At 40.4% G+C, this 144,179-nt stretch overlaps 1 protein-coding gene and 1 long non-coding RNA gene across 2 annotated transcripts; both read left to right on the top strand.

Annotated features, from left to right (window-relative positions):
• The first annotated feature begins 28,731 nt into the window (after positions 1-28,731).
• SLC7A11 (solute carrier family 7 member 11) lies at positions 28,732-102,981 on the top strand. Its single transcript, XM_073341133.2, has 12 exons — positions 28,732-29,331; positions 32,322-32,448; positions 37,101-37,216; positions 46,319-46,444; positions 54,324-54,423; positions 59,776-59,820; positions 90,354-90,477; positions 91,717-91,820; positions 92,568-92,664; positions 95,717-95,866; positions 97,683-97,860; positions 102,501-102,981. The coding sequence occupies exons 1-12, from the start codon at positions 29,055-29,057 to the stop codon at positions 102,566-102,568; spliced, it is 1,512 nt and encodes a 503-aa protein (XP_073197234.1). The 5' UTR covers positions 28,732-29,054; the 3' UTR covers positions 102,569-102,981.
• A 20,782-nt stretch (positions 102,982-123,763) lies between these two features.
• Positions 123,764-125,432, top strand: LOC140909962 (uncharacterized). Its single transcript, XR_012158391.2, has 3 exons — positions 123,764-123,991; positions 124,716-124,820; positions 124,969-125,432. It is a non-coding gene; the product is annotated as an uncharacterized LOC140909962 (long non-coding RNA).
• The last annotated feature ends 18,747 nt before the right edge of the window (positions 125,433-144,179 follow it).

The raw sequence follows: 144,179 nt of genomic DNA, 5'->3' as shown, positions 1-144,179 counted from the left end.
GGCTTTTATTTGAGATGACGGGAAATGAACAAACAAGAAAGAGTCAAAATAAGATGCAATAGTTTTTGCCTTTTTTGTAACATGCTACATCTAATTTGCCTTACAAAATGGTGGCTGCCACAGCTGATAAAAAATTAAGGTTACAATACAGAAAAAGTCATAGCAGCTACATAGGTACGTATAGTGCAATTAGACTGTGAATGACTATCATCTGTAGAACTATAATACTTTATATATAATATGTATAGCAAAATAATTTTACTATTATGTTTATTCAATAAGCAGGTGTCAAATATTCAAATTGATTTCTAATGGGGACAGTTAGAGAAAAAATTATTTGTAAAATTACATCTATTTTCAAATTGATTAATATTTATGCCAAAGTAAAAATGTTCTCTCCTCCTCCTAGATACAAAATCGTTCTTTCCCTATGCAGGACATATGGGTGGGCGGTGGGAACTGTGTGTTACTAAATGTGGCAGTGTATTAAACTTTCAGGGCTCCATTCCACAAGGTTCTAAGTGAAGCTGGGCAATCATTTTCAGTGAAAAAATGGGAAAAATAATAATGAAACATTTGCAAAACATGCTTCTATTTTTTGACCAGCTCTGGCTCTGAGCACTCCTGTGAGGCTTTGAGTAACCTCAACTCCCACTGGCTCCTTAACACCAAATGGGAGTTGAGGGCACTAAGTTCTAAGGTTAATTAATAATATTACTTCAAACATTATTAGTGTCTTCCATCTGAGAATCTCAAACTCCTTGACTAATGTTAATTTATTAAGCTTCAGAGCATTGTATCAAGTAGGGATTTAGAAAGGTAATTTTATCCTCCTCTGAAATGCAACAGTCTCTGCAATGGAGTGCAGTAGTTGTTTAAGATTGCACAGCAACACTGGACAGCAGTTTCAGACAGAAAGTGAAAAAGAATATTATATCCACTGCAAACTAGAGGGAGGGAGGGATTGCAATTACCTGAGTAGGATTTTAGCCAGGACACTGGTTTAACATTGCTTCTGTAACAAAATGCCACTGGATCTTTAAGACTATAGTTGGTCAGGACTTTGATTTATGGCACCTTTTAAAGATAAGCTACTGTACGTAATGCTTGTGGTGTGCTTTTCTGAATTATAGATGGTGGCATTTTCGGAGTTTCTAAGGAATCTGATGAGCTTGGATACTTTGTGTGGCACAGACCTTATCACCAGCCGGCCAGTTTCAGTTTTCTGTTTTAATGTGTCACGCTTTCTTCTCTCCGTTTTACGTGGGGACTGCCACTGAGGTAATGAGCTAGTGCCATTGCTAACACCACACAAGTGAGTGGGAATTCAGTAAGATTTTCTTATGACTCTCCACATTCTTCAGGTAAGCAGGCACTGTTTCTTCCTAAATTGCTCCTGTGCAGTAATCAGCATATCCGTGACCTTGCAAAATGAATGAAAGCATACATACCCATTCATCTTCAACAGGCTTCCATTTTCCCACTAAGAACAGAAGCCTTGCTGGGCCCAGATTATAGTGACCAGGTACCATGATAACTCTGGGTTCAATCATTTAATGAGCTGTTCAAGGAGCAAACATGAAGGTTACTTTTTTCTGGACGTGTCAAACTGCCACATTAATTTAGAGTAAGATAGCAGGAATTTGCATTTTGTTGTAGATACACTGTTTCTTTCATCCTCCACTGGGATTTTGCTATCCTTAGATAATAATTTTATTCCCTTATTTATTTTCATGGGGAGGTTCTTTGCATCTTCCATGATACTCATATAAATAAAGTTACACATGTATGTCCAGCTAGGAATTTTTGGAATCTTGTTTTTTTTCTTTTTCTCAGTTAAATCCCTAAAGAGGCAATACCTTTCCCTTGTATCCATGTTGGAAAAACTTGTTAGAATGGAATTACAACTGCAAATCTGAAAAATTACTTTTTACATTGTTACCAGATGAATATTAGAATTAAACTCTTAAAGCTTAGCTTTGGACTTAAAAGGAAACTATGCGTTTTGTTCAGTGCTGATTTTTGAAAATACACAGCAGGAAGAACTTCATGAGTTGTATAGACCACGAAACAAATTTAAAAAGAAAGTCTACTGTATAATTGTTTTGCCTCGGTGAGACTGCTGCTGCCATCGACTGTCTAACAATACACCCAAGTCCTATATCAAAGCAGGATGGAAGCTGGTTGACAGACTCCCAGTAACCTAGGGCTACCAGTATTAGTGGCAGCATTATATGATGTCATTATCTAGCAAGAAAACCATTTCCTAAAAATTACCAAATGTACTAAACACTTTGTAATTAAAAGCTACCCATAATATATAGGGTAAGAAGTGCTTCTGGCACAGTAGTACAAATTGTTGTGCTTCAATAGCTTTCTGAAAGGAAACTTCTGCTTCCATGGAATTCAACTGAGTCTGATTGCCTGGTCTATCACTCATTGTATGCTCCAATTTGCCTTTGTCCTTTACATACTGGATATTTCTTTATTATTACTGTAGACCTAGCACTGGCCACTGTCGGAAGACAGGATACTGGGCTAGATAGACGTTTGGTCTGACCATTCTTATGTTCTTATTAGAATTGCTGAACTTTGAAACTCAAATTGCAATATAGTGACTGAAATTAATCCATCATCTTTTGTGGCTTCCTCTTCTGTGTTTTTGTTTGCCATTCATTCTGAGACTTTCTCACACATTTCAAGGTCAGGGTCACACCCTTGGGTCCTGGCAGCTCAAGAACTATGTGTATGTCCCTGTCAAATGTATTAAAAATGACCAGCTGCTATGCTGCAAAACTGTGAATGGGGGATGCTATGAAAAAGAAAGAGAAGCAGTTGGTAATTAATTATCCCTTGATTGGTAAATAGAAGAGCCACGATACAGATAAAGTGGAGAAAGCCTAGAAAATCAGACTGAAAAGAGATCAATATTGTTTAAATTAATACAGTTCATGATCATTATCAATAATTCAGTAAAATTTTGCTATTGGTTTTAAATATGATTGAATATATGACAAACAGGGAGCTGGTAACTGTAATCTATAAAGCAGTTATAAATAGCTTACCATGTTAATCTTGGCTCTCAGATCTGTGTGGGTATGACTGCACAAAGGAGTGTATAATGCCATCATATGCAGTTTCCAACCAAAAGAACAAGATACAAGATAAATGATGACAGAGAATGTAGTATACAGTTGTGTATCATGTTATGCACTGATCTTGTACCGATTTCCTTCCCACACATCCATTAGAGATTGAGAGAGTTTCCAGCAGAGAAGCAGCATAGAAGTGTGTCATTGCACAGTAGACCTAAAGTGGTGACCACTCTAACTGATCTACACTATGCTGTATTGTCAGTGTAGGGTATCAAAACAGTTAGACATCAACACAGAAGGAACCAAGGTTTAAAGTGAGGATCTACTTTGAAAAGCAACTAGGTAAAAGTGGCATTTTATTACTCAGAACACCAGTTTTATGGGTGTATTCAAAGTCATATGTGCTATCTTTACTGACAAAAAATAAAATAAGATTTTTTTTTTTTTTTACTCCTGCCAGCCTTGCAGAAGCGATACATCTCTGGCAAAGTGAGCTTTTTTGTCACTCATGATCAACCTAACTAAAAAAAGGTTCAGCTTGCCATCTGTACAACCCCATTGTCTCAAATTCTGTGTATACTTGGGTAACTCTACTGAAGGAGATGAGTATAATTGATGGCACAATTTGAGGACAATGAGGTTGCACAAGAATAACTGTTGGAAGAACACTGCTTGATTTTCAGATCCAAGAACTGTTTGCAAGGATGGTAATTAGGAAATAAATATGTATTTTTTGTGTGTAAACTTTGATTTGGAAATTACTGAGAAACAATAAAATTGGAGCTCAATGATGCAATTTTTGTAGAGTTACTTTTCAGAGCAGAGCCACAGTTTAGTTAAGGGACACAGACACAGCCAAAAAAAAAAAAAAGTTACAGTTCTGAGAAGGGTCTGAGGTGGATTGGTCACTTGCAAATAAAGCAGGGTCTATACAAATGCCGGTTGCTTGACACAGATGGAGTGTTGTATCAATTTTTCCCATTCCCAAAGTGTTTTCCTGAATTTTCCTGCAGGTTTTATGACACCATGCTATTAGGAATGGTGCTATAAGGCATCTGAATGGGAGGGGCCCAGAATCAGTAGTAGCAGCTTCTGTATGCATTTTAGGTTGGCCTGTGTCATGAAATAAAAATTCTTCCCTGAACCCTCAAAGGAACCAATATAATATTTTATATACATCTAATCTGCCACTATAGTAATTTCCATATTATTCTCCTAATACTGTACCCCTGCTCTCAACATAAAGGAGCAGTTTGCTCCCAGGATAAATAAATCACATTACTGAGTAGATGATTTAGTCACTTAGCTTCTTGTAGGAGTTGCAGAAGTGGGATTCAGGAGGAATTTGAAAAAGGAGAGGAGAGGATGGTGGGTTTTTTTTGGAGCTGCTCAGGAAGGATGTTCTTTGCATAGGCTTACTCTTGAACTTCCTATTTGCCCTGGCAACTTTTACATGTTGAGCAGAAGTTCTCATTGGTAATGCTGAGCTCGTTTACACTGAGATATCGCAGCTACAGTAGCTTAGAATTTGTCTGTGTTGGTTATAGCTGGCCTTTGCTTACATGGAATTTCATCTAGCATTATGTTACCCCATTTCCTAGTAGTGTTAGGTCCTTGGGAATTTCCCCATACCCCTCACTTGTCATCAACAAATTTTGCCAGTTCAATGTTTGCCCCTTCTCCCCGTTCGTTAGCACACATGGTGAACAACAACAGGCCTATTACAACTCCATGGGCCACTGCACTACTTATAATTTTCCATGCTGAAAAGTGCTCTCTTCATCAGTTTTTAATTCATGATAGGACTTTATGACTCACTTCTTGGTTATTAAGGCTCCTTAATTGCCTCAAATGAGTGGCTTCATAAAAATTCTTTTGTAAATCTAAATCTTTTCTATCTGCCACCTCTCTCTTCTCTTTAGAACCAAATAATTGTAGTCTGGATGATGAAAGAGAACTGCAGCAAGATCTTTCTTATACACTCTCTAATAATTTTCTAGTACCTGCAGCTTTATATATACAATGGCTGTTTTTACTACCACTGTACAGTAGACTCACACTGTATATATACAGTATATGTATATACAGCACTATAAGTTAAATATTTAAAAGGAGTATACTTTTGTTTACTCATTATAACCACGTTCCTTCTTTAAAAACAAAATCTTTGCTGCCATAGGGGACTGACAGTGATGAATTTATTTTCATTATCTCATCATACGTCTTGCCTCTCACTACCTCCTCTTGTTTTTACAAATCACGATACTCGCTTGTGCTAAAACAACTGTGATAGGATTTTCTAATGGACCTAACTCATTAACAAGCTGGTGCAGGAGGGGCAGCTTTTTGTAACTCGGTTGGCTGGTAGGGAGAGGGGAGTTAGAACAATGACTTTGTCTACACTTGGAGCTAAGGGTTGTGATTCCCAGCTCAAGTGGGTATGCTTGTATTAGGTCTCACTGAGCTAGAGTACTAAAAATAGTAGTGTAGACATGTGCTAGCTGCCCCAAGTAAACCCCTCCCCCCAAGGTACCATGGGTATGTACTTGGAGTGGCCAGCTTGTGCTGCCATTCACGAATGCCCATGCCGCTATTTTTAGTAAGCTGGCTCAATGAATGCGAGTGTGAGTATGGTGTCTCCAGCTGGGAATCACACCCCAGCTCCCAGTGTGGATGTAGCCAATGACTTCCCTCCATTGCAACCACTTTTGGGTGGCTTGTGCCCTAAGGTTGGCTAGTTCTGATTACAGGGATAGCAATTGTGCCTGGCCATTATGCAGCAAGGGGGGATGAGAGATAATGTCTTGCACCCTTCTACCTTCTGCTACAATCTGGCCCTTGGTATTAGACAGTGGTGCCATTCTATTGCACAGCGGTACATTTGTGTATTATGAGAGTCTTGCCACAGGTCAGGTTTTTACATCAATAGCATGCTAAAGCCTTGACACACACCAAAGTACACACAATTACTTGCAGTGATATTTAACATCCATGGGAAAAGCTCCTGTTAGAAAGATGGAGCTTAAAAATGACCAGTGACCGCCAATGTCCTTTGACTCTCCATCTGGCTGCACTGAGTTTGAAGCTGGGATGCTTGATTCTTGATAAGAAAGGGGTCTACACAACCTTTTGTCGTGAGCACCCTTTATGGCCCAGAAGGAATTTGTGGATGTGTCTGAAAGGCGCAGGAATGCAGGGGTGGATCAGAAGGACAAAGAGAGGAGGGAGGAAAATGCTGTGGCTTTTAATGGTTTCCTACTTTTTCCTGTGGCAGAAGGGCTATCAAAGCACTTTTCTTCCACCACCAGCAACAGCAGTCAACCTGTTTCATCATTTGTTTCACATCAAAATGATCACTGGGATATTATTTGACAGACTAAACCATTTGGTTTTTTTTTTTTAAAGTACAGTGCATTATTTGAATTGGTGGGCCTGATTCTCATTTACACTACCGCCTCTTTACACCATTTGGGCAATGTAAAGGTGCTTTGGAGTGGGTGTAAATGTGATTCGTTCTCACTTGCCCAAGCAGTGTGAAGGGGTCTTAGTGAGATAAAATCCGATATTTTTTTATTCTGAATGAATATGTCTTATTATGCTCTTGTTTGCGGGTGCGCACGCAAGCACACACACTATATAAAATGTACACTAAATAGGGCTGCTAGGGTAATCATCTTAAATGACAGGGGATAACTGCTGTATTAAATTCCACATAGCTTATCTGCCATGCAAAACTACAGTGCATTACATGTAACTTGTCAGCATGTAAATTACAGCTGCCTCAGGCATCATCTTTTCCAATTTTTAAAAAAATTACTCATGCATAGTTGTATTAATTTCGAAAAGGGCTAGTGGTGAAAATGAGCCAGTTCTTGCTGGACAGCCACTCTGCATGCTCTGGTATCTGTCCACAAAGTTGATCTATCCTCTGGTCATCTCTGATGACATAGATTCATAGATATTAAGATCAGAAGGGACCATTATGATCATCTAGTCTGAGCTTCTGCACAATGCGGGCCACAGAATCTCACCCACCCACTCCTGCGATAAACCTCTCACCTATGTCTGAGCTATTGAAGTCCTCAAATCATGGTTTAAAGACATGTATCTGAAAGAAGAAATACTTTAGTGAATTCTCCTTCTTCAGTCTTGATGCCTGTTCCTGATGGGAAAGAGTGAAATGAAGGGATTGGAGATAATTACTAGGGTCTTGTGCTGGCTGACTATTCACTTTGTTCCATACATTTCGTATCATGACAGACAAAAGTGTGAGTAGCATGGATCTAGCTACAGTTGAGTGCAGTGGGAGGAGAGTAGGAAGTGCTTCAAATAATATGTCACTCTCTGCTAAATAACTGCAGTAGTTTTACTGGGATTGGGATGGTTCATCCTGCAAGCCTCCTCTGACAGGAGGAGATTCTTTATTCTGAATAGTATTTGAAGCTGGACAAAGCAGCTTCGTGCACCATGGGGACTTTTCATCTCCCCACAACTGGATCTCTATAATTTGATCTATGAAGAAGGGCTTTGGGATGGCCAGGAATCAGGCGGCTGGGTGAACAGGGTGACTGTTCTGAAGCTTTGTCCTTGCATTAGTCTATATAATTCATGTTCTTGGGAAATGAACCCTTGCCTAAGAGAGTGGTACACCAGCACTTCAACAGGAGCACCTTTATTCCTCCTGGCATCAAAGGTGCACTAGGGAGAAGAATCATTCCCCTTTTCACTCCAGGCTGCAGGAACAGTGGAATTTACATACTAGACTCAGTCCTTTCTGGGTTCAAACTCCTGACACTGACTTCAGCTAGAGCAAGATGGGATCCTGTGAGCCAGTTATTAATCATGAGACTTAGATATTTAAATGTGTCCAGGACACAGTTAAGGACACACAGCAATATAAAAAACTGCTCCATCAGTGGGTAAAAGTGCATAAATTAGTTTGGATTAACCTTTGCATTCACAAGTATATTAAGGGATTACATTGTTTTCATTCATTCTTGACTAACCTTAGGCAAGCAGCCTGAGTTTCAGGCCTTTGGTGGAGTTCTCAGGTCATCAAGACATTCTGGGAGCTACAGATAGTGAAGCACACACCTAACATTAAGCATGTGATAGTCTTTATTGTTGTTTTTATTATTTATACTTTACTAGTGCCTAGAGACTCAGTGATAGATCAGGGTTCCATTGTACTAGGCAACGTACATATGTATAACTAAAGTCAGTCCCTGATCCAAAGAGCTTACAGTCTAAGTCCCACTAAAATCAAGGGGGCTACTCATGTGCTTAAAGTTAAACATGAGCTCAAGTGCTTTGCTGGATTGGTAAACGGCTGCAGCAATGGCGTCCTTGACAGTGGCTTTAATGAGAATAGAGGGGAATTGAGAGTCACGCAGGCAGTGCTGGGGACTGTTCTGCAGCCCCACCGGTTCCGGATTCACCTGAAGTATGGTATATATTATTTCCTCATTTAAAAATAAAAAGGAAAAGACATTCTTATTTGTTATTCATTGACTTAAAATATAATGTAGTCATAGCCGTGGCGGTGCCAGGATGTTAAAGAGACAAGATGGGTGACCTCTGTGACCTGAAGAAGAGCTCTGTGTGCTCGAAAGCTTTCTCTCTCACCAACAGAAGTTGGTCCAATAAAAGACATAACTTCACCCACCTGATTACTCTTAAAAATGTAATGCAGTTTTAAAATTTCTCTATAGAAAAATGACCTATACTCTAAATAGGTAAAAGTTCATTTTAAATGAATGTTTTGTAACCATTTCCACTGCAAACAATTATGCCATAACCATAGGATTGTTTAAGGACATGGACCAAGCAATAAGAGCAATTTATATATAAATAAGTATATTGATCCTAACAGCCAATATGAGATGGACTGCTATCTATGTACGGCACAGCTAATTGCTTGATATCCATGTGTAAATATAATGGCTCGTACTGTACTTAACTCCACAGCTAGACACTAAGATTAACCAATGATTATCTGCATGGACATGATCCTAGAATTCACGTAGTTGAGTGTACTGAATTTATCATGCATTTATTTATACATGCCCAGGGACTCTGGTCTGCAGATGAGCACAACTATGCTTCCCTCTTCCATTCATGCAGCCTGATTTTAGGGGTATGAGTGTAACATGCTGGCTAAATGTGGGGTACCTCTTCCAATGGCTCATCCACATACAGAATAAGAGCCTGTTACTGCTACAGTTCAGGTGGTCAGTGCTGTGGTCTGTGCTATCGATGCTGAAGGTCACAGGTTCATGCCTGCTGATGACCTATGGTTGAGGTTGTTCCACATCCTTTTGAACATCTGACTGTAACTAGCCACGCTATAAATCTCTCTTTGTAGCCTTTAGCAAAAATGAAGCTTAGTTTTATAGTTCCTAATTAGATTTCTCTGTTCCTGTACGAAGTTCCTTGTCTGGAATACTGTGACCAACAATAGAGCATGTAGTTTTCAATTTACAAAGTACCTGGTTCCAGAATGTGAACCTGTCACATATACAGCCTTAAATGCTTCTGACATATGACACATATCTGGGTGTGATTTTACTATTTTCTCAGTGAACAGGTTGGAAAGGTTCTGGGCTGGTAATCTGGTGAAGTGGTTTCTGTGTCTACAAACTGCTGTCTTTCCACATGCAGATTTAGGATTTCTGTGAGAATTGGAATTGCATTTGAATAGTTAATTAATGCCTTAAGCACAGTAAATCAACTGTCCATTGGAGAACCTTATATCCCACAGCTAAATTCTGAACCCATGGGAATAGCCAGACTACACTCCACGATATGACAAATGACGAAAAGAGAATTAATACATGATTAGAGCTAAAAACAATTTATCAGAAATGCCCCCCCCCACCTCAATAAATACCCAAATAAACCAATCCCTGGTATTCTGCCTTTACACTCATACTACCACAGCAGTGGGGTCAATATGAATGTGAGGGCAGAATTTCACCTACTAAATGTGCTGGTGAAACAGTTGTATTAATGTATGCTGTTATCTGCTGTGTCAATCTCCAGACCTCTAGTCCTTTGGCTTATTATTAGTATGGTACTTTTACATTCCAGCTTTTTTTAATGTTTGTTTTTGTTTCTAGGGCACAATCGCTCTATTGAATGGGTGCTTCCTGAAGCTTTTACTAAGAAGGTAAATAGAAACTTGTTTGAAGTTGTATGGGGGAAGTAGTTTAGAATGTGTAAGCTTTACCAAGGCTTCTTTCTTCAATGAACAACATAGCAGACCCATGGGTCTCATTTACCTTTGACTCTATCTCCATCTGGAGAAACTATTATGTAATGATGATAATGGGGCATACAATCCTCTTCTCACAGGCCCCATTCAGAAATTAATTCCCCCCATGCTCAGCAATTAAATCTGAGCACTACTTAACCGAAGAAATTAAAAGGTAAATGCTGAGATGTTTAAACAGATGCAGGTGTTAAAATACTTTTGTGAAAATATATTATGGTGGGGTTTTGTTTAAAATCAAAAATAAATAAAACTCTTGGTCTTTAAATTTTTCTACCATATCCCAAAACTTTTCAGACGCCCCAGAGCTTTGGGGATTTTTGGAGGCCCTGGGGATTTTTGGAGTTTCATATGCCCTGGAGCTTTATAGATTTTGCAGATTTTCAGAGGCCCCGCAGTTTGGGGATTTTGAGTATACCCGTAGAACCTGCCATAGAATTACATTTGTTCTCTTAAAGTAGTTACAATAATAACATATTTTTTAAATAACTGACTAGAAGCAGAAAAGATGGAGTAAGAATGCTAAAAGAAACTTCTCTTCCTGTATGTGCCAAAGTAAAAGAGTATTACCTTCTGTGCCACATACAAGGCACACTTCTTCAACCTTGTCTTCTCTAAAATAAACAGCTAGCAACATGTACACTATCCCCCCTCCCCCATGCTCCTCTGCACCCAAAACAAAACTCTACACACACAATTCTCCCCCTGGAGAGGGGATGAGAGAAAGAAGGAACCACACATGACAGCTTGTTGGTCATATTGCTTAATGCACTTCTGGAAGCTGAGGGCAGTAAGAGAGTATGTAGAATAGAATAGGACTGACTCTTCTAAAAGTCCTGGTTAAAAAAGGCTATGCTCTTTGTTTGCTATGTCAGTTTCTTCCCTCTATATTAGTCAAAAGATTGGGGGTGAAATCCTGGATGTATTGAAACCAGTGGCAAAACCCTCATTGATTTCAGGAGAGGCAGAATTTCAACCGTGGACTCTACATGAGTAAAGCATGTTGGGAAGTTATTTGTTTAGGATATGTAATTCAGCCTTATGGACCCTTTCCTAGCAATACCACTGAACAAAAAGATTCTTTCTTTTGGAAAAGTATCAGTGACTCTGGATTAGGATATCATGTATCCAGGGCAGTGTTCTCAAACCAGAGTCCACCGATTATTAATGAAATCAGGACTGGGTCCTCTACCATATTCTTATGGACAGAACATTTCTGATCAAAGAAAGTTAAGGGAAATCATTTGAATGGTTACTAATCCCCCTTAGTCACTCATTTCCCCCTTTCAGTGATTTTAAAAAGTTTATACCTCTTTAATTTTTATTTTAGCATCTTTCAAAGGATTTAGACTGCATTGGACAGAAACTTTTGGATGAAAGGTGTGTATATTATGAAGTGCAAACCTAATTAATGAAACTATTCAATCCTGAAAAAATGGTTAGTGCTACTAGTGACAATAGTTATTTCTCCTATTTTGTTGCTATTCTATACAAAAGTGAAATGATATAGCTGATCGGAATGATATTTACAGAAACTTGGCCAAATTCTGCTGATATTAAAGTAGCGTAATTGTAAATTAAGGCAAAAATTGGTCCATTGACTGCACTGGGTAGGTGATTTTGTATATTAGAAATCTTAGAAAGTTATGTTTTCCTGTTCTGGTTCTGTAGAGATAAGATTCTGAAGTTTAGTTTGATTGCCCTGAGACACTTCGGGTTTATTTCTGTTTGAAATGGTCTTGGATGTTAACCTGAATTTGTTCCTTTGACTGAATAGTTTTGTTGACATATTGGGGTCAGCAGAATGTGCAGATAAGCACACAGCAACTGAATGGGGTAAATGAACAGCTGTGACTTAAGATGTTGCAATAGCTCTTTAATTTAATACTATCTTTACTACACGGTACATACTTGTAGTGCACAGTTACATTGTGCTAACAGCATCTATTAAAAACATCATTTCCTTTATGCATTGCTCCCAAAAGGGAAAATGCCTATAGCGGGATGCAAATGAGACTTTATTCCAGAACAAGGAGGGAGAGGGGGAGCGGAGGAGAAAAAAAGAAATTGGAGTTAGCTCATAGACTGTTCATGTTAATCCTCTTTCTAATCACACATGACTTCAGCTGAAAAACCTCTCACATTTTTCAATCTGTTGCAGCAAAACAAGCTTAGTGACAAATCACTGGAACCTCTTAAGAACTTTTAAAGCATTTTCTGACACCCCTCTGTTTCATCTTCTGAATAAGCTGTCTGCCTCTGCTCAGAAGACCTAAGAGTAAATGATAAATGCTAACCCTGCTATTGTATCTTTCAAATAGTCTATTATACCATGACTAACACTTCAAAATTACATGCCAGAAATTGAACATAATTATTTTTTATGTAATTTGCAAAGAGAAAACTACACTGAGTTTTGCATTTTAAGGGCATATTTATAAATTTATGAAGTATATTCTAACGCACCACTAGAATCCTCTGATTCTGATTGCAGTGTTATTACAGAGGAAACCACTGCAGGTTCTTAAAAGAATAAAGTAGGACACAATCTTAAAGACCTTCTCTGTTGTAGCCGTAGAAGTAAGAAATAGAAAAGAACTATTACAGTAGTTTATTTAGTCTATCCCTTTGCCTTGCCCCAGACATTATCTTTTCTAGTGGTTATCCAGTCTAATTTTAAAGGTCTCAAGGAATGGTGTTTCCAATCGGATGTTCAAGGATTGAGACGGAGGGTTACTTCTGTGGCTATCTTTTGTGGGGATGCAGGTTTTTCTTTCATGACAGTTCTCTTAAACAGATCATGGAGGAAATACTGGCTCTATGAACACAGTTTTATAAAACAATTATGATGTATGGCCTGACAGTAAGCAGAAGCTGTGTCACAGTGATATTGCATCTTAAAAAGGAGCTTGTATCTTAGACAATTCATAAGAAAGATCTAATAGCTAGCCTGGAAAGTCAATGTTCAGGTGACTTTTTTCTGTAGTGAATTTCTCTGTCATATTTAAACACCCCAACTGACGAGGAAAAATAGATGGCAACTTTTTGTATGAAATGTTACTAAGAATAAACCTGCACTGTTTCATCATACGAGATTTACTATTTTTTCTTTGAGAGTATTTTGCCACCTGTTTGTGCCTATATTTATAATGCATTGGCATCGATTAACTTAATTGATGATTCATTTCCTGTGTTTGGAATACATAAAAAGTCTGGAAATGCCTAGAAAACCATTCAGCTCTATGTGGTACTCATCAGTTATTAGAACTTGGGTTTTGTTTCATTTGCATATTAGAGTTTGGGATTTGTTGCATATCTACATGGGAATGATGGTGAAACTCTCCAACAAGTGAAACAAGAAAAGTTAATCAGAATGGGTCTTTCCTACATAATTATTTGGGGTGATGTAATGCAGGATCATAGATGGAGTATTATTTCCTTAACATACTATCCTTGAATCTAATTTTGAGTAATGATTCTTATATTCCTTGATTCATCCATACCTGATCCCCGCACCATTGCCAGGATGGGGAGTATAACAGTATTTTAAACACTGCATTTTATAAATATAAATCTGGCTGCTTTTGATGGTTGCACAACTGATCCCTTGTGAACTCAAAGGATAGCATTTACTCATAAAATCCCTTTGTGTTGGAAATGAAGCAGAATTTGATTTTCCACTTTTAAATCTGTGTGTACAAATGACAGTGATCAAAAACATATGCAGAAAGGTGAACATGCATCAACAGAGCTGGCCCTGAAAAGAGGAAAGCCAACAAATGTTCATAATACTTGAACATTTACATGGTATGAAACACTTCTTGTCAAAAACTCTTAGCTGTATTTGAAATGGGCATTTTTTATTCCAGTGATAGATGTCTACAAATAGGTGTATAATTACACTTACATACACCTTCAGATTCCAACAGGTGGAACTTGAATAACAAATGCTATTGTACATATAAGGGGGACAATGATAGTAGAAACACTTAGGCAGGCTGGGTGTGGTCATCTACTTACAAACACAACTGTATTTTCACCATAATTAGTGGTCTAATTGAGCATCCAAATTTAGCTGATGCATTTGAACATGTAATTTATTCAAATGTACACTTGTTTGTAATCTGTTCCTGATGTTACGTTCTTAATTACTGAGTGAGAGGCTTGAATATGAATTCATTTAGAAAGTGTTCTTACGATAAATAGAAAGAGAAGAGAAACGATGTATTTAGCAACCCTGATAATATGGAAACAATTTAAATTTCTTCAGCAAATTAAGTGATTAAAAACCCTGCAGCACTGAGTCTCAGACCCTGGTTCAGCTGACTCAGGCTTATGTGTCTCAGACTGTGCAGGGCTATAAAATTGCAGTGTAGACATTCAGGGTTGGGCTGGAGCGCAGGCTCTGAGACACTCCTCACTTGAGACCCCTGCAGTGAATATCTGCACTGCAATGTTATAACCCTGTGGCTGGAGCCCAGGCTCTGAGAACCATCCCCACTCTACCGTGGGTCTCTGGGCCCTGGGCTCCAGCCTGAGCTCAAATGATTACACTGCAATTTTAGAGCCCTGCAGTCTGATACCACAAGTCCGAGTCAGCTGACCTGGGCCAGCTGTGACCATGCCTTGGGTCTTATTGCAATGTAGATGTATGCTCAGTGGTCACTGTGTGAAAGAAGAGTGCATCCTCACCAATTTAGTCTCCTATACACAGGGTTTGGGATAATGGACAAAGCTGAATGAAAATTTTCAGACAAACCGTTTATTCTCTGAATGCAGTTATGGTTGACCCCAAACTATTCCTGAATTTGACACAAATTTACTGGAGGCCTGTCTTCTAAACTTTATCCTGGTGGTTAGAGCACTCACCCAGAGTGTGGGAGACCTGGGTTCAATTCCGCCTGCCTCATCTGGAGAAGGGATTTGAACTTGAGGCTCTCACATTGCAGGCCCGTGTTATAGCCTCAGGGCTAGTCTGATGTAGGACTGGCTCAATCTTTCCAGTTGAAGCTGTTCCACTTTGAATAAATAGTCACTGCAGTAGGAACTTGAACTTGGTGCCCTAACCATCAGCCTACAAAGTCTTTCTCGGTCCCTTTGCCTGGCCCCACGACTATTCATCGTCATTCATAACATTTCAGTCAATCAGACATGGATTTTTTTCAATGTGCCAAATTGTTTTGTAATGTTTGGATTCAGTTCGACCCAAACCGATTTTTGTTTAAAATTATTGATTTTCTGAGCTGCCAACAAATCGAAAAATAAATTATTTCTCCAGCTCTAATAAATGATCTGGTTCTGCACAGAGCCTCTCTTCACAATTCTGCGACTCCCTCAGCATCGGAGGGATGCAGAGTTTTCTTGTGTGGACTCCCTGCTCTGTAGCACTCTCCCCAGCAGAAACATATAACAGCGACTGTATTTTGGGTGTTGTGTGCTCACAAAGGGGGCTTTAGGAGTCGTTTGCAATGGGTATCCTATTTATTTGTCAGTGAACGTATTCCAAATCTTCTTTTAGTGCTTTACAAAATCGAATTTAATTTTATTGAGCTAATCAACTCTAAACTAATCATACGCCCATGTGTTTGCAAAGCATTTTTATTATCTATATGTGTATACCTCAAGGATTTCCTAATTAGTTACTTGATCTTTTTCAAACTGAAAATAAATTTAAAAATCCCCAGACAATCCAATGCATCATCTGGTCAGCCAGTCCACTTTGTGTTGGACTTGTACTGCTGGTTTTAATCTATTTAAAATTTCTTGGGCTAGAGACCAGGTGTGAAATCCTGGCCCCATAGAAGTCAGTGGCAAAACTCTCATGTCTTCCTTTATGTTCCATACAGTGCTGAGCACAGTGATGACACCAAATAATAATACTAATAACCAAAGAAGCTCCATCAGCAGCCCTGGCTCTTGGCTTTGAAGGCAAAATTCAAGTCTATTTTGTTTCAACAAGCTCCTGCATCTCCATATTTAGATCTTTTCCTCTGTTCTGTTGTTTTTGTATTTAAAATCCACTCCACATCCTAATTTGTATTAATTGGTAATTGATCTTATGTTAGTAGACTGGCTGGAAGTAATCAGGTTTTCCTTTGTGCCAATCAACATGGCAACATATTTGAGCTGGTTGGATCTCTATTTTGATGAGGATGTTTTGTATTACTTTCATTGCAGTGAGCCAGTGCAGCTATCATTTACACAGTTTATTAGAGGAGACTGTCAAAGTGTGCAAAAGCAATTCCATAGCTGAAAATCATGAGTATCTCTACTTTTGCATTCTGTTTCTTCATATTACAGTTGACTCTCTAATTGATGCAGCAAATTCAAAAGATAGTATCACATAAATATGATCAGGTGTAACATTACATAGGTTTACTAGGTTAAAAGGAAACCTGCAATTATTTAGTTCAGTCTGGCAAATAATTCTTGACATTTAAGAAGCACTTTTCAGCAAGAATACACAGTGAAGCATTTTTTCAAAATAAAGGTCCAAATCCTTGGCTACAGCTGAGGCATGCACAAGACAACTCAAAGGGGAAGGTGGAGAGGTGACTTTAGGCCACCTTTTGCTCCCCAGTCCAAGACTGGCTGTGGGCTGGGCCTGTTCCCCAGTGTAATTTAAAGCAGCCTAAGGGTTGCACCAATTTGTACCTGTTCCGATACCACAGAGGTGTTCAGATACCATGGTGACGGGGTGTGGTCTGAGAACCTAAAAAGAAAGATAGCTGCCAACAGCATTAAGTAGCCAATAGGGCAGCCAGGGATTGCTTGACCCTGTAGATCACCAACATGGAATGGGACAGGCCCACGAGCCACTATGCCAGCTCTTCACCTATCAGAGGGTGGCCCATTCTACCAGCTCTAGGTCCAGTATCTGCCAGTGATTCAATAAAAAATAGCCATGCCCCAGGGCAGTATCTGGGTCAACGTTTTTAATGATATATTTTGCTTTTCAGTGCCATTGGGTGGTGGTGTCTGTCATGCTGAAAAGGGCTATTTCTCACCTCCATACTAGAAGTCTGAAATGCACTTGGCTTTTTACCTTTTTATTAATACCCTGAGTCACGCAGTCTCATCACTGCACACCCAGCCAGACACAATGGTCAGCCTGGGTGTTCTAACACTCTCTGTTACTTAAAGTTAAGCTACTGTATATAACTATGCTAACTGCACAATCAGATTTTTACTTAGGTTATTCCAATTTGCATTTCTGCTTCCAGCACAGCATCGTTTCTCACTTCTTAGTTCTTAACAGAGTCATTGTCAGGAGGTCATATTGTGCCCTGCATTGTGTTCAGTAAAGCCTTTATCATGAGAATAGGTATTAGAATGTTAATGCAAATGCATCCTGTTAAATAGAATAAAGCTCTCTACTACTTTGACCTTTCAATATTTTGCATTTTGTTTCATGTTGTTCATTCTACATAAATTAGCAAAGGAAGAGGACAGCTTATCAAAAACTCTCTCTCTTACCTGGCTGCAGTATCTATTGGGCATGCTTTAAATATTTTGACTGTGAAATCACTACAGTGCTTACTTATTCATAGGGGAAGAAAGAGATCTTTCCATTTAAAACAAAACAACCCACTGTTTCCTGTTGATCCTATGAAGTGATGAGCAGCCTCAACACCACTCTGTCTGCTCTTCTAAATAGGAGTCCAGGCTACTCGGAATCACCTGAGAAGTGCTCAGTACCTTGCAGGATAACTCCTATGTTACTTAATTTTTCAACAGATTTGAATAAAGTCAATAGCCCAGTTCTTCACTCAATCACACTAAGGGAAATCAGAAAATCAATGGAGTTATGCCAACCTGACTTAAAGCAAGATCGGTTTCAGTTGGATTTGTCTAGCTAAACTCCCAGACAATGCTTGAAAAATATGTGGGTAGAGAAGCATTCACTGCTTTAAATAATCTGTAAATAATTCTTTTGCTAAGAAAAAGAGTTAATATTTCACTTTCTCTCAACTGACTGTTTTAGTGATTTACCCAATTACTTAAAGGCGTAATGTTGGACATTTCAAGTGAATACAGAATGAAGAGATCATAATTAGCTGGTCAGAATTTTCACACTGACATGTTTTTTCAACAGAACCCTGCTTTTTGACAAAATGAACTTTTTTGTGAAAAATTGTTTGTTTCCATCTAGAATTTTTGAGGTTTAATATTTTTTATGTTTATGAAAATCCAAAACATTTTGAGGAAAATTTGTTTGGTTGAAATAAATGGATTTGAATTACGATTAAAAATACCCTCAACAACTAATATGATATCTCATCTGAGCCTATATACTGCTGTTCACATGAATGTTTATACCAATTTCTTGTATTTAAAATAAATAAGAGCCCACAACTGCATCACCTGACTGGCAAACTGAGAGAATACTAGATCAGGTTTAATTCTTATTCAGTTTTATTTAAAACTCTGAAGAACAGGTTTTTTAAATAAATTGACCCGTCTTGCTCTAGGATATTTAATATTTGGATGCACCTGCTTAAGGCTGAGAAATCAAAGCTATTGGACTAGATTTATCCCCACTGATACAGGGGCATACTAGAGAGCAGCCAACCTCATACTAGAAGGTCTTTCAAAGAAGATCAGTGAGCAGTACATTGACTGCAGAATGAATTTATTGTGCATGCGTCTTGCATGATGCCATACTCGCATGGTCTTCAGACAGGAGCTATGTCAAATGCACCAAAAAAGAACTGAGTGTTGAGAAGCCCCACTTGGACAATAAGAGAAGTGTGAGAAGAAAGCATTAAGGAAGACTCCCCGCTCTCCTGCTGGTATTAGCTCATCTTAAGTGATCACTCTCCTTACAGTGTGTATGGTAACACCCCGGTTTCATTTTTTCTGTGTATATAAATCTCCCCACTGTATTTTCCACTGAATGCATCCGAAGAGGTGAGCTATAGCTCACGAAAGCTTAGGCTCAAATAAATTGGTTAGTCTCTAAGGTGCCACAAGTCCTCCTTTTCTTTTTGTCAATATAGACTAACACGGCTGCTACTCTGAAACCTGAGATGTCAGTGTGGTTTTCTGCTTTTTAAGAATGTAACCCAGCCAGAGGGGTGATGTAGAAAGGGAAAACAAGCCTCTTTTATAACATGTTATATTTGTCCTAACTTATGTATAGTAGGTGGTGGATAGATTTTATGGGAAATAATGGCATCCTTTTCTTAACAGTTATAATGAGGAATGGGAAGAAAGAAAATGGACATCTTTCGATCCAGAGCAATTATCTGTATAGCTGCCTTTCATAGAGACTCAGTTAATTCAGGATTTGCTTAACTGCTGACAATTCCCCTTTTCACAGGCACCAGATTTTTAACAGATTATTTTAATAACAGAAGTAAGTGAACTGAGAAAGTGAATGAATTAAACCTCCCAGCATGTCTATGAGGTGGATAAGTATTATTAACTGTTCTCCAGTTACTTCAGTTGGATTACATCAGGGATGAATTTGAGCCATAATATATTTTACATGGATCCTATGTTTTTACAGGACAAGTCAAATAGAGGGTAAAGTAGGTATGTCCCATGGTTATATCTGATTGTGTAAATTGGCCTGTGATTCTTTACTGGAAGAACAATAAACGCAAACAGAAAAGTTATTAAACAACCAAGCCTACTGAACTAGAAATCAGGAACTTCTGAGTACTAATCCTGGCTCTGCCAATGTCTTTCTCTGGAACCTTTGAAATGTCACATGAAGCCATATTTTCAGAAGTGTTGACTAATTTTGTGTGGCCCAGCTTGGAGGTCTAGGCTCCTTTGAGTTAGATTTCTATCTGCTGGTTGGATATGCATTTTTTTGAAGCATTAAGTTACTTAGATTGAATATTTAAAATATATGCAATAATATTTGAATTGTCTCTGTCTTTAATTTCTCTGAATCGTAAGGGTGTGTCATTTGTTCTCTTGATTATTTTGCTGTCTTGTTAGTATCAAAAACTAGATATAATTGTCTTTTAAAATTTTTTGCAAAAGTTTAATCCGGAGACGTTGTACTTAAATAGGAACTTATTTAGTCACTTGTTTGGATGCTCCCTCCTCGCAGGGTGTTAGAGTCTCGGCTCTATGTGTACACTGCAATTACACAGCCCCTTAGCCTGAGACCTGCAAATCTGAGTCAGCTGGCACTGGGCAGCCACAGCTTTTTAACTGAAGTGTTGATATACCTGTAGTGTTTTGGACACAGAACAGATTCTCTTGTGCTAGAGTCTGCCCACAACTCTAAGAGTTTGTGGATGAATTTTAAGCTTTCATTTAAAAAGAAAAAATGAAGGGTCTGATCTTTTGAGGGGCTGTGCACCTCCTGAGAGGTGCCATTCACACTCAACTCCCGTTGAAGACTCAGATTTTTCAGAGGGTTTTTTTGGAAGTTAAAAACTTGTTCCAGTCCGACAGACAAAAGCAACAGCAAATTTGTCTGCCCACATTTGCCTAGTCTGACTATTTCAATGCCAAGGTTGTCAAGTGTGACAAAGTGACAAAGTGTGACAAATATGAAACAAATATTAAAATAATTTTTTTAGCCATTGGGCCCTGCCTACTCTGATTTTTTTAAATCAAGTGAGCATGTCCCCTGAGAACTATATCTAAACCTGCAACATCTCTAAATTATACAGGAAAATCTTTTATTAAACAAAATTTCCTTAGTTATCCCCACACCGCCAATATTGAAGAGACTGGGGATTTCCTTGCCTTTTCAAATGTGCTCAGCTTCCCTTTTATGTCTGAATTACACCAGTAACAATTGCAGTGTTGAGCCTAAAAGGCTGGGCTAGTGACTCTTTTGTTTACTTGATGCAATAAAATGTTACACAAATCACCTAGTAGGAGGAACAAGGTGTGCCTACTACACCTAGGAATTAGGCAGATTTCCTGCCTTTCATAGGCATGCAGAGGGGAAAACACAAGTCCAGACTTGAATTTTAGGTCATTTATTTTGTGATATGTGGCTTGTCTCATTCATGTAAATGTTTCTTAAGTGTAGTTATTAGTGTGCCATTATTTGTGAACCCTGTGACTCAGATAGCCTCATTTGCACGTACATCTGCAAAACAGGTTTAAACAGACTATCCTCTAAAGTTTGAATTGACAATGCACCGTACAAATCATGCAATCTTTCTGTTCATGAAGGCCTGTTGAAGTCAATAGGAGCTCAGTGCAGGACTAACCACATTGGACTCTAATTTAGTCATCTTCAAAAATCAAGATTTTAGGCAAAAGTGCGTATAGGATTTGCCAGGCCTGTTGATTAAGAACTCATTGAAAAAGAATGAAAATAGATATATTTATAAATATTTCAATGTTCGTGGTAAGGTTCAGAAGGAAACTACTTTATGTTGTTGGTCTAGTTTATATATTAAAACTTTTGGATGTGAAATTAATATGCCATTCGGAATAAACCGATGGAAAACATGAAAATGCTGGTGCATCTTTCCCATTGCCACTTGGGGTGAACTCTTATTTTCAGAATGTCTCTTTTGGAAGAATGTTTCATTGGTGTAAAAAAATTTCAGCAACTTGATGAAGATCCTGCCTTAAAAAAACAAAACTAAAACCCAAATAAATAAACAAAAAAATCCCTGTATGAATTAAGGGGCTGTGTGAATGTTTTGAGTGATAAGCAATGTAAACCATATGTAGTCCAAAGAGATGAGCTCCCTGGAAAATGTGGCTGCATATAGTGTTGTGTTTGTGCAGTGATGCCATAATCCTTGGTTCACTTAGAACAGTTCAAATGAAAACTGTCAGCAGAAGATGCTCCAGGTGGCCACATCTGAATCAGGATAGCTCTGGCGAACAATGTGAGCTAACAGGCAGTAGTAATGTGTTTGTCACTGTTTCCTGCTATCATAAGAACATAAGAATAACCATACTGAGTCAGACCAAAGGTCCATCTAGCCCAGTATCCTGCTTTCCGACAGTGGTCAATGCCAGGTGCCCCAGGGGGAATGAACAGAACAGGAAATCATAAAGTGATCCATCCCCTGTCGCCCATTCCCAAACAGAGGCTAGGGACACCATCCTTGAAAATAGGCTCAGGGGGCAGAAAATTTGCAAAAAAGGACTAACAAATGTTTGCCAAAGTGGATGAAGGTAATAGCTTCAAGTACTCAGAGTGTGAATTGTGAAGAAGAAGTGTTCCTACATTTTGCTGACTTTCTTTCCTTTTTATAACGGACAGCAGTGAGAAGTGGGGCATGTAATAGCTCCCAATGTGAGTATTGTAAATGGCACAGACATTTAGAAAAGGATAGGAATACTTGTGGCACCTTAGAGACTAACCAATTTATTTGAGCATAAGCTTTCGTGAGCTACAGCTTACTTCATTGGATGCATACTGTGGAAAGTGTAGAAGATCTTTTATACACACAAAACATGAAAAAATACCTCCCCCCCACCCCGCTATCCTGCTGGCAATAGCTTATCTAAAGTGATCACTCTCCGTAGAGTGATAGTGGGGTGGGGGGGGTCCTGCTGGCAATAGCTTATCTAAAGTGATCACTCTCCGTAGAGTGATCACTTTAGATAAGCTATTGCCAGCAGGATAGCGGGGTGGGGGAGGTATTTTTTCATGCTTTGTGCGTATAAAAGATCTTCTACACTTTCCACAGTATGCATCCGATGAAGTGAGCTGTAGCTCACGAAAGCTTATGCTCAAATAAATTGGTTAGTCTCTAAGGTGCCACAAGTATTCCTATCCTTTTTGCGAATACAGACTAACACAGCTGTTACTCTGAAACCTGTCATTAGAAAAGGATGTTTGCTGCATCCAAACTTCCAGAAAAATTGGTGTCCAACAGTAATCCTTTATTCCCATTTCAGGATTTTCAGATATTCTTGAAGAAGTGTGACATGTACTAGATGAAACACTTACAAGCTTCAATAGTTGGCTTGTCAGAGGACTTAAGCATTAAAAAGGGCCCCTGTGATATTTACTCTTACCTGTGTGTAGGAGAATTTTTATTATCTGACTATGCTATCTAACAATGCAACTGAAGATTAGTCAAAGGACTAGATTGTGTCCCAAACTCACAGACTATAGCCTATGATGAGGGATGGCACATTGCTGTATTACCCCTGGAGCATCTCAGGAGGGAATAATTCTCAGCCTATGGAGGGTTTAAGGAGGATTCTAAATCTCACTTCTTTGCATGTGCACAAGTCACAATCTTGGCTGAAGCAAATGCAAGATAAGCAAGACAAATACGTGGAAAAATGTGAAGCCAAGAGCGTAATAATTGATTGTGTATTCTCTCCTAAACAGTAAATGTTAATCAGAGATTCCAGGGAAGGAGACAGAGAAATATAGGGCTGGAGTGGACCTCCTGTGGCAGGACTAAATACACCTAGACCATTCCTGACAGGTGTTTGTCTAACCTATTCTTAAAAATCTCCAATGACAGGGATTCCACAACCTCCCTTAGAAGCCTATTCCAGAGTTTAACTATTCTTATAGTTAGAAAATCTTTACTAATATCTAACCTAAATCTCACTGCAGATTAAGATGATTACTGCTTGTCCTACCTTCAGTGGACATAGAGAACAATTGATCACCAGCCTCTTTATAACAATCCTTAACATATTTGATGACTGTTATCAGGTCCCCCCATGGTCTTCTTTTCTCAAGACTGAACATGTCTAGTTTTTTAATCATTCCTCATAGGTCAGGTTTTCTTAACCTTTTATAATTTTGACTCTCCCCAATTTGTCCTTATCTTTCTTATAGTGCTGTGCCCAGAACTGAGCATAATACTCCCTCTGAGCACTCCCTCTGAGCAGATCAGGACAATTACCCTCCTTGTCTTACTTACAACACTCCTGTTAATACACCCCAGAATAATATTAGCCTTTTTTGCAACTGCATCACATTGTTGATTCATATTCATGTTGTGATCCACTATAACCCCAGATCCTTTTCTTCAGTATTACCATCTAGCCAGTTATTCCACATTTTGCAATTGTGCATTTGATTTTTCTTTCCTACTTGAAGTATTTTGCACTTATTTTTATTGAACTTCATTTTGATCTCAGACCAATTCTCTAATTTGTCAAGGTCCTTTTGAATTCTAATCCTGTCCTACAAAGTGCTTGAAACCCCTTCCAGCTTGGTGTCATCTGCACATTTTATAAGCATACTCTCCACTCCATTATCCAAGTAATTAATGATAATATTGAACAGTACCAGACCCAGGACTCCACTAGATACGTCCTCCCAGTATGAGAGGGAACCATACTCTTTGGGTCTGACCTTTCAACTAATTTTGCACCAACCTTATATTAATTTAATCTAGATCATATTTCTTTAGTTTGCTTATGTGACTATCATGTGGGACTCAGTCAAAAGCCTAATTAAAATCAAGACATATCACACTGACAGCTTTTTCCCCACCCACTAGGCCAGTACAAAAGATGAAATACAATATAAAAGGTATTTCCTTCAATCATGTATCATGTAATTGAAAAGAGTAAGGGCAGTAAGAGACATGTATATTTTGTTATTGGCTGCAAAAATATAAAATGAAATTTGGACTTCAAAATTTGGGAAGCACAGTATGTGAATGAAATAGGCATAGGAATAGTTCGCCTATTCCTGATTCCCCAGGTTTGTTTGCTGCCTGGGCCAATTTAGAGGCTCGAAATCAAACTTCGCCTTGTGTGTCCTCATTAAGGTGCTGTTGTTGTTAGTTAATGTTTATATAACAGGAGCCTTCAAAATGTGGTAGGTGTGGTATGGACATATAAGAATATAGAGTGTTGCAGCTAAGGACTGCACTATACTGCTCTGGAGAGCATGCAAACATGACTTTAAGACATCTTGAAATACTCCTCTACTCTGGGGCTGACTGTGCACCAGACTGGTCCACTGGCATTCAGTTAGATCATCCCATAGGCTACTCTAAATTACTCTGGCTCTAATAACTCCCCAAATGCTGATACAGTATTTGGGGAACCACAATCTCAACACAGGTTATAAATGCTGTTACTGGAAAATCTTCAAAAGTGAAGGCTTTGGTAAAGAAAAATAGAAAATCACCTGAAAGCTTAATTAAAAATAAACCCAAACCAATCAGTATCTATATATTTTTGGTGAAAACTGAAGATGTGGCCACTTTGTGCTGTAATTATGTATAGTATTGCCCTAACTCAGTGGTTGTCAACCTGTAGTCCGTGGAACCCTGGGGCGGGAGGGGGGGCGGGGGTTCACAGACTTTGCCTAAGGGGTCTGCAAAAGGTGACTATGATGATAAAGTTTCAGATCCCAGAAAAGGCATTCTGTTTTTCTGATCAATCAAAAATATGTGAATACCCCCCTACAGGTCAATACCTGGAAGTATTGTCATTACCATAGAAGCCCACAATTTAGTGCCCTTTCTCACGCTGCATCAAATTCCATGGTGAGCACGTGCAACATTTATAGTTGAATTCTGTTCAGTCAGTTTTCAGTCTAACTCTTCCATGGTAGGGGTCTACGGATCACAGGTTGAATTTCCGAAGGGTTCTGCACCTCTGTTAGGAATTGTTTAGGGGTCCACAAATGAAAAAGGTTGAAAACCACTGCCCTAACTCACACATGTCAGCCACAGGATGATCACTCCTGTGAATGGTGAACCTTCATTGATGTACAGTCAGAGATGGGAGCATGGCCAGAATGCTTCTATGACCATTGAATCCTGGCAGTTATATTGCTCTTTTGGGGCTACTGACAACCCATAGAATTTAAATCAGCCTTCAACATGGGCTCTGTATCAGGGTAGTGCAAAGACCACCCTTGCCGACCCCTCTTGAGCTAAGCAGGAGTCTATGAACTGCTGGAGTCAATGTTAGTAGCTAGGTTCCTACTGGCTAGAAGAGCCAGGATCAAATAAATATTGCCCTTTGTTTGACTCTGGCAGAGCAAGGACTTGAGCCTCAGTCTTCCACATCTTAGGTGACTGCCTTAATCATCAGGCTATTAGCTATTCCAGAGTGCTCTTTCTCTCTCTCTTGTTTTGATCAGAAATTCCTTCCTGGACTTAAGAAACCAATTCTTGACAAAAGTTTTGTTGAAATTGGCGCATTCCCTAGAAAAGTTTTAGATTTGGCACGTTGACATGTTCTGACTGAAAACCATTTCGTAAAAAAATTCCTGACTAGCTCTGCTGGTGATTGTTCAATACACAGCCTTTTAAAATTCATTTTAAGTTCATCAGACCAGCACAGATTTGTGGCTAATGCTTTGACCTGGCTTGGTTTGTGGATCAGGTCACTCACTTCAGGTGCTGGGAGAACTGCAGGTACGGCAAGAAGAGGGAACACCTTGAATTATTCTGTAGCAATTCCTCTAGCTCATATGTGAGTGGCATGCAATACTCTTTGGACAAAGAAACATTATGCTGTCTTATGGGGCCTGATCCAATTGACAAATATACATACATATCTTATTTGCATACTAACGTTTACCAATCTCCTAGCTCAGTAGGAGCTCTAAGTTAATTAGTTTGAGGACCCATTGTCTCACACTCCTTAATGTTTCTCTTCCTGACAACTATATTTCAAGAAACCCTTCAAGTAGCATTTCTTTAATGAATTATAATTTCAATATAATTCATTCTACTTTCACACAATGGTGCGCTGAAGAGAAGCATAAACCAGAGGAGAAATCAAATGAGCTGCTGTTGAACACAGGGAAGGGTATGGAGGAAGAAATAAGCCCTTTAAAAATATTATAGCCGTACAAATATATATCCAAATGCTAAAAACTATTTGTGTTTGTTCCTCTGTAGATTAAAAGCAGTCAGGCCTTTTATGCCTAGTTTTATCACAGTGCAAATTATTATAGACAAGTTATAACCCCTGAAAATATGGGGTTTTAAAAGCATTGACTCGGCTTTTACTACTGCAATATAAACAGCACTGTTATGATTAAGCGCTGTTATGATACTCTAATATTTACTGTTTCCAAAATACACTTAAAAGCACAGAAGTTGTGCTTAGAGCTCAGTGCCGCCTTCTGAAATGACAAAACGTTTAGCTAATATCTTTCCCTCCTATTCGGAGCTAATTAAGCAATAACAGTAAAGGGAGCATGCAAGGCAATAACTACTGCTCATTATGCTGATTGACCCCAAAGCCATGAGCAGCTGCAGTAGTTATGCTACACAGGATTTTTTTCCTTTGGCATATACTGTACGGGCTGTCCCGTGATGAGGTTGTAAGTGCTCAAGGACTATTGATTTTTTTTATGAAAGCGTCTTTTTTCTTTTACTTTTATTTTACTTTACTGTTTTGGTTTGAAATCAAGTAACTAGGCTGAGTTAGCAAGAAATCTAAGTACAGATTAGTTCATCCACTCAGGAAGGCACAATTGCAGGAGTGGCCAAACTTACTGACCCTCCAAGCTGCATATAATAGTCTTCAGAAGTTTGACAGCCACAATCCTCCCTGGAGGGCTAGACTCCCCTTTCTGCAGTATGGAAGTCCCTAGTCCCACCACCCCGCCGCAGGACAAAAGCCCCGAGCTCCCCTCGCTGAGTCTGTTAGGTGGAGAATAGAGGGATTGTAGGGGAGAGGGGCTCTGTGAGCCACACTTTAACTGTAAAAGAGACAAATGCAGCTCATGAGCCACAGTTTGGCCATGCCTACATTATTGTGACATGCAAATCAGATGGTGTCTCTGGTTTCTGAGACATTGTGATGTGACGATTTAGTGCTCTGAAATGTTGATATCATTCTATCATATCTTAAAAGAATTTGCTGTAAATATGAGCAAGAGTGCTTACCTGACTTGAAGGGGTATTTTCATTTGTGTGTTATTTACAAATATCCCAGAAACTCTGTACATGTGATAATTACTGTACTGTGGAAATAACCTAGATTTTTCACTAGTCTGATTTGGTTGTTGGTAGGCAACACAAGGTACCAAAAGCTTTATATGTAGTCTTTATGTAAAGGTATGTAGTCTTTGTGTACATTTCCAGGTAAGGGATAGATTTGGGAGAAACCAACCAACTAAAAAAGAAATGTTTAAACCCACAAAACCTGTATTAGTTTAAAAGTCTTTTGAGGAAAAAATTGGAATAGAACCAAAGGTGACACATCCTATTTGATTTTTTTTTCTTTCTGGCTAAAGAACTTTGTGTTTTAAATCAGGCTTGTGCATCCCTCACTACGAGTTCCTTTAAATATATGGGAGTGTGTTGACAGTAATATACTACCTTCTGATTGGTTAAACTTTCTTTCAAGTGAGAGCTTTGTTCTTCCTAAGAAGCTCAAATCAGTTGTGCAACATGCTGTTACTATTTGAAAATGCTGAGTAATGCCAGAGCCTTTTCTTATGGCTGATGCAAACCTGGAGAATTTGCATCATCATTCAGCAGACTAATTTGGTATGACAGGAGCTTAAATACAAGTCCATGAGGAAGCTGAGCTGGTTTCCAATGAGAGGGCAGCACCGGCTAACAACATAAAAGGACAGGTGTTACTAAGTAGTATTTATACAGCAGTGAATATTAAAATACACTTCAGAGTGTTATACCTGTGTGCAGGAGCAGCTTGAAAGGTAACAAAAGGCAGAGAAAGAGAGTGAGAACAGTTAGAAAGAGAGCACAAAGATTGAGGGGAAGAAACTTTGAGTGCTTGCCAGAAAGTTTTTTATTTTGTTTGTCTTGAGTGTGTGGTGGCACAGTAGCATGTTTAGGAAACCTGGTCTCTCCACAATCCCTAATGGAAGTTCTTTGCAGGAGCAATCTATTGGCAGGTTGCCCTCTCTGGACAGTAAAGAGCCAGCTCAAGAAGAAAAAGTGGTGCTGAAGAAGAAAGTAACTTTTCTGAGAGGGGTATCCATTATAATTGGCACTATCATTGGAGCAGGAATCTTCATCTCTCCCAAAGGGATCCTAAAGAACACAGGCAGTGTGGGAATGTCCTTGATTCTCTGGATGGTGTGTGGTATCCTCTCACTGTTTGGTAAGTTGATGAAAGTAAGTAAGAAAGTAAGTTTATAATTGATCCTTGGGGGCAGCTGGTGGATTTTTTCCCCCCTGCTATTGGATATCAAAGACCAATCTGATATGTGAGGACCAATAAGGCTACCAATATTTTTTGTTATTTGATAATGTCTGTAAATGGTACAGTACTATGCATTTGGCATTATCTCTTTCACAAGCATTGTGACACAAAACTGTACCTTTTAAAAAATATTATAAGACCAAATAATGTTTCTTATGAGTCCCTAAAGTAATAGGAGAGGAAGTATCCTTTGTTTCATTTGTGACTTTTTGTTCTAGCTGTAATGGTTCATTTACAGCACGCTTGCAAGGTGCTGGCTCTTGGGGATATGGGCCAATCAGTCTGAACACCTGTGAAATGTACAGACAGCTTGATCCAGTTCCCCACTGACTAGATTAAGCTCTGAATTGAATAGCTTCTGCTGGACAAAATATTTATTGGCAAGAGTGAGTGAGAGAAAACTTTGTTAGTTTTTTTCACTTTATTCACCAATTCACAATATCACTATGAAAGACCATGTCGCAAAAAGTTATGAAACTTAGTAGCTAACACTTACTAAGAGTGTTAGTTTTGACTGAGAGTTTTGACTGCTGCCGTAGATTTTCTGGCAGTCTACTTGTTTTCTGGCAGGTGATCTTGAGAGCAAGCACTGAGTAACACACATCTGCTTAAGACCATGTAAATGTCACCCTGTGTAAACTGGTTGTGGACTTAAAAGAGGCATCATCTCTTAAGAAGGACCATAAGACCCTAGCTAAATGTACAGTTGAAGAAAGTTAGGATCAATTTTGATTAGAAGCTAAACTTCTTATTTTGATGCCAAAGTCCCATGCACAACAAAAATCTACTGTGGAACTTTGGAGGTTCTGCCTTGACCGAAATCCTCCTCTACAAGTGAAGTGAGAGCTGACACATATCTTGGAACCTAGTTATGGGCTTCAGATTAAACTAGAGATAGAACTTGCCTCAACAAAGCACTGTACATTTTAATTTAGGTGAGTGTTATATGAGCAAGTGATTAAAGTGTAGTAAATTATGGAGATTTCCCCTACACTACATACTGTGATAAAATCTTATACAAAGTTCACCTATTTGATCAGTGAGGGTCTCTGTGAAACATGTATTACAACATTACAGTAGTTACCTCAGACTGATTCTATATTGTATCTCTCCAGATGCACTTGGCAAGAGAAAATCTGCCAATGGGTTCATTAAATGTGACTCTAAGTAGATTATCAGGTACCCTGAATAATCTTAAATAAAATTTACCCAACTTTATTTACCAAAGAAATGAGATATGCCTGATATTCTTCATTAAAACGTATGATTTAATGGGCTGCTGTCAGAATAAGAACAGAATGGAAGCCCTTTGAATTACAAATCCATCTCTAAATGATGTATTATTTGGTGGTTTTTGTATTGCAATAGCTATAGCAGATGTATGCATGTCTCTGCATAACCCTGGACATTTAAGGTGCTGTATGTTGTAAATGTGCTTTATATCTTATAATTACAATGGCATAAATTAATTAGGGAACACATAATTGATAACTGCATATATTTTATTGATCATAACACTAGACACCATATCACTTTATCATTGATTCCCAAAGGTTGCTCAAACACTGTGCACACACTAATGAATGGGTTGACTGAATTTGTTAGTGCTGGTAAATCTCTCCTTGACTGATGCTGTCCATATATGGAGGTGAGAATCTATTGGCTTTGTAATTGTGTGATGGCCTATTAAACACCCCAGCAGACACAAAGACTGGAGGGATGGTACATGGCTAAGAATATTTAATACAGGTCCATTGTTTTTCTAGCATGCTGCTCCATAAGGCTGAGGATGCATATTGTGTATGTGGCTACCTCAGGGAGCTTTCTGAGGGTCATCATTGTGCTGTGCAGTCCCTCCACAGTGGACCAAATGACTTTTGCATGACCAGACCTCCTAAAGTAATAACACAACACTGGTTTTCTTTTTATTTGATCCAGTGTAAACATATTGAAGAATGAAAGATTCCTCTTACTAGGGAAATGTGAAGTCATCTGGCAATACAGAAACCCATGAAGCTTCCCAGAGCTAGGAACAAATGCAGTAATGTGCGAGCACTGAACAACTTAATTTGAGGAGTGGGGGTGACACTAGTATGCAACACATCAATAGTCCTGGAGAGTGAAGTCTTGAATCAACAGTGCACACTTCCTGACATTGCTCCATCAATGTGCCTCAGAACTAGCAGTGAATGTGTAGTACAGTTTCCAGGCCCTTGTAATCTCAGCAGAGACTAAACCGATGATATTTCCTAGTGACAGGGCTTTGAGTATGTCTACTTTTGAAGCTGTGGGGGGATTCCCAAGAGATGTACTAGCTAGAATGCTAACAACCAAATGTAGCCACAGCAGAATGAACGTTGGGAGGGGCTCATTGTCAAAGATCCCGTTCCCTCCCATTGCTTGTTCTGCCATGGCTATACTCTGTTTTTAGTGTGCTAGCTCGATGAGACCTAGTATGAGTATGTGTCCTTGAGCTGGGAATCACCCACCCCTCTCCAAGTGTAGACACACCTTTTGTCATTGTTTGGTGGGTAGCCGGACAAGCTAGCATGACAAAGGACTTTCATCTGTCTGTTTGCTAGAGCTGGTTGAGTAATGAGAAACTGTATTAGCAAATTACCTATTCAGTGGGTTACAGAAAAATGTAATTGAATAAATTACACACAAATATTTGGCCACTTACAGGGCTAACTGAACTAATGCAAAACGTATTTACAAATAACGTATTTGAAGAAATATGTCCAAACTTGTCAGAAATAATTACTCAGTAAATAACTTGCTCTATTGTTTAGTCTGTTCCTAATGCTCATGTATCACAAAAGTTTTGAATAAACATTATTGGTTATGTCTTATGATACAACATTTCAATTTTAAATACATTTCCATAGGTGCACTGTGCTATGCTGAATTGGGAACATGTATCAAGAAATCCGGTGGACACTACACTTATATCCTGGAGGCGTTTGGCCCGTTACCGGCTTTTGTTAGAGTCTGGGTGGAACTGCTTATAATACGGTAAGTGTGCTGAGGGTTCTATTTACCTTCTCTGTCCACTGTCAATGCAGTTTCAAATACAAAGAGAAACCTCAGATCTGAGGGGGACAGAAATGTGTGTGGTGTGGTTTTTTTGGTTATTTTTTTTAAAATATTTCTGCTGCAGGATACTTACTGGTTCTATTTTGTTTGTCAGCACTGATTATTTGGTTTCAAGATATTTTTAAGAAAAATGATTTAAAATGGACTGGTTTTCATAAAAATTCAGCAACTTGATTTCAATTCTTCTGCAAAGCCTGCCAGGCTCACTGATGTCACTAATAGTGCTGATACCCACACACCATATTTAAAAATACTCTAAAGGACCTACCTTTTGAACTTGCAGTGTGTCATGTGTTGGCTGCCTACTTAGATTTGTGGAAGTGAACTCTGTCTTGGAATAATTGAGGAGGGATGCAAAGGTAGTTCTAAACTATCTTTCTACCTCCCTGAGAAGAGACAGGAATAGTCTCCTCGGGTATGTCTACACTACAGTGTAATCCAGGGTTATTGGAATTTGAGGTAGCAGACCCTGGTTTTGATAACCTAGGGGCTGAGCATCTACACTCATTTGTAACCCCAGGTTAGGAATTATTGAACCCTGGCTCTCAAAATGAGGCTTCAGCGCCTACCCAGCATTTTGAAAACCCGAATCTAATTACCATCCCAAAATGTGTCCACTCTAGCCCTTTGTTCATGGTGCAGTTTGGGAAAACTTGACTCTTCACCAAACTTGACTGTTCAGAGGACAAAGGCAGTCAGCACGTGGAATTGTGAGATATTTTTGATGGACTCCTAGAACATGAGTCCAGTGGGGCTACATCTGCAATGCAAAGCAATAGGGCTAAATGCTGGGTCCCAGCTTGACTCAGGCTGGGATGTTCCACCCCTGTGGGATCGTGGGATCCTGAGACCCTGGGTCCAAGCCCTGGGTCAGCATGATTTGTGTGTGGAAGGAAGGGGGATTAGACTTGAGCCTGAGTTTGACCCCTGGGCTTACCCTGTGATGTAAACATATCACTAGAGTACTGTTCAGCTGGCCGTGGCTCACCAGAGAACCATGTGCTCTGCTCATGCCCCTACATTTTCCCCCCTGTGAAGGTGTGGGAAATTTAGAGCTGGCTATGGCAGCTTTATACCACTTGGATATTACTCTAAAACAGGAGATTCCCCAGCTGCCCATGTAAAGCAGCTTTAAGGCTGTAAATACTTAACTTGGGCCAAGAATCTGCCTTATTGTGTTGTTTTGTGACTTTTGCTACAGGTGTATATGCTGTTGGAGCCTTAAAGTATAATATATATATATGTGTCTTTATGTCAAACCAAACCCACAATTTTAATCAGTTAAATCAGTTATCATATTCAAATTGATTATAGAAAGTTAGTCCCTTGAAATCTATTTGAACTATTTCTGTGAGTAGCTCAATCTATCTATATAGTTATGACAATTCACCTACATAAAATAAATGTAGGTCATTTGAAATCTGCCTGGCCTTAATAAGACTCACTTCCTCTCATACAGCAAGCTAATCACAGTGCACATGCTTTATTTGATCTCACTTCCATACTTCCATAAAAATGGGCAAGGATCCAAATTCTAGTACAGACTGAGTTGGCTAAAAGCAATAATAATGCTAAGTCACTCTGAACCCAAAGTTTGTTTAAAATGTGTCAACATCCTGGTGATGTTACGAGAACTTTCATTATCGTCATAGCCTGTCCCACACCCAAATAAATATAAACTGTGCATGAGAATAAAGTCAAACCATCCTTGAATCGGGAATTCTCAGAAATAACTATGGGGGCGTACTTGTTATAACTTGTAGTTATCAGAACTACATTGCTGAAATTCTGTGTAGAGTTTTATTTCTGACTCCTATGGCTGTGAACGAATTGTTTGTTATTGTAGAAAGAACTAGTCCCCCAATATGTATTTATGTTCTAAGGAGTGACTTCTAAGGAGTCAGAAAAGTTACACACACATTCCTCAGCTGTGCCCTTTTTCCTCTGAAAGTCTGCAGGGTTGTGAAAACCACAGACTAGTGGAGCAGCCACAATAAAGAATAAACATTTCCTGCTCCCATATATCATTTCAGCCACAGTATTACAAATCCAAGCGACATTTCAATTCTGTGTGATAGGGATTAAACTGTGCTAGCAACGGTTAAGTGCATGACTTTCACATGCACTTTCTCTAACCAGTGCATTCAGGGATATTTTCCCCTCCTCCCCCCCACCCCGAGAACCATGTTAGACCTGTGTTATAAAGCCATGTCAGGAAAAAATACTACTTTCTACACAGGTCAGGGAAATCATGCTAGTAACACCCACAATGTTTAAACATGGTTGCTAACAGGGCTTAAACCATAGGTTGGACAATGGCATACTGCAACCTATTTAGAGCTACGGGATGCGCTAGTGGTAATTTTCCTACTTCTATCCGCACATAGTCAGCTACTATCCCTTGTTTGCAAGGGATACATTCTCTTTCTACCTATTACTGAAAGCAAGAGAAGTGCACAAGGTGTATGTACTTTGCCAACTTTTCTTCACATTTGCAATACAATGCAAAGTGTATTCTTACTTTGATCCTCTGCTCTCTTATTTGTGGCCTGCAGCTGTTAGCACAATCCACAGAAAAATGAGAGCATATAAATGTTCATTAAGCCACGGTATTTATTGCAGGCACAATTTAGGAAAACCAGGGATGTAAAAATTATAGTGGTGCAGCTAACATTCACTCTGTCTTTAAGAGAATTAAAAAGAGGTCTGTGTGAAAAAGATTAGGTAAGGCTCTGGAAGAGAGCACTGGAATTGAAGAAGGAAGTTGTGTGTGGATACTCAAAAGATCTGGTCTGATGGTTGATCTATAGCTGTACAAACAACCTGATGCAAACTTACTCCTGTGTAAATTAGAAGTAACTCAGTTGAAGTTAATAGAGTGACATGTAAATGAGAAGAGAATCAGGCCCTGAGTGTCTGCTAAGCCATTAAACCCACATGTATGAGGGTGGGTGCTGGAGCAGTAAATGTGTACAAGAAGCAACCCTCCCTTAACCAGCACAGAACCTTTGTTAACAAGATAGTTTTGGCATTTGCTTGCTGGCAGTTTGATCCAACACAATCTATGATATTGTGTCTGAGTCACAACACTGAGAAAATATTTTTCTTTTCAGAGATGCAGCTCCCTTGTGGAATTTAACAGACAATAATAACCTCTCAATAGAATTTTTAAATTGTCTCATAAAATTTTATGGCAGGGATAATAGCTATTACATTCTAAAGGATGGTTTAAATCCCATAGACAGACTATTATTCTCTGTTTAAATTCTAGAGATTTTTACAGCAATTTCAATACAGTCTTGTTTAATTTCTGTTGGTTTCACCATTGTTATATTCTATAAGATCTCTCTGTAAAGATACTCTGGTAAGGATTGTTGAACAAGTTTAAATACAGAATTACCTAAACTTTCATCTATCCCCTGGACTGAACCAGACATTTACTGAACTTTGAATAAAAAGTATACTTAACTTTTTGTTTTGTTTGAATTTGCAAGCACTTTTGCACTTCCTGGTTTTGACCACAAGAGGAAATAAAAATATTAATCTGTATGGGCTGGGCCTTACTCCAGGGGAATCAGATCAAAGGTATCCCTGGCCCTTAGCTCCTTATTGTTTGTAACTAGGTGATGGAAGCACAAATAGCTGTCTGAGCAGGTAGAAATGATATTTCCGGAAACAGAATTCCTGGAACTCCACTATGTAGGCAACATGACTACATCTAACCTAGAGTAACAGGGCAAACTGGTGTCAAAACCTGGGTTAATGCTAAGACCTCTGGTTAACTTTCTCCCTTGTCTTAAAAAGAAGAGGAGGCACATCCCTTATTAAGCTGGTCTTGCATATATTGATGTGAGCTATCTCCTGCTCTTGAAATCACCTCACCCATCTCTGTAATATGTACTTTCTTTCTGCACATTTCATTGTGCAATAAGTGCTCTCTCACTTTCTTTGGGGAATATTCCCCAGTGTTGAAAAGGACCTGAAGCTTTTGACCAGGACAGGAAGCAGAAATCATTTACAGAAGCCTATTTACAATTACAATTTAGCGACACAGCTTCATCCCGATTAAATACGCTAGGACTTTGATATAAGTGTTGGATATTTTTAGGATGCTTATCTGAATAAAGCAGAATCTCTGAACTTTGAAATTCTCTTGTGAAGAATGAGATGCATGCAAACGTTAAAATTCTATCCACATGAACGTCTATAAAGTTGGATTTAAATACCAGTTATCTGGTACCTGATCCAATTTGATTTAAAGAGAATGAATAAAGGACTGTGTCCATAAATCTCCAGTGCATGTCATTTCTGACTGTGCTACAACAGGTAAGTCAGCCCATGCTGATAAAAGTCATGATGATAGTTTAGTAGCACCTGAGCAAAGCATAAATGATTATATACCCCTGAGAACCTCCACTATATTCAGACACTATGATTTTACACAGCTATGAAGGACACACCACAGTTAAATTTATCTCAGTTTTGTGATAATGGAGATGATCCTGTGTGAACATTGTTTATCCACTGGTGTAGATTAACCATCATTTCTTGATTCTTTCTGTTTACCTTAGCCCTGCTGCCACAGCAGTGATATCCTTGGCATTTGGACGCTATATTTTGGAACCATTTTTTATCCAATGTGAAATTCCAGACCTAGCAATTAAGCTTATTACAGCTGTTGGCATCAGTAAGTATCAAATTTAAGTTTTGGAGAAAGGTGAAGGTGATGTTAAAGTAGAAAATAATTAAAATAAGTCAGACATTGAATAGGTAGTGCCTTGATGTGAACCATTACAGAATTACTGTGCATTCTGGGGGTGGGTCTCTCAGTCGCTCCTCTTGGAACTGTTTCATGTTGTATAAATAATTAAATATTAATTGTATGCAGTGGTGTTGTAGCCATGTTGGTCCCAGGATATTGGAGAGACAAGGTGGAAGAGGTAATATCTTTTATTGGACCAACTTCTGTTGGTGAGTGAAACAAGCTTTCGAGCTCACACAGAGCTGTACTTCAGGTCTATTTATTAGCATATGGGAGATGCAGGTTCAAGTCTTGGGTAAGTGCCCTAACCATCAGGCTATAGCAGTGGTGGGCAAACTACGGCCCACGGGCCACATCTGCCCCACCAGCCGTTTTAATCCGCCCTTCAAGCTCCTGCTGGCGAGGAAAGTCTGGGGCTTGCCCTGCTCTGGCGCTCCAGCCTGGGTGCAATGTCAGTGGCTGCGCGGCTTTTGGAGGCAGCGGCATATCCCCCTCCAGCTTCTATGCAGAGGGTAGCGTGAGGGCTCCACTCTGCATGGTGCCCCCGCCCCAAGCGCCACCCCAGCAGCTCCCATTGGCCAGGAACCATGGCCAATGGGAGCTTCAGGGACAGCAGCTGTGGATGGTGCAGTGTGTAGCAGAGCTCCCTGGCCATGTCTCTGCGTAGGAGCCAGAGCGGGGACATGCTGCTGCTGCTTCCGGGAGCTACTTGAGGTAAGCACCGCCCCGAGCCCGCAGCCCTGAGCCACACCCCTGCATGCCCCAACCCCCTGTCACAGACCTGATCCCGCTCCTGCCCTCTCTCTGTCCACTGAATATTTAATTAATTACACAAACTGGAACAGCTGCAAGAGGAGAGATTGAGAGAGACTCACCCCAGAATACCCAGTAGCCTGGCAGTCAGGACACAGCAGGGACTTGAAGCCTCATCAGAGGTGAGTGCCGTAACCAACCGGCTCTTCTGGGGAGGATCTCTCAAGCTCATTTTTCCTGGTGAAAAACTTTGGGACAAAACTGTAGCCTTTCAATATGGAACAGGACATTTTTTGAAATCTCAAAGTTTTTTGGGACAGGAAAAGCATTTCCTGCCCAGGTCTAGCCGGTATTTCAGTAAGCTATGAACCCAACCATCTCTTATCACAGTGGGTGCAGAGCAGTGTAGGTATTAATGCATAGCACTGACACAAATACAATAGGAACAGCCCCTCTTAGTCTTTTTTCCTATTATTCAGCTAGCACATAGGTAGCCCCTACATTACAGTGTTCTGTTTACTTCTGGTGGAATGAGGTTGGCAGTTCCTTAGGAACAGTGCTCTTTTTAATTTGGGCAGCACATATATTTCAAACAATATAAAAGGAATGAAAAAGGAGTTCAGACAAAACAGTGTAAAAAGTCACACAGGAAGATACTTTTGTTTTGCACAGGTAATTGAATCCGATGACTTTTTATTTATATAGGGAGATAGATTGAACTTCCAGTCTCCAGTATAAAGAAACAAGTTATTTGTAGAAGTGTTTGTCCACCAGTATTAAAAAAAATCAGTATCTGACCACATTTACTTCTATTTTAATTATGCAGAAACCATATGAGTAATTAAATTAAGGTCTTGAGGTTTTTGAGGTTAATGACTTCTTTTATAATTACATCTGCCTAAAATATTTCAGGAAAAGATAAGGGTAAGACAGATGTTCAAGAACTTCAAGGTCACTGAGACAGAAGGAACATTATGGGGTGACTCCATTAAAGTGTTTTGTTAAGTGCCTGTAATTCTAGCACCAAGAATGAACAATTTAAAATCGTATTTTTATTACTTTTAATTTAATTGAAAATCTGTCTGATAAGCCGGGATTTCACAAAATAATTAAGCAAAGAAGCAGCGTGGCAGGAGGGTGGAGTTATCCTGAAATAATGACCCCCTGAGGGGAGTTTGGAGTCAACAGCAAATTGTTGCTATGGTGACCAAAAGAGAGTTTGTGCAGAGCAGGTAGGATGAGTTACTGCCTCATTGAAACTAGAGATTCCTGGAGAAAGTCTTGTAAATATGACCAACAAAGATGTCAAGGGAAACACTGATGGATGGCGTTTAGTGTTTACTTTTCTGTAATGATGTAGCATTTTGTGTATTGTATCAGATAGTGCACATATATCCAGGGATCTGAAAGTCTGACTGTGACTCTTATATGAGCAGAATTATCTAGTGTATTTATTATTAGTAGTCGTAGTAGTATGGTTGTATACAAAGTTCCCTATCCAGACTGGAGTCTTTGTTTCCTTTCGAGGGTTTGATATAGCCAAAGTCAAACTGCAAGTCAGCTACCTTATCTCTTGCCTTCTCACCCACTTCTGTGTCTCTTCTTTCTGTCTGCCGCCATGGCTGATTATGCAGAATGATAAGACTGCTCTTTGCAGCTCTCTGGCTCACCCAAGTTATCTTTATTATCTCAGATGGGAATAAAATAATTGGAAGCATCATGGAACTATGTGTTAGTAATACGAGAGATTTTGTTCTGTAGTTTTACCATCTTGCTCTATGATCTTCTCAGCAAGCAAGATTTACAAGATGATAAGGGTTGGGCTGGATTAGTATTTGGATGGGAACATTCCCCGAAAAGTCCACAATTATGTTAATGGTTCAGAAAGTGAGGTAGTTCCCTTTAGAGCAGTACTAAAACTGTGTTCCTATATTGTGTTGGGGGCACCGTGCTGCTGCAGTTCTCATATTTCAGATGAGAGCTAAAGCTGAGCTCCTGGACAACGTATCAATTTTAAAATTCCATTATTTATTTATGTATTTATTTATTTTATAGCTCCAAAGAGCATGCTAGACACAAAATACCCCCTGTAGTCATACCAAACCTTAGCAATTTTGGGCATATTTTGGAAGCAAATTACTTGTATCTACCAACATAATCAATTACTGCCCACCATTATCAGGCCTCTATGTGCAGGGCCAGCCTAAGGATTTTAGTGATGTTAGTGAAACAATTCTTTGGGAGAACACCGCAAATGTAACCAATTCATTATACATAAAAAGTGAACGTATGGGGGATAATCTTTAGATTCTTCTCTGGCTCTACCCCAGTCGTCTGCTACAGAAATGGAATCCAGCTGTCTCTTCCTTTCAAACTTAGCAATAATTTTATGTCAATTTGTGTTTTTCATGTTGACCTTTGCAAGGAGGAGGGCTAGAAACACACTTTTTCTTGTTAAATGAAAGCTGAGAGTCTCCTTCATGTTTGTATTTCCCCCAAATCACAGGTCCCTTGACTGCAGACTTTGCAGGGCCAAAAGGCCTACATTACATGCAGTTTCAATTCTAGCACAATCAGAGAGCGAAAAAATGCTATATACACACAGTGTGTAGTGGTCTGTGTGTGTGTGTGTGTATGTATATATATAATGCATTCTTTGGGATAAATTACACTACATAAGTGTATTGAACTGTATTATTACTATGTAACCTGAGTAGAAATGGCACAGTTTACACTGTATATGCAATCACTTCACTTCGTCTCCATATCAGATGAGCAGTTAAAGAGGCTTCAGATATATAAAGCTATGAGTCTGAGAACAGATCAATTGCTCATGTATGATTTAAGTGTTTTTAATTTGCTTATGTGTATTTTGGGGCTACTCCCAGTATTTGACACCCTAGAGAGGACTCAAATTTCCCTTGTCTTTGAGTTCTGCCCCATCATCAAATACCCCAGATATAGACCCCTTCCTAAACACTAGTAATATTGTTCTGGGAATGGCAGCCAATGGGAGCTGGGAGCTGCAGGGCTGGTGCCTCAAGGCAGGGACAGCACGCAGAGCCCCTGGCACCTCCGCCTAGGAGTTAGAGGGACATGCCAGCTGCTTTTGGGGAGCTCCCCCCACCTCAGGTAAGCACTGCTCTGCACCCCAACCCCCAGCCCTGAGCCCCCATCCACATCCAAACTGCCCCATCAGTGGCCGGTGTGACTGGCCCAGGGGTTGCCTGATCTACTTGGGCAGCCCTGGAGCCAGCTGGACTGGCCACTGCAGAGGTCACGGAAAGACATAGAATCTGTGACTTCCGAGATCTCTGTGACAGACACGCAGCCTTGGTTATGACTAAATCAGTTCCTTTGGCAGATAAGCAGCTTAAATAAAGACTTTTCTTGGCTGGGCTGCTTTTGTATTCCAGATCAAGATTTAGGCCTTCTGTGCCTCCTTTTCAATTGGTGCACACAGATGTGCAAATAGCAACGTATTTAGGCTAATGTGGGCTGTTTCCTCTCACAAGCACTTAGGCCATAAAAGCCTGACAAGCTGGTGTAGCTGGCTCCCTTTTGTTCCCTACTCTCTGTGGAAAATAGACCAGGATCTAACTCTACTGCTGCTCTCCTGTTGGCTTTTATTATTTTATTGTACTTTTTATAGCGATGACAGTGTGAAGGATCAGATTGAGGCAAGCGATAGCTGACAAATGTCACCATCACATTTGATTGTATATTCATGCCATTTTTTTTCACCCTCCATGGTCACCTACTGTGCCACAGGTGCCTGCTATACCCGGGCTGGCACTGCCTGCTTCTGCCATTCACTAGCATTACCTCGGTCCCGTAGCATAGCCTCTGCAAACAGTTTATGGTGGTGTTTCTCAAGGTGTCTATGCCCTATGAACCCCCAGGCCGCAATTCATTGTCATGGTGGCAAAGGACAGCAGGCTCAATGCATGGAAGCAAACCACTCTGATGCTGCATAATCACCCTTGTTACAGCTTCTATCTTGATAATTGGCACAGTTGTTATATCCTCTTCCACATCCTGCTCAGGTATTCCTTCATGGCTTCTATTCTCCACTATCTTCTCCCTTCTCTCCTCTAAAATAACACTGCTGTTATAAAACAAGGTACAAAAACCACAGGTAGACAGACTTGTGCTAGCTTTGCTAAACCTAGTATGCTAAAAATAGCAGTGTGGACATTGTGCCATGGGCAGCGGCTTGGACTGGTCACCTGAGCTCAGACCCAGGGGTCAGGTGGACTTGGGTGGCTAGCGCGAGCCAGTGCCTCAATGTCCGCACTGCTACTTTTAGTGTACTAGCTCAAGCAACGCTAGTGTGAGTCTGTCTGTCCATGCTGAGAATCGCACCTCCTCACCGCAGTATAGATGTACTGTTAGGCTCGTGCAGATTGCCACTGACTTCACTCAGGCTCTGCAGTAGCATAAGTATCTTCTGTGCCTGAACAGATCTGCTTGCAACACTGGAATCATGCATGTTCAGTCTTTAATTGCATTTTTCTCTCTCTCTCTTCCTGTTCAACTGCAAACCCACAACTAAGCAGCCACAAAGTAGCTAACTACCCCATTTCTGGTTTTGCCTTGGCTGAGATCACAAGAAAGATCTGTGAGTTTCAAATGTGGCCACAAACAGAGGAGATTGTGTTCAAGAAAACACGACCCACCTACGAATTTATGGCTTGTGCATGAGCTAAACCAGGAGGTACATCTACACTGCAATAAAAAATCTGCAGTATTGAGCCTCAGACCCTGTGTCAGCTGACTTGAGCTCATGGGGCTGGTGTCACAGGGCTATAACGTTGCAATGTAGATTTTCAGCCTTTAGCTGGAACCCAGGCTTGGAACCCCTCCTTGCTTGAGACCCCCGCCAGTGAATGTCTGCACTGCAACTTTGTATCCCTGTGGCCCGAGCCCTGCAAGCCCAAGTCAGCTGACCTGGGCCAGCCACAGCCATACCACGGGTCTTTTATTGCAGTGTAGACATAACATGTGTGAATTGAAATTATCATTCTCTCAGCTCTAGTACTTACTAGCTGTTTGCTATCTGATAAAAATGTTACTTACTCTGTGCTGAGTTGTGTAACTGAATGTTCCTGGCATGGAACTTGAACTCTACATGAGCTGAATGTAAGGTTTACAATACTGAGCTGAACATTTCATCTTATATTTGTATTGTGCCCCCTGCCTGTGCTTTGTCTTGTGCAAGAGCCACAATACAAATATAAGCTGAAATTTCTAGAAAATATGAAATAAACCACTGAATAGCTCCTGGCATTGGATTTCTTAGTGACTTACACAGTGCAGGTATATTAGCTGTTTAAAATGTATTTTGGTGAATTTTCAATTAAATGCTTAAGGGTAGCTGCGAAAATTTACAATATAAAAGAGTATTTGATCAACAAACAAGTCAATCCAACATATGTAAGGATTTACGGCCTGATTCAGAACTCTGTTACTCCACTTTAGAACTGGAAGAACTTTTAACACTTAAATCAACTGAGTTATATCAGGTTTCAGAGTAGCAGCCGTGTTAGTCTGTATCCGCAAAAAAGAAAAGGAGTACTTGCGGATTTGTTAGTCTCTAAGGTGCCACAAGTACTCCTTTTCTTTTTGAGTTATATCAGTGACAAGTGTCACCGAGGTGAATCAGTCTCCCAGCACGTTATATGTGTTGCCAGGTCAATGTATGCACACAAGAATTATAAAGCAAAACACAAAATATTCTGACTACAAGGAGATTTTGCAGAAGTCAGACACTTTTGTTTTTGTGGTAACCCAGAAGAGACTATCTCAGTTCTGAAGTACAGTAAAACCCTGCTCCGTTTTGCTGGTTAAGCATCACCTGAAGCCCTAGAGCTGACTTGTAAAGACACATGATGAAACAGCAGTTCTAGCATCTGGAGAGTCTGTACAGGGCCAGACCTGCAGCACCTGCATTCATATTTGCTAAGCTCCAAGTTTCAGGCTCTGGATGGCCACTCCTGAGTTGTGATTTTATAAATCTAGCGGTGTGTGAGATATTTGGTAATCCAGATAAACCAGGGCTCCTAAGAAGGCTTTGAAGTAAGGAAGCATTCTGATGTAAAGCTGATTCATTAGGCCCTCTAAATGGAAACAGAGAGAGGATCAATTGATAGGCTTGCACTGTCTCATTAACCCCTTTCTCCAGCAAGGGATTAAAAACTGAATTCTTCTTTTGGCTAGCAATAGGTATTTGTGCTCTATAATTATTCATTTACTAATAGTGCTTTATCTCCTCTCTTCCTACCGGCATATCATTACATAAGCTAGAATAACTGGGATAGAATTAGATGCTTCATTGTTCATCTTCTGCGTCAGTCATTAAGAACCAGAATGTACTTGCCATGACGTGTTGTTCCTTGATTTTAGCAAAGCTTTTGACACGGTCTCCCACAGTATTCTTGACAGAAAGTTAAAGTATGGGCTGGATGAATGGACTATAAGGTGGATAGAAAGTTGGCTAGATTGTCGGGCTCAACGGGTAGTGATCGATGGCTCCATGTTTATTTGGCAGCCAATATCAAGTGGAGTGCCCCAAGGGTCAGTCCTTGGGCCGGTTTTGTTCAATATCTTCATAAATGATCTGGAGGATGGTGTGGATATCACCCTCAGCAAGTCTGCAGATGACACTAAACTGGGAGGAGAGGTAGATACACTGGAGGGTAGGGATAGGATACAGAGGGCCCTAGACAAATTAGAGGATTGGGCCAAAAGAAATCTGATGAGGTTCAACAAGGACAAGTGCAGAGTCCTGCACTTAGGACGGAAGAATCCCATGCACTGCTACAGACTAGGGACCGAATGGCTTGGCAGCAGTTCTGCAGAAAAGGACCTAGGGGTTACAGTGGACGAGAAGCTGGATATGAGTCAACAGTGTGCCCTTGTTGCCAAGAAGGCCAATGGCATTTTGGGATGTATATGTAGGGGCATTGCCAGCAGATTGAGGGACGTGATCGTTCCCATCTATTCGACATTGGTGAAGCCTCATCTGGAGTACTGTGTCCAGTTTTGGGCCCCACACCACAAGAAGGATGTGGAATAATTGGAAAGAGTCCAGCGAAGGGCAACAAAAATGATTAGGGGACTGGAACACATGACTTATGAGGAGAGGCTGAGGGAACTGGGATTGTTTAGTCTGCGGAAGAGAAGATTGAGGGGGGATTTGATACTGCTTTCAACTACCTGAAAGGGGGTTCCAAAGAGGATGGATCTAGACTGTTCTCAGTGGTAGCTGATGACAGAACAAGGGATAATGGTCTCAAGTTGCAGTGGGGGAGGTTTAGATTGGATATTAGGAAAAACTTTTTCACTAGGAGGGTGGTGAAACACTGGAATGCATTACCTAGGGAGGTGGTGGAATCTCCTTCCTTAGAAGTTTTTAAGGTCAGGCTTGACAAAGCCCTGGCTGGGATGATTTAGTTGGGGATTGGTCCTGCTTTGAGCAGGGGGTTGGACTAGATGACCTCCTGAGGTCCCTTCCAACCCTGATATTCTATGGTGGGTAGGGCACACAATTGGGGGTGAGGATGAAAGGATCCTTCCTTCCCCTTCTTCTGTCTTTGCATATGAGCTGGACACAGGCCCAAACTTGGCACTGCAAGGCCTCTGTGCGCCTAGCACCACCAACAGTGCTAGAATTCCCAAAGATGGCTGGGAAGTTCTTTGCATCCTAATCCCCTTGTGTCTGTTGTAATATGGTCCTAAAAGAGGATAAATAGTGAGAAGAAGAGTAAGTGGAAATAAAGGCAGAGATGAAGCAAGGGGCAAATTTATGCAGGGCCTAAGTGAGAGTGAGAAGCCTTCATTTTATTATTAATTAATGTTTTAAAAATGCAAATCTACAATCAAGCCAACATTAACACTGAGGCCCAGAGCGATGGGATGTGCAATTAATTTTTTAATAAAAAGCAGTGTTATATCAGCCCATCCATTACCAACAGTTAACAATTCTGACACTGAGTAAGTGATGAGCTATAATTTGAGGTGGAAAGAGCTAGGCAGATAGTGAAGAGATTGATGGTTGGAGCAGTGGGACAGAAAGATGGGTTCAGCAGAGGCATTTAGCGTAGGATGGGGAGGGGAAAGGTGAGGCGGTAACAGAGGGAAAAAGTTATTAGGATGTTTGTGTTTTCTTTCATGTGTAAGAACCCATTGTTCAGCGTTGTTCAGTTTCTTGTTTACGATGCCTTCAGTGAGATAAGCACTTCTGTTTAACTCTCCCCTCTTCTTCTCTTGCAGCAGTGATAATGGTCCTGAATAGCATGAGTGTCAGTTGGAGTGCTCGCATCCAGATTTTCCTTACCTTTTGCAAGCTCATAGCAATTTTGATAATTATAGTCCCTGGAGTTATGCAGCTAATTAAAGGTATGAACTGAAAAGTAAATGCTTTTTAAATTATTTTTCTCTTCCTTCCCCCACCCTCACTGCCACCAAATAGTGCCTATACCAGCAAAATCTCTTAATTAGTCTCTGCTTGTTTAACTTGAGCTCTGTACTGTCATGCAATTGATTGGAAGTGGAACTACACTGGGATGAACTGGTATTTACAGCAGCATGCCAATGAGAGTATTGAGTCGAGATCCAGCATGTTAAATTAAGAAGCACAGAATTGCTCCTTTCAGTATCCAAACTTCTATTTGAAATGAAAACTCTCTGTAGAAAGGACAGAATCAGTTTTAATGGCAGATGGGCATGTCTTGTTCCTCTAAATGTTTTAATAAATTGGACATTAAGAATCGTCTGGCCTAGATAATTTGTTTTTAACTGCATTAACGCTTAGCCCTGTTCACTACTATATTATGAATTAGCAACAGGAATGTTCAGGGTTCATAATTTTCACAACGTTATGAGCATATCAAAATGTGCACTGTAGCTCCCAAATGTTAAAATACTTGTTTAAAATATTGTGGTGATTATTCATTGAATCTGCATGGGAGAAAGATGTTGTTCCTGATGTTGGCCTTTGCAGATATTTAAACTAGCAGACTTGCCCATATGTGATTGTATTTGATGCTCATCTACATGCACGTTACTGATACCAAGTGAAAGAATAAATATAAAACCAAGACAGCAGGGCTAATACAAACCCAGTGAAGGAAATCTGAAGAGTTCACAAGCCTCTCCATATTGTCATTGTTTACATGTTACAGTAACAAAGCTCATAAAAGTCATTCAGAGTAGGGGAGACAGAAGAGCTGTTGATTTTAATAAGCTCATTGGTAGATCCTATCTGGCAAGAATTTCATATGCTATCAGTTCAGGAGGATACTTTTACAATATTCTGCATAGCCTCAAACCTGAGTCAAAACCACAGTATGTCTGTCCATCATATCTGTCATGGCATCTCATGTATTCTCTTGTGGCTGTATAGTCTAATTTGTGAGGAGCAAGGTATTGAGCAGATCTAGGAATACTGCTGAAAAACTTGGCATGATGCTTGGCCCTTTTTTCAATCTGCTTTTCACATCTGTCTTTCTCAGAATGTTTACAATATTTTTTGATAGTTACTCTCCATTCAGGTGTGTCGTTGGCTGTGTCTTCGAAGTCATCCATATTTACCTACCTATGAGTTCATATTCTGCTTAAGGTCATCTTTGAAGCATTTATGTTGACTGCCTTTCCTATACTTTCCTAGTTCCAGCTCACCATAAAGAACTCTTTTGGGGGAATCTGTTACCACCCATTCTGATAATGTGACCCGCCCATCCTAGCTGAGCTTTCATAATCATTACTTTGATGCTATTTGTTTCGTCTCTCTCAAGGATGTTGATATTTGACACTTTGTCTTGCCAGCAGAACTACAGAATAGAACAAAGACAATGCATGTAAAAGCTTCCAAGTTGCTTGATGTGTCTGTAGTAAACTGTCCATGTTTCACATCCATATAAAAGGGTGCTATCACTGCAGAATTGTATATCAGTTCTGGCAACAGTTTGAAGGTAGGCTGGTTGAGTACACTATGGGAAAGTCTTCCAAAAGACTGGCTTGCCTTTGTATTCTGTTTGATATTTCTTGACCCAGGGAATGATCGTCTGAGATACTACTGCCAAGATATGTAAAGTTACTGCCATTCTTTAGTTTTGTACCAGTGATGCTGATGTTTGGCTTAGTGGTTGATGGGGCTGTTTGGAAGAGGACTTCATTTTTTTCCAGGCTGATGATGTGTCCAAACTGTTTAGTTGCTTCTGAGAACCTCTCAAGGATGAGCTGGAGGTCACTTTCACTGTGACTAAGTAGAGCACAAACATCTGCAAAAGAGAGCTTCACAAATGAGTTCCTCAAGGGCTTTTGTCTTTGCAGCAAGTTTTCAGAGATTGAAGAGTTCTCCATCAGTTATGTACCTTATGTATATGCCTTTTTGACAGCTATCATTTGCATAATTCAGAATGGCTACAAAGAAGAGACCACAGAGTACTGGTGCCAGTATGCAGCTGTGTTTCACCCTGTTAGATATGGGGAATGATTTAGAGAGGTCACCATCTGAGAGTTCTTGATCAGACATGTCTTCATGGAATTGACATATGGTGTTAATGAATTGGGCAGCCAAACTTTTCTAGAACTTTCCAGAGGCCATTTCTGTTCACACTGTCAAGCACTATTTTTAGATCTATGAAGACAACATACAGTTCCATGTTTTGTTGAATGCATTTTTCCTGAATCTATCTCACAACAAAAATCATGTCTATGGTGCACTGACCCAACCTAAATCCTCATTTGGTCTCTGATGGAAGCTTCTCTGACACTATTTCGACAAGCTGATGGAGCAAAATGAGAGCTGATGATATAATGCTATCAATTTTTTCCTTTGAGTTTTCCCTTAGTTTTTCTTGATGAAATGGATGTCTCAACTTTGCTATATTCAGTTGTGGTTTGATCTATTCCGTATTGTTTCAATGAGGGGCAATAATGTGTAAATTGAAAATGGTTCTGATCATACTGTGGTCAGTCCAACAGTTTGCTCCTCACATTGCTGTGGTGATCTTGATATCCCTGATGACTCTGCCATGTAATGACATAGTCAGTCAGGTGCTTGGATCTTGGATGCATCAACAAAGTTTCATATTTGTCAGCTTGCCTGAAGATTGTGTCCATAATAACAAACTCATGTTCAGTACACTTGCTGAGGAGACCACACTTGTTAATTTTTCTCTTTTCCAACTCTGGCATTAAGGTCTACCAGATGTATGAGTTTGTCTTCACTGGATATAAATTTGGTTATGTCATCCAAATCAGAATAGAACTGTTCTTTTAATTATTCATGGCTGGAGCACAAGCACTGATAAGAGTCACAATATCATGAATTTCCAACAGAAAATTGTAGAGTAATTAGGTGGGTTTTTTTGCCCACAGGTAAGTATCTCAGTGATTTCAGGAGGCTATATTTAATGGCAAAACCAGCACCATCAATTGTCATCTTCTGCTGGTTTCCCTTTTCAAAAAAAGCTGTAGCCACCTTCTAGTTCATTATGGAGCCTTCATCTTCAGGTTTGGTTTTGCTGAGGGCAGCTATGTTGTTGCTATTTCTAGCAGGTTTTCTTGCAAGTAATGCTGTACGTCTTTCAAATCTTGATGGGCTATCTTTGTCCATTAGGGTCTGTATGTTCCATGTGACCACAGAGAGAGCTCTTGTTTTGTAGGAAAAACAAGAGAGATGTTACTGAACATCCTTGCTCCCCAGGATTCAAGGCTGAGCAACCAAAGTCCCAGGTCACCTGTGTAAAAGTTTGTGATTGTGACTCCAAGTGTTCAGCTACACCTGACACTTCACCACTCACCCATCGTTGGAGACTTTTTTTCTTAATGATTTGTGAGGTTTTTTAGGTGAGAAGTCTGTTGCATATGGGCAATCACACTCTTTGGGCTGCTGAAGTTGGAGAACAGTGACACAAAAGGTCACGATGACTGGGAACTACATAAGATGCAGGGGATAGTCATTGACCTCTTTTGTGCTTTATCAGGACTTATGTATTTCACAATACAATGATGCAGTGCCTTTTTAGAGGTTGGACCTAGAGGTTTCCTCCACTTGGTGCACCAAAGCAGATTTAACATGTTGAGGGTCATCAACACAGTAGTCATTCTATAAAGAACTTGATCCTGAATCCTGGGCAGCAAAAATGTTCAGCAATGCCCCAGGTCAATGAGAAGCTCTTTTACAGGACAGCAGTGCTCACCCGAGCAAGTGAAAGGGCTAGGAAAGGTGCTCTAATCATTGCCTGCCCAAATGTAATCTGAACAATTCATCACAACTGGTGGATCATTCGTAAAACAGTCATTCTATAAGAGCTCAACAACACTGTTCCCCCCCACCACAAACACACACGCTCACAGAGCAGTGGATTCAGATTTTCTCAGGGCCATAGATGGCTCACTTTTTTAAAATTCTCTTTAGCCAGTGACTGTCTCTTAAACAAAAGTTTCCCACTCTAGGTCTCTGTCTAATCACTAGACAGATTCCTGATCTCATGTGTTTTGTTTTCTCCTTCACAGCTGCTCCTCCTCCTTCCTCTCACTTTCACATTAAAAAATACTCATCTCTTAATATCCTTGTAGCGGACCAAATCCTGAGCTCCTCGCTCAGGGCTAGATCCAATTACCCTTACTTATGTTGAGTAGAACCATTGATTTCCCCATGTGACCCACCCCCATCATTGGCTTCCCATGGTGCTTTTGTCTTGTGTATCAAACCAGCTATGCTAAACTGTGTCCCCCTGAATCACTCCTGTCCACGCTATCCTCTCACAGCCCCACGACCTTCTCCCTCCCTATGCTGTTAGTTAGGCTATCCACAGAATAAGGTACTTCTCATTGTGAGTGAGGCTGGCAGAATCTTGCTGTCAATTTTTTTCAGTCATTACTCAGGCAAAACTCACATCAGCTTCAGTGATGTAATGGAATGCTAATTATTAAATTATTATACCATGTACTGTATTATACCATTCAGCCACTAGGTGGCGCTGTGTGAGAAAATACGTTATTTAAAGCTATCCTCAGCCATACCTGACAGAGTATTAAAGTATAAACACATCTAGTGTGTATAAGCAAGTGCTGTAGCCAGTCCATATCTGCGACAGGAACATGACAAGTGAGGAGTTTGAAATGAATAAAGACAGAGTGAAAACTGAGTAAGGAGTTCAGGATTTGTCCCTTTGATAATTAGGAAACTGAACAGAATACTGCGTAGGCTTACAACTTCCTAGAAAATGTAGCACATAACAATGGGCTAGAGCTACACTGAACCTGGTAACATTATAGCAGAGAATGAGAGTGAATGAAGAAGAATGAATTCTCCTTGAGGGGAATTGCACAGATACACACATAAAGCTTGCTATTAGTTACAGCACACATTTGCAGTGCCAGTCTCCCCCAGCAGATTCGGTTACAATATTCCTGTCCCGATAGAATCGATTGATCTATAAGCAAACCTTTCTTTCTGTGTGCAAACTCTTCACCGCATCTACCAAATGTGAATGTTTGTGAAGTGGGGAGTAGCAAAACCCTGCATTCCTGAGATATGAATGTACATGTGCCTACAGGGAAGAACTTGTTTTGTCAATTTCTCCCCTTCCCTATTATCTTTTTAAAATGAGCAGAAGTACATTCAAAACAATCTGTACAGGAAATTGAGTAGGGAAAATCTTTAGAACAATCTGTGGAAAAATATGAGCACACAGCCTATTACGATATGTCTGTAGTCACCTCCTGGGTACTATTTTCAATATGTTTACCCGCAAGTGTTTGGATAGATAGCTGTATAATTCTTGCTTAGTATAATGTGACTCATGGTTATGAATATTATGTGGTAGAAATCTACTGGATGCTAATAGCTTAAATGCTGGACAGATTTTAGCTATCAATTCAGTTTTCCAAAAAATGCTGTTTATAAGTGAAATGCTGGCAGTGTTCTTTGTGATTTAAATTTTAACATATAATTACAGAGAATAATTAGGAAAAATTAAGAGCCTAATTCTGTTCTCATTTGTGTTAGTGTAAATCAGGAATAGCTCCACTGAAGTGAGTGCAGTTAAGGCACTGTGAGTGCACTCAGAATCAAGCCCAAGAAAGAAAATAGAATAAACACAGAAGATCAAATTCTGATGTTACATGACTGTGTGGACCTCCCATTGAAGCCTCTGAAAGCCTCCTGCAGCCAGTGGCAGAATTTGGCCTGAGCCAGACATTTCAAATCCAGAATTTGAACCTTCTCTTTCCCGCAAGTGTCAGCTCGGGGGAGGAGGGAGGGGGGGAACTGCAACCAGATAGCAATTTATGCTGACTCCTGTGTACTTATCAACCCCAAATTACCCACATTCAAAATCTAATTGGCTACAGAAAATAAATAGGCCTAAATTATACAAATAACTAACAATTGGACATAAAAATTAATTACACATCAACTATACAACTAGGGCAACCACATAAACAATGTGGCCCACCCTAATTGGTTGGTCTGTTCTAAAACACGGCCGTTAGACCAGATAAAAAGGATGAAGGCACGGGACTGTGTGTGTATGTGTATTTTCGGTCATAAGGAAAACCTGACCCACACCCCCTGAACCGAAGGGACGTGCACTTCTCAACTGTCTGTACCCGGCCAGTGCAGAAAACGGCCGACTGAAGGGTAACATATTTTTGGACGAATGCAGGGTAAGTCTACGGAGTAATAGAAGTCTGGTCTCTCAAGCCAAATTGATCACAGTCGTATCAATACTGTAGTATAAAATCAATAGTAGGTGGCTAATGCATAATAGCTTTGGATGCATTTGTGCTTGTCTTTTAAGTAACCCAAGCAGATGCTGTAGTGCTGTCGTTCATTAGCTCCTTATACGTATAGTTCTGTTGCCTTTAAAATATTTTGTCACCAGGAATATAAAACTGGTGTGTCATAAATATAAAGGGAAGGGTAAACACCTTTAAAATCCCTCCTGGCCAGAGGAAAAACCCTTTCACCTGTAAAGGGTTAAGAAGCTAGGACAACCTCACTGGCACCTGACCAAAATGACCAATGAGGAGACAAGATGCTTTCAAAAGCTGGGGGGAGGGAAAAACAAAGCCTCTCTCTCTGTCTGTGTGATGCTTTTGCCGGGGACAGAACAGGAATGGAGTCTTAGATTAGTAAGTAATCTAGCTAGATATGCGTTAGATTCTGATTACTTTAAATGGCTGAGAAAAGAAGCTGTGCTGAATGGAATGTAGATTCCTGTTTTTGTGTCTTTTTGTAACTTAAGGTTTTGCCTAGAGGGATTCTCTGTTTTGAATCTGATTACCCTGTAAGGTATTTACCATCCTGATTTTACAGAGGTGATTCTTTTTACTTTTTCTTCTATTAAAATTCTTCTTTTAAGAATCTGAATGCTTTTTCATAGTTCTTAAGATCCAAGGGTTTGGGTCTGTGTTCACCTATGCAAATTGGTGAGGATTTTTATCAAACCTTCCCCAGGAAGGGGGGTATAAGATTTGGGAGGATTTTGGGGGGAAAGACATTTCCAAACAGGCTCTTTCCCAATTATATCCCTTAGATGCTGGGTGGTGGCAGCAATAAGTCCAAGGGCAAAAGGTAAAATAGTTTGTACCTTAGGGAAGTTTTAACCTAAGCTGGTAAAAGTAAGCTTAGGAGGTTTTCATGCAGGTCCCCATATCTGTACCCCAGCGTTCAGAGTGGGGAAGGAACCCTGACATGGTGAATAAGAGCTTTACTTATGCTTCTCTTCAGGGCTTTTATTATAACCTGCCAGGACCAGCATATGGAAAGTTACTGTTCAGGAACTCGCAAATTGTCCACAATATTACATGTACTTGCGCTTGTCTTCAATATAATCTGCCTTTTGTATTAATCCTTATTCAGTGCTGGTCTTTGGTTTTCCTTTTCTTGTTTTGCTTATGCTGTTGTTATAGTCAAAAATCATTCAAAGCCTTTCTTAAAGAATAATTAGTAGTTCTTACTTATTTTATACGGACACCACTTAACCTCATTACATCTGTGTTGGGTGGTGGGAAGTAGCAGACACCCCGGGGTAAAATAGGGCCCCAAGGCGTGCCTCCTTCCAGATAGTCCCATTGATGTCAACAGCAGAATCTGAAGTCAGTTGAACTATCTGGGTGAGTAACTTCTCCATGATGTGATTTTTTTTTTTTGAAGAGGGAAAGGGAGAGTAGATGGTCACAATGCAGTAGTCATGGGTAATTTTTTTTATTGTCTAGTGAATATTTCAGAGGTTATATTTAAGTATCATTTCTATTGCAGGAGAAACACAGCACTTTAAAGATGCATTTGCAGGGAATGATGCCAGTGTTATGGGATTACCTCTTGCTTTTTATTCAGGAATGTATGCCTATTCAGGCTGGTAAGTAGTCCAAAGATGTCCACTTGTATTCTAGATTGTATGCTGTAACAAAGCCATGTATCTAAGTGTAAAAAATGACTGACATGTCCTGTATCATGGAATCATAGAAGATTAGGGTTGGAAGAGACCTCAGGAGGTCATCTAGTCCAACCCCCTGCTCAAAGCAAGACCAACCCCAATTAAAACATCTCAGCCAGGGCTTTGTCAAGCAAGGCCTTAAAAATCTCTAAATATGGAGATACCACCACCTCCCTAGGTAACCCATTCCAGTGCTTCACCACCCTTCTGGTGAAATAGTTTTCCCTAATATCCAACCTAGACCTCCCCCATGGCAACTTGAAACCTTTGCTTCTTGTTCTGTCATCAGCCAACACTGAGAACAGCCTAGCTCCATCCTCTTTGGAACCCCCCTTCAGGTAGTTGAAGGCTGCTATCAAATCCCCATCGCTCTTCTCTTCTGCAGACTAAATTAGCCCAGTTCCCTCAGCCATTCTTCATAAGTAACGTGCCCCTGCCCCTAATAATTTTCATAGTCCTCTGCTGGACTCTCTCCAATTTGTTCACAACCTTTCTGAAATGGGGGGCCCAATACTGGACGCGATACTCTAGATGTGGCCTCACCAGTGCCGAATAGAGGGGAATAATCACTTCCCTTGGTCTGCTGGCAATACTCCTACGAATGCAGCCCAATATGCCATTAGCCTTCTTGGCAACAAGGGCACACTGTCCACTCATCCAACTTCTCATCCACTGTAATCCCCAGGCCCTTTTCTGCAGAACTGCCGCTTACCCAGTCAGTCCCCAGCTTGTAGCAGTGCATGGGATTCTTCCATGCTAAGTGCAGGACTCTGCACTTGTCCTTGTTGAACCTCATCAGATTATTTTTGGCCCAATCCTTCAATTTGTCTAGGTCACTCTGGACCCTATTCCTACCCTCCAGTGTATCTACCTCTTCCCTCCAGCTTAGTGTCATCCGCAAACTTGCTGAGCGTGCAATCCATCCCAACATCCAGATCATTAATGAAGATGTTGAACAAAACCGGTCCCAGGACCGACTCCTGGGGCACTCCACTGGATACTGGCTGCGAACTAGACCTGGAGCCATTGATCACTACCTGTTGACCCCGACAATCTAGCCAGCTTTCTATCCACCTTATAATCCATTCATCCAATCCATACATCTTTATCTTGCTGGCAAGAATACTGTGGGAGACCGTATCAAAAGCTTTACTAAAGTCACATCCACCACTTTCCCCATCCCACAGAGCTAGTTAACTCATCATAGAAGGCAGTCAGGTTGGTCAGGCATGACTTGTCCTTGGTGAATCCATGTTGACTGTTCCTGATCACCTTCCTCTCCTCCAAGTGCTTCAAAATGGATTCCTTGAGGACCTGCTCCATGATTTTTCCGGGGACTGAGGTGAGGCTTAACAGTTTGTAGTTCCCTGGATTCTCCTTCTTCCCTTTTTTAAAGATGGCCACTATATTTGCCTTTTTACAATTGTCTGGGACCTCCCTTGATCGCCATTTCAAAGATAAAGGCCAATGGCTCTGCAATCACATCAGTCAACTCCCTCAGCACTCTAGGATGCATTGCATCTGGTCCCATGGACTTGTGCATGTCCAGCTTTTCTAAATAGTCCTTAACCTGTTCTTTCACCACTGAGGCTGCTCAGCTCCTCCCCACACTGTGCTGCCCAGTGCAGCAATCTGGGAGCTGACCTTGTCTGTGAAGACTGAGGCAAATAAAAGCATTGAGTACTTCAGCTTTTTCTGCATCATCTTTCAGTAGGTTGCCTCCCCCATTTAGTAAGGGTCCCACACTTTCCTTGATTTTCTTCTTGTTGGTAACATACCCGTGGAAACCTTTCTTGTTACCCTTCACATCCCTTGCTAGCTGCAACTCCAATTGTGCTTTGTCCTTCCTGATTACACCCCTGCATGCTTGAGCAACATTTTTATACTCCTCCCTAGTCATCTGTCCAAGTTTCCACTTCTCGTAAGTTTCCTTTTTGTGTTTAAGCTCACTGAAGATTCCTCTGTTAAGCCAAATTGGTCGCCTGCCATATTAGCTATTCTTTCTGCACATTAGGATGGTTTGTACCTGTGCTCTCAATAAGGCTTCTTTAAAATACAGCCAGCTCTCCTGGACTCCTTTCCTCCTCACATTAGCCTCTCAGGGGATCATGCCCATCAGTTCCCTGACGGAGTCAAAGTCTGCTTTTCTGAAGTCCAGGGTCCTGGACTCTCTGCTGCTCTCCTTTCTTCCTTTTGTTGGGATCCTGAATTCAACCACCTCATGTATATCTTAGTTTGAATTACGTGATGTATTAAGAGACAGATTCTGTTGGTTTTACTTATGTTCAGTAGTTACTCTGTGGGTAGCCCCATCAAGGAAAGAGAGTATTTTTGCAGAGTAAGGTGAGTAAGCATGGACGAATCTGGCTCAAAATAATTATTGATTTACATTTTTGGCCTCAGGATGGAGCTGAAGTGAACAAGGAGGACTATACTTTAATTCTCATAATCCATTTTAATTAAAAGCAAAGCAGGAAAAAACATTCCCTTTGTTAAATATATGGGTAATTGCATGCACAAATACTGTTTTATATGGGCAGTTAAACAATTTGCAAGAGGAATTGTGTTTCCTCTGGACCTCGGTCTCTAATTTTAAGAAAATGTAGCCCAAAAGACAAGTAAAAACTGAGTGCTTAGAAGGGTATATTAATAACTTTAGCTAGGTCACAAAGTAGTGATATAAGACCATTTTGCACTTGTGGACTAGCACCTTACGTCATTTTAGTGGGAGTAAAGTACTAGTCGGTGTGAACTATGGTATCAGAATCTGGCTCAAAGTATCTTACTCAGAACTTTCCTCCAAGTTCTCTCTCTCTCCGTGTCACTAATGACACTATTGTAGGCTGGAAACAGGTTGGTGTTTTTAGCTTCTTCCTTATAATTTATTTATGCTCTATAGGTGTTCCACAGTGTGCAATATCTATATACTGTGCAGCTGGAGTTTAAAAAGTACTGCGATGCACAGACAGGGTTTATTTTGAGAACTGTTTGGAAGCCTTTTTTCCCCATTTACACACTGCTCACAGGCACCAAAACACTTTGCCTTATACAGAGGATGAGGCTTGAATGAGAAGGGTTTGGTTTTTTTTGGAGGTGGGAGGGGTGGCAATGGGTAGAGTCAGATATTTGAATTCTCTGCCAGCCTGTAACTCCCCTTTTGTAGAAGGGCATTACAAACATGCCCAGTGAATTACTGAACAAAACACATTCAATTGTGTGGGGGGCACCCTAGAGAATCAAGAGGTTCAGAAAATAGAGCTGGCATTTTGAAAGCTGAAAGAAATCTTCCTGATTATATGAAATCTCTCTTCCCTTCCCCCCCCTTTATTTCTTTCTCTCATTTACCTGTGAAATGGACTCTGGCTTAAAATACTCCCCTTAATGATAATTTTTGTTTTATTGCTACTTTTGAAAACCCCTTGTTTGGACATTACTCACCCTTGAGGCTGTAAAATAGGTTTTAAAAATATTATCTTTATACCTCTTAGACCTAGGTACCTCCCTTTCCCAACCAAAACACTGAGCTCCTCAAAACGTACATTTAAAATAAAAGTAATCACTTTTTGCCTTGCCTTTCCCAGCTACCGACTTTTAATCCTAGGTCCTTATTTGCCCTTTACAAAATTAGTAAACAGAATCAGATCTAACTTTTGCCAGTGCTTCTTCCAAGCTACCTCTCTCTCTTTGTCACTAGCTCAAACTGATAGCTTTAGAGCAGAACAGACCAGAGCACTAAGAGGTATGTCACACACTAGCCTTGCTGGGTTAGTCACATGTGGCTAATTTAATCCAATAAAATAACTGTGAAGAAGCAGGGCAAAATTTGGTGTTGTGACCATAGGTGCTGACTCCGTAGGTGCTCCATGGCTGGAGCACCATGGGGAAAAATTGGTGTGTGCTCTGCACCCACCAGCAGCTCCCTGCCCCACCCAAGCTCACCTCCACCTCCCCCCATGAGCACGACTTCCCCGCTTCTCCTCCCAGTGCTTGCAGCTGTTTCAGGATGTAACAAGCTGTGGGAGGGAGGGGAGGAGGAGCGGGGAGAAGGTGGGGGAGAGGCAGGGGCAGGACGGGGATTTGGGGAAGGAGTCCAATGGGGCAGGGAGGGGTGAAGTTGGGGCGGGGACTCTGGGGAAGGGGTTGGAATGGGGGTGGGGCAGGAGTGGAGTTGGGGCTGGGGGCGGGAAGGCACGAGTACCCACCGGCACCAGGAAAAGTTGGCGCCTATGGTTGTGACCCAGGTTACTGGCTGAATTTAATATGCGCCCTAAGAGGCAGTAGTAAAATGAAGAGCAGGGATGTTTTATTGGCTATGTCTGGAATTTTATCCTGCATAGTGCAGGAGCAGAGTATTGTGTATATCAGTGGTGGGTGAGAAGCAGAACAAAGAATGTAGGGAAACACGATCTTGCATTACTGAGAGAGCTGCTGCATGGCCACCAAATTATTTTTGTCTAGCAGCTGGAATGAGAGTTAAGAGATGATCACGTAGCTAACTGCTTTACTAGGTATAAACCAACATCCTTACGTTACTCCCCCCTCCCTTTTTTTACTCTGTGCATTTGCAAGTTAGGGAACAATTACTCAAGAAGTTTGAGACTTACTAGTGCTCAGTGTGTAGGACTATGGCCTCTGCATAGCCTTATGTATGCAGATACACAGCTTTGTCTAGCTCTTACACTGGAGTGCAAAGGCCTCATTGATCATGCAGTGGTCAGTGTCATAGCTCGCAGGATTAATGACCTTGGTTACTGGCTATATACATGACATTAGCCAATACTGGAAAGTTGTAGTTAAAGTCTGAGATGGATTCTTTTGAAATTGCTTCTATTCTGGTTGCTCCAAAGGCCTGGTCAAGGTCACTGATATAACATTTATAAGACATTCTCTCAAATGCAAGCTTAAGGCTAGGGCCTAAGACTGAGATTTATGTGGCTTAAGGGGGATTTTTGGCCACACTTTTTTCAGTATGTGAGCTTGGGAAAAAACCCTAAGTGCAATGTCAGTCCACATTGGCATTGTGTAGGATTTTGTCTGGTGTCGTATTCTCCTTGATAACTAGCAAGCCAACTTTTCCTCCAAAATGGAAGGAAGGCAGAAGGATAAATAGGTGTGATTTACTTCCTCGGTATAATTGCAAAGGTAGGTCTCTAAAGAAAATGTGATAATGGGCAGGTCTGTTTAATGAATTAAGAACATCTACATGACTGTTGGAAAATTAATCTAGGATGAAAATGCACTAAAGTTTTGTAAAATTTTTCTCTCATTTTCTAGGTTTTACCTCAATTTTGTTACTGAAGAAGTGGAAAATCCTGAGAAGTAGGTACCTTATTTCCCCCCCTTTCCTTTTAAAAATGATCATAACGTTAAAATGCTGTAGAAAAAGCAATGATCCCTGGAAACTGCATGCTGGTCAAGTTGTTTTTTCCAGCGGATCTGGTATCTATTTGAATTGCTGTTGCTTGAAGATTTGCTCTTTCTGGCCCTTGGTGACCTCAATGTGCATTCTGCTTTCATATGCAGAGAAAGCAGAAGAGTAAGTAGATCTCCAGAGTTCTGAATCTCACCTTCAGGATACGAATAACTACCAATGGTTTCATTCAGTGGAAGTTATTTGTGTCCTCCTAGGGAGAATCAGGCCCAAGAATGTTTCTGAATGTTATATTATGTGACAATTTTTCTGTTGTTTAAATAGTGATCTAAACAGCTAATTCTACAGTTCAGCAAAAGAATAACTTGATTTAGTCACACAGGGTATATCTACAGAGCAAGTAGCAACCCACTGCCGTGAGTCTCAAAGCTCATGTCTACAGATTTGGACTTGTGGGACTCATGTTATGACGCTACAAATAGCTGTGTAGACATTTGGGCTTGGGTTGAAGCTCGGGCTCTGAAGACTAGGGAGGGAGGTGGACTTCAGTCTCCAGCTTGAACTGCAATTTCTACACAGCTGTTTTTAGCACTGTAGTCTGAGCCCCACAAGCCTGAGTTTGTAGACCCAGGATCTGACACTCATAGGGTTATCTCTGTAAATGTTATCCACGGAGTAACACAACAAGCAACGTGAGCGTGTGTCAGTCTTTCACAACCAATATGAGCTTGTCGCTCTGGTCACCTGTAAAAAAACTGTATGGATTTCCTTTTGACTCTTATTGGTTGTCTGCCCCTAATAATTACAAATGAATATGCTCCTTAAAGAAAAAATGGCTAGATTCTGAAAATAAGTCATTTGGCTTCTGAGCTGTGAAAACCTGGGAAAAGCTATGTAAAGATGGTAAAATGGACACTTGTGGGCTGTATGCTGTCATAAATATAAAGGGAAGGGTAAGCACCTTTCAGTATACAGTGCTATAAAATCCCTCCTGGTCAGAGGCAAAACCCTTTCACCTGTAAAGGGTTAAGAAGCTAAGGTAACCTCACTGGCACCTGACCCAAAATAACCAATGAGAGGACAAGATGCTTTCAAATCTGGAGCGGGGGGCAAAGGGTTTTGTCTGTCTGTGTGATGCTTTTGCCAGGAACAGATCAGGAATGCAAGCCTTACAACTCCTGGAAACTTAGTAAGTAATCTAGCTAGAAAATGCATTAGATTTTCTTTTGTTTAATGACTTGTAAAATAAGCTGTGCTGGAGGGAATGTATATTCCTGTTTTTGTGTCTTTTTGTAACTTACGGTTTTGCCTAGAGGGATTCTCTGTGTTTTGAATCTGATTACTCTGTAAAGTATTTATCATCTTGATTTTACAGAGGCGATTCTTTTACCTTTTCTTTCATTAAAATTCATCTTTTAAGAACCTGATTGATTTTTCATTGTTCTTAAGCTCCAAGGGTTTGGGTCTGTGTTCACCTGTACCAATTGGTGAGGATTATTATCAAGTCTTCCCCAGGAAAGGGGATGTACGGCTTGGGGGGGGGGGATATTTTGGGGGAAGATGTCTCCAAATGGTTTCTTTCCCTGTTCTTTGTTTAAAAACGCTTGGTGGTGGCAGCATACTGTTCAAGGCCAAGGCAAAGTTTGTACCTTGGGGAAGTTTTTAACCTAAGCTGGTAAGAATAAGATTAGGGGGTCTTTCATGCAGGTCCCCACATCTGTACCTTAGAGTTCAGCGTGGGGAAAGAACCTTGACATATGTGCATGTGTGTGTATGTGTGTATACACATACAACACACACACATATTCATCAGAACAGTATAATCTTGTGAGAAAGAATGAGAGAAGTCTACATTTCGTTTGGTGGGGGAAAAGAACCTTTTTCTAGCAGTTTTTTTTATTAGTCTTATTGCTTATGTTCAAGTGTCTGGAATGCTACTGTAAGTCCTGGGGAGATGCATTAGTGGGCAGAGTGCAGGTGAGGTGGTCAAGGGTTTGTATTCGACACTATTCCTCTCCTGGCTCTGTAAGTTATATGGCTATTATCAATATAGATGAGGTGTTCTTTTAAAAATGCACATGTGCACGCACACAAAATCCCCACCAGACTTTCCACACAGTTAAATCTCTTTGAATCATAGAATCATAGAATATCAGGGTTGGAAGGGACCCCTGAAGGTCATCTAGTCCAACCCCCTGCTCAAAGCAGGACCAATTCCCAGTTAAATCATCCCAGCCAGGGCTTTGTCAAGCCTGACCTTAAAAACCTCTAAGGAAGGAGATTCTACCACCTCCCTAGGTAACGCATTCCAGTGTTTCACCACCCTCTTAGTGAAAAAGTTTTTCCTAATATCCAATCTAAACCTTCCCCACTGCAACTTGAGACCATTACTCCTCGTTCTGTCATCTGCTACCATTGAGAACAGTCTAGAGCCATCCTCTTTGGAACCCCCTTTCAGGTAGTTGAAAGCAGCTATCAAACCCCCCCTCATTCTTCTCTTCTGCAGGCTAAACAATCCCAGCTCCCTCAGCCTCTCCTCATAACTCATGTGTTCCAGTCCCCTAATCATTTTTGTTGCCCTTCGCTGGACTCTCTCCAATTTATCCACATCCTTCTTGAAGTGTGGGGCCCGAAACTGGACACAGTACTCCAGATGAGGCCTCACCAATGTCGAATAGAGGGGAACGATCACATCCCTTGATCTGCTCGCTATGCCCCTACTTATACATCCCAAAATGCCATTGGCCTTCTTGGCAACAAGGGCACACTGCTGACTCATATCCAGCTTCTCGTCCACTGTCACCCCTAGGTCCTTTTTCCGCAGAACTGCTGCCTAGCCATTCGGTCCCTAGTCTGTAGCTGTGCATTGGGTTCTTCCGTCCTAAGTGCAGGACCCTGCACTTATCCTTATTGAACCTCATCAGATTTCTTTTGGCCCAATCCTCCAATTTGTCTAGGTCTTTCTGTATCCTATCCCTCCCCTCCAGCGTATCTACCACTCCTCCCAGTTTAGTATCATCCGCAAATTTGCTGAGAGTGCAATCCACACCATCCTCCAGATCATTTATGAAGATATTGAACAAAACCTGCCCCAGGACCGACCCTTGGGGTACTCCACTTGATACCGGCTGCCAACTAGATATGGAGCCATTGATCACTACCCGTTGAGCCCGACAATCTAGCCAGCTTTCTACCCACCTTGTAGTGCATTCATCCAGCCCATACTTCCTTAACTTGCTGACAAGAATACTGTGGGAGACCGTGTCAAAAGCTTTGCTAAAGTCAAGAAACAATACATCCACTGCTTTCCCTTCATCCACAGAACCAGTAATCTCATCATAAAAGGCAATTAGATTAGTCAGGCATGACCTTCCCTTGGTGAATCCATGCTGGCTGTTCCTGATCACTTTCCTCTCATGCAAGTGCTTCAGGATTGATTCTCTGAGGACCTGCTCCATGATTTTTCCAGGGACTGAAGTGAGGCTGACTGGCCTGTAGTTCCCAGGATCCTCCTTCTTCCCTTTTTTAAAGATTGGCACTACATTAGCCTTTTTCCAGTCATCCGGGACTTCCCCGGTTCGCCACGAGTTTTCAAAGATAATGGCCAATGGCTCTGCAATCACAGCCGCCAATTCCTTCAGCACTCTCGGATGCAACTCGTCCGGCCCCATGGACTTGTGCACATCCAGCTTTTCTAAATAGTCCCTAACCACCTCTATCTCCACAGAGGGCTGGCCATCTCTTCCCCATTTTGTGATGCCCAGCGCAGCAGTCTGGGAGCTGACCTTGTTAGTGAAAACAGAGGCAAAAAAAGCATTGAGTACATTAGCTTTTTCCACATCCTCTGTCACTAGGTTGCCTCCCTCATTCAGTAAGGGGCCCACACTTTCCTTGGCTTTCTTCTTGTTGCCAACATACCTGAAGAAACCCTTCTTGTTACTCTTGACATCTCTGGCTAGCTGCAGCTCCAGGTGCGATTTGGCCCTCCTGATAACATTCCTACATGCCCGAGCAATATTTTTACTCTCTTCCCTGGTCATATGTCCAACCTTCCACTTCTTGTAAGCTTCTTTTTTATGCTTAAGATCCGCTAGGATTTCACCATTAAGCCAAGCTGGTCGCCTGCCATATTTACTATTCTTTCGACTCATCGGGATGGTTTGTCCCTGTAACCTCAACAGGGATTCCTTGAAATACAGCCAGCTCTCCTGGACTCCTTTCCCCTTCAAGTTAGTCCCCCAGGGGATCCTGGCCATCTGTTCCCTGAGGGAATCGAAGTCTGCTTTCCTGAAGTCCAGGGTCCGTATCCTGCTGCTTACCTTTCTTCCCTGCGTCAGGATCCTGAACTCAACCAACTCATGGTCACTGCCTCCCAGATTCCCATCCACTTTTGCTTCCCCCACTAATTCTACCCGGTTTGTGAGCAGCAGGTCAAGAAAAGCGCCCCCCCTAGTTGGCTCCTCTAGCACTTGCGCCAGGAAATTGTCCCCTACGCTTTCCAAAAACTTCCTGGATTGTCTATGCGCTGCTGTATTGCTCTCCCAGCAGATATCAGGAAAATTAAAGTCACCCATGAGAATCAGGGCATGCGATCCAGTAGCTTCCGTGAGCTGCCGGAAGAAAGCCTCATCTACCTCATCCCCCTGGTCCGGTGGTCTATAGCAGACTCCCACCACTACATCACTCTTGTTGCACACACTTCTAAACTTAATCCAGAGACACTCAGGTTTTTCTGCAGTTTCGTACCGGAGCTCTGAGCAGTCATACTGCTCCCTTACATACAGGGCTACTCCCCCACCTTTTCTGCCCTGCCTGTCCTTCCTGAACAGTTTATAACCATCCATGACAGTACTCCAGTCATGTGAGTTATCCCACCAAGTCTCTGTTATTCCGATCACGTCATAGTTCCTTGACATCACCAGGACCTCCAGTTCTCCCTGCTTGTTTCCAAGGCTTTGTGCATTTTTATATAAGCACTTGAGATAACCTGTTGATCGCCCCTCACTCCCAGTATGAGGCAGGAGCCCTCCCCTCACAGACATTTCTGCCTGTGCTTCCTCCCGGTATCCCGCTTTCCCACTTACCTCAGGGCTTTGGTCTCCTTTTGAGAACTTGCACACTGAAGAATATATTGTAATTAAGCAATATTACTACTTGCACACTGAAGAATATATTATAATTAAGCAATATTACTAATTATTTTTGTTATGGATAATTTTGGAACTGTCCTGCTTCTGTTTAGGTCAGCACAAGTTTTTTGCGATTGGGTTAAATGAGTGTGAGATCAGGTATTATGTATTTCTGAGCATATTGCTGCTCTGCTGGTTAGAACATAAGGGACACTATTCTTTCTTTAAAAGTACAAATAAAAATAATATTACCTCCAACAGAGTATACATATAGTGGGCTAGATCCTTATCTGCAGCTGAGGTGTACGCAGTACAACTTGGGAAGAGGGGAGCATGAAGGTGGCTTTAAGGCTGCCCCAGGTATACCCCCTTTCTCATGGGAACATCCATTGCGGGATTCCCCTTAGTTATGGAGAATCTTTAGAGAGCTGGTTAAGGTGGTATTGTGGCTGCTTTGCACAGCTGGAGCAGACCAAAGAATTGTCTGTATTGTTTCAGAACTCTGATAGTCCAGCTGATTTGATGTGTTCCATTAAAAGATAGTTTCAGAAAAAGGGGCTCAGCTTTACATGTGTAGGGTTGCTTCCTCCATGCTACAAAGCTGCTGAAGCATCAGTTTATCACTCTTCCTAGTCAGGGTGCTTTTTGCATGGGAGATAAAGGAAGGTTTACTATGTTTACTGTGCATCTGATGGCACATTCTCCACATGAATGTAGAAGTACATAAGAAAAAGACAAGGGTTTCCAATGCATTATTTAATAACTATCAAAACACAATTGGACTAAACAAATTATTACGTGCTATGCTGAATGCGGCTTTTTAGACTCCATTAAACAGTCCTGAAACAGAAGTAATTAAACAATGGATGTTTTTTTAAAATTCGCTTGCTGCATGAAGGCTGAATTGTAAAGATGCTGCTTGCTGTTAAGCATACTGAGAGGAATTCTACATCTGAAATTTCTCCAGAGATAGAGTAGAAAGATACCATTGCCTAGCTATTGTGGCAAAAAAAAAGCGGGGGGCTTTTGAAGATAGCTTTGACTAATATTAATAGGGGCTGACTCAACAGCCCCTGAAATAACGGGAGTGTTTCCATTGACTTCAATGAGCATTGAGTCTCAGGCCCCTAAACAGCAGCTGGTGATGGGTATTTGTCAGGCCATGCTGTTATTTATAAAGTCTTCGAGCTGTGATGCTGACATTGCTTAGAATCCTTTCCATCAGTGTTATGTTAAAGATCACACATAGTATGTCAGTGTTGGAGTGGTATTACATGATGGGATTTAAACAAAAACTAAGGGTGGTGCCTTGAGCTAGTTAACATTTGTGACTCCTCCAGGTGTGTAATTTGTAATATATTTGTAAATGGCTGTAGATGTAAATTACTTCAGGAGCAAGGAAGTTTGCGGTGATTCCTTCTGTGTTGTGATGTGCCAAGGTAAATGTTTGCTTCAGAATCAGTCACAGTTGTGCATTTCTAGGTGTGGCAGAGCATGTAAAATAACTGGCAGCTGGTACTTGGGTGAATGATCAGCTGATTCTCAAACAGTGTCAACCAGCTTTCTGCCAGCCTGCAACAAAATGTGCCTAAAGAGTTTTGTGGAGAATTTAACTAATTACATCACTAGGAATAGGGAGATGTTAGGGCACCTACCGTCCTTATAACAAAGCTGTCAAATGCCCATATTTGGTGCATAGTCCCCTTTTCAATGGCTCATCCTATGAATCCCTCTCCATATCTGCATTATGAAGTGAGTGGAACGGACCAATACTTTAGAGTCCATGCTAAAGAGCACAGGGAGATGCAGACAGCTGCTTGATTGTCTTCTAGATTATAAACTCTTCAGGTCATAGATTGTCTTCTCTTCTGTGTCATGTACAGGACCAGGAACATTATTGGGGTGTATCAAATATATTAGAAAATTCTATGTAATAATTAACAAATAACTCCAAAACGTGCCACCCCACAGCTCCTCCAGCTGGGAACTGTGTGTGTACGAGACAGTCTGCAATTGGTTGTGCACGGTTAGGCCCGCTGCACCCACACAAACCCCCTTAAAGTCAGCAGGAATTTGTGCAGGGGGCAGCTGTCTGCACTTGGGCAACAAATTGCAGGATCAGGGCCTTAAATAGGTTAAATCCTCTGAGCCTGAGGCACTCGGATACCAAGTTGATGTAAAAACCCAGATAGACAGAAGTGATAGAGAATACACAGGTGCTGAATAGGAGGGGGGAAAGATACTTGAAGCTACAGAAGACACAGTGGAAGAGAAAATAAACCAAAAGAAAATGCGTGATAATCCTTTTTTTTACTTTTTAAAACTGAAAATACTATTGGCCTTGGGATGGAGGAGCATTGAGTCCCACTTCAGACACGGTATATACCCCTTATTTACTTTGAAAAGTGCATTTAAAGATTTAAGGGCAGGTGTGTTTTTTATTTCCTAGTGAAACTCTGTTAATTACCTTATTCTCAAGCCTGGAGTTTCATTCTTTATTTGTTGTAAGCACAAGTGTAAAGAGCAAAGCCCCTAGTGTACTAATGGGACCTGAAGTAACATGGAGGTTAATGATCGCTTCATGCAGACTTTGAGGTCACAGTGTTCAGCTGCTCAACTATGCATTTTTTAATAACTTGAAATAATTTTGTTAACCAAGAATATTTGGAATTGCAGTGAAATCTTTTCTTTTTCTGCAGTGTAAAATTAACTTCTACATATATGTACTGGGTCAATAAGGATTCTTATTCAAGATAAAAATATTTGAATAACCCTAAAAGTAAAACTTCATTAAAAATTACATCATGCAACCATGCCATCTGCAGCTGTGTTCTCTTCATTTTTTCATACATGATAAGGATCAGGCCTTGTCAGGACTGAAAAACCGGTTAATGAGCTAACAACCGGTACTCTGAAAGCAAGCAAGCTTGTTACTTTAAAAATGACAGAGGAAGCAGTATCAGAAAGTAAAATGTAGAGGACTGGAAATTGGGCACATTGAACCTTCAGATTAATCTCATATATGGTCTTTAGGTTTATTTTGTGCTTTGCGCTAACTTATACTGCCTCATAGTCTTTGGCCAAGACCTTAACTACAGATATCCATCCCTTCATTGTCGCCCTTCAGCAAGGATTGGATTTCAGGATCAGAACCCTAGTTTGTAAAGAACGTTTACGAGCCCTTGGGATGAAAAATGCTATAGAAATTATCAGTCTGTATTTGCATTAGAGTTGTGCCTTGAGGGCCCAATCAAGATCAGATCCCCACTCAGTCAGGTACTGCACAAACAGATAGTAGGTTGGGAGATGGTCCCTGTTCAGAATTGTTGATAGTTTAAAACCCCAATCCTGCATTACGTATGTATGTAAGTGGACTGCCGAGCCTGCACGAGTCACAGTGCAAGATTAGAGTATGAATAGTAAAGACAGAAGAAAGTATTATTCCCATTTTACAGATGGGAATCTGACTCAGTCATTAACTACTTGCTCAAGGTCAAATAGGAAGACAGTGGTGTAGCTGAAAATTAAATCCAGATCTCCTGAGTCACAATCTAGTTTTAACCACAAAACCATCCTTTCTCTTTGGAAATATACGTGGTTGTTTGTTACTATTGTTATATTTTAAAAAACAAATCTACTGCAATGCTATCCAATATTAGCAGCATCAAATGATGAAGAAAAGAAGACATTTGTTTAGTGTCCTGATGTGTAACAATATGTGAAGTTGGTAAAATCCCTGGAGGCATATATATTAGGAAACTTCTATGCTCTAAAATGGCACAATTAGCCATTGTGATTAACTATATTTGGCATACTTCTTTTTTTAAGGGTCATTTTGTTGCAAATATTTTGTTTCTGTTTGTAATATAACTTTGGTTCAACACAGGCAATCTATCATTGTTTAAAAAGTTACACAGTGCAAAGGATGTATTATTGAGATGTATAGTGTTTGTAAGCCTGCTCTCAGATTGATAAATCATGTCTTGTGCTGTGGAAAAGCCAAGAAATGAATTGCTTTGCTATGACCTTGGGGTCTGAGATTAGTCAGTTTGTCTATTAGACTTTTCCAGTGTTCTTTTCACTTCATTTATTCCTTCTTTTCTAAGGAGCCAAGAAGCAGTAGACTTATAGCAAGTTACCAAGGCTTGATATTATCAGTCATTTTGGAAAAGCAGGGTACCAAAATGCTTTGTATAATCTTGATTTTTGTATTGGGTTTAAATAATTTGAGTGTCATGTTTAATTAATATATGGTCTGCATCCAATTTGTATTAATTAACACTTGAATGTCACACCTAGCATCAATGAAAACTGAAAGGGGAAAAACTGTCCTGGAAATTTTTCAAAAATGTCTGAGTATGATATGGTCACAGATGAATGAAACGAGAGAGGTCTCAAAAATGTGTGTGTGAAATTACAACACATGTGTGGTTTGTGGCCTTTTAATATTTGACATGGCACAGTGTGATGCTCCAAAATGTCAATGTAAGTCAATAACTTGAATCACGCTGTCACCAACAAGTCAATACCCTTGATGGCTTGTGGGCAGCAGGGTTCAAACCCAGAAGTTCTGAATCTAAAAGTATGAGTCTCTACTACTTGAGCTAGAAAATGCAGCTGTTACTGCAAAGCTGTTGCAGGTCCATTAACCTCTCTCTGTGGCATAACCACAAGAGAGAAAGAGAGATAAAAACACTGTGTAAGTCTGGGTTACATGGAGCACCCACAATTCCAATTGACTTCAATGTGAGTTGTTCATGCGCAGCATCTATGAAAATGAGGTACCTAAAATGGAGTTTTTCAATTTAAAAATGTTGGCTTTAAGCTCTTTGTTTCTCAGTTTACAGAGCTGTGAAATGGGGATAATATCTTACTTCATGTAGGTTTTAAAAGGTTTAGAGCCTGATTTGAAGCCCATCGAATCAATCTCTTAATGCATTAATGTTTGTAAAGTGCTTTGAGATCTTCAGATGAAAAATGAATAGTAGTACAAAGCATTATATTTATAAACTAGCTGCTACTTCTAGGTTTGAAAAGTCTGGATTTTGAAAAGCTGTGTTCAAATAATTTATACAGTTTATTCACAAGGAGATGGCTCCTCCTTTATGCACTTTAAGACCCTGATCCTAGACTTGTGTTCAGTGATGTAAGTTGGGTGACTCATAGTCTATGTAGCCACATGTGTGAATCTTTGCAGGATCAGGTCGTAGGGCTGTGGATGCAATGGATGCAATTTTCTTTTCTAGTAAAATACAGCAGAGCTATTCTCAAACTGCAGTTAGGCAGCTCTATTTTTTTCCCTCTCTTTGGAAGTTTGTACCCAGATTAATATATCTTGCACGGAGGAACACAGTTACTGTTCCTTGGGATCAAAATCCTTCTTGCATTAGTCTGCTTCAGATAAGCATAACAGATACATTTGGCTCCAAGTCACTTTGTTCATGTACTGCCAAAGTGCCAAATAAGTGGTACAGAAATTATAGGATTATATTGTAATATTTTATCATGAGGTAATCAAAGGTGACCTGTATTAATCTTTCAAATGCTTTACAAAGCCCAGTGGATGGTGTGAATTTATAAGGTGTCCAGCTACCCTCAAGTAAAAATTGAAGGGCAATTTTATATTTTCCTTCATTTTTCCTCAGTATACTTTTTTGTGTCTTGTGATATTTTGTTTTGGAATCTTTAGTCTTTATCTCAGAATCATTGAGAAAAAAACAAATATTTCTACATCATGTTTTTCTCGAAATTATATTTCTAAAATTTCACGTAGAGCCCTAGAATAAATAATGCAAGGTGATCAGGACCTTAAACTCCCATCAACTTCTGCAGAACTTTGAGATGCTGCTCCTGATTCGATGCCCATTGAAATACCTGGATTCCTGGAAAGTCTCCAATTTACTTCAGTGAGCTTTGGATCAGATCCATAGTCTGCAGCATAACTCACTTCCTATAGCTTCATTAAAGGGGCACTTCTGTGCAAAAATGATACATAATAATCATATACTGAGCTAAGCTGTACCAAGAGCTCTGAACGGAGAGAGATACTAAATTGTGGTTCAGATACTTCCTGCCTTTCTGACTCCAGATGATATCCAGAGGTAGGACCTCTACCTCATTTGCTGCTAACAGAGATAGAAGCTGAAGGGGTGGTCTGCTGTTGTCTTTAAGATTACAATGCTATTTTATCCATGAAGAGTCTGGAAAATTGAAGTAATGGTTTCACAATCAAATCTTCATGTACCTGTAACTCGTTAACTAGTAAGAGAATCTGCTGATCATGGCAAACAAAGCAGATGAATTTAACTGGTGGAATTTCCTGCCTAGAAAGTAAACATTGGTTTTGCTCCTGATGAAGCCTCTGAAAATGCATACAACGAAATGACACATGCATGTAATTCAGTCATGGACTAGGTATTTATCATGATTGCTTGAGGTGGGAGAGTTGGTTTGCCAGTCTGAGAATCTGTCTTGCTAAAGTGAACTTTCCTGTACCTTTGCACATTTGCTGAGAGTGTTGGCTGGCCCCATACAGCTAAAATTATGTTTGCATTTGCATTATATCGACCAATTTTTAGGTCTTCCTAAATTACCTATAAATTCCTTTCTGAGACTTGGCCTTTCATTCCTAGATTGGGGGGGAAATCTGTTCAGCTCTTTGAAAATTGAGAGTGCAATTAAAAATAAAAATCCTGACTCATTTCAGGTGCTTTCCATAGCTTCTGAAGCTTCAAAATGCTTTCATTTTTGGACTAAATTGCCTGACTGTTGTTAATTTAAAATGCAGGCCAGTTAAGACTTTGGGGCATTTTTTAAAAAAGCAGCTGAAAAACAGTGATTTGTGTTTTGCAATTTGCGACCCATATGCATGAATTGTGACAAGGACTGACCGTACTCCTTATGGCTCAGATGTGAGGAGTTCTAAGAAGAACCTTTGACATCCCTACCTCTCACATGGGTGATTTGAGGTGGGGAAACAGGGCAGCTGTAAGTGGAGGCTACTAAAGGAAAGAGCAAAAAAGGCTGAAAGCTGGAATGGCCTTGCATTCTAAGTTGCTTTGTTCTTATTTAGTATCCTTTTTGTATTAATAAAGCAGCTCAGTGGAAAGGGACTTGAATTGAACCATTGTTTGAGGCTTTATTTTATGTGTCCTGGCTGAACTATCTGCCCACTGGCTTGAATATATATCGGTGGAATATTTCTCAGGTTCCATGCTCATCTAGGCAGTTGAATAATTTTCTGGTGAAAGTGTCTGTTCCATTCTGTTGAGTCAGTTAAAAATGCCTTTCGACATATTCAGAGTTGGGCTGCCTGGTCATCTTAATCCTCCTGCTACAAACGTTTGCCCATTGCAGCTGACTAGGGTTCTCAGAACACTTTGTGGCCTGGCATAATGTGAGCTACGATACCTATTATCTACAACATGATAAATTAAGGATGCAAACTCAGCCCTCTAACTCTGAATTCCCTTGCTTTTATCTGTTTAATGCAAAGCCTTGATATTATGGGACAAATCCTGCTCTCTGCTCTGTGGCTGTAGCAGAGCCCACTGCACTGAGGTGTTGCCAGTTTGGGAGAGGTCAGAGGCAGAATTTGGGGAGCACAGTTTGCGTCATGCAGTTCAACTCCTGTGGGCCCAGAACATGTGTACAAAAAAGTTTTTTTGGTTTGGAAAGCAATTCCTCCACCTCGGCTATTATGACACATACACATGATAGTGATATGAGTCCATCTGAAGGTGATGTGCTGGGAGAGAGCAGGGACAATGAATCACTATATGAATGCCCCTGTCATTTTCTCCCCTCGAGTAGAGTGCAGGCAGCATAAAGGCTACTGCAGCCTCAGGCCACAGTACAGGCTGCAGTTCGGTGGAGGATGATTCTTCTTCCTTACCCCATGAAAAACCCCAGCTGCTGGGTCAGTGCACTGCTTTCCAGGATTTGTCCCTTTGTGTGTATATTTAAATACTGCACATTTAGAAACTGATCAGCCCAATAATTATTAGTTCAAACTGTAACATCTGTGATGGTTAATCGCTTCTGCATGGCTTTTCTCTTTTCCTCCAGTTTTCCAAGTCATTTTTACAGCTGGTTCGGAAACATGCACAGAGAGTCATTTCCCATGCCATGGGAAATAGAAATTATCTCTAGCTGCATCTTAAGGCATTAGTAATCTCTGCCACTGGCTGTTTTCCGAAAACCTATGTGACTTCTGAATTGGTTTTCTGAGAAGACAACCCACTAGTACTTTAAAATCAGATGACTTTCTGGCCTTCTGCCTACTATATCCACTTCATTGTCTCTCTATTTTAATGTAAAAATTCAGAAGTGTGATGCTCTGTTTAGTAGATTGGCTGCCAGTAAGAGCTATTTGTGACAAAGACTCAGCTGATATGCCAATCAATGCATGAGTGTATCAGTCAGGATCGAGGCTGATCTAATCTGTGGCTTCTATAAATGTTGCAGAGATATGTTTTAACATGGAGTAGAACAACAGGGATGCCTCATAAAATTACAGTGAAATAGGTTAAATGCACCAATTCACTATCAAATAGCAACATTAGATCGCTTCTCCAATTATAATAGGGCAAAATGTCAAACAATCTTTGTGTGAGAAATCCATCCACACATAATAATTCCATTTAAACATTAGTAAAGACTGTAGGATTGGATCCTTGGGCTTTGAAGACCTAACCTTATCTGACTGTTTAGATACAACTATTGTTTTATAGTTAAAATTATTATTCCTGTGCAATAAGACTTAGCATGAGGCACCTACCATGTGTGGACACATTTGGAGGAACAAAGGGAGTATGAAGGGATATCAAAAAATAAATGTGATAGGCTGAGGGTTGCTTTTATCAGTGTTGCTGTCATGTATTTACATCTGTAGATATGTGTATCCTAATAAAAAGAGAAGTTCTAGCCTGGTTATTACTTTTTCACTCTCTCCTAACTGACTGATGTAGGATCCAATCATAAGTCATGTCAGCTTGTTAGACTTATGAGTTTGCACATTTTAGGAAAGCAATGCAGATGTTTTAAAAGGGTATAAGCATGGGAATAACAAAGGCTGTTGGTTGTCCAATGAAAAAGAGGGATAGGGCAAATGTAACTGGGGGGAAAAAGAACAGGAGAAAGGGACAAATGAATTGCTAGGGAGAAGGCCATGATATTGTATTTGACATTGGCCAAGGTATGTGTTTCTGTTTGTGGGGTACAGTAACCAGGCCCAGCCACTTTCCTTTTGCTCCCTCATGACCAACGGTCACATTGCAGGCAGCCTGCATCAGCTTCCCCTCTTGGAATGTGTAGGCCTTTTTCTGGGTCAAAAATACCTCTCCTTGAGGACGAGGTTTATTAATATAACATAAATTGCAAATAAAACTCAGAATACCAAAGTCCATGCATGGTCCTCACAACACAAGGTTTCTCTTCCTCCTCTTTTCAGGCTCTCCCACCTGTCACCTTTGCAATTTCTCCCTTGCTTGGTCAAGGTCTGTCCCAGGCCTCTCTGCCTGGGACAACTCTCCTGGTTTCAGGGTCATCCCTGACAGAGCCTTTCCTCATTCTGAAAACTCTGCCACAACTCCCCTCCCCTTCATTGCAACCTCCTGCTGCTCTTTATAGGATAATCACCTTACTCTCTCTCTCCCAGATGTGGCTCATTCTGTAACCAGAGTTAATGAGCCCCAGACTTCAAGAGGTGAGCCACCCTGTTACAGGTACTCTTGTTTACATTAGTGACTCCCAGTCTATAGTCTATCAACCACTGATGACACATGGTGGTGGTTTACACAGAGATGGCTGGTCACATGATGCTGGCTGTCCTTGTTTCCAGATGCTTCTATGGGAGTCTAGGGTCTTCATTGCAAAGCAGAATGTGGATGCCTGTAAAAGCATCTGGATTAAGCAGAAGGAACTGCCTGTCCTACATAGTTGCTGCTACGTAAGAGGAGGAGGAGCAGAGGAAATGAGCTGCCAGCTATCATTGGTGAGGAATATACAGGGAAGAAAGGAATGAGGCTGCCCGATATTATGACTTCAGAAGCAAGGAGAGAAGAGGATCAGATGGTTGGGCAACATGTCTGGGGGCAGAAGGGAAGCAAGAAGTGAGGAACATGTGCAGGGGAAGAAGAGGTGAAGTGGACCAGGCAGCCAAGAAGCTTGAAGAGGGGAGTAGGTGGAGACAAAAGATGGAATGGGTATGGCGGGAAGAGCAGAAAGCATGATTAGCTCTTTTTCAAGGAGGGTGCAACAGTTACTGCATTAGAAGCTGATAAGTCTTTTTCAGTATTACTTTCCCACAGAAGTAATTATTGTAATTGCCACAAGGATGTTAAGAGATTGTGAATGAGCTGGTAAGTGATCTGTATAATCACACTGGGAGAGGAGGCAGGCTGTGAGAACAATCTCTTTGTTAAAAGAAAAGGAGTACTTGTGGCACCTTAGAGACTAACCAATTTGAGCATAAGCTTTCGTGAGCTACAGCTCACTTCATCGGATGCATACTGTGGATGAAGTGAGCTGTAGCTCACGAAAGCTTATGCTCAGATAAATTGGTTAGTCTCTAAGGTGCCACAAGTACTCCTTTTCTTTTTGCGAATACAGACTAACACGGCTGTTACTCTGAAACCTCTTTGTTAAGATGTGGTTAAGATAGATATCAAGAATTGGTTCCCATCTCTGTTTAGATATCTTCATCTGCTGAGGGTAAATGGCATAAGCTGAGATGGATACGGGAATGATTGACCTTCCGGGGAGCCACATAAATCCTGAAGCAGATTCTGAAAACAATTTAAACCATGTAAAGATTTCAAAATTATAAGTGAAAGTAACTCTAATCTGGTCAGTGCAGTTTATTTAGGGATACATTTGCAGAACAATGCATGGAAGCTTAGAAATGTAATTTCCATTAGGTGAGAAAGGCATGATCCTACTGGTTGGCTAGTGATACAAGTTGTCAAGCAGGAGCATGCACTGTAATAAGATACCAAACTACTGTTTCTGGTCAGGATAATGATGGAGTACCAGGAATCAATGGCTATTTTCTGGGATGATCCCCCTTGCCCACAAGAAAGGGGGAAGTGCATTGTCCCTTGCACACCATTCTGATTTCAATATGACAGTTCCATTGAGGCTTTATAATATTTGAAGACAATCATGGCGTGATTCCAGCATGTGCCACGCTACTGGTGGAAGGTAAGGCCAACAGGTCCAGATGAGTCAGGTGCCCATCCATGAAGTTCTGAGTGGTAAGACCTAACATCCACTGTGTTGGGAGGCTTTTCCCCCTGCCAAATCCATAAAGCCCCAAGCTCCTTCCCCTTGAGGGGACACTATTCTTAAAAACTCAATACAAGGAAACTCAGTTTCCCCATCCCTCGATCTCCACAACTTCTAAGTTTCTCCAAAGGTGGGGACCAAAATAACTCCAGGTTTGGAAGTAAAGGGACCACTTGAGGGGAAAAAGTTTACACCGAACAGTTTATGCTGGTTTAGTGGCTCAGAGATGTTGCTTGTATTTATTGTCAGAATTGTCAGTGGCTAACAGTTCTGGCTTATCTCTGTATTTCATGTTTTGTTTGCATTGTGATGTGGTGCATCACTGTGCCTCCATTTACTTTGTGTCAAGCCCCAGCGTTTCATCTACTGATGTGCTAATCTGCTGAGTGTGTGGTGTGTTTGCTTTTCTTTTGTTTGCTTATGTGAAGCATAGTTACAATAAATCCACCTTGCTAAGAGAAGTAAAACCTTTTACCCATAATCCACCTGGGTATTTGTCAGGATTTCAATCTTAGCTTTATTTTACTTAACATCTAGAAAGTTTCACTGTTACGTTTTCATATACCTACATCTCGCCCCATTCATGCCTCTTTGACATCTGAAGTCCCGTGACAAGTTGAAGATGTTCGTATATTTTCACAGTTTTATCTTTCACTGAGGTGAAATCCTCAAGCTTTATACTGTTACCATTCGAGCAAGAAGATAGTGTCCTTTTTTATAGGAACTCAGAATTTCTTACTGGGATTTACACTGAAAAACTAGAAATCTCCTGCAGGACAGGTGGAAAGTTAAAGCTCCAGAACTGTGAGAATTTTTTTGTTATATAGGAGAGAACATGGCCATTGTGAACTCTCATGTAAATACTGGGAGCTAAATTCTTTCATCAAATGTGTTGAGTGTATCTTAGTTGAATGGCTTGTATCTTGGACGCTGTGGAAATCCTCTGGAGCCTTCTGTACACTTTATAGTGTTTTATGCCCTGCTCCATTCTTGTCCTGTGTATCTGTCACAGCGCATGTGGTTTGACCAAAAGGCTCTATCAGTTTGGTACCTTTCAAAGCACTGAATTCACTTAAACTAAGATGGGTTCAGAGATGTGTAATATATGCAGTCAAATCAGTGGGAGTTTTGCCTGAGTAACGACTGCAAGATTTGGCCCCTTTTGAAATCACACAACATGGTTTTCTGTGGAGTGGAGCAGCTACAACAAGTATGATATTAACATTAAAGAATTCCAGATGTGTACATCTGATTGCCAGTTGTGTCTGATCACATTCTGAACTAAGAACCAGGCAAGTTATCTGTAATAAAATGCAAATATTTATGAACGGTTTTATAGAATATATATTTGCATAACTTCCATTCAAAGGGCACGCTCCAATGTCCATGGAAGACAACGGGAGTTTGCAATAGCTCCATCTGAAAAAGGTAGTTTTTCTTTTCTCTCACATTAATGTTTGTGTTTCTATTCTTAGCAGACCTGTACAGTAATGGGGGGCTTTGATTTGCAGTGATTCACAAAAGTATATGGAGTTGGTTCATGCTTTGGCTTTAAATAAAATTAAACTCTCAATGTGATACCCAACATGATCTACCCAGCAAGTTCAGCATGATGCTGGGTAGATCTAGTGCACACTTTCCACACAGACAACTAGGGAACCTTGCTTGGGGAAGCACCTTGCTGCTGTTTTGACCAGGATTCATTGAAAACATCCCTATCTCCTGGTTAACGCTTGCTTCTGATGGTAGTATGTTGATAGCTAGGTTGGGGAAGGTGGTGTGTTAGTTGAATCTGTATTTTAGTGTATCAAAGTGTGTTGTGGAGGAATTATTTCCTACTGGTTGCATGTGAGGGATAGCCTCCCTACACATACAGAAGAAAAGAAGCACATATTCTACCTGAGTCAGCAGTAAAGCTAGCTGAATAACTTGATCAATTAATTTCACTTTTTTTATCTGAATGAAATATACAACAGATGCGTTCATTATTCACTCTACTTTAATCAACAGCTAAGTTATTTTTAAGTTACATTGTAGTCTTATCAAAACAAATGTAATTTGAATTAGTAGATACTGCTTTCAGATTTACATATGCATTGTATACTGACCTTTTTTAAGCTCTTAGTTCACAGTTTGACTGATACATTGGTAGTTTGGACTTCAATATTTTGGAATCTTAAAGAAAGGAACAATGATAGAGGCACTTTAAACAAAGGGCTATTGTTAACTAACATTACATAAGATTTTTATCTCTGAAAGTCATTACCTTACATTACAGTCTGTGTCCATGAACTGTGAATTAAGTGGATTAATATAAGACCTTAACAGCTCCAGAAGAGCTATAGAGTGAATAATCTGCATTTACAAAAATACCTAAATAAATATAGTATTTGCAAGTTATGCTGCTGTGATCTATTGTATCTATTCTCATTAACTTATGGGACTTTTGGGTTAAGTACTACTATTACTTGCATCTTTATCATGTCATTATTTTTTGAGTGCATTACAATAGTATCTAACTCGTCTTTTAGAAGTATTAAAAGTAGTTCTGATTACCCTATCTTGACAAGGACATAGCAAAAAAACAAAACAAACAAACAAAAAAAAAAGGCGGCCGGGGTGGGAAATTAGAGGGTGTTCGAAGAGAGGCAATGAGAATAATTAGGGCATGTAAAACTCTTAAATGAATAGAGCTTGAACTGTTGACTGGGATTGGCTTATCTTAGAGACGAGGCAAATGGGAGGAGACACAATAAAAGGATATAAAATAAGGAATGGTATAGAGAAAGGGGACAAGGTGATTTTATTTACCCTGTGTCAAGATATGAGAACAAAGAGCTACTGTGTAAAATTGAATAGTGACAGATTCAAAAGTGATAGAAAGCAAATAGTTTTGCAACACACAAATGGCCCAGGGATCTCATTGCTACATGATATCACTGAAGTCAATATATCAGCACAATTCTAAAAAGGATTAGATATTCATATGGATATGAACAATATCCAGAGTCATCATAGTAAATATATTTTTTATGTTTTGGAATGGATATAAATCCTCATGCTTCAAGGGCTTAAGCCAATGTCTATCTATTGAGAACTAGAAGGATTTTTTCTGTAAGAGCAGTTATCCTGTAACTGTCTACAATAGGGTTTCTTAAACTGTCCTCTGACGCTTCTGTGTTGGCTACTGTTGGAGAAAAGATACTGGACTGAACGGCCCTTGGTCTGTGGGAACACTTTTTCTCACCAAGGCCCCAGTTCTGCAATCTGCTCTGCACTTACTCCAATTACCTAAATTGCTTGTAGGATCAAAGCCAAAGTTTATCCTTTTCCATCTGCTTAACATTTTCCCCGTTCCCCTCCAGTAAGTCCAAATGTGTAACTTGTGCTTCCTGAAGTCTATCTGAGTAAGAGCTGTTTTGTTATGGAGCACTAGAATGTGTGCTATGTTCGTGTACTACTTTGTATGTTGGCTTCACAAATATTTGCACATTTTTGAGAGACTTGATTTTTATTTTTGGTGTTCATCTATGCTAGTTCTGAGGCAGAATAGCATGACATATTGTGGATCTTAAAGAGGAGTTACTCTTTTTTTTGTTTAAGTTTTGGTGTGAAAGAGCTGTGGATCATTTTGTTTTGCCATAAACATGGGTTAACCAGTGGACAATCCCCAAAAAGATTGTAACTTTTGTTTAGAAATACTGTAGGTCACATTTGGCTCTTACTGACAGTATGGCCAAGACTTTCAAAAGTGACTAGTGATCTGGCATGTCTTCTCTTTTTGGATGCCAAATGTGAGATTCATTAAAGGGGCCTGACATTCATAAAAGGTTAAAAGCAGAATAAATAACCCCTTTAAGATCACTCAGCTTGGTCACCCAAAAACTGAGGTACCCAGGATCACTGGTTGCCTTTCAAAATTCAGACCAGTATCTACCTCTTTCTCCTGTCATTAAAATATGGGCATATTCTACTCTCTATTACACCCATGCAACTCCAGTTGAAAAGTGGAGCTGTACAAGTTTAACAGAGCAGAATTTAGTCTGTTGTATTGAACTGATGTTATCTATACACAAAAGTCAAAGCAAGGAAATTCAAAGATGAATCTTAAGTCCCCGTTAAACTCATTTCAGGGATCTCCAGTCAGTCTGCAGCGTGCACGGCATATCATACCATATATGCATGAGCATATTTCAGACCACACTTGGAATTTTCTGGCTTTGGTGTGCTGTGTGAGAACTCGATCATTTCTTACAGTACCTATTTCTAGGTGCTGCATAAAGCATGCAGTGCACATAGTAAGTTTGCTGCAATATATCTAGCAAGATCTCATTTCCTTGCTCTCTTGGGGGAGAGTTATTTACATGCTAGATAAGCCCATTCGTCACAGTGCAATACTGTTAAGATGTCTTCCTTTAATTTTCTTTAAAATTCTCTTATTTTTGAAAAGTGCTAACTAATTAATGTCCCTCAAGGCACTTGCATTACCATTTTTCTCATTTTAAATTCCTATAATAGAACAGCCTTTGTTGGTAAATTATATTCCAGTTTCCATGGCGCTCTTTGTTACAAGTAGCTGCTCTTTTCATCACTGAATAGTGCTATTTCAATTCATGCTGAAATATCAATGGTAACATACAGCAGCAAATTGTTCCTTTATGATCCTTGTCATTGTTGAAACTCTCCTGTTAAGAATTAAATGTCAAAGAATTTAATGAATATGAAAAGTCTGATTCCTTTTTTCTTTTTACCTTGTGAACCTAAGATATCATCCTTTGTTGTTACCAAACGAGGTTATTAAAATGCTAACAACGATGATTCCTAAAAAGCTCAGATGCAAGAAGCAGAGGGCACCGTTCTCCTCCACCTCTGCGGTAGCATCTGAGCGAAGTGTTTTGTATTCACTCTGCTTGTTACAAGACTCTGAACTTCAGCAGTTCATTTTCAGAATGGTAGGAGCCTAGCCAGTCTGCTCCATTACATTACTTGAGGTATTAGTGTGCAATTTGCTATTACATAAAACAGAAACATGTGTCCTCAATATAGATAATAGATATACATTCAGATCAGTGCATGTGAGTTCCCAAATCCTTTCACAGTCAAGATGTCCCAATCCTTACTATGACAAAGACAGATGATTTGACAGCTAATGTATTGCTAAATGGGATACTCCTCTCTTACCCGTCCCCTGCCCCATCTCTCTTCCCAGGCAATGACATTATAGTTATACGGCAATTGGTTTCAACTGGCTCAGACATCCAGAGCAACTACTTTCCCAGCTCAGATCCCCTTGTTTGTACCTCTGAGTTCCATGCCCGTGGCTGCCAGTTCATTGGCTAGTGTGATCTTCATGATTTATGGGAAAGCACTTGAATATGGCTGCTGCTATGTCAGTGGCATTGGAACAGTTTTTATAGTGGGGGGGGGGGTGCTGAAAGCCATAGAACAAAACTGTAAACCCTGTATATGATGGAAACCATTTCAAGCCAGGGGGTGCGGCAGCACACCCAGCACTCATGTGCTATGTTTGATATTAAATCTGACTTGAATTTCAGGAGACTTCTCTTTATTTTCTTTTCATACTAAAAATGATTTTGGCTGGGGGCAGTACGTCCTGCTCATAAATCAGGAGTTCAGAAATTCAATCATTCTGAAGTCATATGAGAACCTGGTGCAATAAAATATTTTTCTCTCTCATTTTTAATATATAATTGCCCCCCTCTATTTTTTTAAGCCTTCTATTGGTATGTGTGTGTTTATGCATTTCCTGTAGCAGCTGAGGAGAAGATAAAACTGAGACCTAGGGTTGTAAAATCCAGGTTGCAAAGGGGTCATGGCCAAGGCTTTCCCTCTAGACCTGTTGGCAGATACGGAAATTTAGGGCAGCCTTAAGGACAGTCTGTCTGAGGCTGGAAGACCAGGCTATTGCACAGTCTGCTCAGGACCTGGGGAGTACAAACATGGTTCAAATCCAGTTTTACACACTTGCCCCACTACACACATGCACTCCGAAGATGTTCTGTGTGCTGTTCACTCACAGCTGAGGATCTGGGCCTTAAATTTTAATATATCATTTACTTCTGATGTTTTCTTGAGAATACCAGGAGTGCTTATCCATTCTGTGCAGGAAGATGAGGGATTTCATTATGAACATGATATAAAGCCGATTAAAGTGTAAATGTGCAAAAATGTCAAAAGTTGAACAATTTATCATTACTGCCTTCTATGGTCTAAAACAATAAAAAGTATGAACCCTCTTTAGTTGGTTACACCAAGCTTCAGCTGAACGAGTTCATTCCATTCCTCTGTAAATTTTTTTTTTTTAATGGAAGATACCACCTTTACTAGATGGCAGCCAGGGCTTGAACATATTTAGAATCGTGTGTTCTAATGTGCAACCTGGCCAGCCAACTGCGTTAGAACATGGTATGGCTGTAGTCAAGTTTAAACCATGTTAAAAATAACCAGTGTGAATGGGGCACTTGGCACCAAACCTGCCAAAGGCTTTTGACATGTTTACTTCTGCTCAGTCCTGAGATTAAAATGTTTGGTTTGGACAATATGCTGTGGAGATCAGTGTTTAGCCCTTACAGCTGGTACCATTATAGGTCTTGAGTTCTGGCTGTGAGAGCATTTTAAGCCACAGCTGTAAAACAAATAAATAAATAAACATTCAGAGTAGTGAATTAAATCCACTGTTTTAACATTGTTTGACCTGTCCAAGTCAGTTAGTCATGCAGCAGGCCCTTTATTAAATGAAACCAATTATAATCCAAGTGAGGTGAGTCAAAAAGCAAGTAATTAAAAGCATTTTCCTTTCCTTGCTAGGTGACAGAAAGTGAGAAGGCCTGATTCTCTACTCTGTTACATCTGTCATGCTGGTGTATCTCCATTGATATCAATAGCATAAAACTAATACAGTGAAGCAGAGAATCAGGTCCTTTAACTCTCATTCTAGCAATAACTTCTTTGGCACATGGGGTGGTGCAAATGAAATTGTGGCTTAATGGCCTACCCTTTCTCTCCACAGAAAGTCATGATCAAAAGACGATGAATAGAGCTCACTTGATTTAAGATTGTCTGAGCTGCAAGACCATAAATAACCATCCTAGTTCAGAACATATGGATGCTGGGAATGAAACATATTAACAGGCATTGAAGGGAAAAGAGCTGTGATTTTCTTCACACAATGTTCCCTACAATAATCAAAATAATAATCACTTATGGCTCAAGGCTACAAACCTAAAAATTATTGCACATGTTCCCATTAGTATTTTCAAAAATGCTCACTCAGGATCTGAAGCAGTGAAAACTGGGGTTCTAAACCACACAGTACAAAAAGTTCACAACTTCAAGCCCATTTGTGCTCGATTGCCCTGGGAGGTGGTACTCTTTTTCAGTTCTTTGTGTCCGTTTTACATCCCCACCCCCTTTCCTGCTACAGAAGATGAAGATGGCAGCCTTTTTAAACTTTACAGGACAGGTGTGAATCATTTTGATTTCTCCTTCACCATAATGGGTTATATTGTATGTCCCCCATTCTTCATGGGAAATACCAACAGATCTGTGGATGCAGACTTGCAAATGTTACACATCCTTTTGTTCTGTCTGTGGATTTGATGCATTCATGCATGCAGGCATAGGCTGAAAATCTGTGGATACAGACCTAAGACCCCAGAGATGTTACTCCTAGCCTGTGCATCCTCTGTGCTTCCACTGAGTTCCTGGCTCCTTCTGAGCTCCTGACTCTTTCCAAGCACTAGTCACATGTTTGCTCCCTTTCTGTGCTGCATTTATTTTCTTCCATGACTATTATTTGGGGGAAACCTGTAGCACAAATGTCTTCTGGATGTCTCCCACCATGAATGTGGCCCTACTACCCATGTAATAGACAATTTTTAAATTGTCCAAATTTGGAAGCAATGCACTTACAGAACTGTTTTTAAAAGACTTCAGTGATTCCCTGAGGAAATATCATTGCACAAGGGTAATTCCTATAAAGGAACCTGAATGGCCTATGATGGTAAATTTTCAGCACTAAAGAAATAAACAGTATGTACAGTACTGCATAATGAAAACCAAACTTCATGTCCTGCCATAATAACTTTGTAGCCATGTTGAAAGAAGTTAAGACTTCTGCTCATTAGGGTTTACTCAGCAGTAATATTAACTGCTTTCACCATTATTACAAGATAGTACATTTATTACCCAAATGATAATAAGTAATTTGCTTTGTTTTTTGTTTATTTTGGTACACTGGACGAGTTGCATTATGTTTTGCAAACAATGGATCTGATCCGGCTCCCCTGAAAATCAAGAACTCAAATCCAATTGCTTTCAGTGATAGGATCAGGTCCATAATTTATATTAGCTTTGAAGAGTAAAAATCTGCAATTTTGCTGGACTATGTAGGAAATTTGACTTATCATGTTCTTATCATATGAAAGGGAGAGCAGAGTTCTATGAGAGATTGTGCCTTTTATCAATGAATTTAATATGAAATTGCTGCAGTGTAAGGGTAATACACTCTCATTAGACAGATAGGAATTTGGCAGATAATGGCTGTTTGTTGCATGCATTACTGAAGACTGAAACCTTCATCTCATTTCAGAATTGCCTTTGCTTTCATATATGTTATCCACATTAAAATTTGCACCAGTTAAATTAAACCGATTTAGCTGAACCAGTGCACACCCCGAGGTGGACATTCTTATTTCTGTTTTAAGAGTGACATACTTCAGATCAGTTTAAACTTGCTCCTAAACAATTTAAACTGTATTGAAATAAATCTGGTTTCAGCCAAACTAAGAGGGTTCACATAGCCTTTTGCACTAATTGAACTAAATACAGTAAGTAGGTTTAAAATCCCACCTGAAATTGAACTAGTACAACTCTGTAGGTTGGATAAGCCCATAAGTGAGCTCTTCTCTTTTCCTGGGCATTATATTCCACCAAAGATATGTAAGGGAGTATGAGCAAATCATTGATTGCTTAAGATCCTGCATTTCCTATATTCTGTTTACTTTTTTTCTCTGTGTGTGCCTGTTTTACTGTAGTTTTTCTCTTACTTTGCTTTTTATATTTGCTCCTTTGCCTTTATTCAGCTGCTAATCTATAACTGCTCCTTTTTCACATCTTCTTGCAGGCCTGTAGCCTCACTTTTTTGTGTACGGAGTTTTTCCCTGGACAGTGGGCTGAGCTAAGGCTTTAGTAAAATCTACATTTAAAGTGAATACAAGGAAATGACTTTTTGCTTGGCTGCGGAGCTATACGGTGTGCGGAGACGCACCATATGTTATGATTGTGAACTCAGCTCAATCTGTTGAGCATATTTTGACTGTATGACTGTCATTTCGTGGAAAGAGCAGCCTGCAGTGGTCTCAGCTCTGACCACTGACAGTTTGTTGTTATAAAGCTTGTCATTAAAGCTGGGATATGAGCTGTAGACCTCTGGGAATGTTCATAACCTGACTTATTGAAGTTGCTCTTCCTATCCCCAGGTTCTCATCTTTTCCTTACTGTGTCTTCCCTGTATGTTTCTCTTGAAAATATTTACAGTGAGTAATGCAGTAGCAGACCAGATTGCTGGATGAGCTATGATTTTGCTACACTTAGGATCAAATCCTAAACCCAGTGTATAGCCTGAGTAACTGGGCTGTGACCTAGGGAGGTCCGCAGAATCCAGGAAGGAAGAAATTCTCTCCCGGTCCATAACTAAGTAGTGGAGCTCTGACAGTAGGGAAGATGAATGACTTTTGCATCTATACAGTTACAGGTTTACCAACTCCATTCCTACCCCCTAATTCTTCTGGGATGCAGGGAGCCTCTCTCACTTGTGTTCCGTGGAGCACATGGTGTGCACACCCCCAATTCAGACTTCCCTGTTCCTGCATTGGAACTGCACCATATGTAGGGCAGGAAGGTGGGATTTGCCCCTCAATAGTAACTAGTCATGGGTAAATCTTAAAAAGTGTAGAGGCTTGGTTTGGTTGGGATAAGCACCCAGATGTTTGAATGTTCCCTAAATATTAACTGGCCCACAGAAAGAGTGAGAGTGACACTATAGTCCAGTATTTAGGGCAATCACCTGAGAGGTGGGGAAGCCCTGTTCAAATCCCTACTCCTGAAGCAGAGAAGGAATTGAACCAGGTGAGTACCACATCCTAGGTGAGATCGATACTTGTTTGCAGCCACACCTTGTAAGAGCAACTGCCGCTTACAAGCAACATATCCCCTGGGAACACTTTCCCTACTGTGAATTGTCGACACTACCCATAACAGCAACAGCCACTTTGGAACAACATAGCAAAAGGACACTGATATGTTGCTACTAATGAGCGTCTGCTGTATCCTCACCATTGGCCTAAAGGCTGTATCAGAGGCTTCCTCCTCCTCCCCGGCTCTTTTGTAAGGAGTCAGGCATGCTCTTAGCACTCCTACTGGCTCAGGCCCCATAGGCAAGATAGATGTTTCCCTGCCTATAAGCACCTGGTTTGAAGATCATGCTGGGGCTTAGTTGTGAAATAGGTGTCCTGGTGCCTGTGCCAGGCAGCATGCCCAGAAGCAGAAACTTAGGTGCCAAAGGGACTTTTACCCTGAAAATGTAGATACAAATGAATTCAGGTGCCTTCAGCATTTGGTGACAGCTGAACAGGGGTTTTGTGGATCTCAGTAGTACCTAAATTTGGATTTTATATGCGTAAATTCCTTTGTCGATTTAAGTTTCATAAGCTTTTCAATGCCTTATAGATAACAATTATGTCTCTCATATGACCTTATGGATAAATAGTACATAATGGGTCCTGTTAAATGCAGTGTAAACAAATGCCCAATAATATGGAGTATTAATATGGATCCAGTGTATCCGGAGTGAATTTACTTCATTGAGCATGCTCACTTGCACTTGTTTCGTAACTCCAGTTTTTCTTCTGGCATTATAGCTACTCACATAATGGTGAAAGGATTAATTTTATGAGATAGAGATGAATAAAGGTATCTTATTGCAGGCTGGGAATTCTCTCTCCAATTTGACCAGTAGAAAAGACTCTTTTAAAGCTCCTACTTAGTATTTTAACATAGTGTTCAAATCTGGCTTGATGTGCTATACAATGATTAAGTCACAAAATGCAATTCTGAACTGATGCGTCAATGAGAAGTCAACCAGGGCTGGATTACTCATCAGTTAAATCATGAAACTGGATCGTCATTTTTGTCAAAATTTGCCATTGCAAGCAGCCATCTAACAAGCAGCACTCACTGGTGTTACATGATAATGTATTGCAACCCCCTAAGGGCCTGATCATGTTGGGAGAGAAAAAAGAGGTATAGATGAAGCACTTTTACATAAGAGCACTAAGAACTTAGAGGTCACCAAGCCTCTTATTCTGCTCAAGGCTTTTGGGAACATGATGATTCCCAATCTTCAGGCAATGTAATGAACGGCACTTGCTGACTAGTTATGTTTTGTTGTTGTTGTTGTTGCTATCAGCAGAGTTTTTAGTGGTACTCAGCATAAATAAGCCAGGACTCAGTGTGCTAAATACTCTCAGGTTTTAAAGTGCTTTTTACTTCTTTGGTTTTGAACTGCCATTTTATTTTAGAGGACATTTTATTGAGATCTGAATTAGAGGCACCTTGTAGTGCTAAGGTTCTTTAAGGGTTGATAAGTACTCAAGATGAAGAGCAGACAGTTTTAGCTCAGGTAGTTGAAGGTTTTGGCTGCCTGAACTCAAGAAAGTCAGAATAGGAGATTATACCAGCAAGTAGAGGACATATATATTGGTAACAATGCAGTAATTTCATGGCTTTCCCACCAGTACTCGAATTCTGTATTGTGTGCTATCCACCCCGCCATTGTGTCTTGCATTGAGTGACATATACAACCTGATGGGTTCCCTTTTTCTATAGTTACCTGAGACTGTGGGCCTCTTCCTGTAATAGCATTGGGCTTATGCAATGCCACAATGTCCATCATATTGCAATCATTGCTACATGATCCTAATGATCTCTCTAGTTTCTATAGTACTCATCACCATGGTTTCTAATGTAGTTAAGATGGGGAACAGTGTACACCACCACTGCATTTTTAACATCTCATTCCATAACCTCCTTTCAACTTGAAAGGTCTGTAAAGGTACCTGCAACAAGGTGCTCTGCCCCTTTAAAGGCCAGGGGGCCTAGAGCCAGCCAGTCCTGTTTTCAGGCAGACCCCTTTAAGGACAGGTGTTTGGGCCTGGTAGAAGGGATTCTTAGACCCAGCTGGAAGGGCACGAGGTAGTTATAAGAGCCAGAAAATGGCTCAGATGGTGGGAGAGCTGCCAGGAGCTGGGTGGTGATGGTGATAGTGGTAGTGATAGGAGGAGGAGGTGGAAGTCCCTGGGCCAAGGGAACAGCACCACATGAAGAATGTTGGTTCCTAGGGTTATCAACCCTCCAGGATTGTCTTGGAGTCTCCAGGAATTAAAGATGAATCTTTAATTAAAGATTATGTCATGTGATGAAACCTTCAGGAATACATCCAACCAAAATTGGCAAACCTATGGGTTCTTGTGGTAGGCACTGGAGAGGGGGCTCCAGGATAGCTTATAGGAAGACTGGGAATAACTTTTTTTTGTGTTTGTGTTTTGAATAATAAATTAAGCTCTGAGAAAAAGAGCCTTTGTGGAAGACAGGCCAGCAGCCTACAATGTTAAAGAAGGTCCTTATTAAATTCTTACCTAGGAGTGGCAATATAGTTTGCAAGAGTTATGACAAAAAACAACACATAATGGGTCAGTGTGTTGAATCCCAAAGGCGCTCTTTGAGGGAGCTGATTTTATTTCTTCTGGGATTTGTGCTAGCAGGTTCTGTGGATCATCCAGAACTCCTGATCTTCCCTCTTTCCTCCCATAGTTGACCGTGTCCATTGTTTTTCGTACAGAAGATTGCTACATGTAACAACCTTTTGATCCCATCAAAAGTAAAGCGTTGAGATCAAAATGTTTTGTTTTGCCATTTTTGAAAGAATGTTTTTTGTTTGTGTTTTTGGTTCAAAACAAATTTTTATTTCAAAATTTTAAAAAATCAAAATAATCAAAAAAGCTCAAAACTGAAATGTTTTGTTTTGAGCCCAATAGGATGTTGATTGGACACACAATTATATTTTTTCTTCAATTTGCTGAAAATTTTTAAAAATATTCCATTTCAGGTTAACCCAAAACAAATTCTTCCCTGATTTTTAGAATTGCCAGTGAACTTAAAAAATCTGTTTTCACCTAGCTTTACTCCTGACTGAAGGGAATAGCCAAGAAGCAGGAGCAACCCCTTCTCAAGGCAATGCATATCCTGTATCTACCATGCTGCTTCCTGTTAACTTGGATTGATTAATTATTTCGCAAAGCTGAATCCCTTCTTGGTCTGAACCAGAGGAGGTCATTTTAAGGGAGGCAGTGTTGTTTACTGAGTAGAGCACTGGACTGGGATTCAGGAGACCTGATTTCTATTCCCAGCTCAGCCATTGGCACGACCTTGGACATGTCATTTTGCCTCTGCACCTTGGTTTCCCTTAATTAAAAAAAAATAAAAAAAAGGATAATGACACTGGCTCCTTTGAGAGCTTCGGATCAAAAGTGTTGTAAAATACAAAGCTCTTATTATTGTTTATTAACATGTTGTTCCTTCTCCTATATTGATAAAATAGCAAGGTTTTTCATGCTTATTGCTGCTATTTCTGAGGCAAACTCAATCTTCAGTTATCTTCATAAATTTCACTCCTGGGTGTGAATGCCAGTTGGCACATGGTAGAGCTTTTGAGGGCACTGTTGCATATGCCTGACTGAGGGCAGAATATGCCCGACTATGTATTATTTGAATAGTTGATTCAAATTAGAGACATGGAACATAAATTTATTTATTTTTACCTGTAGCTTCTAGTTATAATTATTTAGATCACCAACTGCTCATCTGTTCATGCCAATCATAGATATAGGGATACAAAGACCAAATGGCTTTTTCTCATGTTCTTATTTGCTTCATTTTCAGGGAATGACTAGCAGATTGCAACTAATGAGCTTCTTTGTGTATTCCAGAAACATACCACTTGCAATATGCGTTTCAATGGTTATTGTCACAGTTGGCTATGTGTTAACAAATGTGGCCTATTTCACTACAATCAGCCCTGAGGAATTGCTAAATTCAGGGGCCGTGGCAGTGGTAAGTTATGGAGGAAAAATACAAATGTATAGATCTGGCTACAGTTAAAGTGGATCTGCTGCTGTTAAAGATGATCATTTCCCCCTGAAAATAAGAATAAAAAAAGTGGGACACTTATAATGAAGCACAAAAACACCCTTGTAAGGCCCCAATTTAGCAAAGCACTTAAACATGGGCTTAAGTCTCATTGACTTTATTGGATTCCTTATTGATGCATAGGGATGAATTTAAACTTGTGGATAGCATTAGCCCATCCCTATTCAGTTGACTTTTTAGAGTTGCTGGGACTTAAGTGCATGCTTAAGGTCAAGTACGGGTTTAAGTTTTTTGCTGAACTGTGGTGGTGTCAATTATTTTTTTGGCATCTGTCTTGCAATAAACAAGTGTAAAACCACATGCCAATATTGATACAGCTAAGGGTTTTTTCAACAGGAGAATCTGAACACCCTGTTTTCAAATGACTAATTCTGTAACATTTATAAAATCTAGCAGCAGAATGTTTCGTGGGACCACAGAAAATCACGGGCAGAATCTGTGTGATCCTTCAAACCATGAGGATAAGAAACAAAACTCTTATAGTAATGACCTAGGAGAGTGAGATGTGACTGGCTATTATAGACTGTAGGATGACGGAAGCTAAGTATTCAGAGTAGCAGCCGTGTTCATCTGTATTCGCAAAAATAAAAGGAGGACTTGTGGCACCTTAGAGACTAACAAATTTATCTGAGCATAAGCTTTCGTGAGCTACAGCTTCATCGTTCCGATGAAGTGAGCTGTAGCTCACAAAAGCTTATGCTCAGATAAATTTGTTAGTCTCTAAGGTGCCACAAGTACTTTTTTTTTTTTTTTGGAAGCTCAGTGTGGTGATCATTGTACAAAATATTATGCATGTTTGTATATGTATGACAAATGTGGATTAGACATCCATTCTCCTTCATAGAATGTAAATGAATAGTTGATAGCTGACAGTATTTAAAACAAATATTAGGGGCAGAGTCTACCCCTCTTCCATGAAATAGTACCTTAACTGATAAGTAGCCACACTGAAATAAGGCTTTGCTGTCTGAATAAGGTGCTACCCACTGAGTATGAGTGGGAGACACTTGTCCACAGTAAGTTGGATCCCACCAGTGAAGAGAAGATGACAAATGTGCAGTACAATGTCACAGAAAGTTATAGAATGGGATCTTGTAGAAACTATTATTTTTTCTGTTAATTCATGTTGCTCTCTTTTACCAGACCTTTGCTGAACGATTAATGGGAAATTTTTCATTAGCCGTTCCAATATTTGTCGCCCTTTCCTGCTTTGGATCTATGAATGGTGGTGTCTTTGCAGTTTCCAGGTGAGAAGATCCAGGTATTATTGGAGTGTGTGGGGGAGGTGGGTAAGACCATAAGAACAGCCATACTGGGTCAGACCAAAGGTCCATCTAGCCCAGTTTCCCGTCTTCTGACAGTGGCCAATTGCCAGGTGCCCTAGAGGGAATGAACAGAACAGGGAATCATCAAGTGATCCATTCCCTGTCACTCATTCCCAGTTTCTGGCAAACACAGGCTAGGGACACCATCTCTACCCATCCTGGCTAATAACCATTGATGGACCTTTCCTCCATGAACTTATCTTGTTCTTTTTTGAACTAGTTAAGGCATGACCCAAAACCAAGAAGGGCAAATGAAGCCCGGATTAATTCCTTTAACTATCAGGAGAGGTTGACTACAATAGTCTTTTATCATGTTTGGCATTACTATCACATTGCTAAAGCCCTGTGAATTGCTTTAAAATTAATCCTTTTAATGTAATACCTAATGAATTGATGCTTTATTTCTATGGGGTAGGGTAAATGTGAGAAAACACTAATATTAACTGCTGGTAAAGACTGATAATGTCGGGATGGGGAATGGTTATAAGCCTTTTGCTTTGGTTTCTGAGTATGGGCTTCTGTTATCTTATAAAATCTGAATGTCTTCAATAAAAATAAGTAGAGCTGCTGAGGATAACTTTGAATGTGTTCTGCATCTCTAGTGAACTGCTTTGACTTCTCTTTGTAATAGAGTGTATTTAAAGTCTGTCCACATTTACTTCTCACCAGGATGTTCTACGTTGCATCCCGTGAGGGTCACCTTCCGGAAATTCTCTCCATGATTCATGTCCGCAAGCACACTCCTCTGCCAGCTATCATTGTTTTGGTAAATCATATAACCAAATGTTCCTGCGCAATATTCTGTATTACAGGCTTGCACAGGAGGATTCAAGCAGAACTTGGGGGCACTGCTGGAGTCTCATTTATTTATTTAGATTTTGGGGTTTGGTGAGGGGCAGAGGAATGTAGGCATTGAAGTGATCTATTCTAGTGCCTCCTCCTCTGTGTTTCTGATGGTAGCACTTAGCTCTTTGTGGCTGCTACCTAAATCCTGTCTCATTACACTTTATTTCTAAGGATTTGGAAAGTTGAAAGAAAGTGATTAATTGGACCCCTTTCAGTGACATGAATTCTCATAGAAAAAGGAAGTAGAGAAATAAAACTCAAATTCACTTAATTGGAAGCATAGCTAAACAGTAGTGTCTGAGAGCACCATAATGTGAAAAATGCAAACTATGATACACAAAGGTAATGTAGGAGGGGGGAGCCCTGAGCAGTGCAGTGATTGCTTTTTAATCTTTGTGAGAACGTGTCTGAAAAGATGGGGAACAGAGAAACAATTGTGAAAGGGCTATGAGAAGAAAGGAAAAGCACAAGGTAGTATAGTGATGGGCCAGTTACCAATTCCTAAGACAGACTCACAGCTAAAAGTTGGCTCTGTGTTCACACTGAAGACTAATTTATACAGGAAAGCATTAGGAAAAAAGAAGAGCAGTAACTCAGGCCCTAATTTTCAAACTCAGTTGCCTAACGTTATGTCTGTAAATAAATTTCCATTTAGGACTCAGTCTTCTGTGGGAATTGGGGTACTCAGCACCTCTCAGCATCAGGCCCTGAGGAACCAATGGCCCTGCTTCAGATGGCTTGACCCTTGTATACATGTGCAATCCCACTGACCTGAGTGGGACTCCATGTTGGTGTAGGGAGTCTGCTGATCCAATCAGATAGCAGGATTTGGGCCTAAATAAACACTTACAATAGGTGCCTAAATACTCACTTTAAATGTGCACATATCAGTTTAAGGGTCTGTTTACACTGCAGTCAGACACAGGTGTGGTTATAGCACGTGCTGACACACCCAAGCTAACTTTAGTCTAGCTAGCGCAAGTGCTAATAGCAACGGAGCTCAGCAGGATGGGCTAGCTACCTGATTACAAGCCTGCTAGGGAGGCTGGGTACATATTGTGCTGGCTTCCACGCTGCCATGGTTTCACTGTTATTGGTACCTGCCCTAGCAAGATTCAAGCTAGCTCAGGTATGTCTCCATGTGCTGCAATCACACATCCAATTGCAGTGGAGCCATATGCTAAATGTTTAATTTTAAATTTATTCATTTATTCATAAATTTAGGTGCCCAAGTTTGAAAATTGGGTTCCCTAAGTGGGGGCGGGGGGGGGGGGGGGAGAATGTTTTAATGTATTTGGTTTACCCTGCAATCTTCCATTTGTTTTGCTAAATATTTTATTGACTCTTTTGTGACTTACATTTCTGTTTAGCACTTGGCACGGTGCAGCTTTCCTGAGTTCCCTTTTATTGTGTTAGTACCAGTTACACACACTACTTTTCCTTCTAGAAGCAGCATGCTTCTATATGAAGATGGCTTTTATGCAGACTCTTCCTGTTGTTCATGCCATCCTAGAGATAAGTGCAGTTGTTACAAAGATGATTTTCTGCCCTGACCCTTAGCATCTCTGCGTTTTCCTGTTGTGTGTTATGTAGAGGGCTGAGCTTGTTTTGGGGAGAGGAGGAAAATGAGCACATTCAGTGCTCGAGGCTCAGTACACAAAGTGAAGAAAGGAAGATATTGCTTATTACATGCCAGCTTATTTGTGGCTAGGGGAACTCTTAATATCAAGATGTGCATATAACAAGCTGAAGTAACCATGTGATCCTATCTGTAGCCTTTTTTGTGTCTTACCCCTATTTCTGTCCTCCACCATTGGTTTCCCTGCATTGCAGCATCATGCTTAAAGTTAGATTTTTAGGGGGGCACGGTCTATGGGTGAAATCCTGGCCGCACTGAAGTCAAATGCTGAATTCCCATTGATTTCATGAGGTGAGGATTTTATCCTGTATCTTTTATTTGTAAAAAAAACTAGCACATTTGGGGGACTGTGGAAATGATAATGGGCTGGAAGTCAGAGGGGGTGTTCAGTGGGGTAAGCCCCATGTTTGAAATATTTACACTTCCTGTCCAAATCCCAAAGAGGTCTTTACTGCCAAAAATCTATGTGTGGTGCGTTAGTTTTTTTCACTGAAAAACCAAACAAGTTAATTATCTCACTGTAAAATCCTAGTGGAGACAAGGTAGAGGTAGTTTTTATCACAATTTAGCTAGGCAAGGCCAGCCTTACATGCCTCCACCTCCCACCCAGGGTTGACCTTGCCTCACTACATCTCAGTAAAAACTACACAGCCTGTCTCCACTAGGATTTTTTACTTTTTTGTTTGGCAGTCAACACATAGCCTATAGCCAGGTTGACCTAGCCCTTCATTCCAAAAAGGATAAATTGGCTGTGCCTTTTGAATTAGACCATAAAAACAGAGAGCTGGTTTTCACTAGACATTTTTACCTTGCGTTATTGTGATACTTAACATGCTTGTAAAAGCGAGTGTGGACAATCCCCAGCCATTTGATCCAGGCTATAAATGTTTATTCTTTAACCTAGGCTGATCCCTCTGATTAAAAAAAAAAGTTTGTAGCCTAGAACAAATGTGTGTGGAGTTTCTACACTAGTTTTTACAAACATATTAGGAACTGCAAATTTAATTAACTGCCAAAGTGCAAAAGTCTAGTTTAGACATAACCTGAGTTCCTGTGTGCTCTATGTAGACATTAAAGATCTCAGGGCACTTCTCATAAGAGTAGGGGCTTTCCTGGTGTTGACCAAAATTTCCCCTTCCCCTGCTGTGTACATCCTTCTGGGTGACAATTTAGCTGCTGTTCTCCACTCCAGAGGTGATTGCATTTCAGAGGTGCAGTATGTGTGTAGTTTGTGATTGGTTATGGGACGAAAGTCATACTATAAATACAAGATGATATAAATAAAAGAAGTGTGTGCATTAAGTCTCTCTTATGCTCTGAATTTCTTTTGCAGCACCCTCTAACAATGATAATGCTCTTCACTGGGGATCTGTACAGCCTCCTGAACTTCCTCAGTTTCGCCAGGTGGCTTTTTATTGGGCTGGTAGTTGTTGGGCTGATTTATCTCAGATATAAACGTCCTGATATGCCTCGTCCTTTCAAGGTAACTTCAGCAATCTGACTGTTTTTACATAAATCTCTCTCCCTGTACTTAACCCTTGCCTAGTCCACAGACTGATGTTAAGGGAACAGATTTTCTGGAGTAAAATGTTAGCTGCTGGCAGGCAACCGATGCTAACAGAATTGATTCTTTTACTGTAGTTTAAATGTTTAACTTTAGAATTCCCAGCTTGTTTCGCTACAAGATCTCTGATGAAGAGCAAATATATTAATCTAGCCATGTTTCTCTCTAGAGAAGAAGTCTTTCTTGTTCACTGTTGATGGGGTTTGGGGAGAAGCAGTTGTATGTTTATATTTAGGTTCGTGTGTGAAAATGAAGGTGTTTGATCGATTTTGCTCACACCATGTTGAGGAACTAAGGTAGTAGGTTCTGACTGCTCTGTAATCTAACAAACTGTTTGAAGATGCCTCCTAATTGTACACAGCTGTGTATCTTTCAAACTGCCAGTATTTTGGGGGCATTGCAGCTGGGCCTCAGTCTGGCCTTTGGTTTGCAGGCCGAAACAACGTCATCTACATTTTGCAACCAGAATTAATGTCAGGAACAAAAATTGGTAATTAGACATCAAGAAGGTATTTTTTAAATTTTTATTTTCCTAATCTCTCTGCAGAGCCTTATTTGGCATTAATCACCAATTTCAGGTACAAACAGGTCATTAGACATTAAATTACTGGTATTTGTACCCACAACAGTTACTTTTGAGCACTAAATTGCACCCAGAAAAATTGCTCCATCTGGCCTGCTAGTTATTTCGGCCTTGATTCTGTCACATTTATTTATATTAAGTAGTACCTTACTATGTGAATATTCCCAGTGAGGTTACTTGTATAGCAAGACAGTACTTAGCATGAGTAAGAGTAGCAAAAACCTATCCCTATTTAAATATGAGGAAGAAACTTATCTTAACTTAGAAAATAATTTGCCTTGTTGCATTCTTGTAGGCGTATAAATGAAGGGTAGCTGCTTAGCACATTTCTCGGTGATTTCTTTTTTACAACACTTTGACAGGGTACAATAGAGAATTGGTAATGTCTAAAGGCAAGGGGATCATCTCTTGAGAATTCTCCATTACAGTAGGCTTCTAGTTAGCAGCACCATCATGCACCTCCTTCAAAGAGGTGAAAAGACAGTTTACAGCATCACCCTCGAAAGTTGAGAGAATTAATTGCTATTTTTTCTGCTTTCAGAATGGCATTGATAACATAATCAGTCATGCTGTCAGAAGCACAATACTTCTTCAGTAACTGTCAGTTACCTAATGCTATCAAATATCTTTTATCCGTGGTCAAATGACAATTTAACTTGCGCTCCTCCAGCCAGATTTTGTTTTGTACCTTAGGAAGGATATCAGTATGTACTTAATAATTTTACAAGACAGCTGGTGACTTGAGCGCTTTGCTTTATTTTAAAATAGAGTGTAATAGGTAATTATCAAAGAAGAAATCTTTACTATAGTTAGTGCTGCTTATCTAAGAGAGGACTAGAGGAAGGACTTTTGTAATATAACATATTTACGACTCTTACATTTTAAAGGATGTAAAGTGCTGTGGTGTTTTAGTGTGTAATTAAGAGACTGCTGTAGAACTTACTGTGTCACACTGTATTTAATTTATATTCTTTAGTTACTCACATTTCAAAGACATGTTCCAAAACACTAGTATTTCTGCAGAACCATAGTGTGCTGCTGTGTTTTATCCAATTTATATTTCATGGAACATTAAATACCAGTGTCATTCAATAACCAAGGTCAGTGGAAAGTAATAACGTTTTTTGGGGGTTTTTTTGGCCTGTGTTTCAGGTGCCGCTATTTATTCCAGCTTTGTTTTCCTTCACCTGCCTCTTCATGGTTGCACTGTCACTTTACTCTGATCCTGTCAATACGGGAATAGGCTTTGCAATAACCCTGACTGGTGTCCCCGCCTACTACCTCTTTATCATATGGGACAAGAAGCCAAGGTGGTTCAGAAGGCTCTTAGGTAAGTCCACATTAATGTGGGACTCTTCCTTCTCTCTCAGAACTTTTCAGTCGATCTCTGTAATGGGGTTGCCACCCCCAAAACACTCTCTCATAGCATGGGGTGGCCCTTATCACTGGGCCTCACTCCCCCCCTCCCCCTTGTTAAGACTGCTCAAAAACTCCATAGCCCAGTTTGGCTGCTGCTGTGATTTAGCCCTCCAGCTAAGTAATTAACAAAAACACCACCCTTTCCAGGCTATACCAGTACAAACATAAACACAAAGCCAGAGTCGTCTTGCCAATATCAAACAGTGCCCAGCCCCTTCTTTCTTAGGGTCTGGTCCAATTTCAATAACTCATACAACTTGACACACTTCAGCTTTCAGCCGTTCCCAGGCTGTTTCCAGTTTCTCCCTCTTAGTCCTTCCTGAACTCCTATGGGATGGCTCTCTAATGAGCAGCAGCTCCCAAGACTTGCTTCTTTCCTGGAGGCCTCCCTTCTCTTTCCATCTCTCCTCTGGCATCTGAGTATCCAGGCTTCTCCCTTATCTATTCCAGAGGCCTGATTGAGTCATATGACCCATTTTCCCCTGGGGTGGCAAGTTAAGTATGTCACAGATGGGGCTGAGACCCAACTCCCCTTAAAGGGTCAGCCACACTGTGATAAGCCCCAAACTGGAAAGGCCTTTCGATTCTTGTCACCACTCTGTTCCAGGGACAGCAGAACCACTTGCTTTTCACTCAAATGCTGTAACCATTAAACTAAACTCCGGCTAATTAAATGGCCATGTCTGCAGCATGCTTATTCTTTAAACCAATCAGACAGACAAGCATTTTTTAAACAAGACATTTCAGATTACTGAACCCCTGTGCACCTACCACACAGGTATCTGATCCCAGTTAAGTTACTGACCTTCCTCCTACAGTCATTTGCCTGTTCTAATAGATTAAATGTTTCCTTGAGAGGACAACAGCTTCTGACAACTAAAGCATTGCCCTAAATGTAGGTCTGATTCTGCACTCACTACTCAAACCAAACACCTATGGGCTGCAGTAGGACTTTGTTTAAAGTAAACTGTGCTGGATCCTTTAATTAATCCTTCATTAAAACGGATCCTAGATGGTGATGTGATTCTTAATGACAGGTTTCAGAGTAACAGCTGTGTTCGTCTGTATTCGCAAAAAGAAAAGGAGGACTTGTGCCACCTTAGAGACTAACCAATTTATTTGAGCATAAGCTTCATCCGAAGAAGTGACCTGTAGCTCACGAAAGCTTATGCTCAAATAAATAAAGGTGCCACAAGTCCTCCTTTTCTTTTTGATTCTTAATGGTTACTAAAAAGCAAAGTTATGGGATAAAATGCTTTATGTTTGACATATTGTCATGATGGTTGTTTACATCTTTTCTGTGAATGACTTCCAACATATTTTCCTGAAGTAACTTAGCTGTATTTTTTCTTTTTTTTTACATCTGAATCTAATTGAGGAAAATTGTTTATATATTATTTTTGGAATTTTTTCAAAAACCTGTGAAACTTTTGATGTGTTGGGGAAGAGCTGTCTGAATCTCTTTTGATTAGAGACGAAAAAACAGTACAGTTAATTTTAAAAAATGCTGTCCCACTCCCTTTTTAATTTTTGTTACTCATCCCTATTTTGTGAGGTTTTATCATGAGACAGTTTCAGTGCAAACAGAAATATAGGCAAGATCTCCTAAGATATTTGAGAAACGGTGGGCAATTTGTTAAACAAAACTGGGTGAAAAGCTTACCTTATGCTGCAGACACTTGGTGAAAGCTAGAGATTTGAATAGAAGTTGGTTTCCCCACTACAGTTTATTAAAATAAAAAATCAAGGGCTCTCCCCAACTCCACACCACTGGGCTTTACTGGACCTTTAAAATGAGCTTGTCCTAATAAAGTAGCACAAGTACCTTGTGTGCATGCAACATGTACTTCTGCCAATGACAGGCCAGTTTGTGCCTCCCAGCAGCAATTAACCAGCCCTATTCTGAGTCGGAGATGTCCACATTAGTTTATGATTTCTTTGACTTGACGTTTAGGAACTAGAAAATATTTTCTTAATAAACCAACAATATTTGTTTGCATTTTCTGGTGAGAAGCTCTGAGGTTTTGCAACATAGTTACTTGAAACTCTGCGGCCACAGGATGCCAGTGTTGAACTACATTACTCAGGTGAAAGGAAAATATTCTCTTTAAGGGAGATTGGATATACATTATGCTTTTTCTACCAGCTGTGACAGTGTGGCTGATTCTTCTAGCCCTTTGGAGAACACCGGATCCTCATGCAGGAAATCAAGCCAGATGCCTGTGTAACACATACAGACGCACAGTACTGGCTCAGAGGGGAAAGCAGCAGACACCTGTCAATATGGGTGAAACAGCTTGTTCAGCTTCCCTGTGTTATTCCTATAGTAACAATAGTAGTTAGAGAAAACTGATGCTGAGAGTTTTGAGGTGGGGAGGAGGTGATAACCCACTCATTAAATAAACAGCTTTGTTTCAGAGTAGGCAGTGAGAAATATCCCTGGAGTCATTTTTTAAAAATGATATTACTTTGCAGGAGTTGATACTGCTGCACTGTCGAGACCAAAGAGCATTTTTCACATGTACTGTTTCAGAATAAGTCTATTTAGGATGCTTCTCTGAGATCTGAATAATGCATTTAGCTGATCTCCCACAGAGACTGCAACATGAGCATTCATCTTACTTATCAAGTTACCGTATTTCATAAAAATAACTTCACTTACTGTGAAGTTAATATGCCTGGCCAATGCAGGTAGCCAGAGAGATGTTTGAGTTCACTTTCTCTCTCTAGCTCTCTCACTCCCAAATGGCTTTTAATCTTGCACCAGGCAGTTAATATTTCACTAGTATCAGACACTTGTGAGACATAGTTTTACACAATGTGCTTGGACAAATCATATCTGCACCTGGCTGTTTTCTTACCTTTGACAGAATTAACCTGAAACCAAAGATCCAAGAAAAGGGGCACCCTACAAAAGTAGATTCATAATGAAAAGAATGTAGCAGAAATCAGAGGTGGAGCTGAGCCAAAACACATGAATTTGGGGGTGTTTGTTACACAGCCCTAAATCTGGATCAATGTCTCTTTATAATGGGCTGAGCATCCCCCAACCTTTGAGGAATTTAAAATTCAGCAATTGCTCTGAATGTTGAGGGCTGAGCTCATATCAGGGTAGAGATATGCTGTACTTGTAAAATCCATCCCATTCTTTACCTGCTATTTCTAGACATTAGAGGGTGCCATGTGCCCATTCAAGGTGTAGCATGATATGTTCAGTGCTGCTCTCCTTGTTGAGTTAATGAGGTTGGGCTCCACAGGAATTCATCTCCGCTTTATGCTAGAGAGCAGCAGCAGGCCCCTTGTCCTGTCATCGACATGTCCAGTGAATCACTGCTGTTACTGTGAGGTTTCTTTCCCATTCCCAGCCTTTATTCTGTGGTTATAGATAACGACTCCGAGCTCGCCTATGAAGGCAGTCCAGATGAGCCTGACTTTCGTTTATGCTCAGGGTCCTTTAAACTGCCCTGGAAGCGCACAAAGGGCTTTACAATGGATACAAAGATAACTTGCGGTGCCAGAGTGGTATAAAGGGCCTTAGTGTAAATGAGAATCAGGCCCAATATCTCTAGCCACTGCTTAAAGCACAAAAGTACCATGGGTGTTTCAGTGCTTGCAGCTTCTCACTTCCATAATCCAGGCTACAATGCAAAGTATTTCTTCTGAAAAAACTCCTCCCCTTAAATATTGTATGAAACCTCTGCGCCCCCCTCCCCGCCCCAAATAAAAAGAGCAGAGAAGAAGAGCTGCACAGAGAGAGATTCTCCATTGTCTTGCACCTTGTGTCATTTACCAGTGCAGAGTGAGTGTGAAACACTAACAAATCAGAATGGTAGTGTGTTACCCCCCCTAGTGCCCTCATTTTGCCCTGGTGTAAATGACTACACAAGGTGCTGGGCAGCGGCGAATCAGGCCCTTGAGTGGCAAGGATGCCTTTTAGTTTAAGATGAACTTTGAAGAAGTGAATCTTTCCTTGGTATTCAATATTTATGATTGGTGCCCACATCAACAGTGTAAACAGGCACACCACTCAAAGGACAAATCCCACTAATCCATGACTCTTCTCTTTAATAATAGCAAAGGTCACAAAGAAAAATATAAAATTGTATCTGACTTGTAACATGTTTAAACCAGTGCAGAGGCGTTACATGCACATATTTAATATTTTATTTTGGTCAAGCAGATTCTGACACAGAATATGGGTGCATCATTCAGCATATTTGGACCTTTATTGCAACATTAACTATTTTGTTTTGAGCTGAACAACTGTAGAGAGTCAACTCTCTAGAGATAATGTCTAAATAGAAGTCTCTCCAACAAATAAGAACCTTTCTATACCTAGTAATTGTCCCTTTTTGGCACAGAGCTGAGCAAAATGTGGTTAGAAAAGGAACACAGTGGTAGGGCTCTTTAAATGAGACACCTTATGATGCTATGACTGGTACATCTAAATACTTATGAACACACATAATTGGTGAGTTGAAAGCTCTTCTAGGAAAATCTTCCTTGATTGCTTCCCACATATCTCCAGTTTCTTTACTTTTATCTTTGCAGACAGGGTAACTGAAACATTGCAAATCATCCTGGAGGTTGTCCCAACGGAAGATGGCTTGAAATCGTGATCACTTACATCATGAAGAAGCAGGTGTTGCCTGAGTGCCCCATTTCAGCTTGGGGCATTGGGATAGGGAGGTTTTTCCCCCTCCCTGGAAGTTCAGTGAATTACAAGAGCAAGTCACAGTTAAAATTAAGCCTGGAAAAGAATTGGTTACTAGAGCTGTAATTTCTTTTTACATTTTCAAACTTTTGTACAAGGAGTTGATATGTAGAAAGTACATCTGCTCTGTGCTGTAAAATAACAGAAGCCACAGCACTCATGTGGACATCGATCCCATCTTGTCTCTCTAGGAGAGTGGGGACAAGTAGGAAAAAAAATGAAAAATCTCATTAGTATTTCCCTTTTATAATATTATATTTTAGCAAACCTTAGGTTCTTCAAATTGGGGATTTTACTACATTGTCAATGAACATTTGTTCTGGAAATGTTTTTGTAATCAGATATACTGTGAACAGTGTATCCTGCACCCTGCTCATGAAGAACCTAGCCTTCGCCGGAAAGCAGGGCAAGGTAAAGCTCCTTAGCTAAAAGTTTGGGTCAACATTGTTCTTTCTCTCCCTCCATTCTTCACCCATATCTTACTTCTCTTGTCTCAACTGAAGCAGCACCTCAGTTCCTCACATACAAACAGGGTGGCTTCACCCACCTTTGTGGTGGCCTAGTAGGATTGCTAAATTACCTGAGTTTTTTTCAATAGAGTAATTGAAAATAGATTCTGATATTTAATATTGATTTTCTGCTAAAGGGAAGGCAAATTTTAGGTTTGAGGCAATAATTTGATGCATTTGAAAAGTTTCTACAAGCCTGAAAGTTATCATTGGTTCTGCCGGTATTCCACAGTATATATGTAAGAAATATCTCTCAGTCCAGTAAATACTTTCAAATCAGTTGAGACATTTGAAATTCAACCACTGAACATACATGGATATTTGTAGTCTAGGAAAATGTGGATCTGCAGTCCTCATTTAGGCAAAGCTCCCATTAAAGACAATAACAGTTGGTTAACAGATGTGATTGGAAGTACCACCAGTTATGGAATCAATGGGAATTTTGTCAAAGAAAGGACAGCTGTTTTGGAATAAGCATACTAAGTGAAAGGTGAATTAGAGAAGGTTTGGAACGTTGAATTGGATATGTACACAAACCGTGGGATGTTTTCTTAAACACAGCAAATCTCAGCAAATTATGTTCTCCTACAAAACCTACTTCCTGGTTCCCAGTTTCAACTGAAACTAGAAATTAGGGAGGAAATTGGGTTGCAAAAATTGAAGGCAAAACTTGGTTCAGAATCAAAACAGTTTGGTGCGTTTTTTTTTCCAGTTTGTGGTTTGGGTTAAGGTTTGGCTCAGTTGTGACTTAGCTTGCCCTTTCCTATTAATAATACTTTGCACAGTAGGTGAACACTGAAATATTTTAAATGCTCAAGAAAGTGGTTCTATATTTCAAAGACTACTCCAGCCTTAGGATAAGATGTTACTGTTAATATGTTAGAAAAAAAACCCCGTAATTAAATATTTAAATATCTACTTTTAAAACTGTTGCCTATTAGAAGATAAATTGTTTCTTCAAAACCTTCATGAAACAGACAGAAATCTTTTAATTTATATATATGGAGGGAAACACTAGAACTATCTAAACTTCTACAGTTAAAGGGATGCTGTCAACTTGAAGTAATCAATTTTTAAAAAGAAGAGGTTTAAAGTCTGTTCACTGCACATGCTTCTGAGGTCTCCTGCCAGTTTTTGTGGTCTTACAATCACATTTTCCTGGGTTTTTTTGTGCAGTTTTTTTTCTCCTGTGTTTGTGTGAAAGACCCACATAAATAGGGAAGGTGCACTAATTGACTAGATTGTGTGCAGTTAGTATTACTGTTTCCTCTAAGTGCAGTCAAATGAACAAAGTAAATAGAGAGGACAATATTTTTCCGCTGATCTCTTTCAGTTATAGTAACCTTAAGTATTGTTTGCAACTACAATAGACAAATATTTTCAGACGGATTTTTAAGTTGACTGGGTTCCTTTAAGTTTACTATAGTATTATTTTTGTTTTCTTCTTACAGAGACTGAAATTTAGAAGTGTTAAGAGAGCCTGTTTCAGCCATTACTTTTCAGTAGCATTAGTTTCACACAAGCAGGTACTTTGTCTTAAGAGAAATCATTGAATTTACTGCAATTGTATATTTAAAAGAAAAATAACATGTGAAATAACGTAATGATTTTTAAAATGGCACACAGGTGCTTATGATTCTAATTAATGATTCAATTCCATGAATATGTGCAATGTTAATGCAAAAATATTTTAATCAGATGTCCATTGAGTTACAAAAAGTCAGAATGAAGGACATGTATTGGGTCCTGAAGCAATGGGTATAACTGCACAAAGCAAAGGAAGTAGACAATATAAAGAAATCCTTGGAATGCTGCTTTTGACCTTTCTAAGATGTCATCTTCAAGTCCTTCAAGAAAGATCCCCTAAAATAGCATGCTAAACTTACGTTGTGACTTTTCTCATTTAGGGCCCAATTATGCACCCATTCAAAGCAATGGAACTAGTATTATGGTAAGGATTTGCATCCTACTATTACTGGTGTGGATAAGAATCAGGACCTTCAACTTTTATCCTCCTTTTTTTACTCTCAAACCTCTTTACCAACCAGCTACTGTCAAAACACCTCTTGCTGGGAATATGGGATGTGCTTTTTCTTTCTAGTGTTGGTCTTTTCAGGCTCTATCTGGTATTCCCTATGCAGGCAGACCTCGCACTGAAGTCAGTGAGAATGATAGTTTTTTCAGCATAGAGGACTTCAAGGGAGATATTGAGTTGCATCCCATGGAGGCACAGCATATAGCTCACAGCCTAGGGAGAGGGGGAACCATGGTGATGGTAAGCCACCTTTGCACCCACTCTATTCCAGATTTTTCTGGGGGCAGAAATGGCCCTGGAGGCATGTTTAAGATACAGCAGCCTGCCCAGAGCTGCCTATGGGCACCAGTGTCATCCAGAATTTCTGCAGTGCTCCATGCTGCAGGTCCACCTCTGACATGTCTCTCCCATCCCTAGCCTCTCACCGTCTGTACCTGACCTTGTGAAGGGGCTCTCATATAACAGCCTGAGACTGTCTTACTACATTCATGCACTGGAGATATTCTCTCCTGTTCAGATCCAGGGCTTGTAGATCCCCTTTTATGCTGTTCCTTCACCCAGCATGCAGGAGCTGGACTGGTTGTGATAATCTCACCCTTCAAGAATAAACCATTAGGGCCTGAGCACCATGTGTTTTTATTTACACCGATGCAAAGTCTGTATAAATCACAACCAGATCAGAACAGCAGTGCTTTGCACAGATGTAAATGATTACATGGATACAAGCAATGAAGAATCACCTTATATTGCAAACTGTGACTAGCAGCTGCAAAATCTTAATCTGCTCTTTGATACTACCTCAGTGCAGGGGTCTGGATTAGATGACCTCTTGAGGTCGCTTTCAACCCTACATTTTTATGGTCACTTAGGATGCACTAACCAGGAGAGGAAGTATGTGAAGGTTAATGTCAATTATGAATATCTGCATGTTATTTGTTACGGCATTGTCTCCGGATAATGAGGTGCCGAAAGTCCCCAGTCAAGGATCAGGATCTCATTGAACTAAGCATTGTTCAAACACACAACTATAAGACGGTGCCTACCCCAAACAACTTACAGTTTGAGTATAGAGATGTATGTGACTGGTGCTACAATTCTAAGATAAGGGCCAAATAAATTCCTAAAGAGATTATGTAGCTACTGCCACCATCTATGAGTAGTTATAACTTCTAATACAGCATAGAGAATAGGCTCAGGAAAGATCGTTTTTTATTAGCTAGTTTTACAGAAAATAGTAAGTCCATATTTGAAATGAAAAAACAGATTCTTTCCATATTTTTATAATCAGTTTGCATGTGTATATGGAATCCCTCATTCACATCTAAATATTGTTACTACTGGACTGTGAATGTTTATAAATGTTGACAAGATGTTAAGATACATTTTTATCTATGTAAACATGCAACATTGTAGCATTTTTCTGAAATAAATGTAAAAACGTATTTCTATATATTTTCCAAATACCTAACACTTCTTATGCAACCAAAATCTTGACCGCAACACAGCTTATGGATATGTTCAGTTCCAAAAGCATATAGTATATACTGTATATGTGTATATATTTCCATAATTCATGTATTCAATGAACAAACTTTTAAATACTAACAATGGTGCTACTAGACAAATGAAAATGTCTGTGCTATATTTTTGTAAATATGTAGAGATAATTTACTTTATGCACAGAGATTTCCAAATATTTTACTTTGATTTGTGCAGATCAAGTAATATCTTTTACTAATACATAGTCACAAAACCCATTTACAATTATCTGATATAAATACATATCTGATTTGACATAATCAATTAAGGGTCCAGCTGATATTAGCAGGAGTTGTGCCTGAGAAATAACTTCAAAACAAGGCACTATATAATTACAGACAGTATAATAAAGGATTTGAAAGCATTTCCATTATAAACTCCATTTTGGCATTACCCGTCACATGATATATTTAATCTTGAGGGCTGTAATTAGTCTGTAGATATTTTTGTATACAAAATGTGGCATAAGTTTATTTTAACTGGAACCAGTTAAATTTTTTGAATTTTGTGACTTCAATAAAAAAAAAAAGGAGTACTAGTGGCACCTTAGAGACTAACCAACTTAAGGTGCCACAAGTCCTCCTTTTCTTTTTGCGAATACAGACTAACATGGCTGCTACTCTGAAACCTGTAACTTCAATGAAATTTCTTTTTTTTTCTTCTTTCTTTTTTTTTTTTTTTTTAAATGAACACAAACTTAAATGAACTTTTCCTGAAAACTTTCTCCTGGTTTTTTTTTTTTTTTTTTTTGGTCACCAACTATGGAGCAAGTTCACATTTTAAAAATGTTGAAATTTTGCATTTTGAAAAAAAATGGAGTTTTGAATTTAGAAAAGGAAAAATATGTTTTAAACAGTGATTCCCTCACCCTCAAACTCCACACCTTTTAAAAAAGCTTCTGATTTCTTTTAACTTCAGAAAGAGGCAAAGAAATATAGCTCTTCTGGATGGTTGTATGTGCTTGTTTGTTTTTATTTCCAAATGCAAATCATCCCTAATTTTAACCATGAAGTTTCTAGTATTATTTTTTAAGGGGAAAGATTTTAAGTTATTTGTGTTAGTATGATGGGTAGTTAATTTTCATAACATTCAGTGAGATGAAAGGGACTTTGCATATTATCTTATGGCTTCATAATTTGCAATGCAAACACAGCCATTTTATTAGTATATAGTCTAGCTTTGGTCAATAAGGTGGTATGTATTTACGAAGTAGACATTCCAGCTAAAATATGTCATGGTTTGTGAAAAGTCCATGTCAAACATTGTATCCAATGATCTTTACTTACTGATTTGAGTATTACATAGGGTAGGAATGGACTTAAGAGGTAGGTAGAAGACATTTGATCTTGTTCAGTTCTTGTGATTAGAAGTGGGTAGGACAGCTAACTGAGAGCTAGAGCTGGGCACTGGGCAATGAAAGGTCACTTCTGCTTTATATGTTTATTGGAAGACTTCCCTGCTTTCTCTCTCTCTCAGCTTTTTGTAGTGATGGTGTCTTTGTAATGGTTGGCCTTGCCTTAAATACCTTGTTACTGATGTTAAGATAGGACTTAATGAACTGACGTTGGCATTTCTGACTTACGTTCAGGACTGTGATTTTTTCTTTCTTTCAAATGTTGGGATATCTTTTGGCGCAGGATATCTTAGCTGTCATATCTGGCATGACAATTGTGTCATGAAGCTGAAAAACATGAATGATAATGTCATTTGACTTTATGCTTTGTGGTTCGGAGTTAGGGTTCAGCCCTCTGCAGACATTGGGTCATAATTGAATGTATTTTCTGTTCACCTAGTTTTTGTTAAAGTGCAATTTAGTAGCGTGCTGACTTTGATTATAAATTTTTGCATTGACCAATGGACACTCTTGTTACCAAACTTTGCTAGTCCAAGACTGGATTTTGCTTTATGTTTTTTTTTTTTTGGCAAGGAACTCCAGGAAAGTATAATTACAGTTGACTTGCCAATTCCTGTTTACATTTTTTGGTCTTGTTTTTTATTGAAAGGAATTTAACCTAAAATATTTTAAGTTATTTTTTCCTTCAAGCACAATGGGGTGGGGGTTCTTTTGATTCTTTTAAATGTCCCAAACAGCTAAAATATAGTTCTCAATAAAGGCTTATATTGCAAAAGAGTAGGGAGTTTCAATTCGCTTTAAACACTTTATGAATGCTGATAATATTATGTTCAAAAACTGGTCTTTAATATTTTCAGTCTGAGGATCTAAAGTTGCTACCAAAACATCTGTAACTAGCCAGTGCTCTGTGCCTATAACACATTCTTCTTGTGCATTCTCTCTCTCACATGGAGAGCTACAAAATTTTCCAGCTGGCAGGCATTTCTTCAGAGCTTTTTCCACTCCCAAGAATTCAGCTAGATCTTTGAAGTAGGAAAAAACCCTTTCCACCCAACCCCATTGCTTAATGTAGCCAGGATCTCACCACAGTGGCGTTGGAACACTTTTTAGAGTGTGGATGCTGAGACAAAACTATAAACCCTGTATATGATGGAAACCACTTCAAGCCAGGGGGAGCTATCGCACTCCCAGCACCCCTAGTTCCAGGACCCTGTCTCATCATTTAGAATGAATACATCTGGAGGTGTATGTAGAGTAAATGAACCTGAAGTAACATACCCATAACACATCTCTGAGCCCACGGTGAACTCTATTAAAATGGATTAGATTCCTGAGTTCTAAGATGCAATTGGTTTTTAAAACTAACAGTTATGATTGCATTTTAAAAGTTCTGTACAGATTTGTGTGATGAACTTTTTTCCATCAAATTATTGATTTGAGTATTACGCCCTCAGGGATGGGAAGTATGGGTTTAAATGTTCTGGGACAATTTTTATTTTTTTCTGATGCCATTGGCTTTGCCTCAGGGAAAGCCATTTGAGGCAGTTTTAGCTGCCAGTAACTATCTGCTACTCAGTCATTACTGTGTAATTGGATCTAAAGTACATTGTATAATTTACTAGTAGCAAGATTTGCTTGCCTAATTGTGGTATCCAGCTGACTTCTAGGGATACTAATCAATGCATATGCATAGCACAGTAGACGGAGAACTGTATGGATGAGTGAATAAGTCTTGAAGTGAACTTTCTCTTTCTCAATCTCAGCACATTTAATGGTTATAAAAGTATCAAAAAAGATCTTGGATTTAAAGTGAGCACAGTGTTTATAAAAGGTGCCAGATTGACATAGCCTGGAAACTGTGCTCTATGTATAGACAAAGTGAAGTTCTTTAGACTGTGGATTTTTGTATGTGTTTCTTATTTTATACCTGACACAGCCGTTGTAAGAAAAAATATGTAAAGTTTTTATGGGTGTGATATCCATTGAATATGCAGCAAACATTTTACTCAGAATTTTCCCACTTCTGTAAATATGGAATCATTTTATTGGGGGAAACACTTCAATATTTAGAGCAAAGCCAGGTAGAAGCAATGAATTTTGTTGAATGTCATGGGCATTATTTACTCATTTACAGGCTTGCTGTGTAAGAATCTCAGCAGCTGTTTTGTTGGAAAACTATGTGATTTTTTTCAAATCGAGCCTTTGCATCAGGCTACATTGTTTACATCCTGTGGTGGTCTGTTTCTTTCTCCTACATTCTCAAGATGCACCCTGACTTCACTTGGAGATTACAAGTATCTAGCCAGGGAAAGCATCTCCTTTTAGTGGCTCTACTGCAAGTGAACATTTTATGAGATCTGCCGTTCGTTTAAACCTGTGCACCCACCTCCTATAGGTTTTAAACATTTTGCGGCAGATAGCAGATACCAGCTGAAATAGTGTTTCTTCCCAAACTGAAATATTCCTGACTTTCACATAACGACGTGATTTCAAGCACTTCCATAACAACTCTTCCCCAGATACTGCAAACAGAGGCTTCCAAGCCTCTGAAGAGTATCTTGCATGTGTTGCTACACTTCTAATTCATGACCAACGCTAGCCCATTTCACTTATGAAAGATATAAGGACAAGGATAGACCTCAGCCTAGTTTTTGCCACTTACACACATTCATTTTTAAATGTGCATTAGGAAATTAGTAAATGATAAAACTATAGTTATGGTCACATTTTTAAAATTAGCTTCTTAAGCTGGGCATGGATACCATTACACTTGCCCATGCAAAATGGGCAGTTGTGTGCATAAGATCCAATTAGCCGGCTCAGCCTTGCTTTTAGACCAAGCTAACCATTTGCATGTGAAAATGTAGGGTTTGGTGCATTGACTCAGGCATGTTTTCAAATATCATGGGCTGCATTGGAGACATTTTCCCTTCATTTTTAAGGAAAGAGGTTTAGAATTTTTTGAGACTTGGGGCATTGCATTCAGTATTTTCGAATCTTTCAGGTATTCTGACTATTGGCTGCTTGGGGCAGGGAAAGACGTTTCTAGGGAGTTCTCACTATATTTTTAGGTGACATACTGCATAGTGAAACTCAATATTTATAAATTACCTTGGTTGCTGTTCATATTTCATAGCTCTGTTTGCTAATTTATGTGCAAGATATAAAAATAAATCATTAAATGTCATGAGATTTGATGTTTGTTCAACATACAACAGCACACCAATGAACAAAACTGCAGCAGTTTTTATTGATGCTAAAGTCTAGCTACCTGGGATTTTATAATAAATATGAATTAGAAAAAGGCAGGATAAATCAGTTCCTGTACTGTCAGCTTGCCAGAGATGATTTATCTTACCTTTCTGACAAGGCTGGGTTTGACTGAAAACCTCATACAGCTTGGCTTCTGCTTCAGATCATGCAAAGGCACTCTGGGTGGTGAAAAGCAGGGTAGCTTGCAGTATTGTACTGGTGCCATATTTATGTGGCGATATGTGAACTCTGAAGTGCTTCAGGTTGTAGCTCATGATAATTCTTACGAATTACAATGAATCTACCTGAACCCATTTTATTCCTTAACCCATATTTTAAACAAAAAACAGTTTCAAGTTTTTTTCCAAAATCTAAAATAATTTTTAGAGCAATCCAGTAGGTGGGAAATATAAAGCTTTATCTAAAGTGGACATGTGCGGGATAAAATGCCCATTACCCATGTTCACCTATGTCACTACTTTTAGAAATGGAATGGCATTACCCACTGGCTACATAGTGAGGTGGAAGCCCAGCACTCCTTCTACCTGTTGTTTAGAGATACTTTTCTCGGTGAGTAAATATCTTAGACAACGCTGTCCCAATTATTAGGTTTTGCTGTGTTGCTGGTGGGCTCCTGACAATGATGTCTGCACCAAACTTCAATACTTGAAATAATAGGTTCTGCAGCTAAGCAACTGCCCTCAACAGAAGGTGGAACAGGAACTATGGTGTCAGGCTTCGTGCCTGTGTTTATGTATGGGTGACTTGTGTAACTGTAATACTGTTGCTCATTTGGTAGATGTGCTCATATTGGAAACTGTTATGTACGTGCCAACATATAGATGATAGATTGGTGCAATATGATCTCTCTCACATGTTTTGTTATGTAATAGAATTTGAAATGTATGTATACTCACTCTGTAATGCTTTTAGTTGGCTTCCTCTTACACTGTATATGTGGTTTTATGTGTGTGTGTGTGTGTATATATATATAAATTATAATTATAATTTGTTTAAAGCTAGTTATGTAGAAACGCATTTCTGTGTTGGAAGTTTAATAAAAAATCAGTAAAGTATCCTTTAATGCATTGGTTTCATTATTTTAATAATATTTCTAAGGCAAAGCTTGAATGGGGGCATTGTTGATGCGCTATCCAAGTTTCCATCCCTGATATGCAGGAAAAGACGAGCAGAAAGCATATAACCACCAGCCACTTAAAAAAAAAATGGGGAAAAGGTATTGGGCCCGAATCACTGGAAAGCTCTGTGCCCCACTCCAACAACACAAAGCAGACACAAACCTAGTTGGCAGTGGCATATTGCAACTAATTTATAATCCAGACAAACACTTAAATGCTTTTAACAATGACATTATAAAACAGCACAATAAAGCACTGATAGCCCCCTTCAATCTTTCTCTCAATACCTTTTTAAATATCCCCTATTCCTCAAAGTAAATGGGCAAAATAAGATGGGCCCTAATTTTCTCATACATGACTAGAAGGATCATAAAAATAAATGCCTTTCCTTTTTCTGTGCTAATAATAATAATAGTGTTAATAATGAGATACCCCTAGAAAAGGGTACTTCTTGGCCATCAGTGGCTTGTGATACTTTCGTCCATTAGAAGAGGAATTCAAGGTGCACAATATTGCACTGCAGAATGAATTGATTTGCTAACGTCTTCTATCCAGCTGTGCGGTTTGACTTTGTAATCCAGTTGGTGGTTGACTGGATCATTTTCACTGAAATATCCGTGTTAAACCAGTTTTGCCACACTGAATATGCCATTGTTTTTGCAGAAAAAAATGGCCATGGCTAGACATAAGGATGCTTGTTATAATCTTAAATTAGCAAGCAATAATGGCCCATCAACCTTTGTATTGATAATTTTAATAAAAGGGAACTACTAGTAAAGAGCCAAAACAACGGTGAGTACATGTTCAAAGGCCTGCAGGTAAACCTACCTTTTACCTCTTCAGTAATATTTAATAAAACTGATTAAACAACTTTATGCTTAGTTCCACTAAATGATTTTGTTTAACTTTAAGTGAAGCATCCAGCAATGACAATACAGCATAGGAAGGTTCACACTGGCTGTGGATAGTTTTGGTGATACTACAAACACCAGTTGGTATTGTTTGCACCTGTTTATCTCTACTGATAATGAACTGTACCAGCTTCTGGTGAACTTACCAAATATACTAAATCATGCACAAAATGTAGGCCTGGGATTCTGAACTTGGTGCAACCTGACTCAAGATGGCAGAGAGAATTGAAAAGGTTACAGAAAAAAAGAAGTAAAGGTTGCGTGGGTTTTTGTGTGAATGGCTAGGGCCAAATTTTCAAACCACACAAATGTGCACATGTGTTTTATTCATACAAATGGAGGCACTCTCAAAAAGTTAATTTGCATATCAGGTAATTGTGAGCCTAACTACTGGATGCAGAAATCCTGATTCTACTTCATATAGATAGATAGATAGATAGCTGTGGATGCATGTTCACAGATTCTGAGGCCCATTTGAAAATTTGGCCCTTAGGGACCTACCAAAGTCACGGTCCACTTTTGGTCATTTTCATGGTCATAGGATTTTAAAATAATAAATTTGATGATTTCTGCTATTTAAATCTGAAATGTCCCGGTTTTGTAATTGTAGGGATCCTGACTCAAAAAGGAGTTGGGGAGTGGGGGTCGGGGTGTTGCAAGGTTATTGGAGGGGGGTTGCAGTATTGTCACCTTTACTTCAGCAGCGCGGAAGTAAGAGTGGCAATACCGTACCGTGCCCTCCTTCCTTCTGCGCTGCTGCTGGCGGCGGCGCTGCCTTTAGAGCCGGGCAGCTGGAGAGCGGCAGCTGCTGGCCGGGAGCCCAGCTCTGAAGGCAGCACCACTGCCAGCAGCAGCACAGAAGGAAGGAGGGCACAGTACGGCATTGCCACCCTTACTTCGGCGCTGCTGCCTGCAGACCTGGGCCCTCAGTCAGCAGCCGCCGCTCTCTGGCTGCCCAGGTCTGAAATCAGCAGCGCAGAAGTAAGGGTGGCAGGGTGTGATATTGCTGCTCTTGCTTTTGCGCTCTTACTTCTAAGCTGGCCAAGAGCTGACGCTCAGGTCTGAAGGCAGCACAGAAGTACGGGTGGAATACTGCAGCCCCCCCTAAAATAACTTTGTGACACCCCCCCACAACTCCATTTTGGGTTAGGACCCCCAATTTGAGAAATGCTGGTCTCCCTCCCACCCCCCCCTGAAATCTGTATAGTGTAAGGTAAAAAGCACACACAAGATCAGATTTTACTGTCGTGACGTGATTTTCGTGGCTGTGAATTTGGGAGGGCCCTAGTAATATACATATTCGTCTACATTTTTTTCTAGTGTAGTACAATGCAATAAGTTTTGTATGCTGTATGTGTACAATATTTATCATATTTTTCAACATTAGCAAATACTGTATGACAACCATCTGCTAACACCTCATTTCTTTATTTCATTTCACAGTTGAAATTAAAATGGATGAAATCAAGGACTAAACTGTTCAGATAATATAATGAGGGAGCTTTTTGACTCTAGATCATTGATTTGAAGCCAGACTATGGTGGCAGCAACTGAAAGTCATTACACTACCTTCACAATTGGCACTAAGTGGCATCCATATGATAGTTGCAGCAGAGACTGGCTGGCTATACATGACCCAATCCAGCATATGCTTAGCCTTAAGCCTGTGAGTAATCTTATTGAAGTCAGTGGGAATTCTCACATGCTTAACTTTAAGCATGAGTAACTGTTTTGCTAGATCAGAGCCAGAATCCCTACCAAATTACAGCTGAAGCCAATCTTTCCATGAAAGCTTTGTGGAACATTGGCAGGGCAGCACTGCAGAGTTTACCTTGCCATAGCTTGTGCTAACTGTGTTCTGGGCCTAAATCAAGCCATCAGTCTCTAAGGCTATTCAGTCTGGGCTCTTTCATGAATACTTATTTCATTTACAAATATTCAGAATCAATTTCTGTAGGGTAAGCAGCAGTGTTAGGAAGGCAGCTGAATTTTGGGTTTTGTATTCAATTCTTTTTGCCAGATCACATGCATGTTTCTGAAGTTCTGTTGTAAACAGTTAAAAATAAAACTCAGTTCTCCAGGCTGATATAAAACCTTGTTCTCCAGCAAAATTGGATGTGTGTGTGGTGGGACAGGAGAGAGTTACAGGTGGAGGAAACGTACAAGTATCAGCATTCGGTAGACTAATTGTGAACGGTAGGCTACTGTCAACAGGGAAATAGTGAATGAAATGCAGCTAGAGAACTTTGTTGCCATAACTTTGGAGTGAAGGCTCTGATATTAACATCTTCACTGCTGGGCTGCTTCTTGAGTGTCTGTGCAGGGGCAGCAGCAGGCTGTTAATACAGCAGTGAAATCAGAGTAGATTGTCCAATCCTGACAAACGGGGTAAAACTGGACATGATATATGTAAAGTAACAGCAATCCTGTACCCACTGAAATCAATCCATTGACTTCAGAAAGTACAGGATCAGATCTTTACTTTCATTAGATGATGGCAATTTCTAAAGTGCACAGTGTTGGCTTAATTCAACTCTCAGTGGGAGCCTTACTGTTGGATTCAAAGAAAAGCCAAGGTAGGCCAATGTTGAACACTTTTGAAAATCCCATTCTTGATGCATATGCACCCAGTGCACTAAAGTTTGGATTCTTTCGGATTCTGTTGGGGGCCCTGAGAGTCCTTCATACTTCCAGCTGAGGGCACAAAGTCAGGGTGACCACAACTGTCTCTCACAGTCTGTCTACACTGCAGGAGAAGGTGTGATTGTAGCAAAGGTAGGCACACTCTGCCTGTAATCTAGCAAACACAGATGACAATAATAGTGAAATAGGGAAGGTATCACCAGTTTGTTTTCTGGGGTCTAGATATTCAGGCCAGTGCACCCTAGGGAAGCAGTTGAGGGCTTATCCCTATTATCCTAGACACAGGAGCCTGAAAAGGGAAACTACTCCTTGGTATCCACCCCCCTCTTCTCTTCAACCTTACAAAAGGATATTACAGCTGGCCCAATTGGCCCCACTACCAGCTGACCAGACAGTGGTTCTGATGAAGAATCACAGGCAGAAGAAGACCGAACCCCAGCACCCATCTTATCATCTCTTGATGAAGTTATGAGACCTGCAGCATCTACCTCAACCTCTGATGACTACAAAGTGTCCCAGCACTACTATGAAGAATGGCTGACACATTGGAGATCCAAATGGAGGTGGTCCAGGAAAAAACTCACACAAGCTCCTGAACATCTTTCACACATCTGTTCCTGAGCATCTTGCAATGCCCATGAAGATCTAGGTAAATTGCTTTGGCAGACACCTGCTTCTTTGGCACCAACATAAAAAAAAGGGGGACTGTTACTACCAAATGATATCACAGGGCTTCAAGCAATTTTACATTCATCCCATGCCTGGATCAATGGTTGTTTCAGTGGCTAAAGCTAGGCAAAGCCAACAGAAAGCAACACCTTGAGACAAGGAACCCCAGAAACCAGATTTATTTGGAAGGAAAAATGATTCTACATCAAGTCCTCAAATAAGAATCACCAATGACTAGGCCCTGTTGGCAAAATTGTGATGATCTGAATTGGGACTCCATATCCAAGTTTGCAGGCAGGACTCTTCAAGATAACAGAGAAGAGTCTAAATCCTTGATTGCTGAAGGTTAAATTGTAGTCCACACATCTCTCCAGCCTTTGATGCTGCTGACACAGCTCCTAGATTCATGGCTACCTCAGTTGTCATGAGGAGGTAATCTTGGTTCCAGTCATCAAGGATCTCTAACAAAGTACAAATTATAGCTGATGATCTTCCATTTGAAGGATATGAACTGTTCAGTGTGAATACAGGTGAAACTACACTCTTTGAAGGACGCTTGGGCAACACTGTCTAGTACTAGTGTGTATGGTACCAATTTATTCCTTGCCATGTTTCATCATAGCTATGGAAGCAAATAACTCAGAATAAATTATTTGATAGAATTATCTCTTTTTTTCTGCTCATAAAATATCTGTGAACATATTTTTGCTGCCTGGAATTTACCTGTTATTCAAATTTATTTAATATCTTTTTGAATTTTTTAATTTGATGGCAAACATTCTAAATATGAACAGTGGTGATTGGTCAAATAAGTCACATGATATAGTTTCTATTCCATGAGTTGATGAGGGTAAGCCACTTTTTGTAAACATTTGCTCAAATGGTCATAGAAAGTGAATTCACAAAGTTTTTGCATGAGTCATCCAGCTCTTGTCATGACATCTCAATTTTAAAATTTTACTATGAAGTAACAAAGCTACATTTTCAAAAATGGCCATTGAATTTGGTTGCTTCTGTTTTTGGGTGTTCAACGTCAGATATTTTGGCTCTGATTATAAGTGGTGCTACGGACCACCACCTTTAAGTGGAGCATTAGATTCTCATTTTTCAGAATGAAGCTTAAGGTCTCAAAGTGCACACTCAAAAGCTGAGTCTGCTGACAGCACTTTTTAAAGTTTTGATGATGCAGTCTGTCATTCTAAGTTTAATCTGTGGAAAGTATTTCTGTTTGATACTGAAAAAAATGAGACTAGTCTTTCTCTAACTAGTGTACTGGGTACCATTTATGCCTTGGTAATGTTCAGTAGACCAAAGGTTATAATTACAGAGACAGTTATCTGAGATATAGGCATAAGTATAGATTTTACATTAACTAGAAACTCCTTTCTCTTAATTAATAAAACTTAGATCTGATCGCTACCGTAATACTCCTGCTTTTTTAATGTTTGTTTCTGTTGTTTCAGGAATTGATTACTGTAACTCTTGTGACAGGGTTAGGCCGGATGGCTACAGGAGAGTAATAGAAAGCAGATATATTAGCCCCAGGTTAAGTAGGTCCCTTTTCCCTGGGTAAGGTAACAGGGAAGGTTCCAAAACAATCAGGAACCTTCTGGAGACAATTAAGACAGACAGGCTGATTAGAACACCTGCAGCCAATCAAGAAGCTGCTAGAATCAATTAAGGCAGGGTAATCAGGGCACCTGGGTTTAAAAAGGAGCTCACTTCAGTTTGTGGTGCGTGTGTGAGGAGCTGGGAGCAAGAGGCACTAGGAGCTGAGAGTGAGAATGCATACTGTTGGAGGACTGAGGAGTACAAGCATTATCAGACACCAAGAGGAAGGTCCTATGGTGAGGATAAAGAAGGTGTTGGGAGGAGGCCATGGGGAAGTAGCCCAGGGAGTTGTAGCTGTCGCACAGCTGTTCCAGGAGGCACTCTAGATAGCTGCAGTCCACAGGGCCCTGGGCTGCAACCCGGAGTAGAGGGCGGGCCCAGGTTCCCCCAAAACCTCCCAACTCCTGGTCAGACACAGGAGAAGTTGACCTGGACTGAAAACGACCAAACTGAGGGCTGTCTTGAATCTCTGAGGTGAGCAAATCTGCCACTATGCGCAAGACCCACCAATGTAGAGGAGGAACTTTGTCACACTCTGTTTTTGCTGGTTTTGCCATATATTATAATGTGCCACATCTAATGGGTTTTCCAAGCAACAATTCCCATTCAGCTGAGATGGTCCAGGAAATTTTCTCTCTCTTCAATTTTGTCTGGCCCTCATTATCTCCATGTTTATCAATTGGTAATGTTTAAAATCCTGCGTGTGGTTTCCAGTTGTCTTTCTGTCAGATATTCTCAGTATCATTCCAAGTTGCTTAGTAAGTAGCCTCCTTTCGTATTGTCTACAAGTTTTTCTTAGGTATTGCTGTATAGTGGAAGAACTCCTTCTTCGGAAAAAAATTCATTGAGAAATCCAACTTCTGTGTCTTCTAGCTTGGTTTTTAAACCCGACACAAATTTAACTTAACAAATTATTATTCTTAAAATAATATTTTATATTAACAATTTGAAAGGGCTTGATATTATGCTTTGTTAAAATCTGAACTTTTAATATTGTTGAATGTATTGTATGTTAGTTGTTAGACGTGCTAGTGACAATGTAGGATTCAGGCCTATAGTTTCACCTGAGATAGAAATTTAGGTCTTGTTTGCCTGTTTGATTCTTGATACACTTATATTCTTACTGATATGTGTGGACAAAGGGATCCTAACTCATATGTGTAAACAAAGGACAAAGACACTGTGTATGTTGCTTCTGCCTAGCCAGATGTGTTTGTTAGTATAATGGGAACAGAAAAGAACAGTTAAAGTTCTACTGAGCATAGTAGGAGGATAATTTATGAGTGCACACTTTAAGACTGCCTCAACTCCTATCTCATGGCAAGGTCAAGCAACCAGTTGGGAGGGCAAGTGGGGTTTTGGGGGGGAAGGTATAAAACACTAAAAGGCGAAAAAAATGCCTGTCCCTGACCGTTGCACAACCTTATCCCTCCCATGGAATACAAAAGAGGAGGGACAAAGACCTCAGACTCACAACCCCTCAAAATGGAACATGACCATAAATTGTACGGGATGGGACTGAGGGCATGCATTTCAGGTATAATTATGCCTGCTAAGGAGTGGGGGAGAATGGGACACTGCGAAACAAGGCTCTGCAGCGTCAGAGTTATGGACATGCTTCCTGGAAACTAACCCCAATAAACATCGTGTTGCCAGCAACTCAGACTTCTGTTCTTCTGCTTTCTGTTTGCGTGACAAGAACCAGGGCAGAGGGTGAGGGGAAAGCCCTCTAACATTAATATTAAAAGTTTCCCACCCTGTTATTTTTATATACATAGATCTCTTTGGATCTGAATGTCTCTATACAATATAATCCTTTGGCTTCTATGGCAAAAAGCATAGCAATTCACTGCAGAATGTATTGGTGTCAAAATTATTTGTGGATTCTAACTGACATTGTGCCATAACAGCTTATAACAGAAAGCCTGTCCTGTTCAGGAAATCTAGAGAAGTTATATGCAATGAATTCGAATTTGTCAGTATAAAGAAAAATCCCATAATATTGATGAGTTTAAATAGTTATTTTTTTTTATTTCTAGGTATAAACCCTTTTATGGTGTATTGTATCATGTTTTCTTATGACTGAAAGATTCTAATAGTTATCACTTTAGCATTTTCTCTTAACGTTGTATGACTGCCAGTTGGAACAGAGAACAGGTGAAGCTATGCCAGATCTGTTAACATACTTAGGTCCCTCCCTCCCGGATAGGTTTAAAATAGAAAGCAAAGAAAATAAAGATATTTTTCCTCTTCTTTGGATGCCACTATAGGTCTCTGTAAACCAAGAAGTAACACACCAGCTATGTGCACCAGCTTCATGAAAGTTGTTGCGACGAGGAAATGTGGGACATGTCAGAGACAAGCCAACGTACAATGTATACTACCTTGGAAACACATTGTCAACTACTACAAAAATTGATAGCATGTTAATGATCTGGCATGAACTTGCTATTTACTAAGATTTGCATCTCAGTATGGCAAAATACAACTCTTTTGATGGATGTCTAAGCATAAAGGAGCCACCTGGGTGGGTGGTTCCTGATTTCATTTGGAGTGGAAGCTGTTTGCTCAAAGCTTGCTATATTTTTATACGCTGTGTATCATGACTACAGAGTCTGCCATAGGTGTAGCAGTGCTGTGTGCTTCCTTAAAAGAGTATCTAGTTTTAAACATCTCTTCACTGGGTATATTTAACTAAAGGAAGCCCAATGCTGGTCTCTACAACTTGCATTTGTCTTCCAACTGACTTAGTTACAGAAAACTTTTAAAATGGGCTTCTTGCAATAACATACCTGATTAAGACTCCAGTATTTGGTTTGAGGCAATTTTTCACACTTAGGCCCTGATTGGGGAGATCTACAGGGGAGGAGGAGGTGGAGAAGTGGGGATTTCTCTTGGCTGGGGGAGGTGTGAATGGGCTGGGGCAGAGCCAAGGGAGCTGCATATATTACTGCAACTCCCTGGATAAGATACCATAGCTTCAGACAAGTAGGTTGAAATATTTCAAATTTATTAGGGGCAAGAGGCCCAACCTTGAAAAAATGGCAAAAGCTTTTGCAAATCCCGTTTTCTTTCTCTCTTTCTCTCTTTCTTTCCTTCCAACTCTGGGCTATATTATCTTTTCTTTTGAGCCAGACTGCAAGGGCCCTGGGGATAGCTGCAACCAGGAGAAATGGGATGGAGTTGTACTGTCACAGAAACGGAGAAGCCCCAACAGGACAGAGCTGGTGTAGAGTCACAGAGAGATGATATTCTGACCTCTTCAGTTTAGGCACACAAAGTAGAATGTGTCTGGAACAGGCAATATTATAATCACACATTAAAAATATATTCAGACAGAGTTAAGATTGAACAATGGACTACAATTTAAAAGGATATTATTAAAATGTTTTTGTTTAAGGTGTTCTAAATAATAGAAAGTCAGGAAATGTTCAGTTATGAGTTCAATACCATACATCTTTTTCCTGGTACATATTCACTGGGGCTGAATGAAAATTTTCATCAACATTTGAAATTTTTAGGGGAAAAAAAGGGGACACAGTTTACACAAAAATGTTTGTGACATTTTCTTCTCCATTTACAAGCTTTAATTCTTGCTCACCTGGCTACTACAAGTCATGCTTGGCAATCCTCTAATTTTGTGTAGCTTTTATATCATCTAAATATTTTCTACAACTAAAACATTATAACGGAATTCATATAATCAGCTGGGCAGTGGAAAGGTAACCTCTAAAGAAAATTTCTGTTTGTGCCTTTTGTTATTCTTTCTAATGTACAAAGAGGGACTTTTTGGTATGAGAAATATTAGCCCTCTCCACACTGTGCTGGAATGGAATATAGGAAAATTGATAGAGTCATCACAAAATGCTACAGATTCAGAAGTGAGCTATAGAGAGGAGAATTGATTTTTGAGAAGAAATGGTTGGGGATTTTCCATCAAATTGTTTTTTGAGGAAAAATGCAGCTTCCACAAAATCAATATTTTCTGCATGAAAATGTCTATTTTGGTAAAAATGTTAAATTTCCCATTGTGAAAATCTAAATAAAATATTTTAGTTAAGTCAGATTGACTTGAATCAAAACATTTTGATTTATTGAACCAAATTGAAATGTTTTGTTTTAGGTCAGTTCTTTATAAATCTGTGGCTGCTTGAGCTTCCATAATGCCCCATGGATGCGTTATGTCCCAATTCTCCTCTGTACACTTAGCTCCCTGTCTGGATTACATTTCCCATTTTGCACAATTGTTTTGCCTCTGGTTGAACCACTGTGGACCCACATGACCACAGCACATAATGGAAAATATAGTCCAACCCTAAGAGGGCCTAAGGAGCTTCTTGTCTCCATCCCAGGGGAATGGAGGTGGGATAGAACCTCTTCCCGCATTAGGGAATCTCATTAGGAAACCTCTGGAGAATAAATCTTTCTGGAGAAATGTCAAGGTATAACAGAATCCATAAATGCTAAGTCACAGGATTTAGATCCAATGCGTTACAGCGTACACAAGCCCCAGGGTACACAATATTACCTTCATCCCTGGAACTCTATTTGTCAAATGGAAATATCAGGTGCAGTCTTGCACTGACTTGCACTGACTTGCCTCTGTAGGTTTGTATGCCAATCAACTGTTTGCAAATGTTAGAACTCCTTAAAGGGCATCTCAGTCACTTTATATACGATTTACCAAACTATACCTCTGTGCAAATGGGTGAAATTACAGATTTAAAGATTTATTATTATTTTTTTGTGTTCCTTATGTCATGAAGTCAGTGAAGCTCTGCTGATTTACAGCAGCTGGGGAGCTGGCTCATTAAGTAGTGCCTTGCTATGCCAGTCGTCCAGTGTCAAGTACTACTCATCGTAAAGCAGGGCAGAACCTGGCACTTAGTTTGTCTTCTGAACCTACTGAAGTAAATGTATTGGGGTGGGAATCATGCCATGGAAAATTTTTATATACAAATCCCTCACTAACCAAATTACAGAATCACAGCATTCTGAAACATTTCTACAATGCCATTATTTAAAGTAGCAGAAGGAATATAACATGAAGAAGCATACAATCTATAGGAATAAAAGAGGAAAACATACTCTTTGTACAGAAAGGGGATGCTTTACAGCCTTAATCCATTATTAAAGGTGACCATTCATCCTTGGTAATCAGATCAATTTGTGCTAAAAATTTAGTTCTATACATGTGAATTGGAAGTCATCTTATCAGTGTTTTACTACATCAAGTCTGATAAGCTCCCCAATTCATTTCAGTTAAGCTTCTATTGATCCACTTAAGAGATCAATTTGGCTTGGTTTGATTATTTTGTTGGGGGATTTCATTTGTCTGGAATCTGAAGTTATGAGAAAAATGTGATTTAGCATTGTGTGTGTGTGTGTGTGTGAGAGAGAGAGAGAGTGTGTATTATATGTAGGCCAGAGCAACCCAGATGATGATTTGATTTTGAACTCTTGATTTTTTTTTTCAGTTCATTGCGAATGAGTCTGTGTACAATAGCTGAATTGTAAGACATTTACAGAACAATGGAGTCAATGGGAAACTGAGACAGTGCTGAGTGTGGTTGTGATCAAAACTCCATCTGGAAGAGAGGAAACTGAGGTACAACTGAACGGTGCTGTAAATTGAAACCCTACCAGTAGAAAGGAACCTGAAGCTGGTAAACACTATTAACAAACATAATATACCTGCCAGTGGGAGGGGGGAAAGCCCAAGATAAGTGTAAAGCAACTTCTTGGAAGACTGCAGAGAGAGCAGCAGCTAGGAGAGATGGGAAATTCTTCCCCAAATCTATAACTGTATGATGGTCAGTGAAAATGTAAATGGCCTACGGAAGGGTGGGGTGTCCAACAAAATATGTCCCAAGGGAAGGTTCAACCCCACAAAAATACGTGTATCCCCCATCTACCAAAGGCATTGCATGATTAAACGTGCTCTGCATAATGCCAAGACCCTGTGGTCACCCAACTAATCAGGAATATTGGAGTGAAAAGAGCATTTGGGAGGGGGGAGATATATTCCCAAGTGTACCTCTCCCATGGGATCCACAGGAAGGCACTTTGTAAAATGAATTTGACACTGGGCTGTTATGTTGTCATGAAAACTGTTTTGGTGTAATTATTGGGAATGTTTACTGTATGAATGGATGAAGTTTAAATCACTGACTACATCTTTGTTTACCTTTCTCAAAAAGGGGGGGAAGAACATACCTGGGGTACATGGGAAGTTCCCCCTGCTCTGTTCTTTTTTCTATTGGGGTACAGATGTGATGGATTAATATATATAATCTATATCAAACTACAAATTCCATTTTGTTTTGTGAACTCTATTTTGATTGTAAAACTGTACTGTACCTTCACTGTTGCCTTTTAATCTCTAAATAGAACTGGGATTCCTGGAAGTGTTGGCAGAGAGCTAACAAAGGAGCAATCAGGAATCATTAACCAAAGGGAACCATCCTAGGACAATATGCTAGTTGCAGCCCAAAGGTATGTCTCCTGGGTAGACCAAGCAATGTAACCAAGCAATGGATCACCTGGTGAGAGACTTGCAGACACTGAGGAGAGTCATCAGATGGGGGATGGGAATCTTTTAAAAGGAACGCTGTCTCACTGGTTTTTTTTTTTTGAGAGACAGAGAGAGAAGAGAGCAGAAGCAGAAGGCAAGGCCATGCAGGAGGACAGGAGGGTCCAAAACCTAAATGGTGGGTCACTGGAAGGAGAGTTTTACGTGCAAGTTTTTGTTATGTTTCCATAGATCTGTATATCTCTTGTGCTTTGTCTGTGAGTAAAGTGTGACTCATTTAGAAATTCATTTGCCATATCTTTGTGTCCCTTACTTTCATTGTCATGTAGTCCCCAAAAGGGGAAACAGTTACTCAGAGGATCCACCACTACTGTAGAGGTTTTGGGGGAGTTGGCCCTACTTTTAGGGGCTAGGCAGTCGGAATGTGAATTCTCACCACTAGTGCTTTTTTGTGTAGCTTGTTGTGAAATTAGGCAAATATCTAGATGGTTGACGTACTCCCTGGAAGACCTCTGCCTACCCCCTGGAATACACATCCCCCTGGATGAGAACCACTGTGCTAGATAGTTATCACTTTAGTGCTCCCTGTCCAACTGGCTTCTCCTCTTGCTGCTACTCCCCTGTTCCTGCAAAATGGCATCTTCAGAAGTGCTCGGCTCCAGGCCGTGGCTCTGCTCCAGCCTTTTTGCCATAATTCTGGCTCCACCAGAAGCTTGTGGAATCCACACAACACGGATGTTGCAGTCTGAGGCACAGCATTCAGGGACAAGGACTGAGCGCATGGCTGATTAATTTTAGTATATCCCAACCTGATCCTTATTTCACTGCCATAAATTTAAACAGCTGGCAGTAAAATTTATATGCATTCCATTATTGATGAGCACACAGAAGGTTGAGATTTATATATTTTTAGTTAGGGTTTTGTGATTGCTCATTTTAATGATTGTTGGAGTTAAGTGTATTAATAGTTCTTGGGTCATATTTTTCAATAAAAACAAACACTCTGTGGAATATATTTATCTCTGGAATGGCTCTAAACAAGCCAAGAAGTATTGGGTTGACTTGATTTTATTTGCAACTCAGTTTTATGTTCCTGTTGTTAATCTTGGAAATCCAAATATTCCATTTCAATTTCATTTTAGCAATAACGCTAGCATGTGCTTTTGAAAGGCATTATTCTCAGTGAGGGATTTTCACACTGCAATAATGTATTACATTTAAATATTAAATGCAAATACCCTCACCTCCTCCCCAGAAATAAATGATAAAAACCCTTGGGTTTAAAACAATGTTAAAATTGCAAAGATAAGCACCTAGAGTCAGGCAATACAAAGTTAAAGCTAAACACAGAACTTTAATGTCTTGCAATGCAGGAGAAAATGCAATGGGAGGGAGAGAAAATGGAAACATGTAGGAAATCAAAGCACACCAAATTATAAGATAATGTGTACATAGACATGTTCACATAAACATCCTAATTTATTGTGCATATGCTAGCTCTTAACTCCATCTTATTTCTTTTTAACTGGGAATAATTTATGATGGCAGGAAGAACTGCTAACTTAGCTTGACTGAAGTTCTGGTCTTGGGGCCTGATTCAAAGCCTAGTGATTCAGCTGGAAGACTCTTATGGTCTTCATTGGATTTTGGATCAAGCCATAAAGCACCTCCAAATTGTAGCCCCTAAGATTTCAGCTTCAAAGGTGAAAGTTTCAGACAAATATAAGCAATTGAAAATAGGCCATTATTACGGAAACTTTTTTGCAACCTTAGTTACAATGTTTGCTCCCATGACAGCTATAACAACTCCATTTATCTTTCTTGTACCATCTAATAAATGTTTTTGATATTTTTCTCTATTTATTATACTTTGACTTATTACTAGGGTTGACTTCATTGAAACAATAGGTATGCTGTTGGGTTTGTTGTGAGATGCAGGGGGAAGATGGAGGAAGGAGATGGGGGGAGGAAACTAAAGCACTTGGAATCTAATACTCAGTTTTTTCACTTCTTAAAAATGGGCAGTTTCAAATTATTTTATGAACATGACTGTGAAACCTGCAAAATGACCTCTAAGTCCTTAGGCCCTTTTGCAAAATTCACTGACATTGAAAGAAGTCTTCCAGGGGAAAAATGTTTTGCAGCATTCATAAAATGTGTTTAGATTTCTGATGAAATTTCACAAAGCAAAAGCCAACTCTAGACGAGTTCATTAATTCCAATCCCTCTTCGCTAGGGGATAAGTTTAAAAACTGGAATGCAGGCGCATAGCAGTATCAATTATAATAGTAAGATGACTAAAGAGATCAGTGATATTTAAATGATACTGAGGCTGAAAATTATACCTTTCCTGCAGAGTAAAGGCTGAAGGAGATCCTTGCATTCAGTCTATAATTTCTCCTATATGGGGACTATGTGGCTGTTAGACCTTCTATTGATTTTTTTCTTTGACAATCCAGCAAGAGTTCCCCTCTCCCACAGCTGCTGTGTGTGGCTTATCTCTGTGTAGCTTTATAATGGCTTTTTCCTCTGTTATGTTATTCTAATCTGTACCTTTTTGATAAGTAAGATGCCAGGTTTGCAAGATTTAAATGTAACTGTAACACAATAGTATGATGCATTATCCATTTTGGCTGGTGTCAACATGATGTCTTGCGCAAGGAAAACCAGAATTCTACCCTCAGATCTGGAGGTGTGAAAGGTTGCACCTGAATCTCTGAGGGACAGATATATTGTGCCCATCATTTTGAATGTAAGAATGTTTTCTTCTGTTAGGCTCCAATTCTGAAAAACATTTAAGTGTGTGCTTAAAATCATCCCTAGTCAGCAAAGACTTAAGTACATGCTTAACTATTAAACATCTACTTAAGTGCTTTGCTGAATAGGGATGGACTGCTGAATTGGGGGCTTAACTTGTCAATTACATCTATTAATGTCTATCAATATTAATTATTAATCTTTTAAAAAGTAATAAGAACTATTTTATTCCTATAATAGCCACAGGACACAAATGGCACAGTAATTGTAGAACCACTGAAGTGGGAAGTATAAATGGTAGCAACAGTAATCACAAATTTTGTTTTTATCAATGGAGATGATGTGTGACTACTATGAAATGCACCCAATAGCTTGGTTTGAAAGCCTTCCTCAAGCAGGTTAAAATACTGCAGTTAGAAGTTTCACAAAAGCCTGTAATGCAAAAGGCTAGCATGTCGTATTGCCTTTGTACACTCCATATGAAGGCTCAGCACATCTTTCATTCAAGAAAAGAAAGAGAAATGAAACAAACAAACAACAAGCTCTAATGCAGTGTTAAAATTGAAAAATCAAGTGCTCTAAAAGGTAGAACATCCTAAAAGTTAAAGTTGCACCCACAGTGTTGTTATAGTGGGAGTCACAGATGGAACTAAAAAGAAAAGGAGTACTAGTGGCACCTTAGAGACTAACCAATTTATTTGAGCATAAGCTTTCGTGAGCTACAGCTCACTTCATCGAAAGCTTATGCTCAAATAAATTGGTTAGTCTCTAAGGTGCCACTAGTACTCCTTTTCTTTTTGCGGATACAGACTAACACAGCTGCTACTCTGAAACAGATGGAACTGTTACACATACTCTTATTGGTTCTATTTCTTAGTATTCAGTCTTGGAAGAAATACTGTATTGTTGTAAGTTTTGTGCTCTGGGTTCTTTGGAAGTGTAAGGAAGATGTTGTGAACAGCAAGATCATTTGCTTTCTGCCTTAATCTCTCTAAGAAGAGTCAGTTATTGGGTTAGAGTGTGTTCTGGGAACTGGGGGCTGGTGTGTGAGTTAAGATTTCTGAGAAAGGGGATTTGCCTGTATGCTGTTTGACTACTGTTCAAGGATTGGTGTATAAAATGTAAATAAACAAAATGCACAGAGAAAATACCCAGTTTCTCTGTCCCTGATTTGTCCTCTTTCAGGAAACCAACCTGGAAGGCGCTGACATCTGCTACCTCTCAGCAAAGGGATGATAATATTAACTCAAATATGTGGCACAATCCGGTCATTCTCTTCCATGCAAAATGAATATGCAATACTCCCATTTTGATATGACAGTATTTATCATTCATTTTTGTGAGAACCAGAGAATAATTAGGGAGAACTGGTCACTGGGATTAATGTTTCTAAATCACATAGTCACTTTTGAAAATCTCACCCACTGTGCCAGATTTATCAGTACATTCAGGCTGTCTTGCATCAGTGCAAAGTAGCCATAAACCTGGCTTAATAAACAAGATTTATGGTTACTTTACTTTTCCAGAGTAGTGCAAAGCAGTCAGAGCGTGCTGGTGAGTCTGGCCCATAGGAAGTGCAATCTGAACAAGTTAATATTATGGGAGAAATTTTAATTTTTGAAAATTCCTCACTTTTGATGGGTTTCAGAGTAACAGCCGTTTTAGTTTGTATTCGCAAAAAGAAAAGGAGTACTTGTGGCATCTTAGAGACTAACCAATTTATTTCAGCATAAGCTTTCATGAGCTACAGCTCACTTCATCGGATGCCTACTGTGGAAAGTACAGAAGATCTTTTTATACACATAAACCATGAAAAAATGGGTGTTTACCACTACAAAAGGTTTTCTCTCCCCTCACCCCACTCTCCTGCTGGTAATAGCTTATCTAAAGTGATCACTCTCCTTACAATGTGTATGATAATCAAGTTTGGCCATTTCCAGCACAAATCCAGCACTTTTGATGCTTGATTTTCAATTATAATATTGCATTTAATGTAGGTTATTTGATATATCTGTCTAATCTATCTATGTATTTTCATTTTAATCAGAAGAGATTGCAAGGAGACTGAAGTGAATCTTTGAATTTCATACTTTCTAGATGGGATTGCTCTGGTTCAGTAAATTCCAGGAGAGTGTTTAAAAAAAAAATTGAAATGATTACAGGTTATAGTACATTTGGCAGCTCTGTTGAAGAATTCTCTTTGATGTGGATTATATTAAGAAGTTTTCTTCATTATTCTTTTAAAAGTATGACTTTTTTCTATCGTGATGTTAATTGCAAGGTATTGGGGATTGTCATAAACATACAGTTAAGGGTAGCATAAAATCCCTCCTTTACCTGTAAGGGGTTAAGAAGCTCAAATAACCTGGCTGGCACCTGACAAAAGGACCAATAGGAAAGAAGATCCTTTCAGATCTGTGTGTGTGTGTGGGGGGGGGTTGTTTGTGCTCTCTTTGTTGTTCTCTCCGAGACAGAGAGGAACCAGGGTAGGAAAAAACCATCTCCTAAAACCCTACCTGAAATAAGCATCCAAGATTAGAAAAAATATAAGTAATAGCAAGGAAATGCATTAGCTTATCTTTTGTTTTAGCTTGTGAATTTTCCCTATGCTAAAAGGGAGGTTTATTTCTGTTTTTTGTAACTTTAAAGTTTTGCCTAGAGGGGAATCCTCTGTGTTTTAAATCTTATTATCCTGTAAAATTATCTTCCATCCTGATTTTACAGAGGTGCTTCTTTTACTTTTTTCTTTATAATAAAGTTCTGTTTTTAAAAATCTGATTGGTTTTTAGTGTCCTAAAAACCCAAGGGTCTGGTCTATGCTTATCTTGTTTCCCTATTTGGTTGGTATATTATTCTCAAGCCTCCCCAGGAAAGGGGGTGAACGGGCTTGGGGGGATATTTTGGGGAAACAGGAACTCCAAGTGGTCCTTTTCCTGAATCTTTGTCTAACTCACTTGGTGGTGGCAGCAATACCGTCCAAGGACAAGGAAGAATTTGTACCTTGGGGAAGTTTTTTTAACCTAAAATGGTGGAAATAAGTTTAGGGGATCTTTCATGTTCAGAGTGGGGAGGGAACCCTGACAGGGACACATACCAAAATCTTTAAATATAGCATCGAGGGAATGAAATAATTTATTTAGTAATCTTGTGAAAATGTCCACATGCACCTGATAGGGAGTGCAGTGGGTTAAACATAATCGGACATGAGCCACTCTAGAAACAAAATGCTGTTGTACATTTCAGAAACTGAATACAAGTTTCTGCCAATTGCCTTCTTGGTTTATCAAATATGAGATTCATTTGAGAAAGGAAACTCTACTTTGTGAATTCTTCACTTGTGAATGGCATTACTCTATTTTCTTGTAGGCTATAAATTAATTTATCATGATGATTTCTTCATTGTTTGGTATTTTCTTCCCTATGTTTTATTTCATTTTCCAGAGCAGAGGCCCTTTTAAGATGTTACACATCTTACTTGCATTGATCTTTTCTAAACAAATGTTTATTCTCATGCCAGCAGCACCAGGGCAGTCAAGGCAAAGAATATCTAGGCACATGGGGACAAGGCTTGCGAACCCAAGGAAATATCCACTCATGCATCCATCCTGAAACTCAATTACACTGAATGTAATGCTATTGCAACACAAGCAAAAACAATGTTGATGACAAACTATGATAAAAGGAGACCGTACATTCCAGAATATCCAAAAGAATCCCGCAAATAGCCATAATGCACCAGGGGCTTGTAGACCTGGCTATTGTACAACCTGTACTGTATGTCCTGTTTTAAAATACTGCTGGCTTTGAGGCAGCTATTGTCAAAGGGCTGAGTTGTTAGAAGACCAGGGAACTACATGTCATGAATCCAAGGAGGAAAAAATGACACCCCTATATAAAGCCAACAAATTGACTAATTTGCAGTGCAATGTGTAGTTTTGGTTGGCTAGTTTAATACTAATAGTATGAAGAAGGATCTTTAAAAAAAGTTCAGAGGAGGGTAAAAAGATTAATGTGGGGAATTAAATGAATATATTATGTGGAAAGACTTTGAGACCATATGTCACCGTGGTGCCTGGAGGGGCCACACTGAGAGTGCTTACTCAGGGCAAACTGCAAGGAATAGGGCAGATAATCCCCCAAAATGATAGTTTATTCTATAATTAGATTTCACCAAGCGAGTAACCAAACAGCTTCCGTAATACCTTACTGGTTACCAAGAAACCAAAATTCAGCACCTTGAAGCAATCCAGCCCACCCAGACAGCCAAGGCTAATATAGTGAAGATTACTAAAAACCTTCTTCAGACACATTATCCACCAGGTCAATCAATATTTCAGATCTTACCCAAATACACACTTACAGCCAATCTTTACTAACTAAATCTAAGATTTATTAATTAAAAGAATGAGAGTTGCTATGGTTAAAAGATCAATATACATACAGATATGAGTAAAGTTTTTAGGTCAGTTTCATAGCAGAGATGGTGAGGCTGCTGATTTATAAAAGTCCTCCTGGAGTCAATTTAAAGGAATAGTCCAACAGGCAGTCCATGTGCAGAGTTTGTTCAAATTCTTCCATGAGAATTCCACAGTGGACCCAGAGTAAATCTGGAGAGCTCAGTCTTATGGGCTTAGACTTTCTCTGTCAAGGTCTAAGCAGATCTGAGATAAAAAAGGATCAGGCCCAAAGCCTTGTTACAGTTGCAGTAAGTCATCACCTCAGCAGGGCCTTTCTTAGATGAAGAACAGGTAATGTATTTTATTGCTTTGAAGCTAAGCTCTGTTTCCTAGGCATACATGGGTAACGAGTTCATTAGAGGAAGGCAATTAACCATCAAACAGTTCACAGGGAGTTTACTACAATTTTCAAAAGAAATGAGGACAATAACATTATTCTACCATAAGTCCAATCTAAATGATAATATACCCTTTTGTTTTCTGAATCAATAGAATACAATAATGAAACATTATAGATAGGAACAGAAGTTTAGTATCTCAAGCTAATTAGATCTCATTAAACTTCTACCAAGATATAGGTAAACACAGGCAAATACAATTAGTATCTACTTTTGATCTTCTAACAATACAGGCCTACATATCAAGGATTCTAGTCTATTTAACATGGCTTTGATAACTATCTACAAGGAATGAACCTGTTTACCATTTCAGTCTCTTCTAATATACCCTGCTTTTAGGTCACTCAGCCTGCTGGTTGCTTAACCCTCGCTGGCTCAGCGTCACACCATAATATCTCCAAGCCTAGAATGAAGAGGACAGGGAGATCTGATGACTTTATACAAGTCCCCAAAGAAATTTATATAAAAATCAAGGGAGGACTATGCTCACACTTAAAGGGACTGGATAAATAATCCATAGATCTAGTTTAAAACTAAGGAAGGAGAAGTTCAGACAATACATCCATGATATTTCTCTCAGTGAGTCAATGGTACATGAAATCAGGCTAACAGATGAATTAATTAGGGCAGGAAACATAACAGAGCTTAAGGATAGGATTTATTTAAGAAGAAGAAAGAGTATCCTTTGCTATCCTCTGCTAAATCCCATCTATGTGTGTGTGTGGTTTTCTTTGTGTACATCAGATCTATCTAATATATGTATGAATGAATTTCCTTTAAGTGAGGAAGTTGTGCAGAGAAGGTCACCCCTTTCAGATGACATGAGATTTCATAGGCCCATCTACAGTACTCTAGTCTTCTGTGCAATGTGCAAGAGACAGGAAGGGTTATAGTACTGTGCAGAGGAACAGTGTAGATATGTGCTATCATACCAACACCTGCTCCCCTCCTTCATGAGACCAATGTATGATCTCTGCTCCTCATGACTAGGAAGGAGAGAGCACATGGCTAGCAGACAAGCAAGCATGGTATGTTACAAAGGAAATGGACCCTAAATCATGCAGCAAATTTCTATATAAACTAATGCAGATTGTTTCTCTATGAACATCATCTCCATCTCCAGAGTATCCAGGGACTAGATAAGGGGAAGGAAGAGAGCAGGAGCACACAACAGGTGATGGAAAGCCAATGTCATAATGGCATGTCAGCCAGCATTCTGCCAGTTACTTCAGGAGAATTGTGATGCGTGCAGAGGGAAATTGGCTCCCACTGTTTGGTCAAAAATCAGACACTTTGGCACAAGTTTTGCCATAGATCCCTGGACTGGGCACCATCCCTTAACCCATCTACATCTCCACCTGCCCTGCACTGTAGAGGGGAAGATATTGCGGACCCAGGACTTCCCACATGCTGTGAAAGGTTTTTGATAAGTGTCTCCTTTCTCTTTCCAGGTAATTTAACATGTGGGAGGTGAGATGCTCATGAGGATCCTAAATTTAGAGCAGTGATGGCCACTCCAGTGTTATGGTTTAATTGAATCAGCTACTACTTACTGGAAATGTTAAGAGCTCCTTTGTTTTGCAACTGAGATCTATAAAACAGTTCTGAATTTCTACTGAAAATATTCAGTTAGGAAAGCCACAGGATGTGTGAAGTGGGCATAGTAGATAGGTTAAGCTATCAATAGAACTGTATCCATGCTGTACAGCTCTCTCTCATAATCTTATTCCCTATAGTCTAAAAAACAACTGCTTGGATCTGACCTTTGTTGAAATGCGTTGTCTCCGTAGCACCAGTCACTTTCTGGTATGCACACATCTTCCATGGACAACCTGATAGAGAGGTTAGCTTGACACCACCGACACTAACAGTCTTTCTGGTGTGCCAATAAATCAACCTGTTAAATGATCTTTAGCAGAAACAATATGGACCAAATCTTAAACTCCTTAAACACCTTACTCAGGTAAACCTCACATTGGCTTTAATGAGGTATTTGCCTGAGTTTGAAGAGAGAATGAGGACCTCAGGATCTGGCCTTAGATTTTGTAAAAGAAAAAAGTGTAGAATAACATACTGTGATAGTAATATTAATAATAAAACCTAGATCTTATTTAGCGCTTTTCATCAGTAGATCACAAAGCACTTGACAGTTTGTAATGTATTTATTCTCACAACATCCCTAAGAGGTAGGGAATTATTATTACTGTAGTGGGAAAATGATATACAGATCCCACCCCTTGGAATTTCACAGTTTGTGTTTTGGCTCCCCAAGATAGATTGACTACAAATATGTGTATTTCCCTCTGCAAAGTGTGAGCTTGAGAGGACTGAAGGAGCCTGGCATATGTGCAGCATAGAGCTGGCTCACACTTCTGGAATAAAAGTTGGCACATGTTAAGTAGTCCCTGCTGATACTAATGGTGTTGTGCATGACTAGCATGTCCAACAGGAAGCAGGGAGGCTAGACAGATTACTGAAAGCCAGAGCAATGCCAAGAGCTGCAACACAGGGCTGATTTCAAAACTCAACCTTGTCAAAGAGCTTACTTTTGTTTCAGTGCAGCTGTCTCTTAAATACTCAGTGGAATGTGGACTTTTAACCCCCAGTCACACCCTACCTGTGGGACCATTATTTCTCTGTTAATCTAATTATAATTATTAGCCCTGACAGTGGTCTCAGGGAAGACACAGAAAAAAGTTCAGTCACTTTCATGAGTAACTTACAATACAGTGGCTTAAGCACATAACAATCAAGGGTAATAATCATGGATCAGTCTGGTCCTGTTTCCACCAAAAACCGTGGCCAAAGTTCTAGTGGGAGCTGGACTGGGCCCATAATAATGGCTTCACCCTTATGAACTTTTCAATTGCCTTAATAATGTAAAATTGCTACAGCATTTGTCAGAGATGTTCTATATAGAGACGATTCCGCTTATTAGCAACCCCTCAGCTGCCAGCAAACAGTTGTCATTTTCTGGCAGTTACTAATGAGCAGAATGCAGGTTTATGGGGCTGCAGCCAGGGAAGAAAGCCCTGGGACCTGCCTTCCCTGGCTGCAGCCTGCAAACCTGCCTGCAGGCAGCATAGCAGCAGGGAGGGCTTCTTAGGCTTTCTATGGGAAGTGGGGGTGCTGGGGGCACTTGGGTTTGCACCATACCTCTCCCTGTGCTCTTTGGGGGTTGGGGCTGAGCACGTCCCAGGCTTTTCTTCCCAAGGTGCAGTCCCTCAGCAGGGCACAGCCTGGAGAACTCAAGGAGAGGTAGAGGATGTGCAGTTCCAGCATCCAGGCTGCTACAGCAACCCCTCTCCCCATTACTGTCCCTCACACAGCCTCCCTCCCCAGCCCACAGCACCTTACTTCCCGTGCAGTGCCTGTGCATGGGCAGGTTTGTGAGGCTGCTGCCCCAGCAGGAAGCACTGGGATGGGCTGAGCACCAGCCACAGGCCAGTTTGTGGGGCTGCAGTCAGGGTAGGCACATCCCAGCACTTCCTTCCCTGCTGCAGCCCTACAAACCAGCCGGCAGCTGGGGGCCTTTCTTCCGAAAAGTGTTGTTAATAAGTGGCATGCCCATGCCAATATCCAAATCCCCTTAACATTACTGGGATAAGATTGGTTCCCAGCAACATGATGCTATTAACCAGCAGTTGTCAATATCTGAGTTGCTATTAAGCAGAATCCAGTGCTCTAGGGATAGATAGGAATAAGAAATATTACAAATTCAGCAGTAGCACTGTCTAGGTTTTCTATCTTGGAGATTTGTCCTGGTGTCAACTACCAGCATAACTGCACCAGTGGAAACCCTTAGGATAGAGAGGGTAAATATCTATAAGCTGTGATTTGCGCCAGTGAAGCTTATCCCTACTTGAAACTGGGGTGAGCTCCACTGCGACTGCAAATTTAATTGGCCTTGTCTATAGTAGGGGTTTGCAGTGGTTCAGCCACATTAGTGTCTGGGTGAAATCAAAGGAATTCTAAACTATAGACAAGATCCTAGTGAAAAAGGCAAAATTGAAAAGTATTTTGCACTTTAATAATACTTTCCATCTGAAAATCTCAGAGGGCTCTACTAACAGTGGTGAATTAAGTGAGGTAGGGATGTGTCTGTTAGTCAGACTAATGGGTCCTACCAGTATAAAATACCCAGGTTATTAGTGAGCATTGGTACACAGTCTCCCAACTGAGATTCCCTTGGATTATTTTAAGAAGACAGCAATGTGTTATTGTTTAGTTTATTATTTCTACAGCACCCCAAAGTGTGCTAAACTGTTTACAAACAAACAAAAAGGTCACAGTCCTGCCTCAAAGAGCTTGCAATCTAAAGAGTGAGAGCATTGAACAATGGGTCTGGATGTGGAAAGTGGGAAGAGGGGAATGAGAAGACATGGTAATACAAAAACAAGGTGGTGCAATTACTTAGCTATATCATACTTATGAAGTAGCTGTGCTGAAGCATCTTTGGTCTGTGGCTGAATTGGCAGTGTTAAGAAGCAATATATTTCTTTTCCTGTAAGATGTTTGTTTAGGCAAAGCAGCTGAAATGATGTCAGAACAATGTGATGTTATCAAACAACTACTATACTGTACATCTCTGTTAGAAAAACTCTTTCAGAATGAGTTCATTGTGAGTCATCGTCTATCACGGTGCATGTGACAGAATGTGTCCAGATTCTATAAGACTGTTAGGCATTATAATGTCAGAAAATTAACTTTTCATCACAAAGTTTTAAATATTGCTTTAAACATCAAATAGCTTCCCATTCTGACAACTGACACTTGGCCAACTGTTTCTGAACTGCACAAAGAGAAAACATGCCTGGCAAGCACCATGCCGATGGGGTTTAAAGTCAAGTAGAAGTAGTGTATGTTGTATTTGTTTGGCAAACTAGAAAGTGTCTACAGTTCTCTTAATGATTTTGAACATCAAACCTGAGTCAGTGCACTGAATAAGGGTGATTACTTAGTAACACACATATTTAGCAATGCCCTGATTACTATCTAACACAGGATCAGGCAAACTTTTTGGCCTGAGGGTCACATCGGGTTTCCGAAATTGTATGGAGGGCCGGTTAGGGAGGCTGTGCCTCCTCAAACAGCCAGGCGCAGCCTGGCCCCTGCCCCAATCCGACCCCCACTGCTTCTCACCCCCTGATGGCCCCCCCCGGGACTCCTGCCCCACCCAACCCTCCCTGTCCCCTGACGCCCCCCCTCCCCCCCCGGGACTCCTGCTCCCTGTCCCCTGGCTGCCCACAGACTCCCTGCCCCTGACTGCCCCCTGCTGCCCCATCCAACCCCTCCTCTCATTCCCGACTGCCCCCCGGGATCCCTGCCTCATCCAACCACCCCTTCTCCCTGTCCCCTGACCCCCCTCCCTTCCTGACTGCCTCTCCCTGGGACCCCATCCCCATTCAACCCCCCGTTCCCCGCCCTCTGACTGCCCCGAACCCTATCCACACCCCCGCCCCCGACCACCACCCCAAACTCCCTGCCCTCTATCCAACCCTCCCTGCTCCCGACCCCGTTACTGCGCTGCCTGAAGCACTAGGACAGGCAGCTGCGCTGCCCGGCTGGAGCCAGCCATGTCCCTGCGCAGCACAGAGCACCGGGTCAGGCCACGGCTCTGCAACTGTGCTGCCACCCAGAGCATTGCGCCGACAGTACAGTGAGCTGATGCTGCCGGGGAGGGGGAAGGGCAGGGGAGGGGCCGGGGGCTAGCCTCCCGGGTCAGGAGCTCAGGGGCCAGACAGGAGCGACCCACGGGCTGGATGTGGCTCACGGGCTGTAGTTTGCACACCTCTGATCTACCAGAAAGGAGAGAGAGAGAGAGAGAGAGAGAGAGATTTCTGCATAGGAAACACTATTCCCATGTTTATTTTTACTACACCAGTAGTTAGACAATCATCAGCCCTTGAAGGTAAGAGCAATCAGGCCCTAAAATCCTTAGATTCACAACAGAGTGGGCACAAATATCATCTATGATTTTCTTTTGTTTAACACTTGGCCATTGCTGTGAAGTAGGTCCATGTTCTTGCTAGCTGGCTGGATTTTAAATGGAGAACCCAGGTTCCTTTGGTTACCTCCTACTTTTGTGTTATATCTATCAGTGTCTTCTATAATGTCTGCCAAACTTGGAGAAATAATATTAAAAATTTGAGCAAATAATTTGAAAAATAACAAGCTTATTAAGAGCTAAATTCAACCACATGAGTAAATTGAAAGAGGAATGTTCCCACTTGTTCCAGAATCCCCTCACACTACCCATCTCCCAGCAAGACAATGAGAGACAATGCACACTCAGGAATGAAACACAGACAAAAGCATTATATCAACAAATTGCCATTTACTGATTGGTGATCCTGAGGGCTGCACACTCTTAGCCATAGCTGATGACAGCTGCTTAACCCTTTTGTGGGCTCACAGACATCTTTTAGAACCTACACTCATTCATGAGTCCAGCTGAAGTAAATACACTAGACATGGCATATGGAACAGGCAAACATTATCTTTGGCTGCCAGTTGGAGAAAATCTTTCTCCTTCATAAAAAGTGAAAAATCTTCTTTGCCAGCATGTTTGTTGATATAAGAACCATTTTGTTAAACTAAAGCCAACCATTTTGTGGCACTAAAGACAACAATTCATCTGAATTTTCTAATTATATTTTTTAGTAGAACTAGAACGCGTAAAAATATATTGGGCCAGACCTACAGCTGGTGTAAACTGGCTACGTTCCATTTAAAACAATCTAGTGCATTGTATCTAAGCCACATAGCATCATTAGCTATATTATGTATTACTGTAACCATACTGAAACTGCCTGCTGGTGTGTTCTTTGGCTCCTCTCATGAATATAATTCTAATTCCTTACTGTTCCTTTATAAATAAGTGCTATTCATTTCTACAGACCCTTACACACTGGGCAGAAATGCCAGTAATCTCGGATTCTGTCTCCCTTTTGAGGTCCCAAAAATAAAAGTGGCACCACAGAATGGCTTTGGCAAAAAATGACTGTGTGTGAGTGTAAGAGAGAGAGAGAGTTGCTTACAGACTGCTTTGGCTGTGTCCATAACACACACCTTTCTATCCTTGGGAATATGTTATCCTATTAGTGATTGAGGGCATAATCCCTATGCACCGAAATCCTCAGGCTTTAAAGGAGTAAATCAGGAGTCATTCCACTAGTTTAAGTGACAGCAGAATCTTCCTGCATGAAAGCTAAAAATAAACTAATAAACAAAAAGACCCAGACAATTATTCAGAGTCACAATACCAGCTTCTCCAGGTAGCATTTGCAGTGTAGACACACCATCAAACTCTGGCAATGGGGAGGTGTTCCAAGGAGATGGTGATGAGGGCCGTATAAATACCTGGATAGATAAAAGTACTTAAAAAAAAAAAAGGTATAGCAAGTACAATTGCAGAGTAAGCAGAGCCCAGTTCTCCCTGAGACCTTATTGCTGCCTCTGTCCCCCAGCACTGCAAGTGCTAACATCCTGCCCCTTCTCCCTCCCTAGTTCCCCTGTGAGTCTCTCAGCCATAATGTAACCTTTAGCCCTGGTCTACACAAGGACTTTAGGTCGAATTTAGCAGCGTTAAATCGATGTAAACCTGCACCCGTCCACACAATGAAGCCCTTTATTTCGACTTAAAGGGCTCTTAAAATCGATTTCCTTACTCCACCCCTGACAAGTGGATTAGCGCTTAAATCGACGTTGCCGGCTCGAATTTGGGATACTGTGGACACAATTCGATGGTATTGGCCTCCGGGAGCTATCCCAGAGTGCTCCATTGTGACTGCTCTGGACAGCACTCTCAACTCAGATGCACTGGCCAGGTAGACAGGAAAAGACCCGCGAACTTTTGAATCTCATTTCCTGTTTGGCCAGCGTGGCAAGCTGCAGGTGACCATGAAGAGCTCATCAGCACAGGTGACCATGATGGAGTCCCAGAATCGCAAAAGAGCTCCAGCATGGACCGAACGGGAGGTACGGGATCTGATCGCTGTTTGGGGAGAGGAATCCGTGCTATCAGAACTCCGTTCCAGTTTTCGAAATGCCAAAACCTTTGTCAAAATCTCCCAGGGCATGAAGGACAGAGGCCATAACAGGGACCCAAAGCAGTGCCGCGTGAAACTGAAGGAGCTGAGGCAAGCCTACCAGAAAACCAGAGAGGTGAATGGCCGCTCCAGGTCAGAGCCCCAAACATGCCGCTTCTATAATGAGCTGCATGCCATTTTAGGGGGTTCAGCCACCACTACCCCAGCCGTGTTGTTTGACTCCTTCAATGGAGATGGAGGCATTACGGAAGCAGGTTTTGGGGACGAAGAAGATGATGATGATGATGAGGTTGTAGATAGCTCACAGCAAGCAAGCGGAGAAACCGGTTTTCCCGACAGCCAGGAACTGTTTCTCACCCTGGACCTGGAGCCAGTACCCCCCGAACCCACCCAAGGCTGCCTCCTGGACCCAGCAGGCGGAGAAGGGACCTCTGGTGAGTGTACCTTTTAAAATACTATACATGGTTTAAAAGCAAGCATGTGAAAGGATTACTTTGCCCTGGCATTCGCGGTTCTCCTAGATGTAGTCCTAAAGCCTTTGCAAAAGGTTTCTGGGGAGGGCAGCCTTATTGCATCCTTCATGGTAGGACACTTTACCACTCCAGGCCAGTAACATGTACTCAGGAATCATTGTAGAACAAAGCATTGCAGTGTATGTTTGCTGGCATTCAAACAACATCCGTTCTTTATCTCTCTGTGTTATCCTCAGGAGAGTGAGATATAATTCACGGTCACCTGGTTGAAATAGAGTGCTTTTCTTCAGGGGACACTCAGAGGAGCCCATTCCTGCTGGGCTGTTTGCCTGTGGCTAAACAGAAATGTTCCCTGCTGTTAGCCACAGGGAGGGGGGAAGGTTGAGGGGGTAGTCACGCGGTGGGGGGAGGCAAAATGCGACCTTGTAACGAAAGCACGTGTGCTATGTATGTAATGTTAACAGCAAGGTTTACCCTGAAAGAGTGGAGCCACTGTTTTATAAAATGTGTCTTTTTAAATACCGCTGTCCCTTTTTTTCTCTCCACCAGCTGCATGTGTTTCAATGATCACAGGATCTTCTCCTTCCCAGAGGCTAGTGAAGCTTAGAAAGAAAAAAAAACGCACTCGCGATGAAATGTTCTCCGAGCTCATGCTGTCCTCCCACACTGACAGAGCACAGACGAATGCGTGGAGACAAATAATGTCAGAGTGCAGGAAAGCACAAAATGACCGGGAGGAGAGGTGGCGGGCTGAAGAGAGTAAGTGGCAGGCTGAAGAGAGTAAGTGGCAGGCTGAAGAGAGTAAGTGGCAGGCTGAAGACAGGGCTGAAGCTCAAATGTGGCGGCAGCGTAATGAGAGGAGGCAGGATTCAATGCTGAGGCTGCTGCAGGACCAAACCAGTATGATCCAGTGTATGGTTGAGCTGCAGCAAAGACAGCTGGAGCACAGACTGCCACTGCAGCCCCTCTGTAACCAACCGCCCTCCTCCCCAAGTTCCATAGCCTCCACACCCAGACGCCCAAGAACGCGGTGGGGGGGCCTCCGGCCAACCAGCCACTCCACCACAGAGGATTGCCCAAAAAAAGGAAGGCTGTCATTCAATAAATTTTAAAGTTGTAAACTTTTAAAGTGCTGTGCTTAAAGTGCTGTGTGGCATTTTCCTTCCCTCCTCCACCACCCCTCCTGGGCTACCTTGGTAGTCATCCCCCTATTTGTGTGATGAATGAAGAAAGAATGCATGAATGTGAAGCAACAATGACTTTATTGCCTCTGCAAGCGGTGATTGAAGGGAGGAGGGGCGGGTGGTTAGCTTACAGGGAAGTAGAGTGAACCAAGGGGCGGGGGGTTTCATCAAGGAGAAACAAACAGAACTTTCACACCGTAGCCTGGCCAGTCATGAAACTGGTTTTCAAAGCTTTTCTGATGCGTACCGCGCCCTCCTGTGCTCTTCTAACCACCCTGGTGTCTGGCTGCGCGTAACCAGCAGCCAGGCGATTTGCCTCAACCTCCCACCCCGCCATAAACGTCTCCCCCTTACTCTCACAGATATTGTGGAGCACACAGCAAGCAGTAATAACAGTGGGAATATTGGTTTCGCTGAGGTCTAAGCGAATCAGTAAACTGCACCAGCGTGCCTTTAAACGTCCAAATGCACATTCTACCACCATTCTGCACTTGCTCAGCCTGTAGTTGAACAGCTCCTGACTACTGTCCAGGCTGCCTGTGTATGGCTTCATGAGCCATGGCATTAAGGGGTAGGCTGGATCCCCAAGGATACATATAGGCATTTCAACATCCCCAACAGTTATTTTCTGGTCTGGGAATAAAGTCCCTTCCTGCAGCTTTTGAAACAGACCAGAGTTCCTGAAGATGCGAGCATCATGCACCTTTGCCGGCCATCCCACGTTGATGTTGGTGAAACGTCCCTTGTGATCCACCAGAGCTTGCAGCACTATCGAAAAGTGCCCCTTGCGGTTTATGTACTCGGCGGCTTGGTGCTCCGGTGCCAAGATAGGGATATGGGTTCCGTCTATGGCCCCACCACAGTTAGGGAATCCCATTGCAGCAAAGCCATCCACTATGACCTGCACATTTCCCAGGGTCACTACCCTTGATATCAGCAGATCTTTGATTGCGTGGGCTACTTGCATCACAGCAGCCCCCACAGTAGATTTGCCCACTCCAAATTGATTCCCAACTGACCGGTAGCTGTCTGGCATTGCAAGCTTCCACAGGGCTATCGCCACTCGCTTCTCAACTGTGAGGGCTGCTCTCATCTTGGTATTCATGCGCCTCAGGGCAGGGGAAAGCAAGTCACAAAGTTCCATGAAAGTGCCCTTACGCATGCGAAAGTTTTGCAGCCACTGGGAATCGTCCCAGACCTGCAACACTATGCGGTCCCACCAGTCTGTGCTTGTTTCCCGAGCCCAGAATCGGCGTTCCACAGCATGAACCTGCCCCATTAGCACCATGATGCATGCATTGGCAGGGCCCATGCTTTCAGAGAAATCTGTGTCCATGACCTGATCACTCACGTGACCGCGCTGACGTCGCCTCCTCGCCCGGTATCGCTTTGCCAGGTTTCGGTGCTGCATATACTGCTGGATAATGCGTGTGGTGTTTAATGTGCTCCTAATTGCCAAAGTGAGCTGAGCGGCCTCCATGCTTGCCTTGGTATGGCGTCCACACAGAAAAAAGGTGCGGAACGATTGTCTGCCGTTGCTCTGACGGAGGGAGGGGCGACTGACGACACGACTTACAGGGTTGGCTTCAGGGAGCTAAAATCAACAAAGGGGGTGTCTTTACATCAAGGAGTATTTCAGGCAGGACTTCACGGAGGGTTCCAATAAGAAATGGTGCACCTAAGTTATCGTTCTTATTGGAACAAGGAGGTTAGCCTGGCCTCTGATTGATACATGGCTAGATTTACCTCGCTCCTTCTCTGTGAGTGACTGCAGTATGACCTAGAGGAATGAGTCCCCTAGACAGGGGAGGAGGCAAATGAGTACAAAACAAATCTGGTCTATTTCTTGTTTTGACCCACTCCATCTATCTTTTACATCTTTGGCTGGCAGCAGACGGTGCAGAAGGACTGCATGCCATCCACATCTGATGGCTGCTCGGCAGAAGATGGTACAGTATGACTGCTAGCCATCCTCATCTCTTGCCTGCCTGGCAGAAGATGG

This window comes from Lepidochelys kempii, chromosome 4 (assembly GCF_965140285.1).
Source record: "Lepidochelys kempii isolate rLepKem1 chromosome 4, rLepKem1.hap1, whole genome shotgun sequence".
NCBI lineage: Eukaryota > Metazoa > Chordata > Testudines > Cheloniidae > Lepidochelys > Lepidochelys kempii.
Note: the sequence above shows the minus strand (reverse complement) of the source record. Positions and strands in the feature narration are given on the sequence as shown.

What these genes read in the sequence shown, in the direction of transcription:
- SLC7A11 (XM_073341133.2), top strand. Translation starts at nt 29,055, where the DNA reads ATGTTTAGGAAACCTGGTCTCTCCACAATCCCTAATGGAAGTTCTTTG. An exon ending in TGGTATCCTCTCACTGTTTG is followed by an intron (nt 29,332 to 32,321) that starts GTAAGTTGATGA and finishes ACATTTCCATAG; the next exon opens with GTGCACTGTGCTATGCTGAA. An exon ending in ATATGCCTCGTCCTTTCAAG is followed by an intron (nt 95,867 to 97,682) that starts GTAACTTCAGCA and finishes CCTGTGTTTCAG; the next exon opens with GTGCCGCTATTTATTCCAGC.